Source organism: Moschus berezovskii, chromosome 27, assembly GCF_049115385.1.
Source record: "Moschus berezovskii isolate FMDL1 chromosome 27, NW_MosBer_1.0, whole genome shotgun sequence".
NCBI lineage: Eukaryota > Metazoa > Chordata > Mammalia > Artiodactyla > Moschidae > Moschus > Moschus berezovskii.
Window position 1 is genome coordinate 6,131,712 of NC_142486.1, and position 138,505 is coordinate 6,270,216.

General features: G+C 48.3%; 7 protein-coding genes and 1 non-coding gene across 11 annotated transcripts; 4 read left to right on the forward strand and 4 right to left on the reverse strand.

The window, feature by feature from the left end:
• Positions 1-1,105: 1,105 nt before the first annotated feature.
• LOC129545690 (paired immunoglobulin-like type 2 receptor alpha) lies at positions 1,106-16,239 on the forward strand. Of its 2 annotated transcripts, none has more exons than XM_055410196.2 (7): positions 1,106-1,319; positions 1,751-2,020; positions 10,676-10,873; positions 13,621-13,651; positions 14,670-14,719; positions 14,943-14,974; positions 15,133-16,239. In XM_055410196.2, exons 1-7 carry the CDS (start codon positions 1,271-1,273, stop codon positions 15,265-15,267), a joined length of 765 nt encoding a protein of 254 aa, XP_055266171.2. In that variant the 5' UTR covers positions 1,106-1,270; the 3' UTR covers positions 15,268-16,239. The 2 variants fall into 2 exon arrangements, with proteins under 2 accessions (XP_055266171.2, XP_055266170.2); XM_055410195.2 differs by having other exon boundaries at positions 1,108-1,319; positions 1,631-2,020.
• On the reverse strand, positions 16,198-38,822 carry ZCWPW1 (zinc finger CW-type and PWWP domain containing 1). Of its 2 annotated transcripts, XM_055410193.2 has the most exons (17): positions 38,098-38,334; positions 32,090-32,151; positions 31,116-31,366; positions 30,567-30,645; positions 29,405-29,498; positions 28,952-29,109; positions 28,631-28,753; positions 23,546-23,662; positions 22,701-22,821; positions 21,787-21,862; positions 21,273-21,377; positions 19,977-20,060; positions 19,322-19,385; positions 18,810-18,910; positions 17,924-17,984; positions 17,075-17,233; positions 16,198-16,502 (listed from the first exon to the last, which is right to left on the reverse strand). In XM_055410193.2, the coding sequence occupies exons 2-17, from the start codon at positions 32,112-32,114 to the stop codon at positions 16,198-16,200; spliced, it is 1,923 nt and encodes a 640-aa protein (XP_055266168.2). In that variant the 5' UTR covers positions 32,115-32,151; positions 38,098-38,334. The 2 variants fall into 2 exon arrangements, with proteins under 2 accessions (XP_055266168.2, XP_055266167.2); XM_055410192.2 differs by lacking the exon at positions 16,198-16,502 and having other exon boundaries at positions 16,712-17,233; positions 28,631-28,750; positions 38,098-38,822.
• On the forward strand, positions 24,065-24,171 carry LOC129545843 (U6 spliceosomal RNA). Its single transcript, XR_008683771.1, has one exon. It is a non-coding gene; the product is annotated as a U6 spliceosomal RNA (small nuclear RNA).
• Positions 38,823-39,183: 361 nt separating the features above from the next.
• MEPCE (methylphosphate capping enzyme) lies at positions 39,184-44,217 on the forward strand. The gene is made up of 4 exons (XM_055410191.2): positions 39,184-41,783; positions 42,987-43,205; positions 43,373-43,499; positions 43,618-44,217. The coding sequence occupies exons 1-4, from the start codon at positions 40,119-40,121 to the stop codon at positions 43,668-43,670; spliced, it is 2,064 nt and encodes a 687-aa protein (XP_055266166.1). The 5' UTR covers positions 39,184-40,118; the 3' UTR covers positions 43,671-44,217.
• A 585-nt stretch (positions 44,218-44,802) lies between these two features.
• On the reverse strand, positions 44,803-46,099 carry PPP1R35 (protein phosphatase 1 regulatory subunit 35). The gene is made up of 4 exons (XM_055410197.2): positions 45,712-46,099; positions 45,377-45,629; positions 45,160-45,296; positions 44,803-45,055 (listed from the first exon to the last, which is right to left on the reverse strand). The coding sequence occupies exons 1-4, from the start codon at positions 45,946-45,948 to the stop codon at positions 44,882-44,884; spliced, it is 801 nt and encodes a 266-aa protein (XP_055266172.2). The 5' UTR covers positions 45,949-46,099; the 3' UTR covers positions 44,803-44,881.
• Positions 46,100-61,043: 14,944 nt separating this feature from the next.
• On the reverse strand, positions 61,044-65,368 carry SPACDR (sperm acrosome developmental regulator). 2 transcript variants are annotated; one of them, XM_088833302.1, is made up of 3 exons: positions 64,963-65,368; positions 63,622-63,948; positions 61,044-61,517 (listed from the first exon to the last, which is right to left on the reverse strand). In XM_088833302.1, the coding sequence occupies exons 1-3, from the start codon at positions 65,134-65,136 to the stop codon at positions 61,284-61,286; spliced, it is 735 nt and encodes a 244-aa protein (XP_088689428.1). In that variant the 5' UTR covers positions 65,137-65,368; the 3' UTR covers positions 61,044-61,283. The 2 variants fall into 2 exon arrangements, with proteins under 2 accessions (XP_088689428.1, XP_055266164.1); XM_055410189.2 differs by lacking the exon at positions 64,963-65,368 and adding an exon at positions 64,640-64,811.
• Positions 65,369-65,512: 144 nt separating this feature from the next.
• On the reverse strand, positions 65,513-76,392 carry TSC22D4 (TSC22 domain family member 4). Its single transcript, XM_055410188.2, has 5 exons — positions 75,717-76,392; positions 74,157-75,249; positions 71,738-71,904; positions 66,624-66,672; positions 65,513-66,187 (listed from the first exon to the last, which is right to left on the reverse strand). Exons 2-5 carry the CDS (start codon positions 74,973-74,975, stop codon positions 65,978-65,980), a joined length of 1,245 nt encoding a protein of 414 aa, XP_055266163.1. The 5' UTR covers positions 74,976-75,249; positions 75,717-76,392; the 3' UTR covers positions 65,513-65,977.
• A 2,361-nt stretch (positions 76,393-78,753) lies between these two features.
• Positions 78,754-87,004, forward strand: NYAP1 (neuronal tyrosine phosphorylated phosphoinositide-3-kinase adaptor 1). The gene is made up of 7 exons (XM_055410187.2): positions 78,754-78,892; positions 80,121-80,272; positions 81,736-82,094; positions 82,563-84,077; positions 84,935-85,150; positions 85,361-85,470; positions 85,968-87,004. The coding sequence occupies exons 2-7, from the start codon at positions 80,205-80,207 to the stop codon at positions 86,235-86,237; spliced, it is 2,538 nt and encodes an 845-aa protein (XP_055266162.2). The 5' UTR covers positions 78,754-78,892; positions 80,121-80,204; the 3' UTR covers positions 86,238-87,004.
• Positions 87,005-138,505: the final 51,501 nt, after the last annotated feature.

The window sequence follows — 138,505 nt, forward strand, 5'->3', positions numbered from 1 at the left end:
CTTCTCAGGCCTGGGAGGAGGGGTAAGAGAAGCAGACATAGAGGGAGGGCAGGGGCTGCTTGGCTGGCCATGGGAGAAGCATGGCAGAAAACTATTAGGACTGGACGAAAAACTAAACAGGGGAAAAGAAGTCCTTCTGCTCACTCCCACCTCTCGAACTGAGGCCCCTTCCTGTGATGAAGTCATGTCCTTCCACCCCCACAGTCCATTCAGTAAGCCAGTGCTGACCCAGCCTGGGGAGGCTCAGACTGCCTCATTCGCAGCCAGGCCTGGGGTCACCAAAGGTGCCAGCCCCCAGTCTCTCACCCCACCCACCACCGGTCACAGCTGGCAGTGTCCCCTCAGAGATGATCCCAGGGACTGTCACCAGGATGGCTCATGACTGCTCTGACCTTCCTCCCCTTGTCCAGGGAAGGCCCTGGATGAGCCAGGGACTCACAGCTGCATAGATTCCCTAGGAGTGTTATTAATGACAGCCTCCTGGGAGTCACCTCCCAGAGCTCTGCACTCAGAGGGTGAGGCCCAGAGATTCTGAGGTGCGACCAGGAGGAAGCTTCCAGAGGGAGCAGAAGGCTCTGTGCGCTCAGCAGGACTGGAGCTCAAGTGCTGGTCCCACCTCTCAGAGTCCTGGACGTGGGTCGTGGTTCTGCCTGAAGACTGAGAGGGGGAGACACTGCAGGGGAGCCCCTGCCTGGAGGGAGAGGGGCCCAGAGCGGGCTGGTGCCCCTGTATCTGAGGAGGGCTGAGCTTGACCACCAGCGGCTCCCCCCTGCTCCTCCCTGAGGGGCCGCAGCTGGGCAGGGACTCGGCCCCACCTCTCCCTGAAGGAGCCTCAGCCTCCTGCTGCCACCCCTACCCCTGGGAGGAGAGACTCTCAGAGAAGCAGAGACAAGGAGAGACCAGAGGCTGACGGCCGGGGAGATGTGAGGGCGGGGAGACAGGAGCTGAGCCGGGAGGAGGCCCAGCAGGCGCGGGTCAGGACCAGCCGCTCAGCATGAAGATGGGGCGGGGAGCCCCAGATCATGGCTCCCTCTGCACTGACCACAGGGAGGCCCTTTTGCAATAAAGGAAAAGAAGAAGCCAGGTTGATAAAGGAAGTGCCCGTCACTGTCGTGGTGGGCGGGTTTGGGGAAGGCCCCCACCCTCCTCCGTCCTCTGAAGGAGCCTGGCCCTCACTCCTGGTGCTGAGACTCCCCCAGGGTCCCCCACAGGCCTCTCCTCTGGCCTTGAGGGCTCTGCCTGTCCTCTCACCCGGGAGGAAGGCAAGGCCATGGGGCTGCCCCTGCTGCTTCCCCTGCTGCTGGCGTCTCTGCAGGCTGGTGAGTGGCTGGGAGTGTCCTGCTCTGCCAGGGACACCGGGGAGGGGCTGTGGCTGGGTGTGTGTAGAAGGGTCCCCTGGGGTAGCCGGCCAGGCCTCCCACCCCCAACAAACAAAGGGCGGGTCCCACAGTGCTGGATCTCCCAACCCTTCACCCTCCTGCCTGCCCCAAGCCTGGAGAGGGGATCACGCAGGCCAGAGGGCCAGTCCTACCCCCGTCACACATCCCCTGCAGGTGAGGGTGCCCGATGGTCTGGGGTCACCTTCTGTGTCTCTCCTGGTGACTTCAGAGTCTCTCCTTCCGTCATCTAGGTTGTTGGGCACAAGGAAATCCAAAGCCTGACTTTGAAATGAAGCAACCAAGGGAACTCTCAGCCCCCAAAGGTGGCTCCATCCTCATCCCCTTCTCCTTCTCTTACTCCTGGGAATTAGCCACGGTTCCCAATGTGAGAATATTCTGGAGATGGAAACAATTCCACGGGGAGTTCATCTACAACATGACCCCTCCATTCACCCATAAGAATTTCAAGAACCGGCTCTTCCTGAACTGGACAGAGCGTGAGAAGAACGGCTCCCTCTGGATCTCAAACCTGCGGAGGCAGGACCAGTCTGTGTACTTCTGCCGGGTGGAGTTGGTCACACTGAGACATGGCAAGAAGGAGTGGCAGTCCATCGAGGGGACCAAACTCACCATCACCCCCGGTGAGTCCAGCTGTCCTGTCTGAGGCTCTTGGAGGCTGTTGGTACCTTGTAATGCAGGCCTGATCCAGGCCCCCTCCTCCTGACTTTTCACAAACGCCTCTCCCTTCCCCTCCTACTCCCCCCCAGGCCTCTGCCAACTTTACCTTTATCTTCCCCAGCTCTGGGCGGCCTCCCTTGCCCACCCCCTCTCTGCCCTCCAGATCCAGCCCCTCCCCATCCCAGGCCCCGCACCCCCTGTGCTCCCAGCCATCCTCCCTTCCTGCTCCAAGCTGGGCTCCACCCGGCCCCTGCCCTCACCCCACGTCCGCCAGGTAACTGGACATCCTCAGGGTGCGGCTCCTCCCCTTTGCCCAGAGTCCAGTGTGGAGCCCCAGCTGCCCCATGTCTGTCCCCCCACAGCCATGAGCTCAGCCCGCACACACAGCAGGTGCCGAGGGGCCCCGTGTCCCCATCACCTGTTTCCCCATCTCCCCTCCCTTCTCGGCTCTGAACCCCAGAATATGAGTCTCAAGACCCCCACCTCCATCCCATCTCTTTCCTCTTTCCTTCTCCCTTCTTCATCCTCCTTACCTCCTTGCCAGCCCCCATGTGGTTCCAGTCACCCTGTGCCCGTGTCCACCCTGACCTTGCCCCTCTGTCCTGGTCATGACGAGTCAGCTCCCCTGATTGTGCCCTGCGTCCCGAGAGGACACCTTGGCAGCATCGCCCCAGCTGACCTTCCCCACGACCCCCAGTACAGTGGTCCTGCTGCCGTCCTCCGGTTACAGGAAGGGGAACCAAGGCTCGCACAGCAAACACCTGCCCCAGGTCACTCCTGGTGCGGGTGGGGTTTGACCCCAGGTTAACCCCAGAGCCGCCCTTCTTAACCATGAGCTGCTTGGACTCACCTACTGACTTGTCATCTTGTCTTGTCTATTTTTAACCTAATAATGGATGTGTAGCATCTGTCACTCAGTGGGGCGTCAGAACTTGAACAGTGTATCTGACTCCAGGGTAGAGAGGAGGGGTTCTCTTCTAGGCACAGGCAATAAAGGACTGTGTTATCTGTAGATAAGTTTTTTGAAAACTGAAAATCGATTAAGTTTGTTTGCTTTTTGCGATCACTTGTGCTGGTGATTCTAAGCAGTATCAGTGAAAAATTTCTGCTCCCGGCTGGGATGGACAGTCCCCACATCTCCCCCTTGGAAAATCACTGCCCCTTCTTGACCACTGTGCTGGTTTTAAAGCAAACAGATAGTGACTAACAACCTGAATTAAGCAAGACAGCCTTGGATTAATCTTTTATTCACCTCCTCCAAATCCCTTTAAACGGCCCTTTTTGAGGGACTCTGGCTCTCCTTATTCCCTCTTCTTCCTTTCCTAATTCCTCCTTTTTCTCCTTTCTCTGTTTCAGTCACATTTCCTATGAGTTTTTTTCATCAGTAAATTAACTTTTTCAATTAATTCAATTAATTGGATGGCCATGTTCATTTTTATGGGGAAGTAATAAAAAGAAATAATTTAATCCAAGTGAAGTACCACCATGCAAAAACATCATGCCAGAGGAATATACATAGCAAATATAACTCATAAGTTTGAAACTGGCTTATTAATTTTTTAACAAATAGTCGTTTTATTTATGTAGCCAAGTCTAATTATATTCTCATTTGTAGTTTTTCTCTATTTCAAGATAGTTTTTCTCTATCTTGGTAAATGGGGTGCAATAAAGAACTAAGTTGATCCTTATACGAAGAAACAAATCAACTGTTCTCACTTTATTTATTGAATACTTTTTCCTTTTTCCACTGATTAATAGGCCTAAGCTTGTACGTTCTTTTGTAGAATAGCATCCGTTTCTGGTCTGTCTATTCTGTTTCACTAGTCTGTGTTTTCTTTTTTTTTATATTCATTTATTTGGCTGTGCCGGGTCTTAGCTTTGGCACGCAGGATCTTCGTTGTGTGTGGGATGCAGTTGTGGCATGCAGAGTCTAGTTCCCTGACCAGGGGTGGAACCTGGGCCCCCTGCACTGGGGGCGCAGAGTCCTAGCCACTGGACCACCAAGGAAGTCCCTATATTTTGTTCCATTAGTACCACACTGTTTTAGTTATTATAACTTTATCATGTTTCAATGTCTGCTAAGAATTTTTCCATCACAACCACATTACTTACTTCTCAAACTTAATTAGTGTTGCCTGCCTATTCTTCCACACAAATGTTAGAATAAGTTTGCCAAGTTTCTAGAAAAACATTCCTTTTGGTTTTTTAAATCAGAATTGCATTAAATCTATAAAGTAACTGACAGAAATTGAAATCAGTATAACGCACAATCTTTTTGCTGAGGAACAGGTCCTATTTTATATCCCTAAGTAAACCTTTGTATGTTCTTCCAAAGATCATGTGTCTCATAAGACTTTTCATATTCTTTATTTTTATTATTAATGTGCAATATGTAAAAAAAATGTGTACTTGGTATAATTTTCACTCTAAAAGTAATGCATAAATTCTGGCCAAGATGCTAGGTTATATGCATATGTTTACCTCCACTCCCTCCAAAAATCTACTAAAATGACAGTAAAGGGCGTTTTTTTAAGACAAAAACCCAGAGGGACAAAAACATTTGCAAGTTAGGTGGACAAAAACAAAATTTTGGAAGCGGGAAATAGACCAGAGGAATTAAACCCTAAGTCAACAGTGGGGACATCCAGAAGGAAGGCAATTTACACTGCAAAACCCCTTAAAGGGTCAGGAATAGCAACTCCTAGTACCCATGAAACTGGGCATGGAAGGGAACCTGGACACTAGAGGACTAACTGAAATGTATTTAGGAAGCAGAGACACCTCCGCACCCTTACACCTCACCCCAGCAAAAGACTGGATACATGCGTTCTAGAAACAACAATCCACAGGGAGTCTTGGAGGGTATCCTGGGGACAAAGGTTCAATTCTTAAATTCAGAGATTTGGTGAACTGATGGGACCTGAAATACCTTGACCCTTGTAGAGGCCTTGCAGGACACAGGCAGCCAGGCTGGTACTCCCACACCACACCCACTAAGGGCAGACAGTCAGGAGACTCTTCTCTGGAATAGCTATCTGATGGGCCTGAAAAGATCTAGAAATCTAACGGATCACTCTACTCACTGTAGAGTGAGTCATACTGTCCTACTCACTATAAAGTGATCTGACATGCACTTTCTGCTATAACACACTCACATCTTCGTGCATGTTGGGAGCCAAGGGGACAGGGTAGCTGGGGTCTTGGCCTTGCACCATATCCCCTGCAGTGAGGACTGTACCCTCACCTCAGCTGTGCCCAGGATGCCTGAGGTAGACAGTCTGTTTTTAAAAGCTTTGAACTAAACATTTAAGGAATGCTTGTCCTGTGAGATGCAGAGAGCAGAACAATCAAGGCGGAATGGAACCTGGAAGATTCCAAAACAATGAAAGGAGATTGAAATTTTCAAAGAACTATCATCCTCATAAAGTTAAAGAATTTCATGTATATGACACAATAGAATGCTTTGCAAAGGAACTTTCAAAACAAAAAAAGAGATCTTAGAAATCAGAAGTGTATTAGCAAAGATGGAAAACTCAATATATGATTGAAAGATGAAGTTCATGGAAATATCTTAAAAGGTGGGAGAAAACTGAAAGATTTGGATATTGTAGTTCAAGAAAATTCAAAGATTTGGATATCATTGTAGTGGTTTGAACAGTGGCCCCCAAACAAGTGAATAATATCTTATATGGCTGCAGATGTGATTCAGTTGAGGAATTTGAGATGAGGAGGTTATCTGGGATTATATGGGTGGACTCTAGATGCTAATAAACGTGTCCTTATAAGAGAGGGGCAGTGGGAGACCAGACACAGATGGAAGAGCGGGCAATGTGGCCACAGACGCAGAGACTGGGGTGAAGCAGCCATTAGAAGCCAAAGAAGCAAAGAACAGACTCCCCCCACCACAAAGCCTCCTGAGTGATGCAGCCTGGCTGACACCTTGATTTCTGCCTTCTGGCCTCCAGAACTGTGAGCAAGTAAACTTCTATTGTTTAGAGTCACTCAGTTTGCAGCAATTTGTCATAGCAGCCTTAGAAATATAATATAGGAATTATAAGAAAGGATAAGACAAATTGAGAATTGGTCCAAGAGTTCCAATCTCTGAACCACAGGAGTTTTAAAAACAGAGAAAAAGAAGGCCATGGGGAAGAAAATATCAACAAAACTACTATAGAAATTGTCCAGAATGAAAAAACCCAGCAACATGAGTAAAAATTAAAAAGACCAACCCTGGGGTACTGCAACATACAAATTTCAAAACACCAAGGATAAGTTCAGTTCAGTCGCTCAGTTGTGTCCGACTCTTTGCGACCCCATGGACTGCAGCATGCCAGGCCTCCCTGTCCATCACCAACTCCCAGAGTTTACTCAAACTCATGTCCATTGAGTCAGTGATGCCATCCATCTCATCCTCTGTCATCCCCTTCTTCTCCCGCCGTCAATCTTTCCCAGCATCAGGGTCTTTTCAAATGAGTCAGTTCTTCACATCAGGTGGCCAAAGTATTGGAGTTTCAGCTTCAGCATCAGTCTTTCTAATGAACACCCAGGACTGATCTCCTTTAGGATGAACTGGTTGGATCTCCTTGCAGTCCAAGGAACTCTCAAAGAGTCTTCTCCAACACCACAGTTCAAAACCATCAATTTTTTGGCACTCAGCTTTCTTTATAGTCCAACTCTCACATCCATACATGACTATTAGAAAAACCATAGCCTTGACTAGACGGACCTTTGTTGGCAATGGTTTTTGTAGTAATGTCTCTGCTTTTTAATATGCAGTCTAGGTTGGTCATAACTTTCCTTCCAAGGAGTAAGCGTCTTTTAATTTCATGGCTGCACTCACCATCAGTAGTGATTTTGGAGCCCCCAAAAATAAAGTCTGTCACTGTTTCCACTGCTTCCCCATCCATTTGCCATGAAGTGATGGGACCTAATGTCACGATCTTAGTTTTCTGAATGTTGAGCTTTAAGCCAACTTTTTCACTCTCCTTTTTCACTTTCATCAAGAGGCTCTTTAGTTCTTCTTCGTTACCTGCCATAAGGGTGGTGTCATCTGCATATCTGATAAAGGGAGATCCAATACATTTCCAAGGAGGGAAGAAACTGGCCACATAAAGAGTCAGGAATTAGAGTGGCTTGGCTACCTCAATAGCAATAGAGGATACTGAAAGGCAATGGTTGAGTGTCGTGAATTTCCAAGGGAAAATTATTTTGTTTAATCCTTTAACAAATCAAATACCAAATACTGATTGAGTGCCTGCTATGTGTCAGGTCCTAAGCTGGGCACTGAGGAAAGAGCAGTTAAGACAATACAGAACAAAACATAAATGTCCTTAACAGTGGAACTTACACTTGAGTGTAACAACTTACACTTGAGTGTAGAAAGAATATCACACACAAAAAACAAACAAATTAATTCTGTGTGTCAGGTGATGGTGAGAGAGAAAAGCAGGAAAACGAAGCAGAATCAGTGGCTAGGGGTGCTAGGGTGCTGCTTTATTCAGATGGACCAGGAAGGCCGCTGGGACATAAGCCAGAGTCCTGGTAGGAGGCAGCTGCTCCAACAGGGTAACTGAGAGTTTTGATGGGGGGCACAGGGTAGGGAAACCAGTCAGGGACAGTGAGACCCCTGGGGCCAGCCACAAGCCCAAGAAGCAGGGGAGGAAGTAGGTTCTGGGACCTAGAAAGGAGCTGTGGCCTCTGGGGAGAGAGTTTTGTGTCCATTTGACTGGCTGAGGGATGGCCAGACAGTTGCTGAGACATTATTTCTGAGTGTCTCTGTGAAAGTGTAGAGAGATTATCCCAGTGTGGAGAGAGGAGGTCCCAGGGTTCAGTCCCAGGATCTCCTCTCTCTACACTCACTTCCCAGATAAGCCTGTCATTTAAGAAATGTGAGGTTAATGCCAAAAAATAGCAAGAGGTGCTAAAAACATTTCCATCTGGGAAGTGGGAAAGGAGTGAGGAGGGGGTGCTGTTTTTATAACCTGTGGGGAATTTGCTGATTCTTTAAATTATGTGCCTATACAACTTACATAAAAATAGATGTTACATTTTAAAAATAAAAGTACTGGTGATACATACTTGCACATAGTTTTAAAAAACAGTCAAACAGCACAGAAGGGAATCAAATGAAAAACACGTTCCTCTCTGCTTTATCTCTCGGCTACTACCCCTTTCTGCAGAAATGCTCTCTCCACAGATAAGAGATACAGATACAGATGTACAAGAGATGGAACATAATAGACTCAAACTGCACACTCTCCTGATTTTCAGCTTGCTAATGTTTACTTCATGGACCTCAAGTATCTTTCCACATCAGCACATATACGTCCACGCCTTTCTTTTTAAATGGCTGCATGGTCTCCCACTGTAGCAATGGATTGTAGTTCAGTTAATCAATCTCATACTTAAAGACGTTTAGATTGCTGCTGCTGCTGCTAAGTCGCTGCTGCTGCTGCTAAGTCGCTACCAAATCACAAATAAAGCTGCAGAGAACACCCTCAAACACAGGCCTTTGAATACTTGTACGAGCATGTCCATAGGATAATTTCTTAGCACAGAAATCACTGAGTCTAAGGGCACGCTCAGATATTTTACAGATATACCCAAGCCTTTCCTAAAGGTTGTGCCAATCTGTACTCCCATTGTGTCAATACTAGGTATTTTCCCCTGACTCAGGTCAGTTTAAAACAAAAATAGCCTTTTATTCTTTTAATCTACATTTCAAAAAGTTACGAATGAATATTACCATCAGGATTACGTTATCATTTTATGAAATGAATTAGAATTGCACCGTTTTCCATATTTTTCTGTTCTAGAATCTTCTGAGAATTATCTGTTCCTTAAATTTTCACAAGAATTTTTCCATTAAATCTTCTGAACTTGAAATCTTTATGAAAAATAATTCTTTAATAGTATTCTCAATTTCTTCTTTGTCTAATCCATTAAAGGTTGCTGCTGCTGCTGCTGCTAAATCACTTCAGTCGTGTCCAACTCTGTGCGATCCCATAGACAGCAGCCCACCAGGCTCCCCCATCCCTGGGATTCTCCAGGCAAGAACACTGGAGTAGGTTGCTATTTCCTTCTCCCCATTAAAGGTTACTATTTCTTAAATGCATTTTTTAAAATTATTATTTGTCTCAGAAAGTCATCCATTTCACAGAGGTTTTTAGAATTATCAACCTATAATTGAGCACAACTCACTCATGATTTCAGTACTCTTTGTTGTTCGATTTACAAGAGTCTTATCTGTTTCCTTGGTTTTTTTTTTTCTTCATCTAACCACTTTCTGCACTTATTATTCTTTCTGCTGTCCTATCTCCTAAAAACATTTATTCCTACGTAGGTTTTCATTACTTTTAGTTTCCTTAGAGATAGTTCTTCTCTCTTTGGTAACTTTTTTCTTTGGAAATTGACTATTTCATTCATTTTAAAACTTTCATCCCATTTTAAATAATTATCACATCTAATACTATGAATTTAGCTTAGAGATTGGCTTTAGTTATATTCCAGTCCATGGGGTTGCTAAGAGTCAGACATGACTGAGCAACTTCACTTTCACGCATTGGAGAAGGAAATAGTAACCCATTCCAGTGTTCTTGCCTGGAGAATCCCAGGGACAGGGGAGCCTGGTGGGCTGCCGTCTATGGGGTTGCACAGAGTCGACACGACTGAAGCAACTTAGCAGCAGCAGCAGCATATTCCAGGAGTTTTAAAAATACACATATATATTGCTGTTGTTTTTATTTTCTAAGTAGCATGTCATTATATATATTTATTTGACTAAGAATTTAAATTTGTCTCAATTGAGAAATAGGATTCACACTTTCATTATTAATTTCTACTAAGACAGAGAATTCAGTCCAAACAAGATTTTACTGAAGTTGGGTTTTTTTAATGTGGCTTAGTATTAAGCCAGTTTTTTAATGGTGCCTTAAACATCTACAAAGGTATCATCTGTTTGTAGTAAGTAAAGTTCAATATATATTCATGTAACAATAATATATTTCCAATAATACTAGGTGCTTTACAGATGTTTTTTCATTGTTTCTTATTAAAACAATCATGTAAAATGACAAAGACTATTTGAATCCACTTCAATGAGGTACCTAGAGCAATCAAATATTTAGGGTCAGAAAGTAGAACAGTGAATGCCAGGGCCTGGGGGAGGGGGGATGGGGGGATCAGTATTTAATGGGACAGAGTTTCAGTTTGGACAGATGAAGTTTGGAAGATGGATGGTGATGATGGTTACATGAGAATGTGAATTGCCTTGATGTCACTTAAATATGGTTAAAATGGTAAATTTGTGTGGCACGCATTTTACCACAATAAAAAAATTTGTTTTTGATCCTGTGATTTACTTCTCCCTATATGTAAGTAATGAGATGAGATTCTGAGATCACAACACTGATCAGTGGTAGAGTCAGGATTCAAACAGAGTGAAGAAGATTAGGAGCTTCCAGAATCTCCCTTTGTTACTCCGCTCTCTGTGGGAGAGCTTCAGAGAGTTGCTCCCCTCTCTCCACATTCCCCAAACTAGGGAACAAGAAGAGACAGTTTTCACCCCAATACTTCCAGCCCTTGAGAGAATAATTTGCATGTTTCTCCTGTCTTCCCAGACAAGACAACCACCCAGAACCCCACCACCATGTCTGCCACCACCGCTTCAGCTGGCCTTGGCAACTCAGTGGGCGGGAAGAGGCCGTGGTCTTGGCTCCAGAGTACGGAAGCTAGAGTCGGGTTGGCGCTGGCCAGCGCTGCGCTCGTAACCACAATTGTGGTGCTGATTGTGTATCTTATATGCAAGAGAAGCAAAAGTAAGTGATCCAGGACCCTCAACCTCTCCCCAAGATTCCCAGCTAAGTGTTTCTCAGAACCCTCCTGCATCGGAATGACCAGAGCTGCTCAGCAAAAATGCAAATTCCTTCTGGGCCTGAGGTTTGGGCTTGGGAATCTGTATTTTACCTCCTCAGGTGGTATTTGTGTGTCATCAAGTTTGGGACCCACCGCTCAAGACCAATCCCTCTCAACAAACCTGATCATTTTCCAGTTCTTGTCTCCTGACTTAATCATTTCTCATCAGTCTCCCTTTTGGTTCCTGGGGAGGGAAGGCCTACACTGGGAAACACAGAAGAGAGAGAAAGAAGGGACAGGAAGGTGGCTCCACTCAGCAAGTACTGGTTGGACACCGATTTTCCAGAGCCTGGCTTGTAACTGGAAATGAGAAAGTAATAAAGCGCAGGCCCTGCTCTCAAGGATCTGGGGGCTGGAAGGATGAGGGGAACAGTTGCCTCAAGGGCTAGCAGCCCCGTCTGGAAAGAGCTGTAGTAGGTTGGGAGGAAGGAAGGGTAATCAAGGAAGACATCCAAGAGGAAGTGCAAAGCCATCAAAGAATGAAGAAGAATTAGCCAGGTGCTGAGGGTGGTAATGAGGCCACTGTCTTTCCAGGGGAGGGAAGGCATTCTGGGGACCGTAGGTAGCTCAGGACTGTGGAAGAGCCAGGAGATGAGGAAAGACGACCTTGGAAATCACATCCCAGACCCTCTGACCCCAGAAACAATGTGAAGCAGTGAAGTGGCCACCTCAGCTTGGCCTTGCAGATACACTGTCTATGGTGGAGGGGCCAGCTGGGGTCACTCTGAAATCGTTATTTTATTCTGCAGAGCAAAAATAGTGGTTGTGTCCTGAGACTAAGGATGAGGGTTTGAGATGAAGAAAAAAATGTGATGTAGTCACTGAAAAAATGCAATATGGTATTTGATGATCAATTCAGATGAGAAGCCATAAATCTGTATAAGCATCATTGTATTTGATTATGGTTTTTTCAGCAGTATTCAACTAAAACCTTTAGAAATTATTGATTAAAACCCATGTTCCCTGGTGGTCCAGTGGTTAGGACTCTGCGTTTTCACTGCCTAGGGCCTGGGTTCAATCCCTGGTAGGGGGAGTAAGATCCCGTAAGTTGTGCCATGGCCAAAAAAATAGTTGTGATCAGGTGCTAGCATCAGAGAACAGAAATAACAGTGGGCAAATAACACAAAGGGGATTTTTTTCCCTTTCATCTAAAAGGATCTGGAGGCAGAAAGCAGAGGATACTAAGACACTGAGTCTCCTACCTGTCTACTCACTGTGCTGGATACTGACTTCTATCCTGAAGGTTGCTTTATGTGCAGAACAGCTGCTAGGATGCCAATTTGTGAATCTAGACGGGAAGCAGGACGTAGGAGGAAAAGACAAAAAGACTATGCTCCAGCTGTCTGTCCTCCTTTTAGAGTCTTCCTAAAATTCCTGCAGCCATGAAATTAAGACGCTCCTTGGAAGGCTAGCTATGACCAACTTAGATAGCATATTAAAAAGCAGAGATATTGCTTTACCAACAAAGGTCCATCTAGTCAGAGCTATGGTTTTTCCAGTATCATGTATGGATTTGAGAGTTGGACTATAAAGAAAGCTGAGCACCAAAGAACTGATGCTTTTGAATCATGGTGTTGGAGAAGACTCTTGAGAGTCCCGTGGACTACAAGGAGATCCATCCTAAAGGAAATCAGTCCTGAATATTCATTGGAAGGACTGATGCCAAAGTTGAAACTCCAATACTTTGGCCACCTGATGCAAAGAACTGACTCACTGGAAAAGGCCCTGATGCTGGGAAAGATTGAAGGTGGGAGGAGAAGGGGAGGACAGAGGATGAGATGGTTGGATGGCATCACTGACGCGATGGACATGAGTTTGAGTAGGGTCCGAGAGTTGGTGATAGACAGGGAGGCCTTGTGTACTGCAGTCCATGGGGTCGCAAAGAGTCGGACACGACTGAGCAACTGAACTGAACTGAAAAATCCTACCCACAGCTTCCCCTTATATTAATACATCATCAGCTAGATTTCTCCACAGGTCCCACATCTGCCTGTAGGGGGGTATCCTGACACTCCAAATAAAATCAAGGTTCTGTAACAGAATAGTAACGGAATGGATATGGGGCAAAAAAAAACCATCCTCTGTCACAGGGCACAAACAGGATTGGAGATGTGTCAACAAGTGTGGCAGAAGCACAGGGGGACCCAGGAGGTCAGGGAGCCCGTGAGAGGGCGCAGGTGGAGAGGAGAGGGCTCAGCAGGGGGCTTGGGTAACCCGAGAGAGAGTGGATCATCAGGACAAGAGTGCAGTGAGCTCATGCACAGGTGCAGAGGGAAGATGACCGAAGAGAGCCGGAAGGAAGGAATTTTGAAACATAAAAACGATACCAGTGTTTACTATGTCAGAATTCTTAGTCCCAATGGAAAAAAAAAAGTCCAGGATGTGACTGAATAGAACTGAGGTCACTGGAGTTGGATAAGTTCAACCTGTTCAGAGGGTGATGGGGCACAGAGGGTAGGGAAGAGCTGCTCTCCTGACTGATGGTGAAGACAAGGCAGGACAGGTGCGGGCAGCCTCAGGGTGCCTGCAGGGTGGTGGCTCTGAGTCCCGAGCCCTTCCCAGGGAGGTTTCCGATGGGATGGGGCAGAGAGGCGGGGAGGAGACAGGCCTCTGTGGATGGCACAGTGACTCACTGTTGGTCCTTCTACAGGTGTGCAGACTGAAGCCAGGACCCCAGCCAGGTGAGCGCTTGTCCTCCAGTATGGGGGTGCTGTGGGGTGACACTATTTTGAGCATGAAGTTTCCTCCCGAGAGAGGAGGAAGTCACCAGGGAGCCTTTCACGGGCCTCTCCTCCTGGGCCTCCAGCCACATCCTCCCAAGTCCCCACAGGCCAGGCTCTTCCTGAGGCTCTGATCCTTAATCAGTCAGAGCAGCGGCCCAGCACTCTCTCTGACTCTCTCCCGGAACATCTCCCTTTGTCTGTTCCTGGCACCCACCCTTCCTCCTTCCATCCCCAGGTCTCAGCCTTTCCCTCTGTTCATCCTGGTCTGTCTCCCCCTGAGCCGTCCTTCCAGAACATGCCCGCCTCCTCCACGCTCTGTCCCTTCTTGCTCCTGGTCCAGTCTGCCCTTTGCCCTGTGGCTCGGGGCCTCCGGCTGCTCCGCCCTGCCTCTCCTCAGAGCGGCTCCCGCAGCCCCCAGCCTGGCCCCCTCTCGTCTGGCCCCGGCTCCTCTTCCTGTCCTGACTCTCACCCTCCTCACCGCCCGCCGCTTTCCTTTCTCATCCTCTGCCACGTCCAGGCTTTTCCTTCTCACAGCCCGGCCCTCCTTCCTCGCCTTCCTGACTCTTGACAGCGTCCTCCCGGGACCCCTCCCTGGATGGCATCTCCTCGGGGACCAAGGCCTGAGCACCGCCCAGGGGACCCAAGAGACGCTCCCTGGTTCTCACGCTCCAGTTTGGACCCAGGCGCTGCCGCAGAGAGGACAGGCGCCCCCTCCTGCTTCTCCTCCCTGCGCCCTCAATAAAGCCGCTTCTCTGCAAGAGTCCACCCCAGTCAGCTCTCAGGGACGGGGTTACACCGCAAATGCCCCTCAACCCTGTCCAGACAGCCTCCTTCTGAGAGCCTCAAACCTCTGTCTTCATCTCCGAGTGTGACCAGGCAGGTCACAGAGCCCCCCGTGAGAGGAGCAGCCCGAGGCAGGTGGTAGCTCTTTCCTGCCCAGACTCTGACACATCTCTGCCCTCCTGTTCCCACTCAGGGAGTCCTCCCAAAATGCGGAAGAGAATTACGAGAACACTGGGAATAAAGGTAAGTCCTGCTGCCATCATCCCCGCTCTCACCTGGGTCTTCCTTCTCCCCACGCCCCCTCCCCACCCAGGTGCCCTCAGCATCCTCCTGTCTCCCCTGCCTCACCCACCTCCCCTGAGACCCTGGTCCTGACCCAGAGATGACCTCACTACTGGAGCCCCTGCCAACTTCTCTACCCTGGCTGCCTGGTCACCTGATCCTGGCACATGTTGATTTTTTCTAGGAAAACATGTAGACCCCAAGTCGGATCCCAAGGTAAGCAACTCCAGTTAGGGCCTGAAAGGATGAGAGGGAAGTCTGGAGAAGGTGGGGTGGAAGCACTGAGGGACTGCGGTGTAGTCAGGGCATCAGCTGTGGGATCGTGGCTCTGAGATGGGACTGTCTCACTCCCTCCCCTTTCCCTTCTCCCCCAGGATGATGGTGGTGGCAGCGGAGGAGTCCTCTACGCCTCCCTCACCCTCTCTAGGTTGAACTCACCAGCGCCTCCCTTGCCCCCTCCCCAAGAGGGCCCCCAGGAAGAGACCCTCTACTCTGTCTTAAAGACCTAAGCAGTGGGACTGAGTGAGGACCTCCTTCGAGTCAGCTGCACACAGGGATCTCAGTTCCTCATGATCACCGGGCCCCACACAGACAGCTCAGAGGCTGGCAGGTGCTGAAAGTCACCAAGGACCTGAGAGCCACACAGCCATCGCCCCAATTCCCTCAACTTCCCAGTGTTTCACAGTAAAAATAAAAGGACCTGCACAATGTGCCTGAGCACACCTAAGGAGAAAGCTGATGTCACCTTCAACTTCTGTCCTTCCAAAAGTTGATAAAATGAGCCATAATAGATAGCTCACACCCAGATCCCTCCCCTAGTACTTCTGTTCAGTGACTGCCCCAGGCCAGAGACAAATAAATCCCCAAACACTGGTAATCAGTCTGGAGCCCAAGGTCTGTCCCCCTAATCTAACCCTCCTACTTCCCTTTGGATAATAACTGGCACGTGTCGTGTTCGTGCTTTACATGCATGGCCTCAGTTCAGCATCATCAGCCACTCTATATGGCACTGGATGCACCAGCTGAGAGAGGATAAGAACCAGAAAGGTCACAGCGCTTTTCCCAAGGCCATGTTGCTAGTAAGTGGCTGAGGCAGGATGTGAATTCAGACCTGCCCTCTCGATGTCCTTCTCCCGGGACTCAGGTGTCATCGCCTTCCCAGATCCCTATACTGACAGGTCTCCCACCAGAAGCTACCCTGTGCCCAGTGACATGGAGGAGAAGAGGAAGAAGCCAAAAAAGACCAAGTAGTTAGAGACAAACTAAACCAAGTAAACCAGTAACCTGGTTTATTAACATAAACTACACAACTCTGACTTTAGCCAAGTAACCTCACAGCCAATGAACAACCCCAACACTTATCAGCTTCTTGGGGATCCTCTGAGAGGCTCTTCACCCAGGAAGGAGTGAGACAGCAGGAAGGAGGCACAAGTCCATAGCTATTCCTCACAGAAGGCCACAGCGAGCTCCCCCGTGTCAACTCTGTGCTGCGGCTCCTCCCTCTGCTCCAGCTCTTCTCCAGCATCTTCCATGAGTTGGTCCAGATCCAGGTCACTGGAGGCTCCATCATCAGAAGGGACACTTCTAGCATCCTGGGGTTCAGGCCCTTCTTCCCCCCCAACACGACAGGCCCCACGATGATCTGGTGGGGTCAGGACTTCTGGCACTAGTCTAGCTTCTTTTTCTTCAGATAGGCTGCTTACTGGGGCCATGCTTTGGGGAGCTTTAAATTTTTTCTTAGGGTCTAAATGAAGAAGTGACAAAACTGAGAGTCTTATCAGGTCATCTGTCCTCACCTTGTATAAGTCCAACTCCTAAACCTTCTGTTTCCAAAACAATCTCTGGGAAAAGATGAGTTTTCTTTATAGAAAGAAAATGGGGTTTGGAATCAGAAAGACTTGGATCCATGGACCTTGAGAAAACTTTAAATCTTTGAACCTCAGTCTCTTTATCTTTAAAATGGCAGATATCCAGTGATAGAGACACTGAAAGAACTAAAGGGAAGGAGTACAAAAGTATCTATCCAGCCAGCCCACAAAAATATCAATAAATGTTACATCTCACCTCCTTACCATTCTTGTATCCCTGTATGTCCCTAATAAAATCAAATAATAACCATAAAATGTTTCTACAGTGTGTGTTGTGTTCTGCAATTTAGATGATGCCCTTTTGGACAAACTTTTGCGTTTTTTTTTGTTTGTTTCGTTTTTGTTTTTTTCCAAAGTAATGAAAAGCTGTGGAAGTTTTGAGGAACGATCAAAGGAGGAAACCTGCAGACGTGAGCCTCACTCCCCAGTCCCCAAGTCTGGGTCTTACCTGGCTGCTCAGGTCCTAAATTTCCATGCCCTTTTTCCCTTCCCATTATGGGCACAGGGGGAGGTGCAGGTTCGTTTAACAGAGATCTCTTTGTTGCTCTTCTTTTCAGGGTCGCATCTCGTCCATCTGCTCCACCAGCATCACTGCCAACCCCCAATCCTGAAGGACATTGGTTTATTACTGAGTGACAGTGTGGTTAGGGTCCACAAACTCCAAACATTCAGTCTCTTCCCTGCTTCTTCTGCTCAATCTAGTGAGTCCTTCTGGTTCCTTTCTTTTCCCCAAAATATTTCTTTTCTTTCCCCCGGGTGGTCTTCTCTTTATAGTTCACCTCAAAACCTGCCTTCTCCAAGAAGTCATCCTTCTTGGCTAAGAATTTAAAATATTCATTCCACCTTTAACCTGCTGCTGCTGCTGCTAAGTCGCTTCAGTCGTGTGCGACTCTGTGCGAACCCATAGACGGCAGCCCACCAGGCTCCCCCGTCCCTGGGATTCTCCAGGCAAGAATACTGGAGTGGGTTGCCATTTCCTTCTCTAATGAGTGAAAATGAAAAGTGAAAGTGAAGTCGCTCAGTCATGTCTGACTCTTCGAGACCCCATGGACTGTAGTCTACCAGGCTCCTCTGCCCATGGGATCTTCCAGGCAAGAGTACCTAAGATTTTGTAATTCAACTCACAGAAGTGAGAAGCTACAGATTCCCTGACCACATTAGCATGAATCTTGCCCATTTTCGCAGGTTCTGGAGCCAAGAGGTCAGTAAGGCCCAACCACCTACAGACCCCTTGCACTTTCTGCTTCTGCCCTGCCTTAACAGGAACACATGTCTTGTTTCCAATTATCCTGCTTACCTCTTGCCTTGGGGTTTTTTGTTTGAATTTTGGCTGGCTTGGGATTAAGCAAAGTTGGATCCTGAGAAAAATAACATATAAATGAAGTCATATAATTGTGATTTAATAGAGTAGGATGCTACAGAAATGATGGGTATACTTAAGGAAGTTCCAGATGCTAATTCTTCCCAGTTTGATCTACAGAATCGATCTAACTTCAGTCAAAATCCCAGCAAGTTATTCTGTACCAGTATATAATACCATAATGATGGATACATGTCACTACACATTTGTCCAAGTCCATGGAATATACCAGGAGGAAATCCTAATGTAAATGATGCACTTTTCATGATTATGATGTGTCAATGTACTGAACTGTAAACATCAACTGCAAACAAATGCACCACTCTGGTGGATGATGTTGATAACAGGGGAGGCTATACATATGTGGGGGCAGGAGGTACATGGAAACTCTCTGTACCTTCCTCTCAATTTTCCTGTAAACCTAAGACTGCTCTTAAAAAGTCTTTAAAGATGAAAAATATCTATATTTCATTAGCCTGAAAAGAGACTAACGAAATAAAATAATGAATATCCTAAGAGTCCACACAGGAAAGAAAGTAAAGAGAGGCAGCCTGCTATTCTGTAAAATTGCTCCAGTAAGAACAAAAGAACTACAATAGGAAATGAGATTATCTTAAAAAAATAAGTTCCTAGAGATATGAGGTATTACAGAGAATAACTGAGGACAGAGGAGGCTCTTTCCCTGAAGAGTCCTAAGAGAGAAAACCAGCCCGTCAGGGCTACCCTGATGCAGGGACAGGACAGTTCCTTAGAAAATACAAATCCATGCTAACCAGATGCCCTACAGCTATCTCCTCAAAGGAATTCCCAAGATCAATCTTACTGTTTTATCTTGCGCCTCCTCTTCATCCTCCTCCAACTCTGGCTCTTTCTCTTCTTTCTCCAAGCAGGAATCTAAGTTGCTAGTCCCAGAGAGCAGTAAGTCTAGAACAGGAATAGGAAGGAAAGGCTAAATGATTTATCCAATAAAACAGGTGATGAGTTAGTGGAGCTGATCCCAGAAAATCAATCTTCCAACTCTGTCTTTCATATCCAAGTCACATTTTCTCCATAAAATGTGATGCCAGATTATCACAGTTCTACCCTCTTCCAAGTCGAATCACTAGTCAACATACACCCTCCCTCCCTACTCCCTTTTTTCTCCATTCGTCTCACTACCCATGTGTCCATCCATCCATCCCAGACATTTGCTCAACAGCATTTCTGTAAAGCCTCCTATTATAGAATCCAGAACTAGGCTGACGGCACTGGATATAAAATAAAAGCTTCAGTAGCTGCCCTCGTGAAGGAATCCCGTCCCTTCCTCTCCGGTCCTGAGCCGCCTGCTCATCCTACCTTTTTCTTCCTCATTGTCAGGTCCACTGTATCGGCTCCAGAAACCAAACAAGTTAACCCGCTCCTGAGGGAACCAAGAAACAAAGCATCATCCACTAGTCTCCCAGGGGCTAGTTTTGCCCCCTGTCTTCAAGGTTTCTAGTTGTATTCATATTCCACACCATTTTCACTTGAAACTTCACATTATGTTTATCTAAATTTCTGGAGAGCTTAACTACTATAGTATGTTATAACATTATCCAATATTATTATAACTTCTTTCTCCAGTTTGTTTATAATTCAGTTAATAACTGGGAAGAGGAAATTAACTGTTTGTTTTTCTCCACCCCCTACCCAAAGGCAGGATTTGATGGTAAAAACTAACTCCACAGAATAAGGTACATACACCTGAGACTTGAAGTTAAACAGGGTAGTGGGATTCCCTCTACCACAAACTGTCTCTGTTTCGACAGAGAAAAAATTCTATCTGTCCAAAGGTAGGGAAAAGAATGGATGGTTTAAAGAGTCAAGGGAACTTGACCTGGGAAGAAAAGACTAGTTCTAGAACTAAGACTCTGTAAAAGGGAAGGAGAGCCAATTTTCTACAGGAGGGGCTGTATGACTTGTTTTGCGTCCCAAGTCTCAAAGAGGAGGTATGTGATCTAAACTTTCCCACCTGAATGCTGATCTGCTCTGCCTTTTGAGCCATCATCAGGGCTACCCCCAGTTTCTGGCTGTAGTCCTTATTCTTGCACTTTCTCTGAAATAAAAGATTATAGAGTCAGTGATAAACATTAGGGAAGTGATTCCAACATACTGTTACTCACCAGACATCTTTACATTTATTTCTACTTCCTGGTATTGATATGATACTCCTATTCTTAATCTTTTGAGCTCAGAAACACAATCCTCCCTTGTACCCAAACAAACCTTTCATCAATTTCTAGCAATATTTTCAACCAACATTTTGGCATCCTCTCCAAAGTAAAGCCCATGGAAATTTGTAAAGGCAAAATTAAAGGAGTTCAGATGACTGCACTTTTAAGCTTCTCACAAGTTTCTTTATAGCCAGCTGCTTGATTTAATACTCACGACCTGATTATCTAACATCCCTGAGCTCCTAGGCCTCATTGGTAAGGCCCAAAGTGATTATGGGCTTCCCTAGTAGCTCAGCTGGTAAAGAATCTGCCTCAGTGCAGGAGACCCTGGTTCAACTCCTGAGTCGGAAAGAGCCCCTGGAGAAGGGATAGGCAACATACTCCAGTATTCTTGGGCTCTCGTGGTGGCTCAGATTGTAAAGAATCTGCTGTAATGTGGGAGGCTTGGATTCAATTCCTGGAGGCCTGGGTTCAATTCCTGGGCTGGGAAAATCCCCTAGAGAAGGGAATGGCTACCCACTCCAGTATTCTTGCCTGGAGAATTCCAGGAGGAAATATCATTTAGTTATTTCAGTGGTTCTCAACTAGGGGAGACTATTTTTCTCCCAGAAGACATTTGACAATGTCTAGAGACAACATTTTGGTTGTCACAATTAGGGTGAGGGCTGCTACTGGCTAGATGCCATTAGAGCCCATGGATCCTGCTAAATATCCTACAATGCCTAGGACAGCCCCTCATTAATAGAAAATTATCTGACCCAAAATGTCAATAGTGTTGAGACTGAGACTGAGAAACCCTGAGTTAATCTGTGCCTTCATTTCTATCACCCTTGCTTTTGCTAACCTGCAGAAAACCATGGTCTTCATGAAGGCCCTCTATCTGCAGACAGGGAATGAAACTAAGAAAAATCATTTTCCTGCTGCAATCGTGGTAGAAAGAAGTGTTCCTCATGAATAACCTCACCCTGGCATACTTGGTCAGGCATGCGACTTCCTCCTGGCACAGCTTCCTCCGGGAAAAATCACATTTAATAAATGGAAGATTTTGTTTCTCAAGTTCCCTACATCACAACTGACCACTGAAGGTTGCTCACCACTCCACTGAGCTCCAGAGACAGCTCCTGGAAGTTCTTTAGCATGTTGACTGGGATCCAAGCACGAGAGACTGTCTCTCCAAAAAACGTCACATGGTACTTGGACTGTAATAAAAGATAGCTGTGTTATAGCCTCTTGTCCTTCTTCTTGCTCTGACCCGCTAGCCAGGAAAAGGCAGGAGAAGAGCTGAGAATTCACAAGGAAGGAAGTGCTGGGCCTTGTCTGTTCCTTTAAGCCTGACCCACCTATCCCATCTCATTCCATTGTTCTTCCATCCTGACCTCAGATATCCTAACCAAAGCCTATTTGTCAAAATCACAAATGTCCTAGTAATTAATAAATATTTAATTAGATCTTTGTTTGTTTCTATATCCGTTGTCACTCTAGCTAAGTATCTGTTTCTGCTTGTGTCTGCTGGCTATGTCTGCATTTCTAACTCTGTGCATCTGTTAGGATGGATTTGTTCATTACTTTGCCCTGAGCACCTACCCACCCTGAACCAGGAAAACTCACCGGCAGGGAATCAAGATGAGAAGCAAAAAGAAAATATTCCCCGAGGTCAGGATCAGGTTCTACCATGCCTGGCCACCTGGAGAAGATAGATGGGTGTAGGGGATGGAAGAGAAGGGGTTAGATGAACAGAACACAAACTCATCAATATATATGTACATAAAAAGGCACTGGGCTTCCCTTGTGTCTCAGATGGTAAAGAATCCACCTGCAGTGAGGGAGACCTGGGTTCGATCCCTGGGTTGGGAATATCCCCTGGAGGAGGGCATGGCAACCTACTCCAGTATTCTTGCCTGGAGAATCCCATGGACAGAGGAGTCTGGTGGGCTACAGTCCACTGGGTTGCAGAGTCGGGACACAACTAAAGTGACTTAGCACACAAAAGGGCAGCACATTTTGCAAATAAAGGATCCCAAAAATAGACCCCTCTGTCATCCCTCCACAGTGGTCACTACCAAATGACTGAGGTAACTTCCATTAATGTACAAAGAAGCTCAGAATCTTTCTACTAAAAAATATTTTATCTTCTAGGCCTCCTGGCAACCCTGAGAACAAAAATCTTCTGACTTGGGACACTTCCAAAGAAGAAACTATTCCACCCTTCCCTTTTCTCTTTACTTTGTAAATCTCTCTTTTCCTAATGTCTAAAAAAATATCTTAGAGCCACTCATCTCTTTCTACCCATTTAGGGTAGAACTGACTGACCCTTTTTCCCAGGGAGATACCACATCCACCATGAAATCTCTAGAAATCACTTTCAAAGCCTCCAAGATTATTACTTTATATTCTCCCTCACCCATGCTCTTTCTAAGGCAGGTAACATTTCTATTATAAATCCCTTTCATTTTCTTCCCTCTCTGCCTGAATCTACCACTCTCAAGTTTATGAAGGATGCTGACTCTACCATGGCACCCTACCAGGGGTAGCCGTATTGCTTGGCCCAGATGATGGATCCTGGGATGTAGGAGGCATAGGCCACATCACTTTCATGACCAGTCCAGGTCTCCTCAGGGATATCACAGCGATTATACTGCAAGTCTGCCAAAAGAGAGGAGGAGTGCAGGGAAAGAAAGAGCCTCATGAGGTGAAAATCTGGATGAGGGCAGAGGAGAGGTCAAGAAAAAATTGGTATATGCGGCAGGTAGGACCAAAAGGACACCTGGGAGATGGGCCTGGAGGATGAATAAAGGCTCATGAAAGAAATGCAGTTAGAGCTAGGAGAAGCAGGAGTGTTGGCTCGTTATGTTCTGTCGAAAGAGATCCCAAACTTCCACCTTCATCCCACATGTCTGACCCTGCTTCCATCTGTGTAACATCATGAAGATAATTTCTCCAATATTCTGTTTTTTCATCTGTAAAATAGTTGGGCTAGACTAGATCTTCATAATCTTTTTTAAGTAGTTTCAAATATTCTAGAATTCTAAGCCACTGAATCTCTCTCACTGGCTTTCCCTCATATATCCCATACCAACCCAATACCAAAAGTCTAGTCAGACTAACAGGGTCAAACCAATGCAGAAGATGGAATTTACTCAGAACAATCGTTTAGACTCCAGCACCCTCCCTACTCTTCAGAGTGTCTTCCTCTATCCCTTTATGCCGAATTCATTCTGAAAAGACAGCAAGACCCCCGCCTCTCCCCAAACACTAACGACAAGGACCCCTGGAGTTATAACTATACTTTTGTCATATTTAATCTAAAGGATGAAAGCAGGGAAAGAAAGAAAGGAACATAAAAACTGAAAAGAAATTTCCATTTTACCTGTGTTCTGGTCACAGGACCAATTATCTGGGAGGACTGAGGGGTCAATGTTCCCACATAGCCGCCTCCATTTCTCACAGTTTGGGGAGGAACACTGGACCCAGACTACGCATTGACCTGTCACAGCAAAGAAACCAGAAATAAGAGACTCAAAAACATGTTCTTCCTTCTTCAATTTAATTAAAATCAATATACTCCCTGCCGCCACCACCTCTGCCAGAATCACATAGCCCTAGAGATCAACTTGTTCAAGCCCTGACTTATAAACAGTAAAATCAAAAGCTTGGAGGAGATAACTGACTGCTAAAGATCAGTCTAAATTGGTGGCAAAGCTGAACTTGGAACCCAGGTCTCACATCTCAGTCCTTCTCCTGAACCATGCTATCATCTCTTCTCCCCCAGAGCAGAAAGGAGTGTTTCGTGTATTGACATTTCTTTAAAAGGCTGCCTGGCATCTTTTTCGCTACTGCCTCATTTCCCAGCTGGCATGTCACTACTAAAATGTTCTCCTGAAGGACTGTGCTCGCTTCAGCAGCACATAGACTAAAATTGAATCAATACAGAGAAGATTAGCATGGCCCCTGCGTAAGGATGACACACAAATTCATGAAGCGTTCCACATTTTTTAGAAAAATGGTCCTGAAGACTTTATTTACAGGGCAACAATGGAGAAACAGACATAGAGAACAGACTTATGGACACGCGGAGAGGGGAGGAGAGGGTGAGATGTAAGGAAAGAGTAGCATGGAAACTTACATCACCATCTGTAAAATAGAGAGCCAATGGGAATTTGCTGTATGGCTCAGGAAACTCAAACAGGGGCACTGTATCAACCTAGAGGGGTGGGATGGGGAGGGAGATGGGAGGGAGTTTCAAAAGGGAGGGGATATATGTATACCTACGGCTGATTCATGTTGAGGTTTGACAGGAAACAGCAAAATTCTGTAAAGCAATTATCCTTCAATAAAAAAATTAATTAATTAAAAAACAAAAAAAAGTTCTTCTGAAGGACTAACCAGCATCTCTTTTGTGCACAGCATCCAGAGTTCCTATTTGAACTAACCTGTCCTATTTGAATTAACCTGTCACCAAATCACCAAGTCACAGCCTTCGGGACCAAGAGCTCTAAGTTCACCCCTCACCAAACAACAGGTTTAGGCCTATCGTTTCTCAGTCAACTGTTTGCTTCAGGCCCTTTTTATCCATTACAGTCCACACTCTCATCCCCACCTTTCTCTGCCCCACATCTTCTAGGTTGACCCGAAGCGCCACACAGCCCTTTCTCCCTCCCAAACTCTTCCACTATCTTCTTTGGAAATGAAAATGAAACTAATATTCTTTGGAATCCCAGGCAAGAGCAACTAAAATCCACATGTCTTCAACCTGCTCTCTGAACCTCTGCCTCCCTTTGGAATCTGGTGATGCTGCCCCAACCCGACCCCACCTGACCCATGAACCCCTCTAAGCAGAGGCTGTCCTCACATCCCCCAGGGCAGAAAGTGGGGTCAGTATCACCCTTACCGCCCATTGATGCATGCAGACCATTACTATCCTCTATTCTATGAAAACACTCCCCTGCCTTAAGGTCCGTGCCATGAGGTTACACTGCCCTCTCATCTCCCGTGCACTGCCAATGCTGGTATCTGGCTCAATCTTTTCCTTCTCTGCCTCCTGCCCTCATGCTGCTGCTGCTAAGTCACTTCAGTCGTGTCCAACTCTGTGTGACCCCATAGAGGGAAGCCCCCCAGGCTTCCCCGTCCCTGGGATTCTCCAGGCAAGAACACCGGAGTGGGTTGCCATTTCCTTCTCCAATCCTGCCCTCACAGATTACCATATATCCACAAGGATAATGTACAAGCACCCCATACCTTCTCCTCCATGCCACCATAGTGGCCCCTTTACCTTAGGAACCCACTCCCATCCTGCATGCCCTCCCAGTCATCTGCAGGGACCGTACACTCCCCTGAATCACTTATCTAAACTCTTCTCTGATAAAAATGCCCCATCCTTCCACCATGCCCCAAGAACTCATGGCAACTTTCACTTTATCTAGATCTCCAATCCACTGGCCCCACCTTCCTCTCAACTAGTAGCAACCTCTTTTCTTCACTCTGTAGTTACACACACTGGATTTCCTTAGATTCTCTTGCAGACAGCATCAGCTCCCTTTCCCTCTGTCCTTCCCCCGACTCAGCCGGCAAACACAATTCTGAATGAATCCACTCTTTTTGTGTGCCTACACTCGTTCAGCTGAGCTTTGCTAGGGAAAATCACTGACCAGGTACACTATAGATTCAGTTAAGGACATCAACCAATATGTTTCTCCAGTAACTTCACTCTCCCAATGTCAGTTTTCCTTAAATGCTGAAACATAAGGGATGCCCTCCATCCCACCAAAATCATCCCGCAGCAAAGTAGATGACTTACATTTGGGTCCTTTCAAACTATCTCATGTTATGGATCACTTTCTCAGTTATTTTGAAGAATTAAGTACTGGTTGGGAATGATATATTAGTTTGAAATGACAGTTGCCACTGACAGTTTTAGATGTTTACAGAGGTGACCTGGCAAGGCTAGAAAAGAGAGTGGGAGAAAGGGCCAGGGACCATAAAAGAGAACAGAGATCAAGAAAATAAAATGGTGGTTGTAAAAATATAAATATTCATGAGGAAATGAGTGGGGGAAAAAATCATCCTAATGCTATCAGTTAAGTTCAGTTCAGTTCAGTTCAGTCGCTTAGTCATGTCCGACTCTTTGCAACCCCATGAACCACAGCACGCCAGGCCTCCCTGTCCATCACCAACTCCCGGAGTTCACTCAAACTCATATCCATCGAGTCGGTGATGCCATCCAGCCATCTCATTCTCTGTCGTCCCCGTCTCCTCCTGCCCCCAATCCCTCCCAGCATCAGTCTTTTCCAGTGAGTCAACTCTTTGCATGAGGTGGCCAAAGTCCTAATGCTATAAAACTAGATATTTATGGTTTAGGATGAAATTTCTATGACAGTTTTAAAGACATACAGTTGCTTAAAGTTTCCTTTCCAACAACTTAGAAAGAAGAGAAGACGTGTTAGAAAACTGTTTGAAGTTCAGATGTGGCTCTGTGTTAATGAAGGCTGATGTCATAGACACAGATCAAGAGCATTTCAGTCGACCACTAATTTTTGAAACACTAGCTTCCTTGGGTTCTGTGATTCCTCATTTTCCCTTTTCCCCCCTCCCCTCCCATTTTTCTGGTAAATCCCTCCTCAGTCTCCAAATTGGGTTCACCTCATTCTCTGTCCAGTCTCTAAATTGGAGTCCCAAAGCCTAATCATGGGTCTTCACTCCCATGCTGCACTTTCTCCTGAGGTCAGCTCACCCATATCCTCCATTTGAAACCCATTTTCATACCTGACAACACAGAGATGCAGGCCAGTAGCCTCTGTTCTGAGCTCCCAGTTCCTATAGCCACCTTACCCTTTGACATCTCTATTTGGAGGTCTCACAACAATCTCAAACCCAGTGAGTCCAAACCCAAATTCTTGATCTTATCCTACAGAACTGCTTTTAACCTGCTCCTTTCACACAACTGCTCAAACCCTCTTCTCTCACTTTCCAATATTCAATTCATCACCAAGTTCTGACAACCTTACCTCCAAAACATATCTTAAAGCCATTTGCTTTTTGTCTCCTCCATCATCCTAATCCAAGCTGCCAAAATGTTTAACCCTAGCACTAACTTCTTACCTGGCCTACTCCTGACTTCTCACGCCATCTCCAATTAATCACCAAAAGGATCTGTTCAAAACATCAATGTGAGGATGTCACTGCCCTGGTTAAAACCCACCAGGGGCTTCCCACTATACTTAAGACGAAATTCTCACTTTGTAACATGGTCTTTGAGCTAGCCACTGCCACTTCCCTATGAAGGAGGAAACAGACAGAACAGGCTCCATCTTGAAACAGGACTCCATCTTGGGTCTGGACTGTGGACTTTTGAACTATATGCCCAGTATCTATGGAAATGACATACCAACTGGAAAACCAGGCCCCTGGAAAGAAGAGCTCCAGGGCTCATACCTAGACTCTCCCTCACCTAAAAGAATACCCTAATTAACTGTGGAACCGAATAGAATTATACATTTTATTATGTCTATTTGGGTATGACCACAGGCCTATTGATAATTGTCCACTGTTAACTACCTAGGCCTAAGGCATATGAATCAGGGTTAACTTTGATTGTATCTTTCCTTTGTTCAGACTAGTTTCAGAGAATTTAGGGAGGTGGGTTTGGGCACGTACACTTAGGGTATATAAGGTTTTCACAAAAACTGGTCGGGGTCCTTGGCTAAGGGGAGACTCTGCCTTGGGCCCGCCGGTGTAATAAACTGCACTCCACTATCTGCACTGTCCTTCTGAGTGAGTTTGTTTCCCGGAACGCGTGGCTACAACAGTTACATTTATCTAGAGCCACTTTGCAGCCCTGCTTCCCTTGCTCTCTGAATCCCAGTTATACCAGGTTTCTTTTGGTATCCAGATTAAGCCAAACTTCACCTTATCTAAAACTTTCTCCTACACGCTTTAGTTGGCTAACTTCTACTCGTGCTACAGGTTTCAGCTTAAATGTTATTTCCTTCCAAATGCATTCTCTGACTGATCCTATCTTAATTAGATCGCCACCATTTCCTCTCAGTTCATTGTTTTCCCTCCCTTCACAGAACTTAAAGCAAATTTTATTTACTAGATACTCCCTTTCTACTTCCTACTCCAGGAGCACCCATCTCTCCTTGCAACTGTAAAGAAAAACAGGAAGAGTGGTTCACTGATTTTAAGAGGCCTACACATTCACTCCAATCACAATTCAACCCACAAGCACTGCCAAAAAATAAACTTCCTCCAACAACTATGGATTATATGACTGAATAACTGAAGAATGAAGTAGCTCTCTCTCTTCCTCAGCACTATATCCTCTTAACAAGTAGTTGTGTAAGATAAACTATAGTGTTTGCAGAATTTATTCTAACATCCTAATTGGTCATTACCCTTCTCCTCCACCTCCAATTTTCAAGTTCAAGTAGGTTTGTCAAACCATGGCTGAACTTACCAAAACCACTTCCTTCTCCTTTTTGTTGGCCCCTGTTCTGGGAATGATCCGGAATGGTTTTCTTCTGTTGGTCATCCTGTCTCTGCTCATGTCCACTTTGGTCTTTCTCCATTTTCTCATCTTCTGGGAAGATAAAAGAAAAACATCGTAGGATTAGGAGATGAAGGGAATCTTTGTAGATAGTAAAAGAAGGAAGAAGAATCATAGTTCATTAGTTTTAAGTCTTGGGCTGAAAATTCTCAGTATGCCCACTGTCTCATTCCCTAATTTCATGGAACAAATACTTGAGCCAGATGTCAAAGAATATCGGATTATACTTACGAGCTTCCTTCTTTCCTTTGCTTAAGGAGAGTTCATTGAATTTCTTCTCAGAGGATGCAGAGTCTGGCTGGCCTGGCTTAAATATCTTTATCTCAGGGATTATTCCATCTTCCTGAGAGGCTGAAATCTCTAGAATAGGAGGTACCACTACTCTGTCTCTACAAATAAGATTTTTAATTAAAAGATAGAAAAGGGCAATTTGTAGTACCCCGCTTTTGAAAAAACCCAAGGGTAAAAGTTAGGAGGACAGAAGACTTGCAAGTACTCCATGGCCTCCTGGGGTCATTTTATCCATTTACTGGCCTATTTTTCCCAGTTCAAGTATCTTTCCTAAGATGAGAGAAATCTACCAAGATGTGAAAAACATCTAAATAGAAAGACAGATAGATAGATAATCATTTATCGGTATTAAGTCTACCCTGTGATCAACTTGCCACACTGGGATAAACTTACCCATCAGCACTATTATTATCAGAAGTATTAGAAGAAGCAATTCCTGGTTCCTTGTCTAATTGGGTACATCTTATAGGCTGGGTACAGGAAGTCTCTGAAAAATCAAGGCTAGATTCATCCTCCCAAAACAGAATACTATAAGCAGAGAAGCAACTAAAGAAAATAACAACTCCATTATTTCCAAACTGTAACCTTTCATTAACATATCTCCCATCAGTTGCCTGGAAGAACTTACCTTTAGACTTTTGCCATACCACAGAACTTTCAAGTTTTTTAATTCTCAGGAAAAACCACAAATCTGTATCTTTCTGAAAGCTTTTCCAGATGGATTTGCCTACTCTAGGATAGCCAGATAACGTTAATTTTGTGTACATAACGGAAATTTTAGGTATTGTCTTTTATATCATTTGTCCCTCAAGCTTTTTCTAGCAGTGGAAGTATACCTAAGAAAAGCTGAAAATGTCAAACCACTGTCCTTAGCCTCAAGACCTTATGGAGAAAGGCTTCAGGGCTTATACTACAGAGTTGCTTATTCTAAAAATCAAAATCCTGAGCATATGTTAAAACAGTATTGGAAATAGAAATATAGAAGAAATGGAAACTAAGGTCTTCAAATCTGGGAAAAATAATTTATCTTTTCTATGAAAATTGTAAACATATAAAAATAAATTTAAATTACATTTAAAAATCTAAATGAGGCTATATTTAGGGCTTCCCTGGTGGCTCAGAGGTTAAAAGCGTCTGCCTCCAATGCGGGAGACCCGGGTTCGATCCCTGGGTAGGGAAGATCCCCTGGCGAAGGAACCGGTAACCCACTCCAGTATTCTTGCCTGGAGAATCCCATGGGCGGAGAAGCCTGGTAGGCTACAGTCCACGGGGTCGCATAGAGTCGGACACGACTGAGCGACGGAACGGAACGGAGGCTATATTTATATTCTGAAGTCAATGTAATCTACTTTTCTAAAAGTCTATACCTTCTGTCTAAGACGGTTTTAGCTATAGTCCTGTTGATAGAAGATGAGTATTTAAAACTATTTTGAAGTCTCATCTAATATTTCCTTATGTAGAAAGATGGAGAGAAGGAGAGAAGCTATTAACTTACTCCACCCTTCAGATAATTTCTTTGCCTAACTGAAACTCTCTCTCTCACTAAAAGCCATACCCAAGCACTCCTGGAAGGACTTCCGTAGCACAATCTGGACAATCTCCTCAAATTCTGCATTGGTAAGAGTTGATTTTTCCTGCAGAGAGACAGGTGGGGAGAAAAACTGCTCATCTTTCCCCATTCCTCCTCTCTAGGAAGGAGGAAGCCTCCTTTGGATATACAAAACTGAGAGCATGAAGTCAACCTAAAGATGCCATAAAATCTATCACAGATCGCCTGGGAGTAAGAAGTCAAAGAAAAGGAAAACACTGATAAAGTCTCTACTTCTACTCTCACCTACATCCCACCTCAGTCCCTACCTGCCCAGTATTCCCTGCTAAATGCTTTCATTAAAACATTTTTTACCTCTTTGAGAAGAAAATAGACACCCCCACACAAGAAAAAAAAACAAACTGAAACTACAGGATGAATCTCCCCTGTGGCATTTACTACCTTCACATTTATATTATAAATATTTAAATGTCTTCTGAAATGGAAAGATCCTGTTTGCCCAGGCTGGATGATGAGGAGAAACTATCCCACTACAGCCATCCTTTTGATTTTTACCTTTTCTTTCTTTGCTTTCTTGCTGTCTTGAGCCTTTCCTTTTATCTCCTGGCCACTGCCTGGACCATTCTCTGTGGTTGTTTTCTCCTCCTTCTTCTCTAACTTGGCCTTTAGCAGGCTTGGCCTGACCTCTGCCTGTAGGGAACTGATCTCCAGGATCTCCTCCTTTGATGAGTTAAGGTTATAGGGCATCAGGCTACGCAATTTTTGTGCAGGTGGGGCAAAGGTTTTTTTTGGTCCCTTCCCACATTCTGAAAGAAATTTTGTCATCAAATGTAATTTGTGAAACATGGAATCTAACACAGACATTGCCAAACACTGCCCACTGACTGACAATATCGGAATTATCTGGAGAGACCTTTTAACAAATTCAGATTCCTAGGCCTCTCCTTACCAAACTTCCCCAGGCCCCCACCTTCTCACCCCTGCCCTAAGATTCTGACGAAGTAGTCTGAAGTGAGACCCAAGAATCTGTAATTTTATAAGGCTATCCAGCTAACTCAGATGCACTTCCGGGTTTAGGAACTGCTGAGTAATTAAAAAGTGAAAAATACAAGTATGTGGAAAACAGAAATATTCAAATATGAAATTTTTAAAATTTGCTTTTTTTTAATCTTTGCACAAAGTGTTATGGGAAATTAGAGGAAAAATTTTAAAAACTTAGTCAAAATCTACAAAGGATGCAATGAAAATTGTACTGTATCTTTCTTTAGTTTCCATAATACTTTGCATCTATCCTGTGGCATTTACCACATTCAAAGTTATTTATAAATATTTAAATGGCTCTTCTCTCCCTACAAGTTCATACATTTCTTGAGTAAGACTGTTCTAAGTCAAATATATTTCACTCAAAGTGGCTAGAAAAGCAGTAACTTTAACAAAGTGAATATGAAATACATGTGAACTGAGCTTCTCTTTGGCAGGAAAGGTGTCCAGATGACCTAAGACTGAGAAAGAAGAGGAAAATGACTCACTTTCTTTACTCTCCGAGGTTGGCATCACTCAGCTCAGAAGCTACACTTTCTTTATGCCTCTGCTGAAAAAGAAACGAACTGTTATGCTCTGATGGAACAAAATTTATTTTATTGAAGCACAGTTGATTTATAATGTTAATTTCTGCTACACAGCAAAAGTGATTCAGTTAAATATACATATATATATACAGTACTGATCGAACATGATTTTAAACTTCCTCCTCTTCTTGCCTTCTTGGGTTCAGGGTCTCTTTGCCTGGGATGCCTAACCTACATTTTCTGCCTTATTGACGACAATTCTACTCCTGGGCAGTGCCAGTTACATGCTGGAGGATAATGAAAGTTGTTTTAAAGATTAGCAACAATCCTTAGTGTTTTAAGTGTTTAGAACTATCTCCAACATGAGGTAGGCACTTATAAGTAGGTGGAAATGACAGTGGTAGTGATTTGTTTAAAAAAAAAAAAAAACCACAAAATTCAACTGAGTACATTTTGAGGATCTATTCAACAACTCATGAATTGGGCAGCATCAAATCTACCAGATGGATAGGAGCTCCAAGGAGCTATACAAAATTAAACAGTCTTACAGGCAGAAGAGATAAGGAACACAGATGTAATACTAGGCAAAAAAGGAAAGAAAGAAAAAGAAAAAAGCAAATTGGTTATACAAGGTTACTTTCCTTTAAGGAATTACTGGGGTCTATCAGGCAGATTACCCAACTAATGCTGATCAGGCAATTCCTGACTGACTGGTTTAAGATTGCATTTCTGAGAGAGCCAAAACTGTAATTAAGTTGTCTTGGTTTAATGACAAGGGGCTTAGCATAAGCAACCCCATTTGGTGCCACTTATTAAAACAAGATGTGTTTTTAACAGCCAGAAGTAAAAGTAGTAGTAGAGTAGCAGCAGTAGGGTGTAGATAGTCCCAGAATTAAACAGTGAGATTTTTCTTCGGAGCAATAACCTTTCACAAGCTTCTTCTAAATATTCAAAACAAATAAACTGTAGATTCGCTTACCTATTTCAGACATCCCTATGCATAGAGAACACCCTTTTTAACATCACTATAATGTATTATCTTCCTTTTACTTAGATCTTCTAGTCCAACAATTTTCCCAATGTGTTAGATTCTTATATTAATAATTTTTATTCATGGCTCAGAAATATGTAGTAACCAGCAGATGTTTTTGAACTGTGGTGTTGGAGAAGACTCTTGAGAGTCCCTTGGAAGCAAGGAGATCAAACCAGTCAATCCTAAAGGAAATCTACCCTGATATTCATTGGAAGGACTGATGTTGAAGCTCCAATACTTTGGCCACTTGATGTGAAGAGCCAACTCACTGGAAAAGACTCTGATGCTGGGAAAGTTGAAGGCAAAAGGAGAAGAGGTGGCAGAGGATGAGATATTTGGATAACATTACCGACTCAATGGACATGAATTTGAGCAAACTCCGGGAGATAGTGGAGGACAGGGAGGCCTGGCATGCTGCAGTCCATGGGGTCACAAAAAGTCAAACACAACTTAGTAGCAGATTCTTTACCATTTGAGCCACCAGGAAAGCCCAATTTAAGAAGCACATTTTATCACGGTTTCCATCTTAACATTTCACAGCCAACTCCCAAACTTATTTACAGTGGGAAAAAAAAAGCAAGTAGGAAATTGGGAGAGAATCACTACAGCAAACTGGTCTCCTTCTTTACGATAATCCTAAATAGAAGCTACAAACTATATAAAATTAGGCCACAAAGGGAATAATAATAAATGACAAACATATCTTCTCCCAGACTCTAAAATTCCAAAAATGACCATGAGAAGTCCCTATGAAGATAATCAGAATTACAAAACTATACAAAATGAAATTAGTGTACTTGAGATGACAAAATTTGATTTTTTAAAAAATTTTCATCTCTACAATATGTTTGAGTATCCATTAACTATCTCTGGAAGAATACACAAGGAACTGAAAAAATGTCTCAGTGGATAGGAAACAGGGAGCTGAGAGTGGAAACGAGCTCTCTACTGTAGCCTCTTATGTAACTCTAGTATTTTATACATAGACTGCCATTTCAAAGTGATTTTTTAAATTCTATTTTTAAAATAAAATTTAAAAAAGAGTATTTTGATCAACCGAAAGAGGCAAAATTTTTCCAAGAGTTAAGTTTAAATCATTATCTAAACCTATACTGACCTCTCTAGGCCAAAGTGTGTTACTGAATCCCCAACCAACTAGATAAAATTGTGGATCATTGTTGAGTTAATAAGATGTAGTAAATGTATAAGCTTCCCTTATGGCTCAAACAGTAAAGAATCTGCCTGCAATGCAGGAGACAAAGGAGATGTGGGTTCGATCCCTGGATCAGGAAGATCCCCTGGAGAAGAAAATGGCAACCCACTCTAGTGTTCTTGCCCAGATAATTCCATAGACTGAGAAGCCTGCCAGGCTACAGTCCACAGGGTCCCAAAGAGTCAGAGACAACTGAGCATGCATGCACAGTGAGGATGTGATGAAGAACATTACTTTTAAAGAAAATCTCTATTCTGATCAATAGAGAAGGGAAAGTTTGGAAGTCACTGTCTGATAAGTCTCTGCTCCTCTGTTTCAGATGAAGTATTTTCTTCCACAATAATGAATACTGAAATCCACTTCAGAGACAGACAATTTTAAAGATAGTTAATAAATATACAAAATACCACCAACTTTTACCTGGTCAGCTACGAAATGACTGGGGGCTCTAAACCCAGGAATAACATTTGAGATTTTAGTTTCTCTTTTCTTACCTTAGATGAAAAATATTGGGGGAAAAATCCAATAAAGCTTTTTAAATGTCAAAGTAAAAGAACTTCCATAACCAGATCCTAACTCTTCAACTGACATAAGAAAGAAAGACGAATAAGGAGGGGGAAATAACTCAGCAGTAATAAAGGGACCCAAGGGAAGGTGAATGAGGTGTTCCAAAAAATAGTTTTCTTTCATTTAGAACACCAAAAATCATCACACTGATTAGAAAATGAAATCACCGAGCTCAGCAGATCTCCAGCTATTTATCTGTGTTAGGTTTTCTCATATTCTTCAACCAAAACAAGATATCACAACACACTGAATTCAGAAACAGATGAAAATCCAGCTGTTTTCTATTAAGCCAGACATGAGAGAGATGTGCAGAAATGTAAAATAACACCATTCTTCATACTAAATTTTCTTTCACTTAGGAAAATATATTTTTATTTAAATGTTATCTATATTAACATTACGTAAATGGTTTATCGGGCTTCTCTGGTGGCTCAGAGGTTAAAGCGTCTGCCTCCAATGCGGGAGACCCGGGTTCGATCCCTGGGTCGGGAAGATCCCCTGGAGAAGGAGATGGTAACCCACTCCAGTATTCTTGCCTGGAGAGTCCCATGGACAGAGAAGCCTGGTAGGCTACAGTCCACGGGGTCACAAAGAGTCAAACATGACTGAGTGACTGAACGGAACGGAAATGGTTTATCATCATCATTTTTAAATTAATAGATTAAGTTTTCTCAGTTAAATTTCTAATACTTAAGTATCAGTGCACAGGTAAAGAGATATGAACCAATTTTTGGAGTCCTTCAAAATTTTTAAGAGTATAAAAGGACTCTCAGAGGACTTCCCTAGAGGTCCAATGGTTAAAAATCTGCCTGCCAATGAAGTGGACACAGGATTGATCCCTGGTCAGGGAAGATTCCACATGCTGTGGGACAACTAAGCCCATACACCACAGCTACTGAGCACACGCTCTAGAGTCCAAGAGTCACAACTACTGAAGCCCACGCGCCCTAAGCCCACGCACGTTCTGCAACACAAGAAGCCACCACAAAGAGAAGCACATGCACCGCAACCGGAGGGTAGCTCCTGCTGCCCCAACTAGAGAAAGCCCCCAAGTAGAAACAAAGACCCCGTGCAGCCAAACAACAACAACCAAAAAAAAAACGTTTAAAACATAACTTAAAAATAAATTTCAAAAAAGCATTCCAGGGCTTTCCTGGTGACTCAGTGGTACAGAATCTGCCTGCCAGTGCAGGAGACTAAGGTTCAATCCTTGATCCTGGAAGATCTCAAATGCAAGAGCAACTAGGTGTATGCACCACAACTATTGAGCCTCTTGCTCCACAGCCGGTGCTCCACAAGGAGAGAAGCCATCGCGGTGAGGAGCCCACACCCCACAACCAGAGAGTAGCCCCTGCTCACCACTACTAGAGAAAATCCTGTGCAGCAACGAAGATCCAAAACAGGCAGAAATAAATAAGTAAATTTAACTTAAAAATAAAGGGATTCCGAGACCAAAATGTTTGAGAACTGACTTAGCTAAACAACTTAATTCAGTCTTGTCAATATTTTTCAAAAAGCCTTAATCCTCCTCCTCCCACTCGGAATGTGTTCACAAATTTCTCCCAAGTATCCAATTACTCCCTCTTTATAGTGTCCCTGGAATCCTTGGTCTAAGAGAACAAAAATAAACCCTTTAGAATTGCCCTCTAACACAGACTCTGTGAGCCTCAAAAAATTGTATTTAAAAACTATATTTTGAGCAGAGAAAAAGAAAGATCAAGTTTCTATTCTCACTGAGCTGACATTCTAGTGGGAGTAGTTAGACAATGATCAAAACAAGTAAATATATATATTGTAAAATAAATAAAGATCATATTTTCAGAGGAAGCACTTTTCTTAGGGTTACTTGAGATGCTGCCTCCCAGGCTTGAGTTTCTCCGTATGCCCACAAAATAAAATATAACTCAAAAAAATAAATAAGATAAAGACTATATTTTAACTCTCCTTTAAGCTGGAGTTTGATTTCTTTTTGTCTTAATGTCCAATGGTATGTAGATTCCTGCTCATTTTCATGCCTCCATCAGTAAGTTTGTTCTTTCTTCCTTCCTTCTCCTTCCTTCTCCCATGTGCGCTCAGCAAGCACGATTCCAAACTTTTAACAAGACAGAAGGAAAAAACTGATCCCAGCTACCCTTATTACCTATACTAGGCTGCCTAACAAGACATTTGGGGCTTCCCTGGTGGCCCAGTGGTAAAGAACCCACCTGCCAATGCAGGTGAGGTGAGTTGATCCCTAGGTCGGGAAGATCCCCTGGAAATGGAAATGGCAACCCATTCCAGTATCCTTGCGGGGAAAATCCCATGGGCAGAGGAGCCTGGCAGACTACAGTTCATGGCGTTGCAAGAGTCTGACACGACTTAGCAATGAAACAAGACATTTACTGTCATAACTACTTGAAGTAAAACCTTTTATGGAATTTTAAAATTAATGGTGACTAAAGCTTAAAGTTCCAGGAGTGCAAGGAAGCAGAGAGACACCGCCAATTATCACCAAGACAGACTCTTTAGTACCCTGATCTTGGTTCAGACCCTTTCTATCTAACCGCTGAAAAGCTTCCACACGTGCCCGGAATAATGCCAACGTCAAACTAGCCATTTTGTGTTGCTCTCCAAGGGGCCATGCCCATGAACTCCCAGACCACTGCACCATTTCCCCTCACAGAGTGCCAAGATATGGAACAATAAAAGGCCTAATCTCACTTTTCTCACTTTTAAAACCAGAGGGAAGAACTTCGAGACACCCACATTTTTCCTTTTTCCTCACCAATTCTCTCTTAAAAGCACAGCAATTCAGACCGGAGGTACTACAGCGCCAAAAGTCCATAACTCCTCTCTAAGGGTAAAGCAGTGGCCCTCTAACCTCTCCTCCCCATCAACAAACCCCCCACGAGACAATTTCCCCTCAGCTCCCCCTCCCCATTCCCACCCCCAACCCACGGAGACACCAGGATCCTCATTCTCGCTCAGCTCGACATTGCCCACCATAATACTGAGTTAGTCTTGCTTTTCTCTTAGGAGCAATTATGCGGTTAGAGATTCTGAGGAGAGGGATAAGAGTTAGCCATCACCCTAAGGAGAAAACTTTTCCTCAGGCGACAGGTGCCAAGGCTGGCCAAGCCTAAAACCTTCAAGTGCAAGAAGAAAAACACCAACTACCTTCCGGTGCGTAGAGGATCTAAGGGTGAGGAGCAGGCAGAGTTATTGCAGCGATTCTACTAGCCGCGCGAACCTCCAACCTGCGCGAACCTCCAACCAGTTTTCCCGCCACCAAGGATAGGCGCGAGGCCACTCACAAGCTCCACCTCCTCCGGCGGCGTGCTCGCAGGGCTAATGCGCATGCGCAATTGGAGGCCGTTTCTGCGTTTGCGCAGCAGTTATTGCCGCCATCTTCCAACCGAATACCCTGTAAAACTACAAATCCCATAATCCCTGTGGCTTCGCTTTTTTTTTAGGTGGCAGCCGTAGCGCCTGATGTTTCAAGAGGCACATCTTCCTTTCACTGACTTCCCTCTCTGCCCCAGACTGCCTTTTCCATCCTCTTTTCGTGTCCTCATTCGCATTCTTCTTATCCTTCACCCCTTTATTTTGATATTTTGTTTGATATCTATCCTTAACCCCATTCTCGCCTCTTCCTCCCCTTTCTCAGCCACAGGACCCGCACCCCAAACGCTGTTGGCAAGGAGATCAAGCCACCAAACATCCAGTGCAAAGGCCGTCCATTAGCTTCCTCCCTATAGGCTAAGGCAGGGAGCCCCCAAAGCGGACCGGAATCTCTTCCCCGCCCACATTCGTTTTTATATAAGGCGGCCCGGAGCCGCAGCGTGTGCTCTGGAAAGCCTGCGTGCGGAGTTGGGGGAGGGGGGCGGCGGTGCTGGGTGTACTGCTATTGGCAGCTGTAGCGGGCGTCGGATAGCTGTCCGCGGGCTGGGGTCGGGGGGACTCGTGCGCAGGCGTCGGGTGGTGGGCGGAGGCGTTGGTGTTCGGGAGGTGGGTGTGGAGGCGGAGAGGAGGGTGTGGTGTCCCCAGGTGATCGCGATCGGTGGGGACGGCAGAGGAGCGAAAGAACAACGCGGCCGTTTAGGGGGAAGAGGAAGTTAAGACAACATCGCCTGTTTTAGTGCTTGTTTTCTCTTTTTCCAGTTCAGCAGAGACTCTTTTCCAGGGGGGGGATGAGTTAAAATGATCTATCGTGTTACACTGAGAACAGTTCGTAGGAAGACGGTCAGTATGCTCCGCTCCTTCCCCTCCTCTCCTTTTTAGGTGCACCCCTCCGCTCCCTCGAAGCCTTTCTAAATAGGTGGGCACCGGCGGGGGGGGGGGCAACCGGGTCATGAATAATTCATAGGGACCGCCACGCCCCTTAGCCACGCCCCTCCGAATCGTGCTGACGCATGTTGCGTGTTCCAAACCCGAGGAAGTAACGTAACAGTCCCCGCCCCTAGCACGGAGGGCGGGGCGTCACCTCCAGCACGTGCTGCATCTACCCGCGCAAGCCCAAAAGGGTGTGCGCAGGCGCTGCTCGCCAGGGGGAGGAAGGAGGCGGGGTGGGGAGGTTGCTGGGTTTAGAGCCGGGCGGAGACCGCTGAGACTCATTCCTCAGGAACAAGGGTCGGGTGTCAAGGAGACCTTTTCACACCAGCTCCCCGTCCCCCACCTACGGTGGGTGGGATCGCGCGGCAGAGACAAAAGGATATCAGTAGGGACGGACATAGCTGCGAAGGGAAGTAGGGTGTCAGTTTGGGGTGGTGGGCTTCTGGCGGTGGGGGTCGGGCTGAGAAGGGCTATATTTAAACTCCCGGAGCCGTTAAGTTGGTTCGTACTCCGATGCGCGCGCAACCAGGGTGGTGGCGGAGTGCGCATGCGTGATTCCAGGGAGCGAGGAACGCGCCCCAGCTGTGCGCGCTCGCGCCGGAGCGGTAGTGGTAGAGGAGAAAGGGGTCGGCGCACGCGCGGTTGAGTCCTCGAGTTGTTCGGATCTCGCGGGCATCTTGTTTTGGTCTCGCGGGCGAGTGGGGCGAGCTTTCCGGGGAGGCGCTTGGGAGCGAGACCAGGGGAGACGAGCAGCGCTGCGCGCGCACTCGGGGAAGAAGTGGGGGAAGGGAGCGTGGTCTAGGAAGGGGGTTAAGCCCCCGGTGCCCCGCTGGTTGCCCTCGACTGGAACGGAATAAGGGGAGGAAATGATCGAGATGGCGGCGGAGAAGGAGCCGTTTCTGGTGCCGGCCCCACCGCCGCCGCTCAAAGATGAGTCGGGCGGAGGGGGCGGCCCCACGGTGCAACCGCACCGAGAGGCCGCCTCCGGGGAGCTCCGCGGCGGGACGCAGCGTGCGCCGGGCCCGCGCGCTCACTCGGCGGGATCCCCGGCCTCTGGGGCCGGCAAGGAGAGCCCCGCGGCTGCATCCACCCCTCGAGGCGGTCAGTCGCAGCAGCAGCAACGAGGGGGCGGCCCCCAGGCGCAGTCACACGGGGAGGCCTGCTTGTCGGATCCGCACGGGCGAGCCGCTCCCCCGGACGTGGGGGAGGAGCGACGGGGAGGAGGCGGAACAGAACTGGGCCCCCCTGCTCCTCCTCGACCCCGGAATGGCTATCAGCCCCACCGGCCCCCTGGGGGAGGTGGGGGCAAGAGGAGAAATAGCTGTCATGTAGGGGGAGGTGGTGGAGGCTTCAAACATCCGGCCTTCAAGAGACGCAGGCGGGTTAATTCGGACTGTGACTCTGTCTTACCCTCCAACTTCCTCCTGGGGGGCAATATCTTTGATCCCCTGAACCTGAATAGTCTCCTGGATGAGGAAGTGAGCCGTGCACTCAATGCGGAGACCCCTAAGTCATCCCCGCTTCCGGCCAAGGGGCGAGATCCAGTGGAGATCCTCATCCCCAAAGATATTACAGACCCTCTCAGTCTCAATACTTGCACTGATGAGGCCCAAGTTGTCCTTGCTTCGCCACTCAAGACTGGTCGGAAGCGGCATAGACACCGGGGACAGCACCACCACCAGCAGCAGCAGGCAATGGGAGGGAATGATGGCCACTCCGCGCTGCCCGCAGCCCCCCTCACGTCCTCACTCCACGGGGAGGGCACCACGCAGCAGCATGGGGGCCAGAACCGGGACGCCCCCCAACCCTATGAACTCAACACAGCCATCAATTGCAGGGATGAGGTCGTGTCTCCCCTTCCATCTGCTCTCCAGGGTCCCTCAGGCTCCCTTTCAGCCCCTCCAGCTGCCTCAGTTACCTGTGCACCCCCATCTTCCTCCTCACGACATCGCAAACGACGCAGGACTTCCAGCAAGTCAGAGGCAGGGGCTCGGGGTGGAGGCCAGGGTTCCAAGGAAAAGGGCCGAGGGAGTGGGGGGGGCCGCCACCACCTCCAGCCACTACCTGCTGCAACCTTCAAAAAACAACAGTGCAAGTTTCAGTATGGGAATTATTGCAAGTACTATGGGTACCGCAACCCTTCCTGTGAGGATGGGCGCCTTCGGGTATTGAAGCCTGAGTGGTTTCGGGGTCGGGACGTCCTCGATCTGGGCTGCAATGTGGGCCACCTGACCCTGAGCATTGCCTGTAAGTGGGGCCCATCCCGCATGGTGGGCCTGGATATCGATGCCCAGCTCATCCACTCAGCCCGCCAGAACATCCGACACTACCTGTCTGAAGAGCTGCGTCTGCCACCCCAGACTTCTGAGGGGGGGCCAGGAACAGAGTGTGAGGAAGGGACCACAGCCGTCCGAAAAAGGAGCTACTTCCCAGCCTCACTGACAGCCAGCCGTGGTCCCATCGCTGCCCCCCAAGTGCCCTTGGATGGAGCCGACACAGCGGTCTTCCCCAACAACGTGGTCTTCGTCACGGTAAGAGGGCCCCCAGGCTCCTGGTATAGGGGTCAGGCATGAAGATGAGAGTGAATGAGAACATGGCAGGGAGGGCTATGGCCCAGAGGGTTGCTGTGCATGCATCCTCCCTGGAGAAGCCAGGTCCTCAAGAGGATGGTCTGAATCTGCAATTGACTCCATTTTGGTGTATCTGCCCTCCTCTAACCTGGAAAGGCAGGGGCTATACCTGGAGTCCTTGCTCATGACAAGCCCCAGGATAGGGGCAGTTTCCTTTTCTGTCCCTGGGCAGTATTGTAATCTAGACCCATCCACTTTCCTTTGGGGGCTGCTGCTCATACTCACTGGGGGATGTGGTCCAGATGAAAGCTTGTCCTCCAGCCTTCTGTAGGTGCCTGAAGGGATGGGTGTCAGACATCGAATGTCTTGGGATGGGGAGGAGGATTAGGGTAGTGGCTGGCGAATTATGTCCTGTCCTTTGATAGGGACCTCATTTGCGTTACACGCAGAGTTGATTGTCAGTGGCCAGGAACCCAAGCGACTTGGTCTTAGATCATCGCCACACTGACCCTAGATGGTGGGATGGGGGAAGCATGAAGTAGAGTACCGAGTCTTAAGTATCTGTCCCCTGACTGCACATGGGTCCCCATAAAATGCTTCAGTTAGTCCACCTACAGGAATAGTTGGCAGTGTGTTCAGTTACACCCAGAAGAATGGACTTTGCAGAGGGGTGGTAATGAGCTAATCATCTAGAAGGTTTCCTGAGGGATGGAGGTCTTCATTTCTCTGGAAAAAAGGAAGAATAGGCCTGAAACTTTGACAGTCCCACCTAGGGAAGGAACCCACAGGTCTCCCTTTCAACCTGACTTGGGGCCCTTTGCATAACATTGAATCTGTCAGCTTAAATGCCTGTGGGGTGGGAATAAGTACTGGACGGGATCCTCGGAGAACCCCAGCATTCCTTCTCTGCAATTTGACCTTAGCTTGACTGCCTTGTGGACAGTTTGCTCAATTTAAAATTACTCAAGCTCCCTTTATGTTTGATTGGCTTACCACCAATACAGAGCAAGAAAATGAGACTCAAAGAGGGCACCATTTGGGAGTTGTTTTGAGGAGTGTCAGAGAAGACTGGCCAAGGACTAAAGTGAGGCTGCACAGTGGGTTGTGACGGGGTGGTGGTTCTTTTTCATCTCTGTTGTCCTCACCCCCAATTCTCACCCTCAGGGTAACTATGTGCTGGACCGAGACGAGCTGGTGGAGGCCCAGAAACCCGAGTATGATGTGGTGCTCTGCCTCAGCCTCACCAAGTGGGTGCATCTCAACTGGGGAGACGAGGGCTTGAAGCGCATGTTTCGGCGGATTTACCGGCACCTACGTCCTGGGGGCATCCTAGTCCTGGAGCCCCAGCCTTGGTCTTCCTATGGCCGGAGAAAGACACTCACAGTGAGTGGGAGTTTCTGTGCAAACTGGGGCAGTCCTTCCTTTAGTTGAGGCAAGGAAGGCCTCAAGGAAGCAAAGACTTTCTGAAAGTGAAAAGGCCCCCCCGGGTGGGCCTTATCCTTCACCAGCTGAGAAGGCTTGCTTAAGTGGTCCCTTACCTTTCTCCCTAGGAAAGAATCTACAAGAACTACTTTCGAATTCAGCTGAAGCCAGAGCAGTTCAGTTCCTACCTGACATCCCCAGAGGTGGGCTTCTCCAACTATGAGCTCGTGGCCACACCCAACAACACCTCCAGAGGTAAGGCTGGCTTCTTTTGTCCAGGGAGGAAGGCAGGCCAGTTCTGCTGCAGGGTGCAGACCGGTGGTAGGTTCTGTAGGCCCTGCCAGCCCCTACTGAGTGCACATTCTTCCCTCAGGCTTCCAGCGTCCTGTGTACCTGTTCCACAAGGCCCAGTCCCCCAGCCACTAAGTGGCCCCCTGAACAGAAAGTGTGAAGAAGCTGCCTGCTGCTCCAAAGGACCTAGGGGGAGATGAAAGTATCTCAAGGTCTTTTCTTTCTGGCTCCAAAAAGTTTCCTCTCCTGGATCTGCAGAGAAAGCTTTTCCTGTGTTGCTGCCCCAGCCTCTTCCCTACACCTCTGGCACCTAAGCAGCAAGCCCAGCTGTGCTGCAACCATCATCTTCCTCTCCCCCAGCCCACTGGGCTGGATGGCATGGACTGTTTGCTGACTTCTGTTCTCCTAGGGCATGGGAGGTGGGGGGTATCAAGTTCTCTGGCCTCTTCCTCCTGTTCTCCCAAGGAGAGAGACTCATTTCTCTTTGGCCCTTGTCCTGGGCTGCGTTTCAACGGACCACGGATAGATGGGCCGAGGATTAAGAGGGGGACGTCGGTGGGGAGGCATGCAGGTACTGTGAAAATCCTTCCCTCTGCTGTCCCCCACTGGGAGAGGTGGTTGGGTTCAGAATGTGAGAACAGCACAATAAACTTGATGTTTAGGGCAGTGGCCCCCACACCTGTGTTTGGCACATTGTAGTTTGAGGGGGCATAGATGGTGGCTCCTGGTAGAACCTGTGCTTCCTCTCTGCCCAAACTATAGTCTTAAGCTTGAGAACAGGTTCTTTTCAGTGGTTGGGAATACTGTTGAATGCCAGCGAGCCCTCTGCATGTGTGCTCAGTTGTGTCCCACTCTTTGCTACCCTGTGGACTGTAGCCCACCAGGCTCCTCTGTCCTTGAGATTTTTCAGGCAAGAAGATGAGTGGGTTGCCATTTACACACAAGTATAGCGAGAACCCTAAGCCAGGAAAAGGGAGTATAATGGGAGTTTTGAAGAATCCATCTACCTTCCCCCAAAAAACCCACTGACAAAATTTGTTTTGTGGAAGCTTTGGGCACAGGCTGACCTTGGAAGAGTTAACCATGGAGTTGAAGTGGAACCAGAGGAAGGCACTTTTAGGACCACAGTGGGACACGACTTAGCAAGAATCTGCCTGCTCTGCTTCTCATCACTGCCAAGTTTCTTTAAAAGGAGGCCAGAACGTTGACTTTCTGGCTGCCTCCAACCTGAGTCTTGACCCCATATTAAGGCTCCCCAAGAGTCCCATTTATTAGCAAAACCACTTTATTCTGATATAGTTTCAACACCAAAAAATACGAACTAGCAATCCAGGGAGTCCCCAGATCTATGCTTCCCATCGCCTCAGTGTCCGATGCATAAGGAAGGTATCCTCCGAAGGGCGGGGTCGGAGTTGAAGCCGGAGTGGGGGCAGACCTTCCAGGGTCAGGTGTGGAGATTCATAAAATAATGTTTCCGGGTCACACAATATGGTCATGTCTGGCCCTGGCCCAGGTGGCTCCTGTTGGAGCACAAACAAGGTTGCACTCGGGAAAGGGACCTGAATCCCCGGCATTTGGGGGCGGGGCGGGGGGAGCGGTAGGGGAGACAGCCCAGGTGCCTCACCTTTGGGGGTGGGGCTCGGGCCTGCGGCGGCAAGAGCGCCAGTTTCTCCCTCAGCGCGGCGTTCAGAACCTGTTCCTCCGGCACCTGCAGACTCACCAGGTCTCGGAAGAGCCGCTTGGAGCGCGGCACGTTCAGCCCTGAGACCGCAGGAGGGGCGGAGGTGAGCGGCGCCGCGCATCCCCGCTCCCGCGCCCGGCCGGCCGCCTGCCCCCCTCACCCTCGGTCACGCTCTCCTCCAGGCCGCAGCGGGTCTGGAACGACTTTCTCAGCTGTTCTTCCACGGCCTTCGCGGCATCGAACTGTCCTCCGGCTGCGGCCCGCGCGGCCTGCAGCTCGAGGCTCAGGGCCAGGCTACTCTGCTGCACCGGTGCCCCCAAGTCCTGAGGCACCTCGGGCTTCTGGCTCGATGAGGCAGCGGCCGGCGGAGGCTCGGACCGGCCCAGGGAAGGCGGCGCCAGACGGAAGCGGACCTGGGAGCAGAGAACGGGGCGGTGAAGGGGGTGAGCCAGCGGGTAGTCAGCGAGCTGGCGGCCAAGCTGTCCCCGCGCTCACCTGCCGCCCCTTGCGGGCCCCGCCCCGCCGGTCCGCCCGCCCCTTCCGCCGTCCCGGGCTGCAGTTGGGCCGTCCGGGGCTCTCGGACCGCGGGCTCAGGCTCAGGCTCAAGTCCAGGCCGGGCTCCGGCACTGGGGCTGCGGGCTCGGGAGCGCGGGGTTCTGGGGGTGGCCCTGGGACCGCCACGGCCTCTCCCCCTTCCACCGACTCCAGCTGTGACTCCTCATAGACCATCATCTTGCGGCGTCTGTAGGGGTGCGGGGTCGATGGGGGCCAAGGGTCACGGAACCGCCACCTCTTCTCCCCCGCCCTCTCAGACGCCGCTACCGGAAACCGTCAGCCCCTACCCAAGGGGACGGGGAGACCAGCTCCAGACCCGCCCTATTGGTGCGCCTAAGCGTCATTTCCGTTACCGCCTCCCGATGGGCTTCCGCCTGCACCACCTCGCCCCGCCCCCAGGCCGGGGTTTTAGAGCGCAAACCCGCGGAAGCCCTACGGGTCCTCATTAGAGCCATTTCCATTTCGAAACGCGCTAGAGCGTCCTCGCTGTCCAGTTGTCACCACCTGGCTTCTGCTGGAATCCAGACTGTGTCAGCCCTCCCTGCCAGGGCACTAAGTAGGACACCTTTAATTGACGGTCCAGCGCCCTTGCACTGGACCTCCCTACTCCGTGCCTCCAGGGCATCTTGGGGTGTTCCATCGCCTCCCTACTCTGACCAGACCCAGTGTGAGTGAGGGCGTGGCTGGCTGACTCCAGCCAGGGTCCTTCCTAGGTGGTGGCCTGGGTGAATGGCCCTTTGTGACTTTTTCCTCTTCGAAGGTCCACTAAAATATTCATCTATAAGTTGAAAGAGACACGTGTACCCCAGTGTTCATCGCAGCACTGTTTACAATAGCTAGGACATGGAAGCAACCTAGACGTCCATCGGCAGACAAAAGGATAAGAAAGCTGTGGTATATACACACAATGGAATATTACTCAGCTATTTAAAAGAATGCATTTGAATCAGTTCTAATGAGGTGGATAAAACTGGAGCCTATTATACAGAGCAAAGTAAGTCAGAAAGAAAAACAATACAGTATATTAATGCATATATATGGAATTTAGAAAGATGGTAACAATGACCCTATATGCGAGACAGTTAAAGAGACAGATATAAAGAACAGACTTTTGAACTCTGTGGGAGAAGGCAAGGGTGGGATGATTTGAGAGAATAGCATTGAAACATGTATATTACCATATGTGAAATAGATTGTCAGTCCAGGTTCAATGCATGAGACAGGGTGCTCAGGGCTGGTGCACTGAGATGACCCTGAGGGATGGGATGGGGAGGGAGGTGGGAGGGGAGTTCAGAATGGGGAACACATGTACACCCATGACTCCTGTCAATGTATGGCAAAACCACTACAATATTTTAATTAGCCTCCAATTAAATAATTTAAAAAATATCCATCTATATAAAAAATAAAGATCTATGTTGAGTACCGCTTTAATAAAAAAGGCTTGGGGGATTTATCCTGGACCCCTGGACTGCAGGGCAGAAGACAGGAGCTCTCACCTCCTTCCCTCATGTTCCTTGAGGTAGACCCTCTCAGTTCTCTGAGCCTCTGTTTCTTCTTGGGTAAAAGTAATTTGCGTTCAAGGATTCTGAGGCTCTCCAAAAATGGGTTAACAGTCAACAGAAATGTTTGTGTACCATTTTTAAATGTTTTCCCACTCATTATCTTCCCAAGAAATGCTGTGGAAAATCAGATAGAATGGATAGTTAACCATATTTTACAAAAGTTTTCAAGGATCTCAATGGGGAAACGATTTCCAGCTAAAGTCAGGAATAAGAAAGTATGTCCATTCCCTCTACTGCAGATCTTCTTCCACTTATGAGGGGGTTATGCTGAGATAAATATAAGTCGAAAATGCATGTATTACACCTAACCTACTGACCATCATAGCTTGGCCTGCTGCTGCTAAGTCACTTCAGTCATGTCCGACCTGTAGCGACCCCATGGACTGCAGCCCACCAGGCTCCTCCGTCCTTGGGATTTTCTAGGCAAGAGTACTGGAGTGGCTTGCCATTGCCTTCTCCACATAGCTTAGCCTGCTGCTGCTGCTAAGTCGCTTCAGTCGTGTCCGACTCTGTGCGACCCCATAGACAGAAGCCCACCAGGCTCCGCCGTCCCTGGGATTCTCCAGGCAAGAACACTGGAGTGGGTTGCCATTTCCTTCTCCTCCATAGCTTAGCCTAGCCTACCTTAAATGTTCTCAGAACACTGACAGAATGAATTTCTGTTGTTGCAGGTCACCAAGTTGGTGGCAATTTGTTACTGCAGCCCCGGAAAACTAATACAGCTGAAGAAAAGTTCTGGGCTGCACTTCAGGCTCAGACCACCATCCCCCAGGATCTCATCCACACCTTCTTAGAGCATCTCCATTCCTAGGGGGCTAGGATTGGAGGCTCTATGGTGGGAAAGATTTGGCCATGAAGGACTATCCTTCCTTTGAGGGCTTCTCCAGGTCCCAGAGCATTGCCAAGGGAAACCAGGGCCAAGGCAGGAGGAGAAAGCCTGGGTGGTGGGAGACAGGTGGAGCATTGGAGGTACTGGGGAGGGAAGCCCGGTACTGGGATGACAGAGGAATAACTGTGGGCCCCTCTGTAGGGAGAAGGAGGCAGGAGCCATGACAGTGCAGATGGAGAGGTGGCCGCGGGGAGGCACGCTGTGTGCAGAGGTTGATGGGGAAGGTTATGTCCATCTCTGCCCATTCAGAGGCCCCCAATATCTTAAGGTTTTGAGTATGACCACCTAGCTGGTCACCAATCATACTCAACAAGTGTCACGGTGTCATGCAACCCAGAAGGGTACTCAAGAAACAGAGGTCTTAGCACTTAGGTTTCCTAAAACCTAAGCTGCTAGAGAGCCCTAGGAATCAGGACCCAGCCCCCTCCCCACAAGTTATTCCTCTCACACACCCACACAATGCCAGTCCTTCAACCTGAGAAAACCCCTCAACGCCCAGTACATTTCCTGCTGGCACCCCAGACTGAAGAAACACTGTTTACGTTGGCAACAAAGGGTTGAGGCTGGGCTGGGTTTTGGCTGAAGGGATAGAAGGGGCTGCAGGCAGGGACTGGGTAGTCCAGCAGGAAGTGAATTTGGTGAAGAAAGAGGCCTTTGACGCCAGTGACCAGTGTGCCGTTACCACAGCACTCAGACCACCTCTGCAGTCCCAGGTCCAAAGTCTGCTCCTGGGGGACAGGGAGAGGAGTAGGAAGGACTCACATCCCATAAAGGACGGCCTGGGGCCAGAGGTCAGAGAATCCCACCACCCCCCAGCCCAGCTACACCCCGTTTCTCCTCTTTGGGCTTCAGTCTCCTCATCTGTAAAATGGGGGGCAGGGGGTGAAGGCTATACTAGTTTATCTCTGAGCAGCTTCTGTTTCAGACAATATGCCCCAACATCATACACACACCCCTTATTTCAGTCCTTTGCCACCAGCCTGGGGCTAGTCCCCTCTCCTTGGCATCTCTTGCAGCCAGGCCCTTCCTCTCTCCTACCCAGGATTCCCACTCTCCCCAGGACTCCAGCATCCGCCCTCTTCCACCAAGGTGGCCTCCCCATCCAGTCCCCTCCAGCCTCATTCCCAGCAGCAGCAGCAGATCAGGATAACCGGGTAGAGAGCACATGCCCACAACAGCCAGGTCTACTGGACACAGCAGGAAGCAGCAGGTGTCCTGACAGCTCAGAAGTAGCAGGTCTGGGGGACGCTGCATCTTCAGATCAGCTGCTCCTTGGCAGGAGAGAAAGCCCTAGAAGCACAAATCGGGTGCAATGAGAGCTTAAGGAGTGGAAGAGGTCAGATCCTCCGCCAGCAACAAGTTCTGTGCCAGGGAGTGGAAGAAACGTGGTTAGATGGCGGCAGGGACAGCAGCAGCCCCGGAGCCTACTTTGTGCAAATGAGAAGACTGGGCCCCTCCTCAAAGCTCTTTACTGCTCTACAGCTTCTCTATATTGGTGGACTGTGGAGTTGTGCAGCATACAACCTGCACAGTGGCAATGGGGGACCGTGAGGGACGGAGAAGGAAGCTCAGAGAGAGAAAAACGGATCCCTGGGTCCAGTCAGAGAGGTGGTGAAAGCAGTGCTCTGTGATAAAGGCACCCGCCTGGCAGACCTGCTTCCCCTCCAGTGTCACTATCTGGAAACTTGCAGGAGCTACTGAACCCCTCGAAGCCACCACTTACTGATTTGGAAAATTGGGAGGATGCTCTTAGGGCGAGTTGATATTCCCTTAGGATTAAATAAAGCAACGCAAAGCTCGCTCCACAAGTGCCTCAACGGTGGTGAACCTGGCAATAGTAACCGGACACGGAGAGAGCTGACCGAGGGAGAGAGAGGCCAACCGTTCCCGGATCCACGGACATGGTTTCACTAGCTTGTTGAGAAGCTGTTTTAACTAGAAATTAACTGTCCTGTAAAACTTGTGTCACCAGTGGCCCGTGTCACCATGGGTGAGCCGGAGTATTTAAGGGTACAGGATAGGGGCTCCTCCATAATCCTCCATCGGCTAATGCCGTCGAGGCTGGCGGCTGGGGTTGGGGGCAGACAGGCCCTCGGTCCAGGCTCAGGGGTTCACAAAGGTACGCCTTCCTGTTCGCGGACACCGCCACGAAACCCCACCCCCGCCGCCATCCCTGCCAGGAGGCAGCGAACTCTCAATCCGGAGGCCCAGGAAGGCGCGGCCAGTGTGCTCCGGACCCTCCGCTGCCCTCTGTCGCCCCCTGGCTCCCCCCACCCCCGATAGGCCCCCACCCTGCGCTGGGTTCCCTCCGGCCAGGCCTCCTCCCAGCCACACCCACCGAACAGGGAGGCACGTCGGGCTAGACCCCGGGCGGAGGTGGGAGAGACCCCGCCTCCCAGGGCCACGCCCCTTTCGGACGGAGCGTCGCCCTCTCTTAGGGTGACGTCAGAGTTGGGCAGGTGACCACGTAGGGCAAGACCTTCCCTCACTGGACATTCCTCCTCCCCGTTCCACAGTGACTTCAGGGTAAAGTGCAGATTCCTCCCTTCTCCAGCTAGAAATCCCCCTTCTCTACCCGTGGGGAGCCTTCAGCTCCGCAGGCTGGAGCCGACTATGACCCGAAACGCTTTCTGTGATCTTCCCCCCAGGGCAGCCTCTGGGGCAAGGTCCCCCGTCAAACTCATCTCAGGTTAAAATATAGATTCCCAGGTCCCACCTTAACCCTTGGCTTTGAAGCCAGGAATCTGAACTTTTAACAAGCTTCCAGGTGGTTCTGATGTCTCCTAGGCTTCAGAATCTGATTGTTGACATTCCCATTCAAATGGCAGGAGTTCTCAAACTTCAGCAGGCTTGTTAAAACAGGTTGCTAGGCCCCACCCTCAGGGTTTCTGATTTCCAGAGGTCTGGAGTCTGGGGTCTGAGAGTTTGCATTTCTACCTTTCCCTGGGGATGCTGAGGTTGCTGGTCTAGGACCCCGCTCGGAATACCACTTCTTTAAGGATACATTCTGGAGAAGAGTTTCCACCTGTTGCTGATTCACTGGGTACCAAGCCCTTGTGCAAGGCACTTCACATTCATGCAGCTGTGTGAAATAAATATTTACCATATTCTCAGGATAAGGAAAGTGAGACTCAGACAAGTTAACTCACTTGCTCAAGGTCACATAGACAGGAAGGGCAGGTTCACAACCAGATCTTTCTGAATCCAAAGGCTCGACTGACTGGGCCTCCTGTGCACTGCTAATTATCCCTTCCCAGGGGCATTTTCTGTCTCTCGACGTCAACCAGGCATTCTCTGCAGCCTGAGAGGTGCAGGATGGGGGTGCTTTGTAGCCCCCCTCCCACACTGGCTTGAGTTCAGGGGACTGGCTTTGCTGGGAACCAGCACTCTGCTGGGTACGAGCTTTTCTCCCTAGAGAGTTCATAAAAGAGGCTGCTGCTGCTGCTGCTGCTAAGTTGTTTCAGTCGTGTCCGATTCTGTGCGACCCCATAGACGGCACGCCACTAGGCTCCCCAGTCCCTGGGATTCTCCAGGCAAGAACACTGGAGTGGGTTGTCATTTCCTTCTCCAATGTGTGAAAGTGAAAAGTGAAAGTGAAGTCGCTCAGTCGTGTCCGACCCTTAGCGACCCCACGGACTGCAGCCTATCAGGCTCCTCCATCCATGGGATTTTCTAGGCAAGAGTACTGGAGTGGGGTGCCATTGCCTTCTCCGAAAGAGAGGCTAGAGAAGCCCATTCCTCATGTGGTCCTGACCTCAGACAGTAAAGAATCTGCCTGCAATGCGGGAGACATGGGTTTGATCCCTCTGTTGGGAAGATCCCCTGGAGAAGGGAATGGCAACCCACTCCAGTATTCTTGCCTGAGAAATTCATGGACAGAGGAGCCTGGCAGGCTATAGTCCATGGGGTCGAAAAGAGTCAGACATAACTGAGCGTCTTTCACTTTCACCTGACTCCTCCTTCCTTCACTGTCCCTCACATCGGAGTGGAAGTTGCCCTGACTTCTCTCTGATTGGCTCCGGGGTCTCCTGGATGACCCTCGGGGACTAGGAGAAGGAAGGACATTTGGGTGCTGCAGGAAGAGCAGGAGAGAGGCAGGGCCACTGGGTCCGCAGAGGAGAAAGGAGAGGTAGTGCCACACAGGTGCCCGGGCACCTGGTCAGTGCTGCCTGAAGATTTTGCCCAGGCAGGCCCCTGAGGAAGCCTGTCCTTGGGGGCAAGGGCACACAGGTCAAGTCACAGCTGCTGACGGGGTAGCGAGGTGAGCAGCACACAGTGGGGCCTCAGGTGAAGGGCCGTGTGGTGAGGAAAATAACAAATCCAGGTGGGCTGTTAGGGATGAGGAGTCCCCTCCGGACCTCCTGCTCCCATCAACATCAGACCTGGGTTTCTCCCTTGTCACCCCCTAACCCCCACTTCTATGGAGTGGGCCAGAGATCAGGAGTCAGCAGCTCACTTGGGACACTGCTCATTCTCCTCGGTCTCTTCCTCGCAGCCCCCCGCTTCCTGCTTCTCCTCACTGGCTCCTGGGTCTTAACCATTCCCTTGGGGAGGGGAGCACAGCCTGGAAAGGGAGTACAGTTGGGGAGCCAGGAACAGGACCCGGGAAGGAGGGAGTCTGAACTCACTGGGTGGGCAGGCTAGGACGCAGTGGGGATGTCCTTCCTGCCTGAGTCTTCCTTCCCTACCCCAAACACTACTGCCCAGCGCACCCAGGTGAGCCCTGGGACATGGCCCTGAACAAAGCCCAGGGGATGGGATTGGGGGGGGTGGATTCTGGGAAGGTACCTCTCTCTGAGGTAGACAGTAAATCTGAAGGAGAAATGAGAGCAAGCCAGTGAAGAATGTGGTGGAACCACTTTCAAAGCAGAACAGTCAGCATTTGCAAGAGGAAACGAACTGAGACTAGCCAAGCACAACGGAAGTGACTGCAAGGGACACCTGGGGAGTTGAGGCCAGGCAGGAGGGCAGATGCCTTGGCCAGGCACTAAAGGTGGATTTCATCCTAAATGCTACAGGATGCCTTGAGAAGATTTTAAGATCTTCTTAAATGAAGAGACGATATGCTCCGAGTTACACTAAAATCTCTATCTAATCCCATAAACTTTTGAAAAAATATATCTGCATTGTTAAAAAAATTAAATAACCTCACCCCTGTTGGAATGGCTATAATCAAAAAGCAAGAAATAACAAGTGTTGCCCATGAAATGATAGCTACAGACTGGGAGATTATATGTGCAAATGACATCTCCAACAAAGTATTACTTATATATTTATATTACATACAAAGTATTACAGATATATATGTATGTATATATATTGCAGGAGATGGCATAGATCACAGAGATCATAAAGAAAGCATGGGAATTCCAGAAAAACATATACTTCTGTTTCGTTGACTACACTAAAGCCTTTGACTGTGTGGATCACAACAAACTGTGAAAAATTCTTAAAAAGATGGAACCTGAAAAAAACGTCAGTGGATTGTATTAATGTCAGTTTCCTGGTGGTGATATTGTACTATAGTCGTGCAAGATGTTGCCACTGGGGGGAACTGGATGAAGGGTATACAAGAGTTCCATTATGTTTGACGATTGCATATCAGTCCAAATTATTTCAAAATAAAAAGTAAAAACAAAAATGGAGGACTGTGTTAAAATATGTGCAACTCATATCATAAAGGGCTGATGTCCCTCACATATAAAGAGTTTCCAGATAAATAATAATAAAATCAAACATGTACACAACATATAATATGTAGCAAGTACTGTTCTGTTTTCTTTTTGATGCATTAATTCATTAAATTCTCACATTAGGGATTTCCCTGGGGGTCCAGTGGCTGAGACTCCGCACTCCCAAGGCAGAGGGCCCAGGTTTCATTCCTAGTCAGGGTGCTAGATCCTGCACTCCACAACTAAGAGTTGGCATGCTGCAACTTAAAAAAAAAAAAAAAAAAAAGACCCCAAGCCTGTGCTCTGGAGCTGGTGAGCCACAACTAATGAGCTCATGTGCCCTAACTATGGTTTTCCTGGTGGCTAAGCGGTAAAGAACCCGCCTGCCCAAGCAGAAGACATAAGAGACGCAGATTCAATCCCTGGGTCAGGAAGATCTCCTGGAGAAGGGAATGGCAACCCAGTCCAGTACTCTTGCCTGGAGAATCCCATGGACAGAGGAGTCTGGCAGGTTGCAGTCCATAGGGTCACAGTCAGACACAACTGAAACGACTTAGCATGCATGCACACCCTCACTACTGAAGCCCACATACCCTAGAGCCCGTGCTCTGCAACAAGAAAAGCCACCGCAATGAGAAGCCAGCCCTCCGCAACTAGAGTAGCCCCTGCTGTGCACAACTAGAGAAAAGTTCCCTCAGCAGCAAACACCCATCACAGCCAAAAATACAGTAAATAAATAAAATTATTCAAAAAAATTAGGACCCAGACCATCACTTATTTAAAAAATCCTCAAAAAAATATTAGCAAGTCAAATCCAGCAATAAACATAATGCCCCTCAGTCAAGTGGGGTTTATTCTGTGAAAGCAAGAGTGGTTCAAAAATCAATTAATGTAATTTGCCACACTAAAAGACTGAAGAAAGAAAATCACTTAATGATATACATAGATGCAGAAAAATCTTGACAAAACATCTACCGTGACAAAACTTCCAGCCACCTAGGAGTAAAAATCAACTCCTTCAAGCTGATCAAAGGCATCTGCAAAAAAGCTATAGCTAACATCATATTTAATGATGAAAAACTGGCCCCTACGAAAGGAAAAGGCAAGATGTCTGCTTTCACCACCCTCATTCAATGTTATACTGAAAGTCTTAGCGTGAAATGGCAAGATAAGGAAATAAAAGGCATACAGATCAGAAGAGAACTAAAAGATCCCACATGCTGCAACTAAGACCCAGCACAGCCAAATAAAGAAATAAATATTTTTTAAAATTCTCGTTCTAAAAAAAAAAATTCTTCCCATATCATCTTAATTTTATAGGTGAGACAACTAAGGCACAGACAGGTTAAGCAACTTGCCCAAGGCCACAGAGCTAATAAGTGGCAGAGCCAGGATTCAAAACCCAGCAGTCTGGTTCCAGAATACAAACTCAAACTGCAGGTCTCTAGCAAAGTTCCACAACCCAGTGGAAGAATTATCAGCGCATATAAACAGTAAAGGAAAAGCAAGCGGGTCTTCAACTTAGAGGAGAGAAATCAGAGAAGAGAGATGCAGAGCTCCCTGCACCCAGGGAACCAACCTTGCCCAGCTGGGGCAAGCCCAGCTCAGGCCGCACCTCATTACACAAGGCACAGACTCCTCCCTCAACATGAAAAGACCAAGCCCCACCTTCTGGAACCTTCCCCTTTACAGCCACCTGCTCCAGGAGGCACTGAGGGAAAGGGAGACGGGCAGAAGGCTAAGCCTGAGCTTTAACGGGGAGATAGACACAGCATCCCAGGTGAGCTGGGAGACAGGTGTGGGGTCGGGGGGCTCAGCTTCCGAAACAAAGAAGATGGAGACAGGAAGGGGAGAGCCCCCCACTTGGAGATCTTCCCAGCCGCCTACCCAGTCCCCTGGACTGACCCAGTGAGCAGAAAGGCAGCTCAGGAAGGAGTGGACAGCACTGGCAAATTGACTCAGCACGAAGCCATCACCAGAAACACCTGCTCCCAGACCTGCCACCCTCCTGGCCCCATGCAAAATCTCCAGCTTTCTGGGTCCCAGAGGTGACCCCTCTCATCCCCCTCCCCACTCAAGTCCTGGTAGATCACAAGCATAGTTGGGGGGCGGGGGCGGGGGGCGGGCAGACCAAGGAAGCTAGCCCCATGACAGTCCTAGAGACTAACATCTCATTTGACAGGTGACTTCTTCCCTTGGATAGAGGGTAGAGAATGCCAACCCTGCCATCCTACTACCTTTTCCTCTAGTGAATTGAAGTCCTGCCACTCATGAGAGGAAAACGAGAACAAGTTAAAATATAACTACAGAGACCCACAGTACACATGGGCACATGCTCATGTGTACTTATAGCTGCATACACACCCTGTCTGCCTGTCTCAGGCCAAGGCCTTCATGCCTGTTCCCAGCCCATGGTGTGGCTCAGGCAGTGCTGGCTCTCCTCCCTGCCTTGGGGCTCAAATACATAAATGGATGAAGCTGAAGGAGAGGAAAGAAGAAAGAAAGAAGGGCTGAGGCTCTGTCTCTGGGTTCAAAGGCTTAAACCGAGAATATTTTATCCAGGTCAACTCTTCCCGTTGAACTTTGAACTGTTAGGAAGCAGAGCTGAGGGAGTTGAAGGCACCATGTGTCGCCAACTCTGAAGAGTTTGCAGTGGATAAAGGGAGCACAGGACTTGACCAGACCCCCTGGAAGCTGGCAGGGAGCTGAGCAATCAGTCAGTTCAACCCATCATTTTATTTCAAGAGCCTGAGCCCCAAGGAAGTAGAGGGACTCAGTAGAGTCCCGTAGCAAAGTGGCAGCAATACTGAGACCAGGACCAGGGTCTCTCTCTTTTTTTCTAGATTAATTTATTTGGCTGCACCAGGTCTTAGGGCAGGAGGAGAATGGGGCAACAGGGGATGAGATGGTTGGATGGCATCATCAACTCAATGGACATAAGTTTGAGCAAACTCTGGGAGATAGTGAAGGACAGGGAAGCCTGGCATGCTGCAGTCCATGGGGTCCCAAAGAGCCAGACACAACTGAGCAACTGAACAACAAAGGTCTTAGCTGCGGAAGACAGGTTCTTCATTGGGGCATAAGAGCTCTTGGTTGGGGCACGCAGGATCTAGTTCCCTGACCAGGAATAGAACTGGGCCCCCTGCATTGGCAGTATGATGTCTTAACTGCCATCAGGGAAATCCCAGGACCAAGGGCTCTTGACTCTTGCTCAAGCTCTCTTCCTGCTACTCACTGCACAGGGCATTCTTTGTCACTTCCAAATGTGGTGTTCCCTCCACCAGAGAGCTGTTTGAAGAGTGCTTCCCTCACTCTAGGTGAAAGTTTACTTTCTGGTTCGTCCAGCCCTGTTTTAGGCCGCAGAGATAGTAATCATAAACTGTAGATCGTAGCCAATAGCATCATAATAGCAGGTAACATTTATTGAGCCCTTATGGCGTGCCAGTCATCTCCCTGACCCTTGTGACAGACCTATGACACCAGTCCTACTGCCATGCCCACTTCACAAATGAGGAAACTGAGGCTCAGAGAAGTTAACCAACTTACTCAAGGTTGCACATCCAGGAAGTGTTGGCGTAAACCACTTCCCGTGCTCTTAACTACTGCATTCCACCGCTGCCACCCTAGTACACTGGGAAACAAATCAATACGATAATTTCAGACACTGATTAGTACCGTGAAAAAATAAAGCATGGTGAGAGCTAGAGGACGACCTTGACAGTGGCTCTCTCCTGATTTCTAGATTGGGTGTGGTCAGGGAAAGAGTCCACAAAAATGTAGCCACATTTGTACCGAGTCCAGAGGTGTAAGGAGCCCACCAGGCCAGGATCTGAGAGGGCATTGTAAACAAAGGGGACAGTTTGGGCTTCTTCCCAAGGGTGATGGGAAGCCACTGGAGAATTTAAGTATGGGAGTGACATGTTTTGCTGTGTGATGAGTAGATGGTAGGGGGATCCCAGGGAAGAAAAGATCCAACATTTTCAGGAAGTCTGAGGATGAAGGGAGGAGGGAAGATGGGGCAGAAGAGGGACTAGACCAGGGGCATCTGGGACCAGCATTCTCCTTTGCTCCCCACACTTGCAGGGAGCCCCCTCTCTAATAGGATGGGTTGTAGTTCAGTCACTCAGTCATGGCTGACTCTTTGCAACCCCATGGATGGCAGCACGCCAGGCTACCCTGCCCTTCACTGTCTCCCGGAGTTTGCTCAAACTCATGTCCATTGAGTCAATGATGCCATTGAATCAATCTCATAGGGTTTTGAAAATAAAGACCCCTGGTCCCCACTGGGGCCATCCATAGCGCTACCACTTCTGCCTCATGGAGTCTAGCAGCCTGAGGGAAGGTGAAGTGCCTGGGGTCCAATGGGGACAAGAAAGCAAGGTGTCCAAGGTGGGATTTTTCTTTTTTTGGCCATGCCACACAGCATGCAGGATCTTAGCTCCCCAACCAGGGACTTAACGACTTAACCCACACCCCTTGCAATAGAAGCTCGGAGTCTTAACCACTGGACCACAGGGAAGTCCCTTTTTCTTCTTTCTTTCTTTTCTTTGACCAAGATGAGATTTTTACTCAAGACTCTCACCAGGAGGGAGATTTCTCCAGGGGTCACACTGCTACCCACTGTTCTCTACAGGAAAGGGCTGAGTGGGTAAGAATCCCAACCCCCACCCTCAGCACAAATCTCCACCCCAGGAGATCCTGTATGCCTTCCCTTGAGTTGAGGACTTCTTCCTTACATCCCAACATGGGTGTTCTCCATGGTTCTGACTGGATTACTTGGGGGTGGGGAGGAAGGAGGCCGCCTGAGTGCATTGAGACATTGAGGAAAAGTCAGTTCCACGGACTTTCCCCTCCATCCCACCCCCTTCTCGCCCATAAGTCTCCTGCCTCCGCTTGGCCAAGCCCAGACAGGACTCCATCAAGTCTGGAGAGGGAGAGACAGTGGGAGGTGCCAGCAGCTCCCTTGGCTGCTGGCTGAACTCACCTTCTTCCTTCCCTCCCCTCACATTCTAAAGACAGAAGAATGGGAGCAGCATTCCTTCCCACAGCCGCAAGCCCGTTGGCTCCTGGGCCTGTAGGTACTTGCAAGGCTATTTACCAGTGATCCTCAGGGGCAACCATCCTTCATCCTCCCCTCCCATCCCTGAAACCTTAGATCCCCAGTAGGAGGAGCTCATCTCTAAGGATTTGGACGTGGTGGGGTACTAGGTGGGAGGGCAGATTTTGGACCTTAGACAGTGAGGGACTACTTCAGAACCCTGGGACCCTACTTCAGAGCCCTGGGACCCGTTACACCTCCAGGCTTCCTGGGACCCAGACCCACCAACAGCTTGCTCCACCCCAGAACAGTTCCTGGCACATAATGGAGATGTGATAAGAGCCCCAGAAGGGAGCCACTATGTATTAGTATTTTGAGTCCCTGCCTGGCTTCAGGCTAAACTCAGGACTCATTCCTGGAGAAGTCACCACATTCACACATGGAACACCTGCTGTGTAACATGTAGCTGTGTGTAACTTGCATGTAACATGTCCTCTGTGAGGTAGACTCATTCGTTCGATGAATGAAAGCGACACGACCTTAAACATGACCTTTCTGTCCCTCAGTTTCCCTCTCTAAAAAATGGAAGTGATAATATGTCATCATAACAGCCGTTTGTGAGAATTACTTAGAACAAGACATAAAAATAGTCACAGTGGGTGTTTAATAAGGGGTGGGTGGCATTACCAGGGCTGTAAAGGTTGGGGTGTGGTGCACAGCTAACAGGCTCAGGGGAGCAGAGCTGTAGGACGCTGGGCAGGGCAGCCCGGGGCTGCTCCCGACTTTTGGGAAAGGCCACCCAGTCCCCCGCCAAGGGGCCCAACTTGGCCAGAGCTGCCGGGGGGTGGGGAGGGGGCAGGAGGAGTTTGCTGACTTTTCTAGTGAATTCGGTGCTTCCAGCAGACCGTTCCTGGGACTCCTCTCCGCCTCCCAGCTTTGCTCACGCCCACCGCCTCCTACTCACAGCTAACCTCTGGCTGAGCGAGACGCCGCCTCACAGCCGTCCCTCCCCCGCTCCTCGGGCCTCTGCTGCCCCCTAGGCTCGGTCGCGGTCACCAACCCTTGCTCGTTCCCCGACCTCCAAGGCCTGTGGACTCTGTGCTTAGTGGTTCAGTCGCGTCCGACTCTCTGCGACCCCATGCAGTGCAGCCCACCAGGCTCCTCTGTCCATGGGGATTCTCCAGGCAAGAGCACTGGAGTGGGTTGCCATGCCCGCCCCCAGGGGAATCTTCCCAACCCAGGGATCGAACCCGGGTCTCCCGCATTGCAGGCGGATTCTTTACCGTCTGAGCCACCAGGGAAGCATCCCTGAATTTTGCCGCCTTGCAAAATACGCTGCTTTAACTTGGGGAGCCACCTCTGCGCCCTCCCGTGGCCGGGCAAGAGGGCAAGCTAAGGAGGGAGAGGGGACTTGCGCCTCCACGGCCTCCCCTCGCTCGCGTGGCCTCCCGCGCCTCAATCTCGCGTCATATCGCCGCGGACTCCCGCCGCTGCTCCCGAGGCGCCACGGGCACATCCAGCTTAGCCCGCTGCCCGGACCCTGTCCCCGCGGCGGCCCCACCTCGCCCCCGGGAACCCTGGGAGATGTAGTTTTCGGCAGCTCTCGGGGGAGGGGGAGCGAGGGGCTGGGGCGCCGGGCCTGATGCCTGTCCGCGGCTGTCAAGTGCGGGACCCTAATCCTCGCTGTGGCCCGGCCCAGGAGGGCTGGAGAGGCAGAGCAGTGCGCTGGCTGCGGAGGCGGAGGTCCCAGCGCGCTCTCGTTCGGAGAGGGACCTTGGACGAGCCCCGTAGCATCTGCAACAGTCAGTCTTGCAGGATTTCCAGGGAGAGCGTGGGCTCAGCACCCGGTTCCCAGCGTGTCCTCAATAAACCGGTACCGATACCTGGTACCGTGACAGGCGGGGCAGAGTCCCCAAAGGCCTTCAGCCCTGAGAAGCGTGTGGACCCAGGGCCAGACGCCCATCCACCGCCACCCCCCACCCCCCAGCAGGTCCAGAGATTACTCCCACACGTGTCCAGGCTGGAGCCTCAGGCCGCCCTCCCATATCCCACCCACGTTCCCCTTCTGGCCTCTGGCCACCCACAAACACACTCTTCATCTACTCGGAAATATCTGATATTATTTCCCAACATTTTGATAATTCTTTTTACAAATTGAATAAAAGGAATGAAGGGGAGTGTATGTGGGACCCCCCCCTCCCCGCCTCGGCCAGGCCTCCAGGTCTCAATGAGAGGTGACAGTGTGACAGCTTCTCCTCACCCACAACTCCTGGCCTGCTGCTCTAACCTCTCCCATCAACCTTACCTAAGAGTGAGGTGGGGGTTTTCTGAGGATGTGGGGTTCCCCCCTAGAGGGGACTCCGGGCATCCTGTTTCAGACCCTGAACTGGGTCGGGCTGAGGGCCCATGTGGGCCCGGAGGTGGCGCCGGCGCCGTCTCTCCTGCCGGCGGGCCAGCTGCCGCAGCTGTTTCCGGATGGCCCAAAGCACCAGGTACACTTCCCGCAGCATCGCAGCCTCTCGCGACTCCAGGGGGGACCCGGTCTTCATTTGGGAGGCAACTGAGGTAGAACTCACAGATGACTGTGAAAGGGAGAAGATGAACACAAGTGAACAGCGTGGTCTAGAGAGAAACTGCTGGTGAAAACACCTGCAGATAAACAGCAAGGCTTGTTTAATACTGCCTGTTCTGTCAGGTGACAGCTTGGGTACTGCCTCCTCCAGGAAGCTTTCTTGGGCTGTCTCTGCTCTCGGGTTTGCCCTGTTACACCACGTTTTATACACAATTTGTTCTGTGGACTCATCTGTTTTCAACACCGGCATGCAAATTCTTGGAAGCCAGGGACCATGTCTGACCTACCTTTGAGTCCCCACTAGAGTTCCAAGGAGAAATGGACAGTCTCCAACCCAAAGCTCTCTCCTGACCTCAGGCCTGTATTTCCCACTGCCTCCTAGACATCTCCCTGAAGATGTACTTTGACACCTCAACTTAATCCGTCAAAACGCCCTATACTCGTCACTCTCTTCCCTAAGTTGGCTCTGCTCCCAGTGAATGGCTCCAGCCTCCTTTGACCTCTGTCTGTCCCTCTCCCCTCACCACCACCCAATTAAGCACCTGGCACAACAATTCTACCTCTTAAATATCCCTCCAACCCATTAATTTTTTCTACCTGATGCCTCCCTCCCCATCCAGAACATTCTTCCCTGATGACCTGAACTGCAGCACCTCCAGTGGGTCTTCCTGCCTCTCTGCCCCTGGCCCCTTCTGGCCTCCCTCCACAGGGCGCCGGGTGAACTTTTATTTTTTGACTGCGCTGAACAGCTTGTGGGATCTTAGTTCCCCGACCAGGGACTGAACCCAGGTCTCAGCAGTGAGAGTCCCGAGTCCTAACCACTGGACTGCCAGTGAATTCCCAAGGTGGACTTTTAAAAATTATTATTAATGTAGTAATACATTCAGAGAAGGCAATGGCAAGCCACTCTAGTACTCTTGCCTAGAAAGTCGCATGGACAGAGGAGCCTGGTAGGCTGCAATCCATGGGGTCGCTACTAGTCGGACACGACTGAGCGACTTCACTTTTACTTTTCACTTTCACACATTGGAGAAGGAAATGGCAACCCACTCCAGTGTTCTTGCCTGGAGAATCCCAGGGATGGCGGAGCCTGGTTGGCTGCGTGCACAGAGTCGGATACGACTGAAGCAACTTAGCAGCAGCAGCAGCAGCAGTAATACATTATTCAAAACCAAAATAAATTGACTTGATAGTGAGCTAGACTTTTCCCTTTCTAAACTAAAATTTTGACTTTGACATAATTGTAGACTCATAGGCACTTGTGAGAAATGAATTCCTTATTCGGTTTACAATAGTAAAATCTTTTGTAAAGATTTTCCCTTTATTTTCCCTCAATAGTAAAATCTTTCAGATCTCTAGTTCATAGGATATTGCCATCAATACAATCCTCTGATCTGCATTTTCCTCATATTTCCCCAGTTCTACTTGAACTCATTTGTGTGTTGGATTCTACCCAATTTTATATCCTATGTGCGGGTTCATGTGTCCAACGACCATAGTGAAGATACAGGAGATTTCCATCCACACAAGGATTCCTCAGGTTGCCCTTTTATAACCAATCCACCTCCCCCAACTCTCCCTCTGTAGCACAGCCCCTGGAAACCACTAAACCTACTAATCGGATCACCATTTGTCTAATTCTGTTATTTCTGGAATGGTATATAATGTAAGTGGAATCATATGATGTATATATATAAGCTTTGGGGATTTGTTGTTTTCACGCAGCATGAGTCCCTTGAGAGCCTTCCAAGTTGTTGTATGTATCAACATTGTCCCTTTTCACGGCTGAGCAACATTCCAGAGTATGGATATAGCGAAGTTTAACCACTCATTTCTTGAAGGACATGTGGGTTGTTTGGGGCTATTATGAATCAAGCTGCTATGAACATCATGTACCGATTGTTGTGTGAACATACATTTTCATTTATCTGGGATAAATGCCCGAGAGTACAATCACCAGGCCATACCATAATTGCATGTTTAGTCTGATAAGAAGTGACCAAACTCTTTTTCCAGAGCGGTCACACCATTTTACACTCCCACCGGCATGAATGAGCAAGGGGAATCGGGAGGGGAGGGAGGGGCTGTTGGGGACAAAGGGACATAGTGCTGACCTTCCAGCTGCACATCTGCCAGCCAGACTGTAGGGCGGAGGCCATGAGCGTGGAGACGGACTTGACGGCCGCCTGGGGCAGCTGCAACAGTGATCTCCGACAGCGACCTGCCTCCACCGCAGCCCCATCCATGGTGGTCTTGGCTAACAGGCAGGGGTCAACCACCTTCGGGGACACATCCATCTTGGAGACCTTAGCCTCCTTGGGGGGCTCAACCAACTTGAAATTCTCAGACACCTTGGAAGCCTTATCCGCCTTCAACTCATTTTTCTTGGAGTCAGTATGATCCATGACGACTGACTTAGCTCTGTGTTTCCAGAAGAAAACCTACGAACCGAACCGAGACAGGGAGAAGAGGGACAGAAAAGAGGAGGCGGAGCAAGAGAAAACTGTCAGGAGAAGGGAAGACCCAGAGGAGAAGGGACAGTGAGTGTCCCATCCCTCACCTCCTCCCTCCCCGGCTTGTCTGGCCACCGGAGGCCAGGAAGGGCAGGAGGCCAGGTGAGGGAGTGGGGGGTTTCTGTGACCTGGAGGTCACTGACCAGCATCTCCCACCCCAGCATGTCGGGAGAAAGGGGCTCTGAAACTTACCCAGCGGCTAATCTTTCCCCAAATCCATCGGAAGAACTTAATAACCACCGCCATTTCTCCCGATTACACGAGCCCCAAAAGGGCAGAACTAGCATTTAGTTCAGTGGGGACGGGGAGGGGGAGAGGCTGCGGGCCAGTGGCCACCACCTAAGGGGTCTCTGGGGAACTTCAGGCACAGCAGTGAAGAAAGAAATAGGAAATCCAGGAGGAAAGATCCCCTCAGTGAGTCAGCCTAGGCCCTTCCTCCCCTCCCTGAGACAGGGAGAGGAGTCAAAAGTGGAGGAGAACCCAGAGGGAGAGAGAGTTCCAGACCATTGTGAGAGTCTGCTGGGCCCTGACCCCAACCCCCGAGGCCCTTCCAGGCCCCAGAGCCAATCCCTGTGCCCTCGACCCTCCTTCCCCCAAATCCAAGGAGGGGGAAACTCACAGTTAGTGAACAAACACCTGGCACTCCTTGGGCATGTCCCATGTATGATGTAACCCCTCCCAGCGGCCCTTCAGGCAGGTATTCTTGTCAGGGCCATTTCACCCAGGAAGAAGCTGAGATTCGGGAAAACCAGGAGAGCCTGCCGAAGTCGTAAATCTAGGGAGCCACAGGGTGGGGAGTCCAAACCCCACGTCAGCCCCCAGGATCCCACTAGTTGGGATCCCGCTAGACGCGGGTAGGTCCCCGCGAGTTGGGGCCAGGGCCCTCCTGAGTGGTGGCTGCTGCTTCCCCGCTTCCCCACTAGATGGGGTCCTTCTCCCCACCTGCCTCTTCCGCCTGGGACGGGAGCTGAGGCTGTCAGGGAGGGGCCTGCTCACCCGCAGGGCCCCAGCTTCAGCCAGCTGGGGGTGGAGGCCACGGAGGCTGGCCAGGCCTGGCGAGGGCATAGTGTGCCCGGGGAGCCTGGCCCACACCCAGCGTTGAGACAAGGGGCCCATTCAGGGCCCCCTGCCCCGCCCCCAAGCAGCCACCCGGATCCAGCCCGCAGAGGGGACACGCTGGGAAGCTGGGGGTGGGGTAGGGGGGACGGATACTGCACAATCACCAAAGGCCCCATTGTTCCCGTCCCCCACCAGCACGTGGGCCGACACCCCCCCTTCCCCACTCTCTCTGCCTCGCCTGGCCTGCCCCTTCCCAGGACCCAGGCCGTGGGCGCTCTCTTCCTCCCACATCTGCACGCTGAGCCACCTTTCCCCTCCCCCGCCCGGGCGAGAGCGTCAGAGGAGCCCACAGCCTCAGTTTTTCTCCCACAAATGGAAACTGGTGGTGCTGGTCCCGCATCTGGACGCAAGCAACAAGATGCCAACTTCCAGATTCAAGTTTCTTCGGATTTTTTAATTATAATTATTATTTCAATAACAACCTGAATCCCAGAACTTCCAGATATACTGTCTGTCCCCCCTCTCCTGGCAGGGGAGGCGGGGCACACTCCAGGGAACAAGGTGGGGACGGCTGCCAGGGAGCCTCCAACTCCCCCAGCCATCTGTCACCGGGGGTCCCCGGGACACTGACAGCTGGGAAGGGGGGAGGGGGACTCCATCCAATGTCCCGTCCCGATGCCCTCCCTCCTCCGTCAATGTGCAGGGATGCCCCAGCCCAGTCCCCGGGCACTGCAGGGACACCAAGGAAGGGTGGAGCCAGGCCCCTTCTCAGCCTTCGACTCCCATCCCTGGGGATCAGGGGGCATTAAAGCTGCATAGGAAGAGGGGGCAGGCAGCTGGCACAAAGCCTAGCAGCTGTGGTGGCCCCCGCAAAGGCACATTGTGAGGGAAGGGAGGCTCAGACTGAGGGCCCGTTGGGCGCTGGGGGTCCAAGCCGGGGGACCCCCGAGGAAGGCAGCTGCGCCAGCTGCTCGGGGCTGGCCAGGGCACGCAGCAGTCCGTTCTCCTGCTCCAGCGCCGCGTTCCGCTCCGCCAGGTCCCGGATCTGCTCCTTCAGCACCTCCACCTCCTCCCGGACCGCAAACATGAGGTGGGACTTCACCAAGTCCTGGGGGGTCCAGGGACCGGCAAAGAAGCGTCAGGGGTCCCCGGCCACCACCCCACCCTCAGCCCCTGCCCGGTGCCTTGAGGAGGTGGGTGTTAAGAGATGCCCCTGCTCCCAGATGATGGGGGAATGTTGGGGAAGAAGTCAGAAAGGGAAGGAACAGGGTGTGCGGGACGGGGGTGGGTAAGAATGCTGGACAGAGGCAAGGTCAGGGCTCAAAGACAGAGATGGGGGCCTGGAGCAGGCTAGGAACCGAGGTATGTCGAGGGTTCATGGGGAGACAAGAGGAGGTGGAGGATCCAAAGGAACCCAGCTGGGAGCAGGTCGAGCAGCTGGGAGTCAGTATATCCCTAATAACGGAGGGGATGGAGCTTCGGGGCCGGGGCCTGGGCATCAGCACGCGGACCGGACCTGCTGGGATCAAGATGGCTTCTCTTACCATGGCTTGTTCGATCTTGTTGTCAATGCCAACCAGGCTTCCGGAGCCACTGGAGAGACACAGGGAGACAAGACGTGAGGAGAAGGAAGAGGTGCCAGGCCAGGTGTCTGGACAGCCCAGCCCACTGTCTTCCAGGTGCTTCCTCCGCGTGGGCTCTGGCCTCCTCCACGAGCCCCATTCGCCGCAGCCTCCCGCCCAGACCCCTGCCTGTACCTGTGACAGTAGAGAATCAGGGACAGGAGGGTTTTGTCCATCCCCCGGCGGGGTGAGGGCCGCTGCCCAGGCCCCCCTAGGCCCCGGTGGGGTGGGGGTCCAGATGCCCCTCGGATGGGGGACGCTCCCCGAGGGGAGCAAGGAGAAGAGACACAGCCCCTTTTCCGGGGAGGTGCCGGAGCCATCCCCACCACTCGGGTCTCATAGGAGGACACCAGGGACTTGACAGAGACCCCTGGCTGGGCCATGCCAGAGGGGAAAGGGTCCTTAGGCCTCCCCAGAGGGAGAGGGCTGCAGCAGAAGGACCGCCTGGGGGGCTCAAAGCCCCCCGGGCAGAGCAAAGTCTGGCTGGTGCCAGGCAGGCAGAAGGGAGACAGTGCTTAGGGGGTGCTGGCGTGAAAGATATACGCCACCCCCCAGGGCAAAGCCGGGCTGCTATTGGCTCCTCAGGGACACGGGGACCCCCTCCCGCCGGCTCCATGGTGGGCGGGAATTCCCAGGCATGGTCAGTGCCAGTGTCCCCTTCTCACCCTGGCACCAGCCCCAGCGCGGAGGGGAGGGGGCCAGCTGAGGACAGTCAGCTAGTGGGCCGGGCCGGGGGAGGGGCTGCGGGGCCAGAAGCCTGGGTCAGGGAGGGCTGTGAAGGGTGCGAAGGGGGAGCCTGGCCCTAGGAGGCCTCTTCCCACCTCTGACCCCATCCTGCCCGCTCCGGGTGAACACTGGCCTCCCTCAAGGCCTCAGCTGCTCTCGGCTGGGAGATGAGAAAGGGAGTGGAGGTGATGGGGTCGGGGGGGCGTCTCTGATGTGCATGTCGTCTTCCTTGGACTAGAAGCGCCTCCCTGAAGCAGGAAGGCCACATCAGGGGTGGCCCCTGGGGCCCAGCCAGAGGGTGCCCCACACCTCCTACGGTGAGGGTGAGGAGGAATGGGAAAGGTTACCACGGCAACAGAAAGAGCCTGAAAGACGAGTACCAGCCTATGGACCTGGAACGCGGGTCTGCTATCTGGGATCTCGGAGGGAGCGAGAGCTTAAGAAGAGGAGGGAAGGGGAGGCTGGAGGTGGGATCCTGGGGAAGAGGTGCAGGTGCTTTGAAGATTCCTGGGAGTTGACGGCAGGGAGGGGAGAGCAGGTCTGGCTGCAGTTTATTATGTGGCCACCAGAGGTCGACTCAAGCCTGGCTCAATGGTCCCCAGGGCCAGGCTCTGGGTCCCAGAATCTGGCTCTCCCCCAAGCTGGTCTCTCCATGGCTCAGGGCCTGCACTGTCCTTTGCGCCCTGACCTCTCCTCAAAGGCTCCCTCTCCTCACCCCGTGGCTCACCACCTGCCCTGTCAGGCTTCTGCCTCAGCTGCCTCAGGCCTCCACCCACACCCAGCCCTACCCCAGTACCGCAGGAGACCGATCCTGACCTCTGGCCCCCAGCTTCGCCCCTCTCAGGGAAAGGTGGTCCCAATACCCCGACATGCTGAATGCCTCGCCCTTGTGCTCCCTTGTCAACAAGCCCTCTCTCCTGGTTGTCAGTTCCAACTTGGTTCCCCGTGGGGGGAATTAGCACTCAGCCCAAGGTGACCCTTGCATGGGGCCCTGCAGCCAGGAAGAGAGCACGAGGGCACTGGGAATTTTCCATTTCCCATCCAAGGTCTGGGTGCGGAAGCCGCTGACAGGTGGAGTAACCAACAGGGTGACCAGGCCCGCAAGGGCAGGATAGGGTGAGGTGGGGGAAGGACATCTGGGACACTCGGGGTTTGCGGGGAGAGGACAAGATTAAGAGCAGAGGAAGGGCCTGCCGGCTGGAGCATCTAAGCGGTTTTCAAGGTGTTTCAAACCAAGACACCTGAGTGGAGACTAAGCCACCAATGACCTCCTCCCACCCCCACCAGAACACACAGACACACAGAGACCAAAGAGGGCAGATCCGCAGGAATAGGAACACTAGCCTTGCCTGGCGGATGCTCGGTAAAGATGCCAAGTAAGTTGTTCCTTCTTGCCAGAAATAAAGGAAAAATACAACAATAAACATTTGCTGGCTGATAGATGATTATCTCCTGTTTGTCTAGTGCTGGAGAGGTATTGACAGCACTTTCCACTGGCAGTTTCTAATATTAGCATTTCAAGGGACCAGGACTCTGGCAACCCAAGCCCTCCCTTTGAGAACCCCCGAGTGAGGGACCGTTGGCACTGTGCTGGAATTCCTGATTAGGGTCTGGAGTGGGAAGCTTGAAGTTGACTGGATGGGATCAGCCTTCACCACAAGCCCCCAAAGCAACTTTGTGGGAGTCAGAATAAAATCTTTCAAGACACTTGTCGCCATCTTCTCAAAAACTGTCATGACTTCAGGCGTGAGTGGCGCTCCCTGGAGTTGTGCAGTACATAACAGCGGACTCTGGCCCTGCAGGACTTTTAAGTCCTGGGGCAAGGATAGCGGTAGAGGCTAGTCCTCCTTTTTGAAGGTCAAACGAAACAGCCTCAAAATGAGGATCAGAGGAAGAAACTGGACACCGAGGAGAGTGGGGGGAGGGGTTCTGATCTGAGGACAAGGGCCAGCCCTGCTTCCTCACCATGTTTTGAGGAGCCCCCAGGGGCTGGGCCAGAGGCCAACGAAGTGGCATCCGGCTGCCCTGTCTATACTCCCTCCCAGATCTGTGGTGCCTCTGGGGTGGGGCCAGGCCGGGGAGCGGAGGATGGCTCCTCGCCCGGATTGGGAGAGCCGTCTCTGCCTCTGTTCTGGAGAGAAAGGGCATCCCAGAGATGGCTGTCTCCGCCTCTCCTCTTGGGACACAGGCATTTCAGGAGGAGAGTGGAGAGAAAGTGGCTTTGGAGGCCAACCCAGACTCGGACAGCAGGCCTGCCACTTACTAGCAGGGTGACTTTGGACAAGTTTCTAAAACCTCCCTCCTCCGAGTCTCAGTTTTCTTCATCTAGAAAGAGGGATCATGGAGTTGCTCTTAGAATTATGTGAGATAAGAAGTAGCACCTGACCCCAAGGAAGCACTAGATAAACAAATGCACCATTTCTTTCCTGAGTTCCTAGAATTTATTCCTTGTAATGCTCAGATCCCCCATGCTGGCCATCTACCCAACCATCCACCTATCCCCTCATCCATTGATCCATCCATTTATTCAAGTACTTTTCAACCTCTAGGCCCTGTTGGGGCAGGAAGGTTCTCGCAACCCAGGAGCACGTGAACAGCTTGATTTCACCATGCACCCTCTGTCCTCCCATCCCCAGATTTCTAGAATGGTCAGGCACCCCCAACTCGCCACCTGGGATTCAGGCACTTAATATGCTATCCCACTCTCCCTAATCAAAAGGGAGCCCCCTTGCCACTCATATACCCTGTTCTGCCAGCTCCAGGCACACCAAAGAAATGAGGTAGGGGCTACACGCCCCATTCCAGGGGGCCAAGGAGGTAGCCCAACCCAAACCCGCTGGCCCAGCAGGGTGGAGCAGGAGGGGCTGGGCTGGGCCTGAGCCCCAGAGGCTTGGAGCTCAGCAGGGTAAAGTGGAGGTTGGGAGGCAGACCGGTCAGACTGGGGTGTTTGAGGGGGTGGGACAGTGGGAGGAAGGGAGGGAGGAACAGCCCAAAAGAATAGAGCTCAGGAGGCTTCTGGAAGCAGAACTCGCTAAGAGAAAGTAGGAGGCTGGCCTCTGAAATCAACAGAGGTGGAGGAGGAAAGGGAGCCCTCCGTGCCAGCAAACCTCCCAAGTGGGAGCAGGAGGGGGAGCGGGTGGGAAGCGCTGAGAATAGCAGCCATGGGGGCAGGTGACCCTCCCAGCCGACCTCGCACCTCACTCATTCCCTAGAGGAGGGAACCCAGAGGCAGCCTGGCCCACCCCTGCTCTGTCCCTCTTTCTCCAGGTACCCCCAGCAGACCCCTCACCCCTCCGTCCCATCGGCTATCACCTTCTCTTTCTTCTCTGCCCCCATCTCAAACACTCAGTCCCTGATTCAAGGGGAGTGGGGCACCACTTGAGCGCAAGTCAGGAAGGAGAGACTCCCCTCTGGAACAAGTCCCCTGGCACCCACAATGCCCTGCCCCTTGGTGGCCTCCAAACAGGAAGTCCCTGCCCCCAAGGGCTTCAAACAGAAAGTCCCACTCCTCCCTCCAAAATGAAAGTGGCGACTCCCTGGCCCCTCTCCTGGGCTCCTGTCAGTCCACAGCCAGAAGGCAGCCGTTTGACCACCTGACTCACCATTTCGTCCCTCCCCTTTCGGTTTGCTGACATTCCTATGTTGAAACCTGGCCCTCAAAACAGGAAGTTCTGCCCACCGTGTCATGAACAGGACACTCTCTCCTGAAAGGCAAACCCCAGCAGATCCTGCTCTCCTGTGCCTTCCCTGTGACTGACAGCCAGCCTCTCCATGGCTCGGGCTTGGCCTTGGCCTCTGGGAAGGGCTCAGAGCCCAGGGTGATCCTAGTGCAGAGAAACTTAGGGACCTGCTTTCTTGGTACCAGAGGTCCCGGGACCCTAAAGTAGTCTGCATGGAGTCTGAGGATGTCACCTCTATAGCCAGGAGTCCCACTGCCCTTGGGAGGGAGGAGGGAATGGGGAAGAGACCAACTCCCCATTCTGGTCTCCTGCACAGTTGCCAGTAAATTCTTAGGGTTGGCCAGATGATCGCTAAATCTGCAAGAGCTCTGGAATTTGACAACAATGACTCCCTTCAAACTCAAAAAAAAGTCTACAATTTGACAGTCTTAAGCCAGGGAGTCCCACCCAGCTCTCTCCACAGAGAGGGGAGTAGGTCTCAAATCAGCTTTGCCCAGTTTCATGCCGAGGCCGGGCTTCTCTGTTTAAGAAGTCCTCTCCAAGTTCAAGCTGGGGGGAAGGACACCTACCAGACAGTTTCCCAGCAGTTACCCCAGGTGCTGGGTGTGGGGGGAGCCAGAGCCCACCTACCTATCATCATCGCTGTCCAGGTGGCCACTGATGGCCAGCATGGAGCGGGCGAAGTTGAGGCTCTGGGCAGCCGCTGTCCCAAAGGGGTCTGGAGACTTGTGAACCAGACTGGCATCAGGGAAGAAGTAGAGGGCTGGGGAGCTGGGGCGAGAGTCGACCGGGGGCACCTGTAGACAGACAGGTAGGAACTGTCACCCTGAGCAAGAGAAAGGATCCAGCCACCTTACAACTTGCCCAGTAGTCTTCCCTCCCTCTCCAGCTCTCCCCACACCTCCCCTCTGTCCTCTGAGGACACAGGCGTCCTTCCCCCACAGACCTCCTTTCCCCTGGCTCTGGGGAAGGCGCTGGGCAGGTACTAGAGGCAAGGGAAACAGACCATCCTGAGGACTGAGTTGACTGGCTTCCAAAAAGTTGCTCATGGGGTATCAGAGGGGCTCTGGTCTGCCCTCCAGTACCCTTCCTCCACCTAAGCCAGGACCCCTAATCAGAGGCTAGTCAGAGAGTGTGCCTTCTGTCACCTGACTTCTTAAGGCGACTAAAACGTCACTTCCTCAGAGGGGCATTTCTGCATCCTTTGACTCGTGAGTTCCACTAAACTGTTCTTTTTTTAATAGTCCCTACTATTATCTAAAATAAAATTATTTTTGCTTCTCTGATGCTAGAAGGTAAGCTCCAGAGGGCAGAGCTTATAGTTTGTTCAATAGCTATTTGTAGAATGAATGAATCCTTAGAAACTGGTCCTCCGCCTCCTCCCCGCTCACCCCTCCTCTGCCCATTTTAGTCTCGCCTCTCAAACTTCTAGGGACTCAGGTGAAGTTCTGCTCCTGAGCTTGGCTCTCGGGGGCTGGTGGGGGGAGAAGTTGCAGAGACGGATGGAGGTGGAGCCTGGGCGTGGACCCACACAGCCCAACAGGCGCTAGAGGTGGCTGCAAAAGGGCGGGGGCCACAGGAACAAGACGCCTCTGTGAGGCCCCAGGAGGCCCCAGCTTCTCGGAAAAGTCAAGAACAGAGAGTCCAAGGTGGTTGGCCGCACTAAACAGAGGAAGGGGGCCCATGTGGTGCCCCCGGCCCTCCTTCAGGCCCCTGTTAGAAGCAACCCAGGGAGAAGAGGCATGGGGGGACTGGAGATGGAGACAGACTTTGGAGCAAGGAAACAGCAGCATGGATACCCGCACACAGGAAGAGATCAGGGAGTGGGGAAAGGAAGGGAGCTGGGGGCACAGAGGCGAGAGGGGCAGGCCCCAGGGACGCTCAGGCAGGGCTTAAGGACAGACAGAGCCGAGGCTAGGGGCAAAGGGGGCTTGCTTTGGACGTGTGTGGGGAGAGGGACCAGTAAGGACACACATCTTCTTCCCTGGGCTAGGAACTGAATGAGAGAACTCAAGAATAGTGGGGGGGGTGGCATGAGAGATGTGAGTTTGAGGCCAGGAGGGGGTGGGGGGAGCCGGTCCTGACCGGTCCTGACAAGGCCCAGACACACAGTCTCAGGTTATTTTTATACTGTGGTTTGTGCCCAAGGCCAGGAAGGGGAAAAGTTCTCATCCTCACACTCCCTGCCTTTCGTCCTGCGTCCAAGGTGTTATTTTCTCCTTCAGGACAGATGCATCCAACACCCCCTCAGCTGCCCACCCCTCCCACCCCCAAGGACCCAGGCATCCTGCCTCCCAGCCCAGACTTGTTCCTCTTTTGGAGGCAGCAAGCAGAATGAGCAAAGGATTGAGCTCTTGTTCGGCCGCCTCCCACCTCTCTCCCGCTCCGCGGTGGCCACCCCCAGTGATTGATCTTGGAGAGGCTCAGACAGCTGGGGGTAGAAAGGACAAACCAGCCCAGGGCCCATCCTTGCAACAGGTTCCCTCACCTCCACCCAATTCTTCAATGTCTTGGGATGAAGCTAGAGATGGGGCTGGGAGGGTGGCTAGTGAAAAGAAAGAAGATCCCCTTGCCCAGCTGGAGAGGGGACTGCAGAGGAGAGATTTACAGCGGAGTGTCTACTTTTTCTCTTCTCCCTCAAACTCAGCAGCTTCCAGAGGCCCAACTATCCCAGCCCTGCCTGGGGCCTCCACCCTCAAAGCCTGAAGAAGTGAGACCAACACAGAAGGTGAAGGCCAAAGTGAGGAGGCCACACCTCCACGACAGACGAAGCTGGGCTATGTGGAGATGGATACTCAGGTCAAAGGCAACACATGGAAGGCCAAAGAGAAAGAAAGGACAAAACATGGGGGAAAAGGGAGCCTAAGACAGAAAACAAGGGCCATGTAAGGAGCAGGAATGGGCTTCCAAGAGAGATGGCAGGAAGGAAAAAGACGGGCAGTCTGATCTGACAGACAGGTGACCGGAGAGCAGGCAGAAATCAGTATAGAAGTGGGGACCAAGCACCACCCCTCGGGTGTCTGCCCTAACCCTGAAACCCAGCTCTTACCTGTCCCATTTCCTCTGGAGCAACCAACTCCATTCTCAGCCGCAGGGCTCCATCCTTCACACGGGACAGTGGAGGGGTCCCTGCTGATGCCGCTGTGGAACCTCCTGCCTCTGCTTCTACCCTCAAGGTGGGCAGAGGTGTGGCAGCCCGGGAAGGGCCTGCGCTATCCCCGGTCCCAGGCTCTGGGGGGCGCTGCTGGGGTGGGGAGGCCGACAAGGGTGGTGTCTCCACCTTGGCCTTGCCTGGCACTGCCAGCTGGCCCAGTCCCCCAGTGAAGGAGCGGGCCTGAGGTCCAGGGGAGGTGGGAGGCGGGCGGAGCCAGGAGGTGGGGACCTGAGACAGGCCTGGCTGTGGGGTAGGGGCGCCCAAGCCCAAGCTGGCCAGCTCCAACCTGGAATCCAAAGATCTGCCCCCATTGCCCCCTGAGGCCCCTCGAATACCCTCCAGGAGCCGGCCGAAGCTAGGGGGCTCCAGGTCTCTCTCGTAAACATCCACACACGTCCAACGGCCTCGGCGATAAGGCTCTCCCAGGCCTTGGGGCAGCTTCACCACCCGGAAACGGGAGGCGGGGGCCCCAGGCGGCGGGGAGCCGTTCCGGGGGGTGCTCTTACCCCCTGGCTCGGGGTTGGGCTCCCCATTGGGCAGGCGGGGTGGGGGCCCAGTGGGGGCTGGGGCTGGGGCTGATGGCCCGGTAGGGGCCGGTGGTCCAGGGGGGCCTGGCAGGGCAGGGGCATCTGAACCCCCTGGGCTGCCCGGGCCCTCATAGTCCAAGGTGACGCTGGTGATTTGGAAACTGCTCTTCTTCTTGCCCCCACTCATGGTCCCTGGGGCTCAGGACTGGGCCAAGGCGGGCAGGGGGCTGGTGGTGGCTCTTCAAGGGGCTCAGGCACCCCTGGAGCAAGGGGGCCACATGGCGGGGACATCAGGGCCCCTGCGGATGTCTGGGTCCGACATGGCAAGAGGGCCTTGCGGGAACTGGGGGGTGCCTGGTTGGTGAAGGGAGAAGAGGGTAGGGGAGGCGGCGGGAGTGGGGGGGCAGGGGCAGGTTTTTCCTGCTGCTGTCGTTGCTGAACTCCAGAGCTGAGTTTGCAAACTAGAAAGAGGAGAGAGAGAGAGAGTGTGTGTGTGTGTGTGAGAAAGCAGTGGGCAGGACACCTCTGGGGCTTCCTCTCTGGGGAGCAGAATGGGGGAGGAAGGGGAAACCGCCAGACACCCAAAGACAAAGACAGAAATGACAGAGAGCCGAGCAGAGGGAACAGAAATGACAGAGACCCGAGCAGATCCGGGCGGGAGCAGAGAGCAGGAAGAGGCAGCCCAGACCCAAAGTTGGGCATTTCTCCCTGGGATTCAAACTCGTGGGAACCCAAGTCCTTGCAAGAGCAAGGGCTCCAAGGTCTGGGTGAACAGGGGTGAAGTGCTCCTCAGCCCGGCCAGGCCGCGGGGAGGCCTGTGCTGGGCCTCCGAGCGCCCCTCCAGCACCACCCCCAACAGCCCGCACCCCAGCTCCCCCATCCCCCGGGCAGGCTCTGCCCCGGTGTTCCTCCCAGCCTAGAGCCCTACCTCTCGACGGCGGCCACCGAGCTGGGCCGGGGGTCCCGGCCGACTAAGGTGTGGGACTGTCCCTTCCCCGGGGCCTCCTTGGCTCCAGCAGCTCGGGGTGGGGGTGGGGGGGCGCGTAGGCGGCGATCAGAGGCTGTCGGGTTCTCTTCGGGGGCCGCACCTCGCCCCGCAAGGCATCTCCGCGGAAAGTTTGCTGTCCAGAAAAGAAGGAACTCCCGCCTCCTTGGCGGAGCTCAGGCGCGGCCTCTGAGGTCCCCAGGCTCGGCCGACTGAAGCGAGAGGGGGGCGGCTCAGCCCCCTCCCCCCGATCCCGCAGGTGCTGCCGCCTCGGTGGTCGTCGCGGCGACGGGCCCTCGCAAGTCTCCTCCCGCGTGGCACCGATGGGTCTCCCTCCGCTCCTCTCGGTCTTTCTCTCTCTGGGCTGTTGACAACCCCCACACCAGGAAGTCCTGCCTCCTCGGGCCTGCTGACTGCTCCTCTCCTCCTCCTCCTCCTCCTCCTTCCCCTCTTCCTCCCCTTCCTCCGCCCTCTCTCGCTCCTGGGGCTCCCGGCCAGCTGGCCCGGGGCCAGGTCTGCCACCGCCACTGCTGGTGCAGTTGCCGCTGCCGCTGCTGCTGTTGCGGGGGCCCCGGGACAGGCTGCCTTAACCCCACACCTGCTGGGCCGCAGCCCAGCGCTTCCTCGGAGGGCGGGGCCGCGGAGGGCGGAGAGAAAGGGGGAGGAGTTTGCGGGGAGGTCAGGGATTCCCTTACTTGTAGGCACTTGCTGCCATTGGCCTACGGACGCGCGGAGGAGTGGGGAAGAACTTAACCAGGGTTCCGCCGGGTGCCTGCCACTCCATCAGCGCCCAGTAAATGGTTAGGGTGCTGCTGCAGCTGCTCTTGTCCTATCTTCGCTGGCTTTCACAGTAACCCAACGAGGGAGCTACCGTTTTTCTCCCCTGTTCTTATTTTTTCAAATGGATCTTTGTGACAATTGTCCAAACATGCCCCTACGTAGACAGAACGATCAAAGGAACTCCTAAAGGCCCCGAGATGCAGTTTCAACAATTCTCAGCTCACAGCCGACCTTGTTTCATCTATACCCTCAAAATCTTTCGTGGTATTGTGCTGGAGTATTTGAATCAAACCCCAAACATCGCACTGTTCCTCTCGTTAGATGTGGAAATGGAGACCCAGAAGGTTCAGAAAGGCTGTCAGTGGTGGCGCAGGGACACTTCTCACTCAGGTGTGTCCTTGTCTGGCTCCCTAGTTAGGGAGAAACCACGAAGACGCGCTAAGGAAGGTGCTGACTTGCATTTTCTCTGCCAACCGCTGTTCACACATGAGCACCCATACAGATGTGCCCGCCTGGAGGAGGAACCTGGCTGGCCACAAACCCGGACCCTTTCCCTCACCTCCACCTCTCTCCCTTCCCATCCCCTGCTCACTATGGAGAATCCACACACACTCATTAAGTGCCTACTGTGTGCTTGACAGTACTGAGCCACGAACACTTTCACTTTCACATGCTTGGCAACATTCTGAGGGGAACTGTTTCAGCAAAAGCAGAGTTTAATGACCACATCTGCTGTCACTCCCAGGTTCGTCCTTTCCAAGCATACTAGAATTCTTCATATTTGTCCATTTCACATAATTAGCTCATGGATTCTCAAAACAGCCCAGGGCAGACATGGGGTGGGTTTTGAGCTCCAGTGTCTAAGCTGAGGAAACTGAGGCTTGGGTTACTTGCCTCAGAGCTAGCATTTGATGCCACTGAGACTAGCTGGCCGGTCCTCCCTTCCTCAGGTTAGCTCATGGAAATTTTTAACCACACTTTAAGCAAAACAAAACAAAACCCCTTCCCCCAGTTTATATATTCCTTCTTTATCTCTTTGTTAACATGCATCTGCACTCCTCTCTCTCTTCATGGCAACAACGCTACCACAGCCAGATCCCGAGGCCTCCCAAGTGGTGAGGTCCAGGAAGCAGCCTCCCACACAACCCCTCACCCCACTCTCTCCCCTCTGGCAAAATTCACAACACAGCCCCGCGGCTCCGCCCCCAGAGCCTCCTTCCTTCCGCGATGACTGGCTACAAACTATTCAAACTTATCTTTGAATCCTCCCCTTCCCACCAACTCAGACACTCGGCATCAACTTGGGCTCCTCTGTGTCTACAGTCCCAGGGACATCGATGGTTTTTGTGGAAATGTTTGTTGAGTGAATAGATAAAAGTTTATTCACACCAAGGTGTGTAAACATGAAACCATAGTTATGTATTTTGATGTGTTAACTCTCCCAGGGGCATTTATAATGCCTTCTATTAAATGTGGGGCAATTTACAACTTACAAAGCTGTATTCATGATTTGGCGGAGTCAAAGGTTACTGGGAGAATGACTTGGGCCATGGGGGCGGATGGGCAGAAAACGTTAGCCCAGGTGGTGAAACAAGGTCTGGACTCCTGGGAAGCTGCAGGGATAAGGCGATGAGTGAGCACCCAGCGAAACAGCTTCGCTGCCCTCCCTGTACCTGGGAGGCGGCTGGAAGACGCCGCGCGGACAAAGGAGCACGCCCCCTGCTGGACAAAGATCGGATGGTCCGGCTGCCGACTCTCAGAGCCCCTCCGCCCGGAAACCGGCCCCCCCTGCCGGCCTCGCCGCCTCACTGCACTCCGGGCCCCGCAGCCGCAGCCTCGCCCCGGCCGGACGCGGGGTGCGCACCCGGGGAGCGCCGGGCGCACGGGGTACACGCGTGTGTGCAGGCCCCGGGCCGCCGCTGGGGGGCGCCGCTGCGCGCGGCACCCCGCACCCCCGATTGTTCCGCCGGGGCCTTGGACACAGAACCCAGCGCGGCCCGGCCGGGCAGGGGCGAGGGGCGGCGAGGAGTGGACGCCCCAAAGCGGGGACGAGCTGGCTCCGGGTCCCCCAAACCTCCAAGTGCCCCCCGCGGGCTCCGCTGGCTCCATGCCCCCCACCCCAGCCTAGCGGCACAGCACGGCCCCGCCGCTCCCGCTCCGTCCTTGGAGGGTGTGGAAGGGTGGGTTTGGGGCCGGGGGCGGGTCTGGGGGCGGACCCGGAGGCGGGGCTGTCTCTGCGGCAGGGCCCTGTTCGGCTCCCCCCGGTCTCTGCCTCTCCTCCTCCCTCCTCCTGCTCCGGGCGGAGCCCGGCATGGGGGGGCCGGCGCCCGGCAGGCCAGGTACGGTGATGTAGAAATTGGGGAGGCTTGGTGCGGGGAGGTGTGATGGGGGGACAAGGGGTAGGGAGGAGTGGCGGGGCGAGAGACGGAGAAACCCAGGGTAGCAGGACAAGGGGAAGGGGAGGGGTGCTCGGGAACCTGGGGCCTTCGGATGGAGAGGGGGATGAAGCCGACCAGGTTTGGAACAAACAGGGAAGGGAGAGGACGGCAGTGAGGAGGGGCGCCTAGGAGGAGAGGTGAGGCTGGAGGCGCAGAAGAGAGTGTGTTTGGGGGAAGGGAAGCCAGAGCAGGTATGGAGGCCGCAGCTCAGAAGGTAGCTATGGGGCCAGACTGGAGACCCCCGGGTGAGAGGGAGGGGCGGAGACTAGGAGGAGGTAGCCGGGAGCCTCCCAGATCCTGGAGGAGGAAGGTGATTTGGGCCATCAGCGAGGGAGGCGGGGACGGTCGCTGAGGGGCCAGGGTACAGGAATAGGGGTGGATAGAAGCCCAGGCCCAGGCAAAGGTCTGGCGAGGGGGTCGGCAGGGAATGGAAAGACATGGATGGGTGGTCTTGTAGGTGCCCAACTCAGAGTGCTCCCACCCTTTCCCCACCCTGCCCCCATGACACCCCCCCCCAGCCTCAGGTCCCAAGAGTGGGTAGGGAGTCTTACTGTCTCCCCCTTCCCCGGCCGGGTGCAGTGTAGCCAAGTAGGCCCCGGCATAACTCCTTGTCTAGAGGTACATCCAGTTCGGTGCAGCCGATTCGTGTGTATCTGGAGGTCTGTGTGTGCTGTGGGTGTGTCGGGGTGTTTATGTCTATGTGTCTGGCTGTTCTAGGTTGTGTTTACCTATGTCAGTTTATGTGTCTGGTTCTCTGTTTGTAGAGATGGGTCCGTGACCCGGTGGTTTGTGTGTCTGAATGTGTGTGTGCCTGCAGGGCTGCTGTAGGTCCGTGGGGCCTGTCTGGCTGGTGGATCAGGCTGGATTTACAGGATGGGGAGCTGTGTCAGTCTGATCACTCCAGAGTGTGTGTTTGTGGCTCTGAACACCTTTGTCAGGGTGTGTGACTCTGTATACATATCTGTCTGTCTGTGGGTCCTGGAGGCGGAGTTGGGTTTTCTGTGCCTCCATCTGTTTTCCTCTCTCTGAGGACCCGAGTCACATCTCTGCTCCTTTCTCTCTCTCTCATTCATTCCTGGCCCTGACCCACCCCACATATTTCTTTTTTTTCTTTCCCCTCTCCACCAAGTGGATCCGGGACCCAGGGAGGGTCGCCCCCCGGGCCTGGTGGCACTGAGCAGGGCCCCCCAGCCCCCACCTCCTGCCCCACGACATGAACCTCCTCTACCGAAAAACCAAGCTGGAGTGGAGGCAGCACAAGGAAGAGGAGGCCAAGAGGAGGTAAGGCTGCAGCCCCAGAGCGCCCCCTCTTCTGTCCCACCTCTGCTGTCCCCCACCCCAACCGGGCCGGGCCACATCCCTCCCTGTCCTTCCTGAGCCCGGCAGCCTGGTCATCAGTCTGATCTCAGAGTCTGCGCTCAGTACAGAATTGCTGGAATTGCACACGTCCTGTCTCTGTTCTGCTCATGGCTCCTGGCTCCAGCCCCTGCCCTGGCCTCTGAAGGGGCTTCTGGCTCAGGGGCCCCTGTTGGCTCTTGCCCATCCCCAGAAGCCCAGGTTACTCCCTCCTGATCACCTCTGGCCTGTGATCTCCTCTCTGACAGTGTGGGGCTGGCTCTTGGTTCCCCTGTCACCTGACCTTGGAAGGGGCAGGCCCTGCTGCCCTCATGGTCCAGGATGGAGTCATTTGAGGGGCACCAGAGACGATCCACTTGGCCCCTTCCCAGTGACAGGATTGTGTGTGTGGGGGGGGGGCGGGACATGCAGGCTGAGCTCTGCAGAAGAGCCAGGACTTGGAACTGACACCCCCCACCCCCGCTCCGCCCCACTGCTCACCCCCTGCCCTCATCCCCCCGGGGACCTGGCGCCTGGCCTCTCCTATCTTGCTCCCTTCTCTTCTTCACTTCCATTGATGGCACAGCCTCTTGGAGCCTGAGTCAGAGCCACCTCCCTGCTCCCTTCTCCCCCCTCGAAACTGTGGAGTTTAATTCTTGTTGTTAATTAGATTAATCAGAGCTATCACTGCAGTGATCTCTCCCTAATGAAGGGTTAGTAGACAGGGCCCTAATGAGAGCCCACCCCACAGCGGCTCACCCCTCTTCCCCGCCAGCCGCCCCCCTTTCACTCACACAGAAGCTCAGGGACAGTGAAAGGGAACTGGGGTGAGCCTGGGAGGGTAACAGAGAGAGGATGACAACGGAGGGAGAGGAAAAGAAAGAAAGAGAGAGAGGCAGGGAGGAAAGTGCGATCAGCCGGGGGAGGCTCTCTGATGATGCGGCGGGCGGTACAGCCTGGGCCTGGGAAAGGGGGCGCCCGCGCGGTGTGGGAGCGGAGGCCGCAGCACCAGCAGCCGGACGCGAGGGGAGGCCAGAGGCCGGGCGTGGGCCCGTGTCAGAGGGAGAAGGAGCAGAGCTCGGGCTGCAGGTGCATGTGCCACGCAGGGGTGTGCTGCCCAGGCCGGCCTTTCTCTACGTGTGCGAGCGGTGCCCACGCTGGGGCCTGCCAGCTCCAGGGATGCTCCCCTGCACACGGACTCACCCCTTCTCTCATCCCTGTCCCCGGTCTCCTTCCCTTTCTCGAGGCCTAGGGATTGGACCTCTCCCCATCCCCTCCCCGGCCCCCGCCCTCCTCCCTGGGAGGCCCCAGGGTTGCCCACCGCTCCTCCTCGCTCTTGAGATGGAAGAGGAGCGGAAGGCCCAGGCCTGAGGCCCGACCCCTGCTCCCCCTGGGTCTTCTCTCCCCAGCTCCAGTAAGGAGGTGGCTCCCGCAGGCCCGGCGGCGGGGCCCGGGGCTGGCCCAGGGCCGGGCGTCCGCGTGCGGGACATCGCCTCGCTGCGCCGCTCCCTCAGGATGGGCTTCATGACGATGCCCGCCTCCCAGGAGCACACCCCCCACCCCTGCCGCAGCGCCATGGCCCCGCGCTCCCTGTCCTGCCACTCGGTGGGCAGCATGGACAGTGTGGGGGGCGGGCCTGGGGGCGGCGGCGGGGGCCTCACTGAGGACGGCGGCACCCGAAGACCCCCGGCCAAGCCCCGGAGGCACCCCAGCACCAAGCTTAGCATGGCGGGGTCGGGGGCAGAGACGCCCCCCAGCAAGAAAGCAGGTGAGACACCCGCCCCCCGCCATCCCCGCAAGGGGGAACCGGGAGGATCCACTGCGGGCCAGGGGAGGCCTGCCTGGAGGGTTCATTCAGGGAAGAACCCAGGAAGTGGAAGGTTCCATTCTCGAGGGGGATGTGGGGGGGTTCTTTTTTGGAAGGGCCTGAGATGAACCATTCAAGGGCAGGAAAAGCTCCTTGCAAAGTTCGTTCTTGGGAAAGGGGTGGCCTTGAAGGGCCTTGAGGGTTGGGGCAGAATTGAGGGTGCGAGCTGCAGACTCTGGAAAGTACTTTAGAAGGCGCCAAGGCCAACTGGTGGGAAAGGAACCGACTGGGGCTGTGAGTTGAGGAAAGCTGGGGGAAATGAAGAGGCAGAAATGTCCTTGTAGATGAGTCAAGAAGCCACAGCGGGTCTCCCCGTTTCCTTCCCCGACTGAGAGCCTGGTGTCTCCTTCTCTTTCCCGTCCTGCCCAGGCTCTCAGAAGCCAGCCCCCGAGGGCCGCGAGTCCGGCCGGAAGGTCCCTCCGCAGAAGCCCCGGCGAAGCCCCAACACCCAGCTGTCGGTCTGCTTCGATGAGTCCTGTCCCCCAGCCCCCTCCCCTCGAGGGGGGAACCTGCCCCTTCAGCGCCTCAGCAGGGGCTCCTGTGTGGCCGGGGACCCTGAGGCTGGCGCCCAGGAAGAAGAGCCCGTGTACATCGAGATGGTGGGCGATGTCTTCAAGGGAGGAGGGCGGAGTGGAGGAGGCCTGACGGGGCCCCCCCTGGGGGGCGGGGGCCCGACCCCTCCCGCTGGCGCTGACTCGGACTCGGACGAGAGCGAGGCCATCTATGAGGAGATGAAGTACCCGCTGCCCGAGGAGGCCGGGGAAGGCCGGGCCAGTGGGGCCTCTGCACTGACCGCAGCCTCCACGCCACACCAGCCTCACGCCCTTCAGCCCCACACCCACCGCCGGCCAGCTTCAGCCCTGCCGAGCCGAAGGGATGGCACGCCCACCAAGACCCCTCCTTGTGACATTCCCCCGCCCTTCCCTAACCTCCTCCAGCACAGGCCTCCGCTCCTGGCCTTCCCCCAAGCCAAGTCTGCTTCCCGAACCCCCGGCGATGGGGTCTCAAGGCTACCGGTCCTCTGCCACTCCAAGGAGCCCACTGGCTCCACCCCAGCTCCCCAAGTGCCTGCCCGGGAGCGGGAGACGCCTCCCCTACCGCCTCCGCCTCCCGCTGCCAACCTGCTGCTGCTGGGACCCTCGGGCCGAGCCCGGAGCCACTCAACACCATTGCCGCCCCAGGGCTCTGGCCAGCCCCGGGGGGAGCGGGAGCTCCCCAATTCCCATAGCATGATCTGCCCCAAGGCGGCAGGGGTGCCAGCAGCCCCTCCTGCCCCAGCCGCCTTGCTCCCCGGCGCCCCCAAGGACAAGGCCGTGTCTTACACCATGGTGTACTCAGCAGTCAAGGTGACCACCCACTCCGTCCTGCCAGCCGGCCCACCCCTGGGTGCTGGGGAGCCAAAGACGGAGAAGGAAATCGCAGTCCTCCATGGGATGCTGTGCACCAGCTCGAGGCCCCCTGTGCCCGGGAAGTCCAGCCCCCACAGCGGGGCTCTGGGTGCAGCAGCTGGGGTTCTCCACCACCGCGCCTGCCTGGCCTCCCCACACAGCCTTCCGGATCCAACCACAGGCCCCCTGACCCCGCTCTGGACCTACCCAGCTGCAGCAGCTGGGCTCAAGAGACCCCCTGCCTATGAGAGCCTCAAGGCTGGGGGGGTGCTGAATAAGGGCTGTGGGATGGGAGCTCCGTCCCCCATGGTCAAGATCCAGCTGCAAGAGCAAGGGACCGACGGGGGGGCCTTCGCCAGCATCTCCTGTGCCCACGTCATCACCAGTGCAGGGACGCCAGAGGAGGAAGAGGAGATGGGTGCTTCGACGTTTGGGGCAGGCTGGGCTCTGCAGAGGAAGGTCCTGTATGGAGGGAGGAAGGCAAAAGAGCTGGACAGTGAGTGGGGAGGGGAATGGGGAGGGGCCCGGGGATGTCTGTGATGATCTGGGGAGGTGTTGAAGGGGTTACTTGGAAGCCAGAGCCCATTGTCCTCAACTGGGAACTTTTCTGGGAGACCGGAAGGATGGGGGCATGCAGCACACTGAAGGGGTGAGGTCCCCGCATGTGTGCGCTGGCAGCGCAGGAAGACCTGGAGTGGGGAGGGGGCAGGATCTGGTCTCCTCCTCCTGTCCTGTCCCGCTCTACTCCCCGCCCCTCCCTCCTCTGGGCTGCAGGGGTGTGTGTGTTTGTGAGTGTGCGCACACGAGGAGCTAAACACAGCTGCCTCCCAGCTGTTACCATGGCAACCCATCCAGACAGGAGGGAGAGGAGAGGGAGGCCCCTACGGTTGCCTGGCAACACAATGCTCTGCCAGGCCGGCTCAGAGATGAGCTTAGTTCACAGGCAGCCCTTCCCCCAAGGCCCCCCTTCACATTCTCCCAGCTCAGAATTTGGGATTCTCCCCTCTCCTAAGGAAAAGCCCCCGCTGCTCTCCGCTTCAGAGATCATTCTGACCCTATAGGGGGCTGGAGGAGTTGTGAAGTTAAAGCTGGGGTAGGGGAGACCCCTCTGAACAGGGAAAAGGGTTTGGCAGCAGTGAATATCTACAATTCTCAGCTCAGGGGTGGTGCCAGGACTGGCGTCCCTTCTGTGTGTGTGTGTGAAGTGTGATGTCGGGGCCCTCCCTTCCCAGCTGTGACCTGCAACAGGGCAATTCTTTGTCCTGGTCCGGCCAGGTCGTGGTGCGTGTAGCTGGGGGGACAGCAAGACCCTTCCCATTGTACAGCTTCTGAGCTCTCCTTGTCACCCAGCAGAGATCGAGGACGGTGCCCGGGCCTGGAATGGCAGTGCTGAGGGTCTAGGCAAGGTGGAGCGTGAGGACAGAGGCCCTATGGCATCAGGGATCCCAGTGAGGAGCCAGGGGGCAGAGGGCCTGCTGGCCAGGATCCACCACGGAGGGGACCGAGGAGGAGGCCGCACGGCTCTGCCCATACCCTGCCAGACCTTCCCCGCCTGCCACCGCAACGGAGGTGACACTGTCTGTCCCCGCACACAGATGGGGTGGACTGGGGGAATCTCCTGGGGCCTGGGGCCTGGGCCCTACCTCCTAATACCAGGTCTCCATCCCCTCCTCGGATGAGGCTAGGGTCAGTCTGATGGGGCCCCTCCTGTCCTCAGGGCACTGGGGGAGGGGAACCTGGCGCCCCCTTCCTTTCTCACCCCTCAATCTTCTGCCTCAGACTTCACTGGAGGCTACCGCCTGGGGCGTTCCGCCTCCACCTCCGGAGTCCGGCAGGCCGCGCTCCACACCCCCCGGCCCTGCAGCCAGCCCAGGGATGCCCCGAGCCAGGTGAGGAGGGAGACGGGCTTGGGCTTTTTTGTGTGTATGAAGGAGCAGGTAGGGAAGAAGGCCCGGGTGTGGGAAGAAAGGCGAGAGGTCAGGCTGGGGCCTTGGCACAGACTCACCGGGGACGAGGATGGATGGATGGAGAGCGAGTGGGTGGGGGTGAACCTGGGTAGCCAGGCTGGCACCACTGGCCAACATGGGCCTTGGTGCCTTTAGAAAAAGAGGTTCCCGCGGTGGAAGAATTCATCCTACTGGGAAGATGCTTTTTAAGAGGCAAGCCCTTCCTGGGGGAGACAGGCCTTGCCTGGCACCAGGGCGCAGGGGGAGAGGAAAAGACACCTTGGGGGCAAGAGAAGACTCGTTTCTGGGCCACTCGTTGATCTCGGTGGGGTCTTGGCGGTGGGGTCGGGGCCTGGTGACTCTGAGGTCCTTGACCCCCATCATTCCATCCTCCCCCGCCCCACCCCGTCGGGGGCCGGTGGCGGGAGGAGGGGGTGCAGACCCAGCCTGCGCTGCCGCTGCCGCTGCCCCTGCCGCTGCCCCTGCCGCCCCAGCCCGCCCGCGAGCGCGACGGCAAGCTGCTGGAGGTGATCGAGCGCAAGCGCTGCGTGTGCAAGGAGATCAAGGCGCGCCACCGGCCCGACCGCGGCCTCTGCAAGCAGGAGAGCATGCCCATCCTCCCCAGCTGGCGGCGCGGGCCGGAGCCCCGCAAGTCCGGCACGCCGCCCTGCCGCCGGCAGCACACAGTCCTCTGGGACACGGCCATCTGAGGGGGGCGGGGGGCCGGGGCGCAGGGGCGGGCGGGGCGCCCGACTCTCCCGGAGACTGGCCTCGAAAGAGGGACGCTTGAAGGACCAGGTGAGAGAGAACCGCCGGGGAGAAGCCCCCGCTGCCCTCCACCCTAACCCCCGCCCCCCAGAGACGGGGAGTCGGCTGGGCCCGTCGGGCTTGGGGTGCCAGGCCGCAAACCCCAGAAAGGTGAGGGAGGGGTTGCTTGAAGTTGGGAGTTAGGTCCTCCTGCTGCTGTCCCCTCTGGGCAAAGTAGACCTCCCCGCCCCAGGTCAGCATGGGGGAGGAGGGAAGGGTCAGGGAGAAAGGGGGCGGGTCAGCGAGGGACAGAGTGAGAGGTGGAAGGGGCTCTTTTAGAGAGTGGGGGAAGTGGTCATTATTTTATTTCGGTCTAGTGGGCAGTTCTGGGCCTGTCTGATCCACTCCTGAACAAGGAGTGGGGAGTCGCGGGCAAGTAAAGGGAACCAAGTTGGCATTCTCCCCAGTGCCCAGAGGCCCCGCCATCCACGCTGTGCCCTCCCCACCCTGTCCACTCCCCGCCTAGCCAGGGACAGACTTGAGAGTCTGGAGAGCAGTGCAGCCGCAGAAGGGAGGGGCTCTGGGAGTGGAGAGTCGGAGTCGGGAGGGCCAGAGGGCCCATTCACAGTATTTACCGGTCGCCAGTATTGGGTAGTGAGCTTGGCCTGCTCTTAACCGGGCATCTTATTTAGCTCCAGGGTGAGGGTCTAGCACCAGGGATGGGCGGGATGATGGGGAAGGAGGGGAATTTTCTCGGGTCGGGGGGCGGGCGGGCAGGGTATTTATTTAAATTAAAAAAAAAAAAAAACACCCAGAAGAGATGTCAGGAACTTTTTTTTAATTCCTTTCTTTTCAGAAATAATATATTAAAAGACTAACGATCCTAGAGGTGGTTTCTTATATTTCAGTGCGCTCCGCTTTTTTTTTTTACACCTGTTTTTGTTATCCCTCTTGCCCCTGGTTGGTGGGAGCTAGAGATTGTGCAGGGAGGGTTACTATGGCAAGTGAGCGGGTGATGTGCAGCTGGAGGTAAGTCTTTGGGAATGCCACCGAGCACTGACTCCGCAGACATTAACTGAGCATCTGATGTGTGCTGGCCCTGCACCAAGGCAGCAGGAACATTCTGGCGAACCTGCCCTCCAGCAGCTTGTAGTCTATTCAGGGGCATGAGATTCCTGAGCCGACACTAGACCATGCTCCAGGACTAAGAGAGGGAGAGGGCTGGACTCTTTGACAAGGCTTCCTGCACAGTACACCTGAAAGTACAGGTAAGGTTTGGATGAGCAGGGAGAAAGTCCCAAGCTCACAACATGATTGTCCGAGGGGTTGGGGTGGGGGCAGCAATTGTGCTTAAATATGCAGATGTCAGTGAGTCAACCTTGATGAAGCTGGTGCAGAAAGAGGGGCCTCAAAGCCCAAGAGGCTGGTCCTCAAGAAGGAATCCAGGGAGGAGGATTACAAAGAGAGTCTGGGACAATGGAGGGCAAGGGACAGATGGCAAGATGCAGCTGAAAGAAAACATCCTCCGGTTGGAGATGAAGGAGCTGCAGGGGGAATCCATGAAGTCCTAGGTTGGTGCTCAGATGACTGAGGAAATGGTCAGCTTGATGACCCATGGAAAGCGAGGTTGAAAGGGACTTTGAGGGAAGAATGTTGATTCTGAAACAACGGCAAATATTCAGGTTTGTTACCAGCTAGACCAGAGATTCAAAAATATAATGGATGATACCAGAGATGTCTTTTAAGTGATATGAAGAACATTTTGAAAAACTTAATAGTTTTGTATTTCTTTTCATGCATATTGAGAGAAATGACAGCACATCAGACTATTTGTTATTTCATGTTGATTACTGCATGTACAAGATGAGGCTAAATATATTTTTAATTAGTTGGTTTAAAGAAAAATAGTAAGCAAAGAAATAATAGTACAGGTGATACTCAGAGTATGAAAAATTATAACAGTGGTGTAAGAATATTTGAAATTTAGAAAACACCAAGTTAGGGATAAAATGACAATGGTTCGAGAGGGCTGACAAACGTGTGGATGTTAGGAGTTATCAACATGAAGATGATACTCAGGGCCAAGACTGAGCTCTATAATATAAGAGACAGTGTGGACAAGAGATAAGAACAAGGAATAGCTTTTAAATTGTTTACATTTTTTTAAATTGTATAATGGACTTATAACAATGTAGGTGTACAACATAATGATTTGATATATGTGTATTTTGTGAAATGGTCATCGCCGATAAGTTTAGTTGACATCCATCACCACAGTTAGAATTTTTTTTCTTGTGATGAGAACTCTTAAGATCTACTCTCTTAACAACTTTCAAACATAGAATATAGTATTGTTAGCTATAGTCACCATGCTGTGCATGCCCTCCCCAGGACTCAATTATCTTATAACTGGAAGTTTGTACCTTTTGACTACCTCCACCCATTTTCCCCCACCACCCCCTCCCACCTCTGGCAACCCTCAACCTAGTCTCTCTATCTATGAGTTTGGTTTTCTTTTTTTTTCAGATTCTACATATAAGTGACAGCATACAATATTTGGCCTTTCTCTTTCTTATTTAACTTAGCATCAGGCCTTCGCGATCCATCCATGTTATAGAAAATGGCAGGATTTCCAATAGCTTTTAATAATTAGTTAGGAAATTAATGGAAGGAATTATCTCATTTATAAGAGCAACTAGAATCATAAAATATTAAGGGTAATTTTAACAAGAGTACAGGACCTCTATTCGATTTTTTTTTCTCTATTCGATTAATCAATAAAACTAAAGTCTTTTGAGTTACTCAACCAAGGAAGACATGAATAAACAGAGTAATAACTAGTTCTTATTACTAGTTATTACCAAACCATAATGTAAAAGATGTAAGTTTTCCCTAAGTCAGTAAATTTGATGCAGTCTCTAAATCCCCAAAGGATAATTTGGGAAATCTGACAAAACAGTTCAAAAGTTCATCCAGAATGATAATGAGAAAAATGAAAATGTTCAGTGAACTTTCTGAAACAGATGAGTAATGGGGGGACCTGGCCTACCATATATTGAAAGCATGTGAGCTGGGATTGACACAGGACTGGCACGATCTATCAGAAGACTCCAGAAAGATCAGGAAACGTACACCAGAATTTAGCATGTATCTGGTAAAGGTGGCACTTGAATGGTGGGCAGAAGATTATTTGAGAATTGGGGAGAGTATGGGAAGCTGGATTTCTATTCCATTCATTACATCAAAAGATTTAAATGTAAAAACAAATTATTAAAAGGGAAAAGTGGGTGAATATTCTTACAACCTTGGGAGGGAACAGACCCTTCTAAAATGATACGAAGACCAGTAACATGTAAATTAACTATACTCCAACAAAAATTTTTTAAAAAGTAACAAATAAACCAAAAGGCTTATAAGTTTGATTTCATTCACAGCTAAAACTTCTATATGGCAAAGTCAAACTACAAACATAAATTAGGAAACTATTTCTAACACATATGAAAAAGATTGATGTATAAGAAACATTTGTGAGCTGATAAGAGAAAGAAAAAAACAACTCCAACAAAGGTGAACAAAGGACATGAATAGACAATTCACCCAAGAAAGAGTAATTACCAACAAACGTGTTCAACCTTAAAACAATAATAAAATACTGTTCACCTATCAGACAAAACTGAAAAAGATTCACAACATCAGTCTGCCAAGTATGCAGAAAACAGGCACTCATTGTGTAAATGTAAACTAATATAGACTCTGGAGATCAGTTTAAAAATATTTGTGAAAAATCTTAAATGTACATGGTTTTGACTCAGAAATTCCATTTCCAGGAATTTATCCTACGGAAATACTTACACAAGTGTGCAAAGCTAAATGCACAAAGGTGCTAATTGCAGCATTGTTTGAAATAATGAAAAATGGGAAACAACCCCAAAGTTCACCGGTATGGCACTGACTAAATGATTTTTGGTAACAATGGAAAACTGATGCTGTTAAATAGATTGCAGGAAATATAGATGTTCTAAACACAAGAAGCCATTCCCAATACATTAATAAGTGAATAAAGCAATGTGCAGAAAAGTACAAAGAAAGCACATTTTTTAAAAGATCATTTATTCATAAATGTTTATGTAAGTCTGGAAGGAGATATACCAAATAATTGATGGCGATAATTTTGAGGTCTGAGAAGAAGAGGGACTTAATTTTACTTTAAAAAAATAATAAAATTTATACTGCTTGAATTTTTATGTGTATGTCTTCACTCCAAAATCAGAAAATAGATATTATTTTTAAAAAAGAAAAGTAGTGCTCAGTGCCAAGAGGCAGAGCGGCACAAGGTGTCAGTGGCTGTGGACGTGGCACGTGTGGTTCAAATCCCAGGTCAGCATGAGCATCTAAGTTTCTCACTTTCCTCATCTATAAAATGGGAATGATTAGAGAGGGTTGTTGAGATTGAACAAGACAGCGCAGGGTCTCCTTTGAGGATGAAGAGAGACGCCCAGAGACAGAGATGAGGGAGATGAGAAAGAGGCTAGAACCTGGAGTGAGAGGCAGGACTGGACAGAGTCAGGGTATGAGGGGCTCAGCCAAAGGCGGGCTGCTGAGGCTGACGAGCCAGGGCTACACAGCCTTTCTGGGCTTCCCAGGTGGTTCAGTGGTAAAGAACCCGCCTGCCAATGCATAAGATGCAGGAGACGCGGTTCCATCACTGGGTTGGGAAGATTCCCTAGAGAAGGAAATGGCAACCCACTCCAGCATTCTTGCCCAGATAATCCCATGGACAGAGGGGCCTGGTGGGCTATAGTCCATGGAGTCACAAAGAGTAAGTCCAATATGACTGAGCATGCACGCAGCCCTTCTGCAAGATCAGAGGCCTGCAAAGAGTTAGAAGTTGAAAGAACAGGGTGTACTGGAATTATAAACCTCACAAAGCCGCTGGAGGAATGATCATCCCCTGCAAAGTCAGCCTGGACCCAGCCCTGCCTGCATGTGTGTGTGAGTCATTCAGTTGTGTCCGACTCTTTCGACCCCATGGACTGATTGTAGCCTGCCAGGCTCCTCCGCTGCTGCTGCTGCTAAGTCACTTCAGTCGTGTCCAACTCTGTGTGACCCCATAGACGGAAGCCCACCAGGCTCCCCCGTCCCTGGGATTCTCCAGGCAAGAACACTGGAGTTTCGCTCCTCTACTCATGGAATTCTCCAGGCAAGAATATTGGCGTGGGATGCTGTTTCCTTCTCCACCTGCCTACATGACACCTGTTAACAAACTCACCTGGGACTCCACATCCCTTTCTGGGGTCACTAAGGCACTTCCAATGCTGACTTCCTACTTTTGAAATGCCAGCAAAACAGGGAACTCTTGGACAGCACAGTCAAAGGTGAGAGGGCTCTCGAACATTCGAGTCAAGGAAACAGGAGCTGAGTGGGGGAGACCTTCAATGGTTTCGAACCAAAGGGGAGAGGAAAAACAAGGCCTCACAAATAATACCCTGCCTTATTTTTCATGGCCCGTTTTGCCCACTGAGATCATATTTCAGCTCTGAAGGGAGATTTCTATCAAGGATTACTAGGATCATGTCAAAAAGACTCTGGAGCAAACCTGAAGAGATTCCCAGTGGCCAGAAGATGGAATAATTTGAGCAGCAAGAAAGATAAGAACTGAGAAAAGATTGAAAGATGAATATGGTTAAATTCATGAGTTCATTCATGAGTAATGACCAAGAAATTGCTCACCTATGGACGAAGCCAGAGCATCACTTGGTTATTTTGAAAACTTGTTAGTAAAGGGAAAAGTCAAGCATCTGTCTGCCTCCATGATGCCACTCAAGAGGAGTTTTTCTTTTGGGGACTATTCCAGCTAATAAATGAAGATAGAATTGTAGAATTGGAGTATTACCATGAAGGAATGGATCCAGGCATTGAGTTTTAACAACTAACACCATCCATCACATTACAAGGGACAATCAGACATTCTCGATGTCCTGTTGGAAGAAGGCACCACCACCTATGAAGTGTTCTGCCCCTCCCAAATAGAACCTAGGACTATGATCAAGCCTCTAGATGCCACTACCAGTTACAGGAAATACAGAGGAGAGGGGAACACATTGAATATCAGGGGATACCATCAACGAAATCTGGACTGTGGGAAACACCTCAGGGCAAACCACCTGCCTCCAGGGAAAATAAAGAGATGGAGAAAAAACCCATAGATTCAAAGACAAAGAGAAAGATATTGTCCATTGCAATTTACGGACCTTATTTGGATCCTGACTCAATCAAATAAACTTTTAAAAATTGATTTCTTGGATTTATGAGACAATCGGGATTATGACCAGAGGCTGAATATTTGATCATATTAAGGAATTATTTTTTTTAGGCATGATAATGTATGTGGTTGTGTGTTTTTGAGTCCTTAAAGAGACAGTACAACAATATTAATGAGATAAATTATGTGAGGTCTGGAATTGGCTTCAAAATAAAAAGGAAAAGGAGAAAGTATGGGGGAGGGGCGGTAGATGAAACAAGCATGGCCATGAGTTGATCATTGTTGAGGCTGGTAGAATATTTGTCTATGCTTGAGTCTCTTTGAAATTTTCCACAATAAAAAGTGCTGTTGTGTTTTTAAAAGTCAGTGTGATGAGTCAAAAATTTTCCTCCTTTGAAAAAAAAATGAGGGTTGTGAGTACACAGTCTAGGAAGTCCCTCCCAGGTCACACTCCCTGTCTAATTAAAAATAACCTTTTATTTTTACAAAGCAATATATATGCATTGTAGAAAGTTACCAAATACTGAAAAGAAAAAATAAACACCGTATTTCCATCACCCAGAGGTTACCATTTCACAGCTTCCTTTGTAACATTACAGAACTTTTCCTATGCATATATATGTTTTTTAACAAAACAAGATTATCTTGCACGTGATGTTTTGAAAGCTGCCATTCTCTGTTAATGGTCTCTACTTCCTCATGTCAATAGGTTTTATCTTATCTACTATCCAGGCTATACGTACATTTCCCTAATTGTGCCCCAAAGTGTTCCGTGTCTTAGTCAGCATGGGCTGCCAAAACAAAACATCATAGACTGGATAGCTTAGACAACACACGTGTGTGGAGGCTGGGAAGTCCAAGATGAAGGTGCTGGCCGAGTCCATTCCTGGTGAGAGGCTTCTTACTGGCTTGCAGCCAGCTAGTCATCTTCTTACTGTGTCTTCACATGATGGAGAGCGAGCGGTTCTGGTCTTTTTTTTCAGTTCAGTTCAGTCGCTCAGTCATGTGTGACTCTTTGTGACCCTATGGACTGCAGCACACACACCAGGCCTCCCTACCCATCACCAACTTCCGGAGTTTACTCAAACTCATGCCCATTGAGTCAGTGATGCCATCCAACCATGTCATCCTCTGTCGTCTCCTTCTCCTCCTGCCTTCAATCTTTTCCAGCATCAGGGTCTTTTCTAAGGAGTCAGTTCTTCGCATCAGGTGGCCAAAGTATTAGAGTTTCAGCTTCAGCATCAGTCCTTCCAATGAATATTCAGGACTGATTTCCTATAGGAAGGACTGGTTGGATCTCCTTGCAGTTCAAGGGACTCTCACTATAACTCACACTCCCTAATGCCTGGTTTTTCCCTCAAGGCGCCTCTACCATTTTAGGCACAAAGAGTTAGAGCCTCTTGCTAGTCATACTCAGGTGCCCCAATAGATGCACCTTCAGAGAGGCAGCCCATCCAGAGGGTCCAGCTTCCATTGCTCCTCTGCCAACTCTGAATTGCCCTCAGGATGAAGGGAGGAGCCTATTGCCTGGGGACTCATCCAGGCCACCCACTGGCCTCTGCCACCACCCCAGGGCAGTCTTTTGCCACCAAAAATGGCTGGCAGTCAGATATAGCAGGCTGGAGGCACCAGAGATGGTGTCACCACCATTTCAAAAAATTTCCACTGACCAAGTGGTGACCTTATGCTGATTGTGTTTGACATTCCTGCCTGGAATGGCGAGATGTACACATTCCAGAGATTTCAGAGTCATGAGGGAGACTTTCTGGGAAAATTAGAAACAGAGGGAAATTTTTAAATATATATATATATATTAATTATTTCACTGCCCATTCAGATATGAAATCACTTGACTCATTTAATAACCAAAAAATTCATCCTTACATTTGGGTCATAAAATTGTCATGGTTGGTCTTCTTAGAGATAAGGAAATCTGAAAACTGGAAGATGCCTCCCTGCTTTATTTTGAGGTAGGGGCTGGGTAAGTGGCAAGGTCTGTGGGGAAAAGTTCTCCTCTCCTTCATTTTTCTTCTTTTTCCATCTAGTTCAGTTGGTAAAGAATCTGCCTGCAATGTGGAAGACTTGGGTTCAATCCCTGGTTTGGGAAGATCCCCTGGAGAAGGGAAAGGCTACCCACTCCAGTATTCTGGCCTAGAGAATTCCATAGACTGTATCGTCTGTGGGGTTGCAAAGAGTCGGACACAACTGAGTGATTTTCACTTTTCCCACCTAGCAGGTCCCAAGACAAGAGAAACAAGACAGCTCCTAGTAGGAACTTTGTACCGAGCCAAAGCCATACACCCAGAGTGGGAAGGAGAGTCAACTTCTAGAATTCCCTCCTGGGGTCAGGGTGGGGATTATCTACCTCCTTCCCAAGAAAAGAGTAGAAGTCTGCCCACCCAACCTTGCCGTCCTCAGTCACTGCTTCAAAAGAGGCCTGCCCCCAGCCCACCCTTCCAGTGATGGATGGAAGATTTCCCTTCTATTGCCATTCTGAAGTGGGGGACAGGGGACTCTTTGGGAGACAGGGCATTGCCCTGTCCACCAGCAGACCATGGTTCTTTACACCGTGGAAAGAGCAGCCACTTGGGCTCTGCAGTGTGTGCAGTGGGGGAGGGTTCAAGGGGACAGCAGAGGGGACAGCCATCGCTCCTGGAGGTGCAGATGAAGAAATGGCATCGAACCACTAGATCAATGCAGGGAGAGGATGGACAGGGTACAGCTTTAGATGAGTCCTGCCAAGGAGGAAACTGCTATCCCTCCCAGAAGAGTAAGTGCGATGAGCTCAGGTGGCCAGAAAGTGACCTAGGGATGCCCACACCCGGGATGGGCCCAGTGGACAAGAGTCCCTGACCCTGGTGATGTTGTAGCCCAAGGGGAGACTCTGCCACCAGGTGATGTGCTAACCGCATGGCTCTCAACTGGGCGATTCTGCTCCCTGAGGGGACATCTGGCAATATTACTGGTTGTCACAACTGAGAATGGAATTGCTCCTGGCATCTGGCAGGTAGAGGCCAGAGTGGCTGCCTAAGGATTCTATAAGGCATAGGACAGCTCCCCCACCAGCAACTGGTCTGAAAGAAGCCTCTGGTCTGAAATGTCAATAGCACTGCAAAGTCTTGAGTCTTGCAGCTAAGCAGCCCTGAGTTAGAGCTTAAGCCCTTAACCTTTAGAATATGGTACCTTGAGATTCCTATAGTAAAACCTAACAGCTTTATTTCATCCACCAGCTTTTGTATTTTTTTGAGTATGACAGTAAGACTTCTTATTTCTAACTCAGACTGGGTGGGGGTGGGGAATTACTTCTAACCTTTATCACTTGCTAACATTTATATTATGTCCTGTTAACAACTAGTTATTGACCCCTGATATATGTACAATGAAAGCTCTGAAATTACATTTCTATTTTTTTAGATGTTTTTGTTGTTGTTGTTCAGTCACTAAGTCATGTCCAACTCTTTGCAACCCCATGGACTGCAGCCCACCAGGTTCCTCTGTCCATGGGATTTTCCAGGCAAGAATACTGGAGTGGGTTGCCATTTCCTTCTGCAGGGGTTCTTCCCGAACTAGGAACTGAACCTGCATCTCCTGTATTGGCAGGTGGATTCTTTACCACTGAGCCACCAGGGAAACCCTTAGACCAGTTTTATGGACATGTAATTTACATATAACAAAACATACCCAATTCAAGTCCACAGTTTGATGAGTTTGGACAACTCTATACGCCTGCATCCATAAGTTAAGGAAAAAAAAACAAAACACCTAAAGGATGGGGGTGGGAGGGAGACACAAGAGGGAGGGGATATGTGTATTCTCATAGCTGATTCATGTTGTTGTACAGCAGAAAACAACACAATATTGTAAAGAAATTATCCTCCAATTAAAAATAAGTTTAAAAAAAAACTGTACTTAGATTTATGGAGCAAAGATTAGAAATGTAGACTTTGAAGTCGATCAGACCTTGGTTCAAATCCCAGCTCTGTCATCCACTAAGCCTGTTTTCTCTTCAGTAAAATTGGATTAATGATATCCACCAAAGGGGCTATCCTGAGGATTAAACTGACACACTTGAAGCATTTAGCTCAGAGCCTGCCTGGTTCATAGTGAAGTGCTTCAGCAGTGGTCATAATTATCATGATGCATTCTCAACGTTTCATGATATGCTTGTCTAATAGAGTCCTTTTTTTTCCGCATCTATGTGTCTTTCCAGAATGATCACACTTTTCTGAAGGTTATAATAATAATATACACGTGTGGTTCCCAGACTGGTATTTCCAACCTCTCTCCTGGCTCCAGAAGAACAGGTCAGTTTCCTGCAATTGTTATCTTCCCCTTAAACCACCTGCCATGTCTTAGGCTGCCCGGCTCCATGGCATCACGTCCAGTCTGAGGAGGCAGAAATACCTGCATCCTTTCTCTCTCACATGTGCCCTTTATTCATAAGGATGTCTTTTTAACTGCTTCAAAACAGACCCAAACAACAGTGGTTTTACTGAAATGGGAGGTTATTTCTTGCTCATACAAGCATCTGCTGCTGCTAAGTCACTTCAGTCGTGCCGACTCTGTGCGACCCCATATACGGCAGCCCACCAGGCTCCCCCGTCCCTGGGATTTTCCAGGCAAGAACACTGGAGTGGGTTGCCATTTCCTTCTCCAATGCATGAAAGTGAAGTCACTCAGTCGTGTCTGACTCTTAGCGACCCCATGGACTGCAGCCTACCGGGCTCCTCCGTCCATGGGATTTTCCAGGCAAGAGTACTGACATAAGCAATCCAGAGCATATCTGGAGGCTCCAGGCTATCAGGGGACAGGCTCTTGCTCTTTCTACTTGGTTGCTCTGCATTCGAAGGCTGTTGCTTTTGCTCCCTGAGGTCTGAGTGGCTTACTACCAGGTCCACTTTTCAGGCAGCAGGATGGTGCTTGCTTACAATTCAACAGGCACCGTGTTTAATCTGCAGGCCACCTAAGAAGTTGTGGTTTTATTGGGTTGAACCATGTACAAATGCCATTTTTGTTGGTCAAATACACTCTTGGAAATTTCACATAATTCAACCCTATACCAGCTCTACTTTACAGACGAGGATCCTGACACAGAGATAAGTAACTTGCCCAAAGTCACACAGCAAGTAAGTGGCAGAGAAGGAACTGAGATCCAAAGCCTTCCTGGGAGCTGGACTGGTGGTAGTTTCTTCTGTGAGTAAGGTTTGGTTCCTCTGTCCACCACATGCTTATAACCAAGAGCAACATATGAACGCCGGAAAGCTAAACGGCCTCAAGAGCGAAACAGCAGTCACTCAATGCAGCTATGTTAGAATGTCACCAGGCCATTTGTAATTTTTTTCCCCAAATAAGTGTTAAGACAAGACTTTCTTTCTCTAGAAATTGAGGAGATAGAACAATGGCTCCAGAATGGTGTGGCCAGGAAGTCTCCTAAGAGGAAGAGCCTTCAGCTGAGTCTTGAAAGCAGAGGAGGGTCAGTGTCATGGTGATGGTGGAAGTGATATTTAGTGGTAATAATCCAATTCTGTGCCGTTTAATCCAAATTTGAGATGTTACTATGAAGCCTTGGGTTTCTGTCCTTACTGGGGTGTGTGCACATGTGGGGTGTGCACTCCAGCAGTGCACTTGTGGATTTCTTCCTGTTGTGTCACTTCACGCATCTCGCTTGTGTACGTGCGTTGGGGTGTGTCTCTCTGTGTCCCTGTATTTCCATCTTAGCATTCATTTCTCTCTCTCCCTCCCGTTCTTTCTTTATTTCTCTATCACTCCCTCTCTCTCATCATCTGTCTCTCCTCATCTTTGCTCTATAATTGGCCCCATATAAATCCAACTGTATCTTTTATTATGAGTTGCACACATTATATAGTTTGACATGCCCTGTCCCTAATTTAAAATACAAAGGGACAAAATGTTCTATGGCCTCATCTAAATCCCTTTCATTGCTCCTTCCCCTGGCCTTCGATTTAACTAATGTTTTATTTTTATCAAGTTAGACATAGACATCATTTTAAAAATCAAATACTTGAAGACTAATCCTGAAAGAAAAGCAATCCCACCTCATTATACTCTTGACCCGCGTCTCAGATTCAGTCATTTTCAAGTCTTTTGGTCGATCCTTCTGGTATGTACCTCCTGTTCCTAAACAGCATGCTTGTGCTTCTTTTTCTTGATTTTGTTCAGTTTTAGGTACTTAAAACAGAAAATGAGAATTTAACTCTTAAGCCTCAATCCACACACACACACACACACACACAACTCTTCCCCTTCTCCTATTCTCCCTAAAAAAAATTATATCCTAATTTTTGGTCAGAGTAGAATTCAGTATTTATAACATTATGTTAATGGCTTAGTTATGTCCGACTCTTTGCGACCCCATGGACTATAGCCCCTCAGGCTCTAGGCAAGAATACTGGAGGGGGTTGCCATTCTTTTCTCCAGAGGATCTTCCTGATCCAGGGATCAAACCCGGGTTTCCTGCATTGCAGGCGGATTCTTTACTGTCTGAGCCACTTGGGAAGCCCCGTTTATAACATTATTATTATTATACAAATATTATTTACAGCTGAGCCCATTGATAAGACTATGATTATATTTTCTTTCTTGGAGTTAACTGTCAAATTAACAAGGTTTGTTTGTCTAGTTTTCCAGCTGCCAATCACAAAATCAATCCCTGAAGGTAATGGATCAGCCTAATCGAACTGGGGCCATCTGTCCTGTGGCCTGTCAGTCACACTCTAGGTGGCTTGCTGTAGGCTGGGACACAGCTTCTGCTGGGACACCTTTCACCTCTCTCCCCTTCTCCTGTCCCTGAGTCCTGTTGTTTCCTCTCCCTTGGATTATTCCCTCCTTTTACTGGAGCCTCTCCTCCAACAGCTTCCTGGGAAAGTGTGCCAGGAAGATAATTTTTCTGCAGCTTCACATACCTGAGGGCTTCCCAAGTGGCACAGTGGTAAAGAATCTGCTTGCCAATGTAGGAGACACAAGAGACTCGGGTTCGATCCCTGAGTTGGGAAGATCCCCTGGAGAAGGAAATGACAACCCACTCCAGTATTCTTGCCTGCAGAATTCCATGGACAGAAGAGCCTGGTGGTTTATAGTCCATGGGGTCACAGAATCAGACATGACTGAGCAGACACACTTCAACAACTTTGCATACCTGAAAATGTCTTTTACCCTAACAGGACTGATAGTTTGGCGAAGTACAGAATTCGAGGCTTGCAACCATCTTTTCTCAGAATTTTTAAAAATTTCTTAATCAGTCTTTTTTAATAATAGCTTTTCAATAAGATGTATTAATATCATGCTTTTCCATGGAAAGACTGCTTTTTTAAAAATTGTGGTGTAACTGACATACAACGTTGCGTTAGTTTTAGGTGTACAACATAATGATTTGATGTAAGCATATCTCCTCCAAATTTTGAAGTCATTGCTTTATTATTGTCTTCTAGTTTTCAATAAAGTTGTTGAAAAGTCTGAAGTCATTCTGATTTCCTTTTCTTTCTATAAACTTGCAGGATCTTAGCTTTGGCTTCTGCATTCTGAAATTTCAAGACTGTTTGTCTTCATATGAGCTAATTTTAATTCAGTGTATCAAATCACACTTGGGGCCTTCCTACTTAGAAATTTAGTTTCTTCAATCCTGTCAATTTTTCTAGAGGCTTGTTTTATTCTGATACTTTCTTCTTGTCTAATTTTTTGATGTTGACTCAGTCTCCTAAATGGATCCTTGAATTTTCTTATTTTTTGTGTGTGTCTTTGTTATTCCAAGGGCTTCCCTTATGGCTCAGCTGGTAAAGAATCTGCCTGCAATGTGGGAGATCTGGGTTCGATCCCAGGGTTGGGAAGATCCCCTGGAGAAGGGAAAGGCTACCCACTCCATTTTTCTAGCCTGGAGAATTCCATGGACTGTATAGTCCATGGGGTTGCTAAGGGTCGGACATGGCTGAGCGACTTTCACTTCGCTTGTCATTTGTTCTACAGATTTTTTTTTCACCTATTTTCCAACATTTCTGCTGAATTTTTCATTTTCAATACCATAGTTTTAATTTTTAAGAGCTTTTTTGGGGGGGTTCTCTGAATGTTCTTTTTATATGATCTTTTGTATTTATTTCAAGGATGAAATATCAATCTTATCTATCCAACAACTAACAATATTAATTTTTTTCTCTAAGATTTTCTTCTGCTTCTACCTCTCCCAAAGTCATTTTTTTTTTTTTTTTTTCTCTTTGCTGCTTTGGATGCTGTCGTTTATGGTCAAAGGCTGGTATGACCTTTCAGGTCTCCGTTTATATGTCAGTATCCAAAGATCTTTCTCTTAAGCCAGTCAGTTAATCCAGAAAAAAAAGAAAGTGAAAGCATTAGTCACTCAGTCATGTTGGAGGCTCCTCTGTCCATGGAATTCTCCAGGTAAGAATACTAGAGTCGGTAGCCATTCCCTTCCCCAGGGGATCTTCCTGACCCAGGGAGCGAACTCAGGTCTCCTGCATTCCAGGCAAATTTTTGTTTAACCATCAGAGCCACCGGAAAAACCCCGGAATCCAGAGAGGACTCCATCAGTCATCATTGAGGGTGTGGGCATCATAGTCTTAGCTTCCAACACTGAAAAAGACAAATGAAGGGAGAGGGCCTCCTGGAGGTCTCCCTTGCCCTGTTAAACCCCCTTCCCTCAGCTGTGTTACACCCTCTGACCCAGACTTCCTCTTGCTATACCTCTCCAGACAGTCAGCATCACATCTTCAGCCTGGATTGGTGGAGGGACAGTCATCTTGCTCAGGATGAGGAAGGGGAACTAAGAATCTGTTTATCAACTTTATTTTAACTGTGGTAAAGTACCCTTAACATAAAATGCATCATCTTAACCAGCATACAGTTCACTAGTGTCAGATCCATTCACACTATTGAGCAACCCATCTCCAGAACCCTTCATCTTGCAAAACTCACACTCTGTCCCTGTTAAACTCCCGATTCCTCCTCCCTCCAGCCCCTGCCAACCGCCATCCTACTTCCCATCTCCATTTGAGACTTTTAAGTACCTCAGCAAAGTGGAATCACACAGTATCTGCCCTTTTGTGGCTGGTATATTTCCCTTAACATAATGCCCTCAAGATATGTCCGTGTTGTGGCAGGTGTCATAATGTCCTTCCTTTTTAAGGCTGAAAATATTCCATTGCATATAAATACCACATTTTGTTTATGCATTATCTGCCAATGAATATTTGGGTTGCTTCCACCTTTTGGTGGAATGATACTGCTAATACTTGTGAATAACCCTGCTATGAACATGGGTGTACAAAATTTTTCATAAACTGTTGCCTGATCTCTTTGTTCAACTCTATTTCACTGCTTGCCATTTTCAGGGATATCTGGTCTCTCTAACATCTGAGCCTTTCTGGGATCTGTGGCACCAGCCAGCTTTCTGCTGAGATCCCCCATTGCTAGCTCAGGTCTTAGCTGTCTTTGGTCTGCTATGAGGCACTTGCCATGGTCCATCGGCTTTTCAACTTCAAAACATTTTGTTATCATTTTCTCCTTTTCGTCCTCTTTATCCACGAGGGTTTGTATCTTAAAAGAAAAACTTAAACTATCATTTCAGTGGTGTTTCAGGAAGGAGAAGAGGTAAATGTCAATGTACCTTAGTCTTTACTTAGTCTCTAAATTATGGTCCTTCTGATTGATATCATTTCTGATTATTTTCCCTCTTGTGGGTAAGTGACTTTCAATTTTTTTTTTCATATACATGATTATGAAAAACAGTAACAGTTCCTCAAAAAGTTCAACTGAGTTACCAAATCACCTAGCAATTCCACTCACAGGCATATGCCGAAGAGAATTATAGACCTATGTCCAGGGAATTCCCTGGTGGTTCAGTGGTTGACTCTGTGCTTTCACTGTGGAGGGCCAGGGTTCGATCCCTGGTTGGGGAACAAAGATCCCACAAGCCAATAAAAAATAAAAATAAATAAACATATATTCACACCAAAACGAATATATATGAACATTCATTGCAGCATTATTCATAATAGCTAAAAAGTAGCAACTATTCAGATGTTCATTAGCAGACGAATGGAAACACAAAATGTGATTTATCTACAGAGTGAAATGTTATCTAGCCATAGAAATGAACTACTGACACATACAACAGGATGAACCTTGAAAACATGGTGCCAAGTGAAAGAAACCAGACACAAATAGGTTACATATTGTAGGAATCCATTTATGTGATTATACTAGAAACCACCAACTGTACACTTCAAGATGGTGAATTTTGTGGTATAGGGATTACACCTCAATTTCTTTTTTGGCCATGATGCAAGGCTGGTGGGATCTTAGTGCCCAGATCAGGGATTGAACCTGGGTCCGCCACAGTGAGAGCTCAGAGTCTTAACCACTGGACCATCAGGAAACTCCCTCATTTTTTTTTTAATGTATGTGGGTGAGAGGAAGAGCAAAAACTAGGACAAAAAAAATCTTTTTTTCCCCTTTTTTTGGCCTGTGCCACACAGTATGTGGGATCTTAGTGCCCCCACCAGTGATCAAATCCATGGGGTGGAAGCACAGAGTCCTAACTGCTTACCAGGGACAAAAAAATTTTAAAGTAAGAGACATAAAAATGCGATAGTATATTAATTTCTTTTTTTTTGTTATGGTCCATGGAGAGGTGGAATGTGAAGATCAAGATCTACCTCATGGGCTAAACCTCTGACGTTCACATAATATTTAATCATCACACAGCTGGGATAGGCCATGATGCTGAGAAAGAAAAAAAACTCTGGTGGAAGCAGACGACCACAGCAGCAAGATCACAACCAGGCTTCTCCACTGGCTCAGCGGTAAAGAATCTGCCTGCCAATGCAGGAGATACAGGTTCGATCCCTGGGTCAGGAATATCCCCAGAGGAGGAAATGGAAACCCATTCCAGTGATCTTGCCTGAAAAAAGTCCCCGGGGAAGATCCCACATGCTGTGGAGCAAGTAAGCCTGTGTGCAACAACTACTGATCCAGTGCTCTAGAGCCCGGGAGCAAAAACTACTGAGCCCACGTTCCCCAACTATTGAAGACCACACGTTCTAGGGTCTGCGCTCTGCAACAAGAGAAGCCACTGCAATGAGAAGCCGGCACATGGTAACAAGAAGAGCAGCCCCCACTCGCCACAACTAGAGAAAAGAGCCACACAGCAACGAAGACCCAAAATGGTCATAAAGAAATAAATATTTTTTAAAAATCACAACCCAATGAGAAAGCCAGCATTCGAGTCTCAACTCTGTCCCTTGTGTCTCTTGTTCTTATCTGTAAAGTGAGAAGTTTGGATTAAATCCTGAACCCTACTCAGATAAGATTTAGTAGTTCTGGGTTGAGGCCCAGAAATCCGAATTTTTTTTTAAGTTCCCACGTGTTTCTGATGCCTATCTATGTTCAGAATCCACTTTTGAGAAAAAGGAGTATTCCAATGGTTAAAAAAAAAAAATCATGTCAGAACTTCCCTGGCAGTTCAATGGTTAAGACTCCGAGTTTCCAATGCAGGGGGCACAGGTTCAACCCCTAGTCAGGGAACTAACATCCCATATTCCCCATGGTGCAACCAAAAAGTAAAATAAATTTTAAAAAAGAAGATAAAAAATCATATCAAACTGTGTGCATTCTGAGACTCTTGAACTTCAGAAATTCTTTTAATGAAAGGTCAATCGATTAAAAAGGTCAGACACCCCCCCCATTGAATACTAAGTATATCTGCCAATAAGAAACGTGTAACAAATATAGTTATTCTGGAGCAGAGCTGGAATCAAGTCCCTCTGTCTGGGACCCGACTTGAAAGGGTAAGTATATATGCAGCTCATTCCCACACTCCATGCTCTTTAAAAAGCCTCAGTGGCCTTTACCTGTCCTGTCCCCCATGCTTGGAATACTCTTCCAATCATCCTAGACAATTCTTACGAACCCTCCAAGACCCAGTAAATTTCCTTTCCTTCAGAAAGCCTCTTTGACCTCTCTCGCTGAGCTAATGCCCCATTCAAAGGGGACGACAGAGAATGAGATGGCTGGATGGCATCACTGACTCGATGGACATGAGTTTGAGTGAACTCCGGGAGTTGGTGATGGACAGGGAGGCCTGGCGTGCTGTGATTCATGGGGTTGCAAAGAGTCGGACACGACTGAGCGACTGAACTGAACTGAACTGAATGCTCTATGTTCATCAGCCATCACGGCACTGAGCTCTAACAAATTACCTCAAAACATAGTGGCGTGAAACAACAATAATAACTTATTATCTCCCAGGGTCTATGGGTCAGGAACTGAGGACATGGATTGTCTCTGCCCCACGATGTTTGGGGCCTCAGCTGGAAGACTGGAAGCTTGGAGGGCTGAAGCCACTTGCTGGCTGGACTGAAGCTGGAGGATTCCTTTTCCAGGTGGGTCATGCCCATGGCAGACGAGTTGGTGCTGGCTCTTCCCAGAGGTCTCATATCCTCCCCGTGTGGGCCTCCTGGCCAGCTGCTTGGGTGGCTCCGAGATAGGGCAGCTGGCTTCCCCCAGTATGGGCAATCCAAAAGACAGCAAGGTGGAAACACAGAGTCCTTTATGACCCAGCCTCAGAGGTCACACACTAGCGCTCCATCACATTCTATTTGTCAGAAGTAAGTCCCTAAGCCTAACAAACGCTAAAGGTGAGGGGAATTAGATTCTGGTTTTTGGAGGAAGGAGAATCATAGAATATATGGACATATTTTAGGACCACCACAACCACTGTGCATTACATAATAATTACACGTTTTGCTGTGGACACCCCCATAACATGCTCTGACACAGGGCCTGGCACCAAGGGAGCACTCAAAAGATATTTAGCAATTACTTGGATATCAGAGAATTTAATCCCCCGGACGACTGAGCAGTTGGACCTTCTCTGGCTTCTGAGAATGGGCTGAACAAACCAGGCTGTCTGATCACTCCTCCAAAGGCCCTCAACACTCTCCTAGCAGATCCCTCAGGCTTGGTTAGGACATTTCAAGGTTTAGGGTGGGATAGTAGTACAATGGGGCTTCCCACGTGGCGCAGTGGTAAAGAATCCACTTACCAATGCAGGAGACACAGGAGATGCAGGTCCAATCCCTTGGTCGGGAAGATCCCCTGGGGAAGGGAATAACTATCCACTCCAGTATTCCTGCCTGGAGAATTCCATGGCCAGAGAAGCCAGAGACTGGCGGGCTACAGTCCATGGGGTCACGAAGAGTTGAACACAACTGAGCAGAGTTGGACTGTGAAGAAAGCTGATTGCCGAAGAATTAATGTTTTTGAACTGTGGTGCTGGAGAAGATGAGAGTCCCTTGGACTGCAAGGAGATCCAACCAGTCCATCCTAAAGGAGATCAGTCCTGGGTGTTCATTGGAAGGACTGATGCTAAAGCTGAAACTCCAATACTTTGGCCACCTCATGTGAAGAGTTGACTCACTGGAAAAGACTCTGATGCTGGGAAGGATTGGGGGCGGGAGGAGAAGGGGACAACAGAGAATGAGATGGCTGGATGGCATCACCAACTCAATGGAGATGAGTTTGGGTGAACTCCGGGAGTTGGTAATGGACAGGGAGGCCTGGTGTGCTGTGATTCATGGGGTCGCAAAGAGTTAGACACGACTGAGCGACTGAATTGAACTGAACTGAGAAGCTGAGCTCATGCCTGTGTGCGCGCGCGGGCGCACACACACACACACACACACACACAGCAGTACAACACTATAAAGCTTAAAATACAGCACACATGTTCCAGAGACACAGTAAACTCAACATGTCCAAACCATGTGCTTGTCTCATTCCTAAACCTGCTGCTCCCCTGGTATCATCATTCCAGTTAAGGACATCAGAAACCCAGGCACTATTGAGCATTCCCACCTCTGCTTTCCGCCCTCCCCAGACCACTCAGATACTAAATCTTATAATGAGGTGCAGGGACCCAGGGGGAAACACCCAATTAGAATAGCGTGGGTATTTGGATCCATATGAACACTGAGTACTGTCTATGGACTGGATAAATGATATGTCTCATTTACACAGTTTCAAATTTAAATAACATGTTAATAACATGCTAAAGTACAAATTTACCTTAAAGTATTCCTGAATTCAGGACGTCTTTGGTAATATCAACAGTCTTCTTCATGGGGATCTGTGAAACCTTTTGGTGTTAAAGAGACATCCCTAAAATCAGCTCCCCAGATACATTTGCACCTGTGAAAAATGTAAACACATTATGAAATAGCCATACAATAGAATTCTAGACAGCCATGAATAGCAATTAAGAGGTACCTTAAGAACTGATATGGAATGATTTCCAAGATATACTGTTAACTGGAAAAGGCAAGTTGCGAAAGCAGTGGGCTACAAGTCAGACTTAGGCCTGCAATGGCACTGGGAACACTGGTGCACTTGGTTTCCCCCAGAGAAGAAAGCTGGAGACAAAGCTGGAGACCAGAGTCTGGAAATGAGGGTTGGGAAGAGATGCTTTTTGCAATATAGCCTCAGTACCTTTTGTATTTTAAATGGTGTGATTGATTGCACTGCCTATTTTTCAAAACCAAATTGAATTGAAATTTTAAGAAGGGAGAGTCATCCAAATAGTTGGCATCAATGATTTTAGATTCTATCTCCTTAACATCAAGGCATCCAAACTTCTCTCATAAAACTCTTGAGCGGCTCCTCACTGTTTTTTACATCAAATTCATCAACAAGACATGGCATTCACAGCCCTTGTGATCTGGCCCTTTTCAGCTCTCAGCTCTTTCTCTCTGACTTCTCTTCCAAAACCTCCGGTCCAGAACTGTGAGAAATAAATGTCTGTTGTTCATAAGCCTCCTCAGTTCCAGATATTCTGTTATAAAAAATAACAGCATGAACAGACCAGGCCACCTCCCATTCAATCCATCTTCTAAAAAGCCACCACAGTTCCCGTCTCAAAACTCAGATCTAATTGTGTCATTTTCTTTCTCAAAATCTTGCAGAAAATCTGAAGCCAGTTTACCTCTGGTTCAGGGCTGCTGGCCTCCTTCCAACTCCCCGACAGGATGGGTTTCTCATACCTCCAGCTGTTGTCAGGCTTCCTCTGTTGGGAGCCCCCTTCCTCCCCTAACCTCGGTGGCTCATCTCCACCCACATTCCAGGATCCAACTCATGTGTTACCTCTCCTAAGAAGTACTTCCTGCCCCCTCTCTGAGGTGAGTTAAGACAACTCTTCTTCTTTCAGCCTTCTGTAAAGACTTATTGTCACCAGTATACTAGGATCCCTACCAGATGCTGTCGGTACAGAAGTTAAAAACACAGCCCTTACAGAGATTATCCTACCAAGGGAAGTAAGTCAGAAAGAGAAAGACCAGTATCATATGATATCACTTACATGTGGAATCTAAAATGTGGCACCAATGAACCTATCTATAAAACAGAAACAGACTCACATAGAGATCAGACTTGTGGCTGTCAAGAGGGAGGGAGAGGGATGGACGGGGTAGATACAAACCACTACGTTTAGAATGGATAAACAACAAGGTCCTACTGTTTAGCACAGGGAACTATACTCAATGTCTTGGGATAAACCATCGTGGAAAAAAAAGAATATATAAAAAAAGAATGCATATAGGTGTATAACTGAGTCACTTTGCTGTACAGCAGAAAGTGGCACAACTCTGTAAATCAACTATTCTTCAATAGAACAAAACATAGCCCTTACTCTTAAGAAAACAGTAAATCAGTGACAAGGTATCCATTAGGATTACATCAGTGCCTCCTCACCAAGTTCTCAGTCCTTGGGCTGGGAAGTCAACTGGAGTGTGGAATTTTCAATCTTTCAACCAACTGAACAGTTTCTGCCCTCCTTCCCTGTCCTCCCAGGACACAGTGTTCACAGCCAGAGTCTTATCGCCTGGTAATAGAGAGCTCAATTGTCTCATTTATCTCCTCTACCAGATGGTGTGCTCCAAGAGTGGGGAGTAAAATGAAAATTTCTTAAAAAGAAAGGTGACAAGAAGGTGGTGGAATTACAATCAGGCCTTGAGGAATGGAAAAAAATTCAACCCTTGCTGTAGATGTGGAGGCAGAAGAACATTCCTACTTGAGGGAACAGGGTGAGCGAAGGAGGGAAGTGAGGCAACATCAGAGAAGTCACGTGGTTCCCTGTGGTTCTAATGAAAGACGGACGAGTGTGCGCTCGCGCGCCCGCGCCTGCGCTTGTGCACGCGCGCCTGCGCTTGTGCACGGTGGGGGAAGGGAGGTTGTGGGAGAGCTGTGTGAGATACACTGGGTGCAGGTTACTTAAAAGATTTTGAGAAAGTGATACAATTAGAGCTGAGTTTTAGGAAAGAAACTCTGGTTTAGAAGATGTACTGGGGGGATGTCTTCACTTCAGTTCAGTCGCTCAGTCGTGTCCGATTCTTTGCGACCCCATGAATCACAGCATGCCTTGGTCTGTCTCTTTTAACAGAATCCCATAGAGGAGGGGAGCTTATAGACTACAGACGTTTATCCACCACACTTCAGGAGACTGGAAATTCAAGATCAAGGCGCTGGCAGATTCAGTGTCGGGTGAGGGTCTGCTTCCTGGCTCGTGGACTGCTGTCTTCTTGCTGTGTCCTCACTGAAGGGGCAAGGAGCTCTCCGGGGTTGCGCACTCTCTTTTTCTTAAAAGATTTATTTATTGATCTCATTTTTTGACTGTGGGGGGTCTTTGCACTCGGGCTTTCTCCAGTTGCAGTGAGCGGGAGCTACTCCTTGTGCTGTGCGGGCCTCTCAATGTGGTGGCCTCACTGGTTGCGAAGCACAGGCTCTAGGCACATGGGCTCGGTCCTTACGGTGCATGGACTTGACTGCACCAAGGCATGTGGGATCTTCCTAGGCCAGGGATCGAACCAGTGCCTGTTGCGTTGCAAGGCGGATTCTTCACCCCGAACCACCAGGAAAGCCTTCTCTTTATACACACACACACATAATTCTCAACTTTTAGGTTGTGCCTTTTAAAAATATTTTTATTTATTTATTTGGCTGAGCTGGGTCTTAACTGCAGCATGCAAACTCTTAGTTGTGGCATGTGGGATCTAGTTCCCTGACCAGGGATCAAACTTGGGCCCCCTGCATTGGGAGTGCAGTCTTAGCCACTGGACCCCCGGGAAGTCCCTGGGGTCTCTCTTATAAGGACACTATCACATTCATGAGGGCTCTGCCAAAAGGGCCCACTTCCCAAAGGCCGTCTCCAAGTCCCATCACACTGGGGTTTAGGATTTCAGTGTATGAATATCGTGGGGACACAACATTCGGTCTGTTGCAGGGGAGAAAGAGTCAACAGGGAGATAGCTCTGTTATGAGCCAACAGGACATGGTAACTAATCAAATGTGGAAGGTGAGGAGATTCACGTTGGACCTTTCCTTTTCCTTAGTCCCCAAATTCATCAAATCACCATGTGACTGTAGCATGTCCCTTGCCACTGCCTCAACTGTATAGTGAAAGCTGGGTTTTTTTTTCAGTAGTCATGTACATGTGTGAGAGTTGGATCAGAAAGAAGGCTGAGTGCCGAAGGACTGATGCTTTCAAATCCTGGTGTTGGAAAAGATTCTCGCGAGTCCCTTGGACTGCAAGAAGATCAAACCAGTCAATCGTAAAGGAAAACAACCCTGACCATTCACTGGAAGGACTGATGCTGAAGCTGAGGCTCCAGTACTTTGGCCACCTGACGTGAAGACCCAACTCATTGGAAAAGACTCTGACGCTGGGAAAGACTGAAGGCCAAAGGAGAAGGCGGCAGCAGAGGATGAGATGGTTAGATAGCATCACTGACTCAATGGACATGAATTTGAGCAAACTCTTGAGATACTGAAGGACAAAGGAGCCTGGCATGCTGCAGTCCATAGGGTCACAAAGAGACTTACACAACTTAGCAGCTGAAGAACAATGAAGAGCTCAGCCTTCCCCATCTCAGCCTCTTGCCTAGGGCAGGTTGTAAATCTTCATGATGCCTTCCAGTTACATTGTTCCCAACTGCTAAAGGAAAGGAGCCTTGCTCTATTTATTTTTGTAGGTATACATTTCAGTGGTTTTTAGTGTATTCACAAACCATCACCACAGTCTGTTTTATAACATTTTTATAATCCCCCAAAGAGACCCCATACCCTTCATCGGTCATTGCTCAATGCCCTCTTCCCCTCCCAGTCCTGCACAGCCACTAATTTAGTTTCTCTCTCTCTTGACTTGTCTATTCTGACACATCGTATAAATGAAATCAGTCTTTTTCTGTGTCAGGATTTTTTCACTCAGAATAATGTTTTCAAGAGTTTCCATATATCACTACTTCATTCCTTTCTACTATCAAATAATATTTCATTGTATGGCTGTCCCACATTTTGTTATCCATTCATCAGTTAATGGACATCTGGATTGTTTCCACTTTTTGATTATTTATGCATAAATCTGCTACAAATATTCACGAACAAGTTTTTGTGTGAACATATGTTTTCAGTTCTCACTCATATATATCTAAAAGTGGAATTGTTGAGTCCTAACTTCAAAAGCCTCTTGATGAAAGTGAAAGAGGAGAGTGAAAAGGTTGGTTTGAAGCTCAACATTCAGAAAACAAAGATCATGGCATCTGGTCCCATCACTTCATGGGAAATAGATGGAAAAACAGTGGAAACAGTGTCAGACTTTGTTTTTTTGGGCTCCAGAATCACTGCAGATGCTGATTGCAGCCATGAAATTAAAAGACGCTTGCTCCTTGGAAGGAAAGTTATGACCAACCTTGATAGTATATTAAAAAGCAGAGACATTACTTTGCCAACCAAGGTCCGTCTAGTCAAGGCAATGGTTTTTCCCGTGGTCATGTATGGATGTGAGAGTTGGACTGTGAAGAAGGCTGATCGCCGAAGAATCGATGCTTTTGAACTGTGGTGTTGGAGAAGACTCTTGAGAGTCCCTTATACTGCAAGGAGATCCAACCAGTCCATTCTAAAGGAGATCAATCCTGGGTGTTCATTGGAGGGACTGATGCTAAAGCTGAAACTGCAATACTTTGGCCACCTCATGCGACGAGTTGACTCACTGGAAAAGACTCTGATGCTGGGAAAGGTTGGGGGCGGGAGGAGAAGGGGACGACGGAGAATGAGATGGCTGGATGGCATCACCGACTCTGTGGACATGAGTTTGAGTGAACTCCGGGAGTTGGTGATGGACAGGGAGGCCTGGCGTGCTGTGATTCATGGGGTCGCGGAGAGTCGGACACGACTGAGCGACTGAACTGAACTGAACTGAACTCTTTGATTAACCTCCAGACTCTTTCACGAGGCATTTTACATTACCATCAACAGTGCATGAGAGTTCCAATTTCTCTATATCCTCATCAATGCTTCTTTTTGTTATTTACTATAGCCATCCTATTGGGTATAAAATGGTATCTCATCGATTTGCAGTTTTAAATTGCATTTCCCTAATGACTAATGATGTTGAGCATCTTTTCATGTGCTTATTGGCCATTTTTATATCTCCTCTGGAGAACTGTCTTCAGATCCTTTGCCCATTTAAAAAATATTTATTTACTTATTTGACTGTGGCACATGGGATCTTTGATCTTTGTTTTGGCACGCAGGGTCATTGGTTTCGAAATGCAAACTCTTAGCTGCGGAATGTGGGATCTAGTTCCTTGACCAGGGATTGAACCTCTGCATTGGGACTGCAGAGTCTTAGCCACTGGACCACCAGGGAAGTCCCCCTTTGCCCATTTTTAATCAGGTTATTTGTCTTATTAACATTGCAGTGTAATAGTTCTTTATATGTTCTAGATACAACTCTTTTATCCTTTGTAAAATATATGATTTGTAAAAATATTCCTACGGTTCAAAAAAAATAAAAATATTCCCTCCTTCTAATCTTTTTATTGTCTTTTGCTTGTTGATGATGTCCTTTGAAACACAGACGTTTTTAATTTTGATGAAGTCTAATTTATTTTTTCTTCAGTTATTTATGCTTGTGGTGTCATATCTAAGAAACCTTTGCTAAATATAAGGTCACAAAGATTTATGCCTATATTTTCTTCTAAGAGTTTTATAGCTTTAGCTTTTACATTTTGGTCTTTGGATCATTTCAAATTAATTTTTGTGTTCGGTGTGAATTAGGAGTCCAACTTCATTTTTTTGCATGTAGTTATTCAGTTGTCCCATTAGTGTTTGTTGAAAAGGCTATTCTTTCCCCATATAGTTTTCTTGGCCCCATATGATTTTCTTGTCAAAATCAATTTACCATAAACATAGCATTTATCTCTGGACTTTTGATTCTATTTCATTGAACTATATGTCTAATTTTTACATTAGTACTATATTGCATTGTTTTGGCTCTTCTGAGTTCCTTGAATTTCCATATGAATTTTATTTTATTTTACTTATTTATTTATTTATGCCCATGTCACATGGCACTCAAGATCTTAGTTCCCCGACCAGGGATAGAACTTGAAACACCTGCATTGGAAGTTCGGAATCTTAATCACTGAACCACCAGGAAAGTCCCTCCATATGAATTTTTAGAATCAGGTTGTCAAATTCTGCAAAGAAGTCACCTGGAATTTTGATAGGGATTGCATTGAATCTGAAGATCAATTTGGGTAGTATTGCCATCCTAATATTAAGTCTTCCATGTCTTTCTACTTATTTCATTCTTTTTAAAATTTCTTTCAGCAATGTTTTGTAAGTTTCAGAGTATATGTTTTACATTTCTTTTTAAAAAATTTATTCCGAAGTATTTTGTTATTTTTGATGCTGTTATAAATTGAGTTATTTTCTTAATTTCACTTTCAGATTGTTCATTGCTAATGTATAGAAATACAATTGATTTCTGTTTATTGGTCTTATGTCTTTCAACCTTGTCAAACTCATTTATTAGTTCTAATAGGTTTTTAGTGGATTCTTAAGGACTGTTGATATGCAAGATCATGCCATCTGTGAATAGAGATAGTTTTACTTCTTCCTTTCTAATCTAGATGACTTTTATTTCACTTTCTTGCCCGATCGCTCTGGATAGACCTCCAGTGTAATATTTAACAAAAGGGGGTAAGACAGGCCATCTTTGTCTTGTTCCCAACATTAACAGGAAAGCATTCAGTCTGTCACTATTAGGCATGATCCTAGCTGTAAGGTTTTTGCAGATTTCCTTTATCAGATTGGAGAAGGTCCCTTCATTCCTAGTTTGCTTAGAGTTTTTATCATGAAAGAGTGTTGGATTTTATCAAATGCTTTCTCTTCATCTATTGAGATGATCATACAGTTTGCGGGTTTTATCCTACTGATACAGTGTATTATAGTAATTGGTTTTTGGATGTTAAACTGATCCAGCATTCCACAGATAAATCCCACTTTGCCATGCTGTATAATCCTTTTTATATGTTTCTGGATTCAGTTTGCTCCTATTTTGTTGATGATTTTTGTGTCCATATTCATATTGGTCTATAGTTTTATTTATTTTAAATATTTATTTACTTATGACTGCACCAGGTCTCAAGTGCGGCATATAGGCTCTTGGTTGCACATAGGCTGCTCTCTAGTTGTGGAGTTTGAGCTCAGTAGTTGTTGCACGCAGGCTTAGTTGCCTCCTGGCATGTGGGATCTTAGTTCCCCAGCCAGGGATTGAACCCAAGTCCCCTGCATTGAAAGGTGGATTCTTAACCATTGGACTACCAGGGAAGTCCCTTTCCTGGTTTTCGTATCAGGGTAATACCGGTCTCACGGAATGAAAGTATTCCCTGCTATTCTATGTTTTTGAAGAGCCTGGGAATAACTGGTATTGATCTTCTTTTCTGTATTGGTAGAATTCACCAGTGAGGATATCCTGACCTGGGTTTCTTCTGTGTGTAGTTTGCTTTGTATACTGAATGACAGAAAAGACAGTAACCTGTCCCCAGTCCAACCTCAGATTCTGAGTAGACTTCCAGTTCAAGACCAACTATATCCTGAGAGTATACCCACACACTCTCTTTTTCCTAAAAATTTCAAAGTTAGCCCTATTTCTTGCAAACAAAATACCAAACCACCCTAACAAACACAGAAGTTTATTTCTAGGAGTAGAGTTGCAAGCAACATAATCTCAGAAGAGGTAAGGGCTCTTCTGTAGCAATACAGTAGTGAGAGAGACAGCTGATTTCTACACCCCTATTTGGGAAGTTCAGAGTCCATGGATTAATAAAACAGTGCATGAAGTCTTGGTATTCTGACATTATATCCATCAAAAGTAAAGTGTTGATGACTTCTCTTGGGGTCCAGTAGTGAAGACTCTGAGCTCCTAATGCAGGGGGCCCAGGTTCCCTCTTTGGTCAGGGAACTAGATCTCACATGCCACAACCAAAAGGTTCTGTGTGCCACAACAGAGACTGAAGATCCTGAGTGCCGTGAAGACTCAGTGCAAATAAAAAAATTTTTTAAAAGATAGTAAAGCTTTGGTGGACTTTATTGCCATGCCTTCAGAGCACTTTAAATCACCTAAAGGATTTTAAAACTTGTGGGTGGGACATCCCTAGTATAGTGGTACAATGGATAAGAATGCACCCGCCAATGCTGGGGACATGCATTTGATCCCTGGTCTTGGGAGATTTCAAATGCCACGGAGCAACTAAGCCCATGTGCCACAACCACTAAGCCCACGTTCTAGGGCCTGTGAACCACAGCTACTGAAGCCCGTGTGCCTAGAACCTGTGCTCCAAAATAAGAGAAGCCACAGCAATGAGAAGCCCACACACTGCAGAAAGAGTAATCCCCACTCCACACAACTAGAGAACGCCTGCCGGCACTAACGAAGACCCAGTGCAACCAAAAATTAAGAAATAAAAAGCATGGATACCTGGGTTGCATCCATAGATTTTCTGATTTCATTGTTCTGGGGGCAGGACCAGGGCATCAGGTTTTTTCAAATCTTCCCAACTGATCCTAAAGTACATTGAAGTTTGAGAACCACTGCTTGAGAGACATTCTCAGGGAATAAGGAGTATAAAGACTGTAGGGGCATTTTTCATAGCATTAGGTGATTTGAATCAGGAAGGAACAGATTTTAGTCCCAGGGTACCTGGATAGAATCCGTAACAATACTCAAGGCTACTCAGTGGCCCTGTTAACAAGAAAGCATTTTACTACTGGCCAGTGATTGGAAACCACTGAAAAGTAAATTTTGGTAAATTTTTATCATATTCTCCCTAAAGCAAATGTTGGTCATATTTTAGTTTTCCACTTGAATGGCAGGTTTACAGTGCTCATTTATTTTTATGCATCATGCATATGTGTAATACGTATTCTTTGTATATTTTCAAATATGTTATCAACAAAATTTTCCTGTGAAATACTTTACATTGAAAAAAAGACACTGTAAATTGCCAAATTACAGTGTTTGCTAAGTTCACAACTGTGCTGGGTTTCTATGGTTAAAATTGAGGTCTTGATTATCAAAGGCTGAAATCCTGGTGGTTGGAATAGCCATATCTTGAGGAGATGGAACTCCCCAGTTTCCTGGGCCCTTCCAAATAATTTCTGCTGCATTCACCACGATTGCCAAGCAAGTGTGATGAGTCACCTCATAACGAGGAACATCTGGTCATAGGAGTTTGAAAATACTGTGAAACCAAGGATGGTGTGCAAAATCCAAGCAGAGAAAAAGAGGAATCACAGGCAAAATGGATTGCAGATATTTTCTAGGGAGTTGTTGTAGGAGTGTCTATGTGGACTTGGATTCCATGGGTTCATAATCAAGGAAGATGGAACAAATAAAGAAGGCTAGACTATGACTTCACTCCCTTCCGCCCTCCTTCCTCCCTTTTTTTCTGTCTCCGTCTCTGTTCCCTCCTCCCCACCCCTACCCCCGTTTTCTTTCTCTTCCTGCTCACAGTTTGGCTGATTATGCTTTGTTGAGCTGACAGTGAAGAGCCTGAGGACCCTTGGCACATCATCCTAGGTGAAAAAATACCAAGACTGAAGGAGAAGGAATGCCAGTATGTCACCAATGACCTGCTGACGGCTATATCCACCGCCCCACCAACACACACACTTCATCAGAAGACGTCTTCATCATCAGAAAAATTCACCACCCATGAAACATTACTTAGTACAGCCTTTTTGCTGGGGGATGGGCAGGGCGGGGCACCAGAAGAGCTGTCCCAGCCAGGAACGTGGAAGGACGGTGGTTAACCAAAATGAAATCACTAATAACATTGGGAAAGGTGGAGCCTAGATGGTTAGACTCAAAGAGAGGCAGGTATTAAAAGCAAAGTGAGTGGACTGTCCAGTCTATTCTTTGCTGAGGCCAGGCTGACCTTCTGCTTGTGGCCACACTGGTTGTTGAAGGACTGAAATGCTTTCCATCAGTTTGTAAATTGCTGCCTCGAGCCCCCTAGTGCCCTGCTCCCATTTACCTGTCTCCAGGCCCTGGACTTCCTTCTGATCCCGCAACTAAATGGTTAACCCCTAGCAGAGCTGTTGGCCTCCTGGAATCTGTCTCCTTGCTACAGTCAGGGTCTATTCTAATTGGCAGGTGGCCATGTGGTAACCAGCTGTTAAATATTTTGAATATCACCCCTAACTGTGGCCACAAAAAAGCAAAAGCCAAGTAGGTGTGGTCCTTTTGGTGCAAGAAATGGCCTAAGACACTGAGCTGAAGTTTTGGCTTCTGTGTGAGGTGTTGGCAGGAACAGGACAGATGGGCAGGTCCCGGTTCTGCTTGATCTGTACAGCAAAATAAATCCTTAGTTTAATGAACAAAGACGTAAGTCAAGCCAGCACAGTACACAGTCACATGCCCTCTGGCAGTAACCATCCCTGAGTCAGTTATTGACCTAGAGCTTGGGAACCTTGGAGGAAGGCTGCGTCTTTGGGAACCTTGAAGGAAGGCATCATTCCATTCTTCACGCTGGCTGGTACCAAAGGTTGACAGGACTTGAAAAATAATGGAGGGTTATCTCAAGCTTAATTATGTAGGTACTTGGTATATGATTAAAAATCTTTTTTATGTCTTTATTCATACTAGCAAAAGGTATTTATCTTCTGGTGGCAGGTATAGCAGGGTATCTTCACAGACACCTCGTCCACTTTACCAAAATATGTCCAGGACTGTCTGAAAATTCTGCATCCCAGGAAACCCCTGGGTCCCTGGCCAACAAGGATATTTGGTTACTCTAATTTATTCCTTCATGAATGTCACCTTAATCTGCTGCATTGATGATACAGTATCGTCCTGATTTGCATTGGACATTAGGAAGTAGCAAGTATCTTCTTTTTTTTAGAGAAGCTGCTTATAGGGATCTTAGTTCCTCCACCAGGGATGGAACCTGCATCCTTGTGCAGTGAACGTGCAGAGTCCTAACCACTGGACCACCAAGGAATTCCCAAATAGGAAGTATCTTCGTTCTCTTGCTGAGACATGACTGTAATGGGGTGTGAGGGGAATTTTGCAGAAATAAAAGGACCTGCCACATCAGTGAAGTTCTTAGGAGGTCATAAAGTATAATGGAATCTCTCCTTCAAAATGAAGTGGAGGGAGAGAGCAGGAGTTTCGGAAGCAAAACGTATCTCTATTTTTTTTTTAACGTTTCCACATGCCCCACAGCATGTGGGATCATAGTTTCTCCAACAGGGATCAAACCCATGCCCCCTGCACTGAAAGCACTGAGTCTTAACCACTGGACTGCCAGGGAAGTCCCTTATAGCTCTATTTTAGAAGGACGTTTTTCACTGCAAGAAATAGAAGTTCACTCAACAAAGTTCAAATAAGGGAAACAGATTGATGAGAGAGACGAACTCCCCTAGATCTGAGGCTCTAATGGGATTAGACTTCATGTAAATGGAAGCCTAAGGAAGTCGGGAGTCCAGGAGAACTCTGGGAATAGGGATTTGTGGATTTTCTTCTATCCCAGGTTCTTAGTGTGGCTTAGCCACTGTCTACCATTTCTGTCAGTGTTTGTCTCCTACTGTCTGATGCCACATTTCTCACCTGAAGAGCCCAGGAAAGAGAATCTAATTACCTATTCTTTAATGTTTAATGAAGTTTGGCATGTAAATAGTTAGATACTTCCAAAGGCTTGTCAGTAAAAAATGGAAGATCCCTTTCAACCCTTCATCTCCAGCTCTTTCAGAAGTAAGCACCTTTTTCAGTTCTTATAGCTGATTATTTTGGCATTTGATATTTATCTCCATATTTTCAAATAATATGGATATATTTTAAATTCTTGATTTTTCTAGTTTTAACCATTATTACCACTGTTGGACAATGAGATCTAGCTCTCTTCCATTATCCAGTCTCTCTCTCTCTCACACACACACTCATACACACACACTATGTCACCATCCTCCAAATATACATTTGTGATTTTAGTCAGAAAGATATTTGAGATTATAATTTTATTTATTATCTTTGGCTGTGTTGATCTTCACTGCTTCGAGGGCTTTCTTCAGCTGTGCCAAGTGGGGGCTACTCTCGAGTTGAGGTGTGTGGGCTTCTCACTGTGGTGGCTTCTCTTATTGTGGAGCACAAGCTCTAGGGCACCAGGCTTCAGTAGTTGCAGCATGTGGCTCAGTAGTTACAGCTCCCAGGCTCTGGAGCACTGGCTCAGTACTTGTGGCACACAGGCTTAGCTGCTCTGAAGCATGTGGGACCTTCCCAGCCTAGGGATCAAACCTGTGTCTCCTGCATTTGACAGGCAGATTCTTTGCCACTGAGCCACCAGGGAAGCCTAGGATTATAATTTTATAGCTATGTAAATGCTATTCACGATTGAATCCTATGTTATGACATTATTACTTTTCCACATGTTTTCCTTGGAGTTAATAATTGTCTTTGAGTTAATAATTCCTTTGTCCTTTCATTTGCATAGTTTTCTAGGTATTTATTCCTAACTGAACCTCTGATACATGAACGCCTTCTCATTATATTCAAACATATGGAGTAGACTGTCATGGAAGTAAAGGGATACTGCTGTGCCTGTCAGGTGAAAGTAAATCATGAAGTCTTCTGTCAGTGTCATCTTCTTAAAGAAATCCTTCATGGAACCTTCTGACCTTCTCTACTCTGGGCTGGCTACCATCTAGGCCCGTAACTCAGTTGTCATCCTTTAAGCAGCACCCAGGGGAGTCCCTTTATCTCCCTAGTGTTAGATATCCTTGTTCATGGATCTCAAGTCTTCCTCTTTTTTGCCTGATTCCTTCACTTTAGGTAGTACAGACCTGCAACAGAACACATGGATACATATGGCCAACTCTAACATGCCATTTTATATAAGGAACTTGAGCATCATTGATTTTTGGTAGGAAGGGTTCTGGAATGAATCCCCTGCAGACACTGAGGGACAGCTGTACCCTCTACCAGGAGCTTCAGGAAAAGAATGCTCAAAAAATGTTCAAGACTGTGTAACAGGGACTGCTACTTATTCCACACACCTGTCTTTTGTTTCTCCATAGTAATACAGTGTTTAGCTGGGCATAAGATCATCCAAAATCAAGTCTTTACTTCTACATTTTCCAGGTGAACAAATTCTGACCGGTGCGATGTAAGTAAAAGTGTTACTCGGCAGCTTCTGAGAAATTCCTAAAGATGTAGCTGCCAAATGCCCTTTGTTCCTTCTTCATCATCCCTTCCTCCATCTGGTGGCTGGGACTCAGACGCTACCATCCTGAACCATAAGGATGAAGCCCACATCTGGCCATGGCAGAGCGAGGGCTGGAATGAACCTGAGATGCTGAGCGTTTCATGGAACAGAGCCACTCTAGTGACCTGGATTTTTATGTGAGAAAGAAAATTGTAACTACTGTTTTGGGTTTCTGTCACTTGCATCTGAACCTAGAATTAATGAATATGCCTTTATTCTAGAGTAATTCATAATTGCAGGTTAGCTGTGTATGGAATTGCAGGTTGGAAATTATATTCCGGCAGAATTTTTAATGCTTTATTCCTTCACCTTCTAGCTTCCAGAGTTGTTATTATAAATTCTAATTTGGACCATTTGTTTGTATCCTTAGAAATATATATGTACTAAATACATATGCTTAATCTCCAGTATTTTAAATTTTACAAGGATGTGCCTTGGTGAGGTTCTTGGTTTTTCTCAATTATGTTGGGATACTTGATAGGCCCTTTATATCTAGAAATCCATGCCCTTCTATTCTGGGAAATTTCTTAAAATTTTTCAGTTATACTTTTCCCTCATTTTTTTTTCTTCTCATATTATTTCATATTTTTAATTTCTAACATCTCTTTCTTGTTCTCTGAGTATACTTTTTAAAAAAGCACCCTATTTTTGCTTAATCAGGGTAGTACCTTCTCTTATCAAGAGATATTAATTATGGTGGGTTTTTTGTAAAATTTTCTTCTCTCTACATTGTATCTGTTTCTTTCAAGTTGCTTATTTCTGTTTTTGGTTTGGTTTTTCAATCGTCGGATTTTGGTTTTGTATCTATGCCTTTCGTATAAAAGATTCCCCTCAGAAACAATGGTGGTCCTTAGCAGGGCACCACAGTGAGAACTAGAAGATGCCTGGCAGCTCTCTGCGTGCCTGGGTGGAGCTTGATGCCTGTAGGGTTCTCTGTAGGGTGATCCAGCAGAGCCGTTTCCGTGGAGGAACTCCAACGTCAGTGTCTTAAGTCAGCTCTCTGGGGCTAGTCATATTTCAGAAGATAATTCTAGGGTACTAGACGGTTAGGTGTGGGGGTGGGTTTGGTGTCTCAACATCTCACACCAGCTTATTTGTTGTTGTTGGACATTCGCTAAGTCCTGCCTGAGTCTTTGTGACCTCATGGACTGCAGCATGTCAGGCTCCCCTGTCCTTCACTTTCTCCTACAGTTTGCTCAAATTCATGTCTCGCTTTCTTTAAATCCCCATATTTTCAATAAGGTACCCTCACCGTCAACTAGGCTTGTGTCCCATAGTCCGGAAACCTTCTGTTTTATGTTTTCTAAGAATAAACCTCCAATGTTCTTTCCAAGTGCAGAAGGAGGAGTCACCCACCTGTGGGCCCTAAATAGGAAGAGAATTTAAGGAATTTAGAGAATTTAGATCAAATATCTTTTTTAAAAATTGAGGTGAGAGACTTCCCTGGTGGTCCAGTAGCTAAGACTCTCTGCTCCCAATACAGGAGGCCTGGGTTCAATCCCTGGTCAGGGAACTAGATTCCCACATGCCACAACTAAGACCTGGCATTATAAAATTAATTAATTAATTAAATAAAATCAAGGTGATATTCAAATAACATATAACTGTGAAGAAAGCTGATCACCGAAGAATTGATGCTTTTGAACTGTGGTGTTGGAGAAGAATCTTGAGAGTCCCTTGGACTGCAAGGAGATCCAACCAGTCCATTCTAAAGGAGATCAATCCTGGGTGTTCATTGGAAGGACTGATGCTAAAGCTGAAACTCCAATACTTTGGCCACCTCATACAACGAGTTGACTCACTGGTAAAGATTCTGATACTGGGAAGGATTGGGGGCGGGAAGAGAAGGGGACGACAGAGAATGAGATGGCTGGATGGCATCACCGACTCTGTGGACATGAGTTTGAATGAACTCCGGGAGTCGGTGATGGACAGGGAGGCCTGACGTGCTGATTCATGGGGTCGCAAAGAGTCAGACACGACTGAGTGACTGAACTGAACTGAATCATTATAAAGCATACAATTCAGGGGCATTTAGCACATTCAGTGTCTATCTCGTTCTAAAGCATTTTCATTTCCGCTAAAGAAAGCCTCATAGACATTCAACAGTCACTCTTCAGTCCCCTCTCCCTCAAAACCAGGCAACTACCAACACACTTTCTGTCTCTATGGATTTATAAGGATTTATCTATTCTGATATACTTCATGTAAATGTAATCATACAACTTGGACCTTTCTGTATCTGAATTCTTTTACTTCAGCATAATGTTTTTGAGATTCCTCTACGTTGTTGCAGCATGTTTCAGCACTTCACTCCTTTTTATGGCTGAACAATATTCCATTGTATGTATGTTCCACAATTTCTTTATCCATTCACTCACTGATGGACATTTGGGTTGTTTGCACCATTTGGCTATTGTGAATAGTGCTGCTGTGAACATTTGTGTAAAAGTATTTGTTTGAGTGTGGACTTCCCTGGTAACTCAGTGGTAAAGAATCCACCCGCGAATGCAGGAGACATGGGTTTGATCCCTGGGTCGGAAGATCCACTGGAGAAGGAAATGGCAACCCGTTCCAGAATTTTTGCCTGGGAAATCCCATGGACAGCAGAACCGAGAGAGATATAGTCCACGGGGTCGCAAAAGAGTCAGACATGACTTAACGACTAAACAACAATAACAATTTTAGTACCTGTTTTCAATCATTTTAGGTATATACAGGCATACCTCATTTTACTGCACAGATACTGCTTTTTGTTTTTTTAGAAATTGAAAGTTTGTGGTAACCCTGAATTGAGCAAGTCTGCCTGCATCATTTTTTTCCAACAGCATTTGCTCACTCCACATGTCCATATCACAGCTTAGTAATTCTCAAAATATGTTAAGCTTTTTTATTATTATTATTATATTTGTTATACTGATCTATGATCAGTGATCTTTGATGTTACTACTGTGATTGTTTTAGGGCACTACAAACTACACTCATAGAAGACAACAAACTTAAGCAATAAATGTATGTGTTCTGACTTCTCCATCAACTGGCTATTCCCCCACCTTTCTTCCTCTTTTCGGGCCCCTCTATTCCCTAAAACAACAATATTGAAATTATTCCAATTAATAACCCTACAATGGCCTCTCAGTGTTCAAGTGAAAGAAAGGGTCACATGTCTCTCACTTTAAATCAAAAGCTAAAAACGATTAAACTTAATGAGGAAGGCATGCTGAAAGCCAAGACAGACTAAAAGCTAAGTCTCTTGCATCAAACAGCCAAGTTGTAAACGCAAAGGAAAAGTTCTTGAAGGAAATTAAAAGTACTAGTTCAGTGAACACACAAATGATAAGAAAGCAAAACAACCTTATTTCTGATACGGAGAAAAATTTATGATCTGCATAGAAGGTCAAACTAGCCACAACATTCCTTTAACCCAAAGCTTAATTCAAGTGACCGCATGGACTGTAGCCCACCAGGCTGGTCTGTTCATGGAATTCTCCAGGCAAGAATAGTGGAGTGGTTGCCATTCCCTTCTGCAGGGGGGTCTCCCTGACCCAGGGATCAAACGCAGGTCCCCTGCACTGGCAGGCAGATTCTTTACTGTCTGAGCCACCAGGGAAGCCCCAGAGCAAGGCTCAATTCTCTTCAATTCTGTGAAGGCTGGGAGAGGTGAGGAAACTGCCAAAGAAAAATTTGAAGCTAGCAGAGTTTGGTTAACGAGGTTAATGTGCAAGGTGAAGCAGCAAGTGCTGATGTAGAAGCTGCAGCAAGTTATCCAGAAGATCTAGCTAAGATAATGAATGAGAATGGTTACACTAAATAGATTTTCAGTGCAGAAGAAACAGCCTTCTATTGGAAGAAGTTGCCATCTAGGACTTTCTAGCTAGAGAGAAGTCAGTGCCTAGCTTCAAAGTTTCAAAGGACAGGCTAACTCTCTTGTCAGGGCCTAAAGCATCTGGAGACTTTAAGTTGAAGCCAGTGTTCATTTACCATTCCAAAAATCCTAGAGCCCTTAAGAATTAGACTAAATCTACTCTGCCTGTGCTCTATAAATGGAACCACAAAGGCTGTATGACAGCACATCTGTTAAAACATGGTTTACTGAATACTTAAGCCCACTGTTGAAAACTAGTGCTCAGGAAAAAAAGAAAAGATTCTTTTCAAAATATAAGAGCTCTGATGGAGAAGGATAACAAGATTTATTTATTTTTTTTTTTGGTGGGGGGAACTTCCCTGGTGGTCAGTGGTTAAGACTCCCCTTCCAGTACAGGAACCCTGGTGGGGTATGGCCACATGCCATAGGGTATGGCTGAAAATAAATGAATAAATTAATTTTTTAAAAAAGGTTAATGTTTCCATGCCTGTTAACACAATATCCACTTTGCAGCCCATTAATCAAGGAGCCATTCTGATTTTCAAGTCTTATTTTTTTCCCTTCTTTTTTTTCTAACTTTCACTGAAGCAGAGTTGATTTACAATGTTGTGTTAGCTCCAGTGGACAGCATGGTGACTTATATATATAGATACAGAACATATATACCTAATCTTTTTCAGATTCTTTTCCCTTATGTACATGTGTGTGCACTTAGTCATGTCCAACTCTTTGCAGCCCCGTGGACTATAGCTCACCACACTCCTCTGTCCCTGGAATTTCCCCTTATAGATTATTACAAAATACTGAGTAGAGCTCCCTGTGCTATACAGCAGGTCCTTGTTGATTATCTGTTTTATGTTGTTGTTTAGTTGCTAAGTCATGTCTGACTCTTTGCCACCTCATGGACTATCGCCCACCAGGCTCCTCTGCCCATGGGATTTCCCCACCAAGAATACTGGAGTGAGTTGCCATTTCCTTCTCCAGGGGATCTCCCAAACCCAGGGATCAAATATGAGTCTTTTGCATTGGCAGGTGGATTCTTTACCTCTGAGCGACAAGAGAGTCCCTATCTATTTTACATATAGAAGTAAAATCTTATTATTTGAGAAATATGCTTTGTAAGGCTATATAGCTGCCAAACGTAGTGATTCCTCTGATGTATCTGGGCAGCCAATTGAAAACCCTCTATAAAAGACTCACTATTTTAGATGCCATGAAGAACATTCATGATTCATTAGAAGAGGTCAAAATATCAATATTAAGAGGAGCTTGGGAGTAGTTGACTCCAACTCTCGTAGATGACTTTGAGGGGTTTCAAGACTTCAGTGGAGGAAGCAACTGCAGATGTGGTGGAAACAATAAGAGAACTAGAATTAGAAATGGAGCCTGAAGATGATACAATTTTCATGGATGAGCAGAGAAAGTAGTTTCTTGAGATGGAAACTATTCCTGGTAGAGATGCTTTGGAGATTGTTGAAATGACAACAAATGATTTAGAATATTACATAAACCCAACAGCGGCAGGGTTTGAGAGGATTGACTCCACTTTGGAAGAAGTTCTCTGGGTAAAATGCTATCAAACAGAGTTGCATGCTGTGGGGAAATCATGTGTAGAAGGAAGAGTCAATCCATGTGGCAAAATTCATCACTGTCTTATTTTAAGAATTTGCAATAGCCACCCCAGTCTTCCGCAATCACCCTGATCAGTCAGCAGCCATCAACACTGAGGCAAGATCCTCCATCGGCCAAAAGGTTATGACTCGCTGAAATAATGGTTAGCATTTTTAGCAGTGAAGTATTTTTAAAGTATATACATTGCTTTTTAGAGAGAATGCTATTACACACTAATAGACTACAGTATAGTGTAAACCTAACTTATACATGCACTGGGAAACCAAAAACTTTGTCTGACTCACTTTACTGTAATATCTGCTTTTTTTGGTGGTCCAAAACTAAACCCACAATATCTCCAAGGTACATCTGTACCTATGAGTGGAACTGCTGAGTCATATGGTAATTCTATATTTGCCTTTTTGAGGAACTGTCAAACTGTTTTCCACAGTGGCTGCTGCAATTTACATAACCATCAGCAATGTACGAGGGTTTCAATTTCTCCATATCCTCACTGGCATTTAGTCTTCCTTTTTTGGAAAAATTATAGCCATCCTAGTGGGTGATTTTGATTTGCATTTCCCGATGGCTAAAGGATACTCAGTATCTTTTCATGTGCTTATGGTCTGTTTGTGTGTCTTCTTTGGAGAAATGTCTAACCATCTTTTTAATGGTTGTTGTTGTTGTTGTTGAGTCACTGAGTTCTATCCAGCTCTTTGTTACCCCATGGACTGCAGCACACCAGGCTTCCCTCCCCTTCATTATCTCCCAGAGTCTGTTCAAACTCATGTCCATTGCGTCAGTGATGCTATCTAGCCATCTCATCTTCTGCTGCCCTTTTTTCCTCTTGCCTTCAATCCTTCCCAGCATCAGGGTCTTTTCCAATGAGTTGGCTCTTCACATCAGGTGGTCAAAGTATTGGTGTTTCAGCTTCGGCATCAGTTCTTCCAATGAATATTCAGGGATAACTTCCTTTAGGATTCACTGGTTTGATCTCCTTGCAGTCCAAGGGACTCTCAAAAGTCTTCTCCAGCACCACAGTTCGAAAGCATCAATTTTTCGGCACTTAGCCTTCTTTATGGTCCAACTCTCACATCTGTACATAACTACCAGAAAAACCACAGCTTTGATTATACCGACCTTTGTTGGCAAAGTGATGTCTCTGCTTTTTAATATGCTATCTAGGTTTGTCATAGCTTTCCTTCCAAGGAAATTTTAATTTCAATGTCATGGCTGCAGCCACCATCTGCAGTAATTTTGCAGCCCAAGAAAATAAAATCTATTTGCCATGAAGTGATGGGACTAGATGCCATGATCTTTGTTTTTTGAATGTTGAGTTTTAAGCCAGCTTTTTCACTCTCCTCTTTCACCTTTATCAAAAGGCTCTTTAGTTCCTCTTCACTTTCTGCCATTAGAGTGGTATTATCTGCATATCTGAAGTTGTTGATATTTCTCCCAGCAGTCTTGATTCCAGCTTGTGATTCAGTCAGCCTAGCATTTCACATGATGTGTTCTGCATATAAGTTAAATAAGCAAGGTGACAATATACAGCCTTGTCGTACCCCTTTCCCAATTCTGAACCAGTCAGTTGTTCCACGTCCAGTTCTAACTGTTGCTTCTTGACCCACATAAAGGTTTCTCAGGAGACAAGTAAGGTGTCTGGTATTCCTATCTCTAAGAATTTTCCACAGTTTGTTGTGATCCACACAGTCAAAGGCTTTAGCATAGTCAGTGAAGCTGATGTTTTTCTTGAATTCTCTTGCTTTCTCTTTGATCCTATGAATGTTAGCAATCTCTGGTTCCTCTGCCTTTTCTAAATTCAGCTTGTACACCTGAAAATTCTCAGTTCATGTACCACTGAAGCCTCGATTGAGGGAATTCGAGCATTACCTTACTAGTATGTGAAATGAGCACAATTGTATGGTAGTTTGAACATTCTTTGATATTGCTCTTCTTTGGGATTGGAATAAAAACTGACATTTTCCAATCCTGTGGCCACTGCTGAGTTTTCCAAATTTGCTGACATATTTGAGTGCAGCACTTTAACGACATCATCTTTTAGGATTTGAAATAGCTCAGCTGAAATTCCATCACCTCCAGTAGCTTTGTTCACAGTGCGTGCATGCGTGCTAAGTCACTTCAGCCGTGTCCAACTCTTTGCGATCCTATGGACCTCTATCCTAGGGATTCTCCAAGCAAGAATACTGGAGTGGGTTGCTGTACCCTCCTCCAGGGGATCTTCCCAACCTGAGGATCGAACCCAACCAGGATGTAAGCGTCTCTTACATCTCCTGAGTTAGTATACAGGCTCTTTACCACTAGTGCCACCCAGAGTAATGCTTCCTAAGGCCCACTTGACTTCACACTCCAGGATATCTGGCTGTAGGTGAGGGACCACAACATGGTGGTTATCTGGGTCATCAAGATCTTTTCTGTATAGTTGTCCTGTGCATTCTTGCCACCTCTTCTTAATCTCTTCTGCTTCTGTTAGGTCCTTACCATTTCTGACCTTTAGCATTCCCATCCTTGCATGAAATGTTCCCTTAGCATCTCCAATTTTCTTTAAGAGATCTCTAATCTTTCCCATTCTATTGTTTTCCTTTATTTCTTTGCATTGGTCACTTAAGAAGGCCTTCTTATGTCTCCTTGCTATCCTCTGGAAGTCTGCATTCAGTTGGGTATATCCTTCCTTTTCTCCCTTGTTTTCCATTTCTCTTCTTTTCTCAGCTATTTGTAAAGCCTTCTCAGACAACCACTTTGTCTTCTTACATTTCTTTTTTTGGTGGGATGGTTTTGGTCACTGCCTCCTGTACAATGTTATGAACTTTTGTCAATAGTTCTGCAAGCACTGTGTCTACCAGATCTAATCCCATGAATCTATTTATCACCTTCACTGTATAATCATAAGTAATTTGATTTAGGCCATACCTGAATGGCCTAGCCATTTTTCCTACTTTCTTTCATTTAAGCCTGAATTTTGCAATAAGGAGCTCATGATCTGAACCACGGTCAGGTTCTGTTTTTGCTGACTGTATAGAATTTCTCCATCTTCAGCTGCAAAGAATATAATCAATCTGATTTTGGGATCACCCATCTGGTGATATCCATGTGTAGAATCAGATCTTTTTGCCTTTTCATACTGCTCATGGGGTTCTCACACCAAGAATACCAGAGTGGTTTGCCATTCTCTCTTCCAGTGGACCATGTTTTGTCAGAACACTCCACTGTGACCCGTCCATCTTGGGTGGCCTTGCATGGCATGGCTTATAGTTTTGTTTAGTTATACAAGCCCCTGCGCCACGACAAGGCTGTGATCCATGAAGGGGTTTTAATTGGGTGGTTTTTCTTTTTGGTGTTGAGCCTAATGCCTCTGTAAACTGACCTTCAATTAAATCTAAAATCTCATTTTTAGTCTCTATATTAACCCCACTTTCAGAGGTACCTGTGCCACCAGTTCCTGAACTTGTGCCATAGCTTGCTGGGATTCTGTTTGTGGGGTTTTCCCCCCATCTTTTCCTCCCCCATATTTCATTTTCAGTAGTTGCTATTGTTATGACTTCAAGTTCATAGTCTTTTCTTCTACAGTGTCTAGTCCACTGTTTATCCCATTCACTATACTTGTCACCTCAGATATTTTATTGATCATTTCTAGAACTTAGATTTGGGTCTTTTTATATCCTCTTTATCTTCTCTTATGCTTGTGCTTAAGCTTCTTCAACAGCTTAAGCTTCTTCAACTATATATATATTTTTAATAGCTATTCTGATGTCCTTGTTTACTAATTCTACCACCTGGGTCATTTCTGAGCCTGTTTCTATTGCTTGGTTTTCTTGCCTCACTATGGGTTGTTTTCCTGCTTCTTTGAATCTCTGTTTGTTTGCTTTTGGCTGCACCACGTGGCTTACAGGATCCTAGTTCCCCAACTAAGGGTCAAACCTGTGCCCTTGGCAGTGAAAACGTGGAGTCCTAACCACTAGACCACCAGGGAATTCCTATCCGATTCTTTTCTCATTAGACACCAGACATTGTGAATTTTACATCTGGCTGCTGAATTTCTTTGTATTCCTTTAAATATATTTGGCTTCTCCACTGGGATGCAGCTAAGCTATTTGGAAATAGTTTTGTAATTTTTTTTCAAGGTTTGCTTTTAAGTTTTGTCAGTGGGGACCAAAGCAGCCTTTAGTCTATGGTACTATTTAGCAAATAGTCTTTGGAGTATTCTCAAATGCCTTGTGTATGATAAGGTTTTCCATTCTGGCTATTAGGAATGTGAACTATTCCTAGACTTGTGAGATGCCCAGAGACTGTCTCACCTGTTCCTTTCTGATGGTTCATCATCCAGCCTTGAGGAGTTTCTTCATTCACATGTGATGATAAGTGCTCAGCCAGAGACTCGAGAGGGACCCTCTGACGATTTTGGGAGCTCTTTCTCTGTCTCTGTGGTGCAGCTTTCCTTCCAATACTTTGCCCTGTAAAATCAAGCTCTGTCTCCTCAACTCAGGGAGCCCAGTGGCCTGTGTGTCGGGTCTCCCTCATTGAACTACAGCCTGGGAACTCCATCCAGACAGCAAATTGGGGCAGCAATAGCGTTGAACACATTCTTTTCCCTTTTCTCAGGTATTATTGTTCTGTGCTACCCATTATTCAATGTCTGAAAACAATTGTCTTATGTACTTTGCCTTTTTTTCAAAAAAATCTGGCTATGCTGCGCAGCTTTCGGGATCTTAGTTCCCTGACCAGGGCCCTCAGCAGTGACAATGTGGAGTCCTAACCACTTGGTCACCAGGGAATTCCCCTTTGCCCACTTCTTAAGTCATTTAAAGTGGGAGGGTGAATGCAGACCCTGTTATTCCATCATGGGCAGAGCTGATGTCTGCCTTGCTTGTCTCATCACGCCAAACATTATTTCTTCTTTTTAAAAATCATTTATTTATTTTTGGCAGCACTGGGTCTCCACTGCTGTGTGCAGGCTTCCTCTAGTTGTGGGCATGCCGGCTACTCTTCATTATGGTTTGCAGGCTTTTCATTGTGGTGGGTTCTCTTGCTGCTATGCATGGGCTCTAGAGCGCAGGGGCTTCAGTAGTTGGGGCGCACGGGTTTAATTGCTTGTGGCATGTGGAATCGGCCCAGATTGCGGATTGAAACTATGCTGCCTGCATTGCAAGGCGGATTCTTAACCACTGGACCACCAGGGAAGTCCACACCAGACAACTTTAAAGGCCACAGGTCGTGATATGATTTGATTGTCTTAGGATCATGGGTCTTTCCACCCACCAATCAGTTGTGGCCAGTGACTCTGAGCACAAAATTCTACCGCTAGAGTGGGCTGCCTACTCAGTGGGGGCCCTGGGAAGACAGGCTGATTTCCTTAGAAGAATCTGTGAGCCTGGACGGGCTCATGGCCAGCTTGCATAAAGAAAGTCTGCTTAGGAGTCCTTCTTTGACTCGTTTACTGGTTGGCCTGAAAACAAGTCTATTCGAGTGAGGAGAAGACAAGAAAGGAAGTTTTGAAACTAGTCCAGACTGCAGAGCAAACTGCCCTTATGGCCTTGCCAACCACGGTGCTAGAGGTGTCTAGTCCAGTGAACTTCGGCATGGCCAACAGAGCATCACAGTGGGGATGCCGGGGGGATGAAGCAAGACCACATTTCAGCAGAAAACTGCTTATTTATTTATTTTTGGCAGCGCTGGGTCTTCATTGCTTCATGCAGGCTTTCTCTAGTTTTGGGAGCAGGGGCTACTCTCGCTATAATTATTCTCCTTTCAGGAAACATGTTCTATCTTGCTCCTGAAGTCCCATGTAAATAACTGGAATAGAAAGTTACCATGAAACTCAAGCTGAGCATCTTGCTTCAAAATGGGGCAACCCAGAGCTTCCCATTACTAAGTAGACACCAGATTCTGAAGGCCTATGTAAGTCACCCAAGCACGTGGTTTATGTTTTTATACCCTCCTCCCCTCCCCTGTCACATATGCTTTCGTTTGCCCCATTTGGGAAGGAGTCCCCTATGATGAGTTAAACAAGGGTAAAAAGATTCTAGCCACATTTACAGATGGTTCCGTGTGGCATGCTGGTACTATTCAGAAGTGAACTGGTTCACCACTATTATATCAAAAACCATAGAAACTTCCATTTTGAAGATGGTAGCATAAAAATAGTATTTCCTCTCTACCTTTTGCAGTTATCCAAAAGCAATGGGGATGGGGAGGGTGGTGGGAGGGGGTTCAGGATGGGGAATACATGTACACCCATGGCGGATTCATGTCAACGTATGGTAAAACCACTACAATATTGTAAAGTAATTAGCCTCCAGTTAAAATAAATAAATTTATATTAAATAAATAAATAAAATTCTAAACAAAAAAACCCTGGGGAAAATAAGAAACAAAAATACAAATTCCAGTTTCAGCAAAACAATGAACTAGCTCAAGCTTCAAACCACAATTCAAATGGAATTGGCTGCCAAAAGTAGTGAAGTTCTAGTGGAGGTGTGCATGGAAGAAAGGGTAGCAAGGTCATGGCTTTTGCAGATCTTAAAAAGAGCAAAAACATTATGTTTCTCAAGGGTGAGGGGAATACATGATACACAAAAGCCCTGCAGGATCTGTCTCAGGTGTTTGAGATGGGGGAACTGAGTAGACAGAGGCTCAGAGAGGTGCTACCTGGACCCAGTTTAACTCAAAGAAACAGAAGAGTTGGAATGGATGACAATCAGACTGGCAAGTCCTGGCGTGGGCCCGTCTTTCTCTCTCTGACAGCAAAGTAAAAGAGGGACTTTACAGGACTTCCCTGGCAGCCCAGTGGTTAAGACTCCATGCTTCCACTGCAGGGGGCTTGGGCTCCATCCCTGGTCAGGGAACTAAGATCCCACATGCCAAGTGGGTGGTACAGCCAAAAAACAGAGAGGGACTTCACATTATGAAAAACTCTACAAGTAAATAAACAAGGAGTTGGATGAACTCAACAGCATAATTAATAAGGTAGGTCTGATATTATCAGACACACCTGAGTTTCAGGTACCCAGAGAAAATTCACAAAATACTAGGCTACAAAGAAAGCCTCATTAGGTTAAAAAAAAATAGAACTAATACACATACATCATTCTCTGATCATTGTGTAATATCACTAAACATTAATATTAAAACTAAGAGGAAAAAAATGTCCCTGTCACCTGAATGTTTTTGTATTGTTCTCTTTTAAAAGAACTATTTTTTTTGCAGGCCGAAGGCAAAGGGAACATGAACTGGATAGTGAAGAAGGGAGATGATTCATACCAGCTACAGCTTTGTAGTAGAAAAAGTCTGAGCTGCTACACATGTCTTCAAAAGAAACACTTCAGTCAACAAGAAGTACAAATCAAAACCAGAATATTTAGAAAATAATAACAAAAACTACAACATTTCAGAATCTATGAGATACAGCTAAAAAACAGTGCTTTTAAATAAAATATTTGGTCTCAGCTGTGGGATCTTAGTTCCTGGACCAAGGATAGAACTCTGGCCCCCAAAGTGAAAGCACCAACGCCTAACCATTGAACCACCAGAGAATTACCTAAAACAGTGCTTTTGTGAAAATTTTTTGGCTTTAGTTAACAAAAAATTAAAGTAAGTAAGTGTCCAGGCTTCCCTTTACTCAGCTGGTAAAGAATCCACTTGCAATGCAGGAGACCCCAGTTCAATTCCTGGGTCAGGACCCTGGAGATGGGATAGGCTACCCACTCCAGTATTCATGGGCTTCCCTGGTGTCTCAGACAGTAAAGAATCACCTGCAATGCGGGAGATCTAGGTTCAATCCGTGGGTTCAGAAGATCGCCTGGTGGAGGGCATGGCAACTCACTCCAGTTGCTTGGAAAATCACTCATTCTTGCCTGGAAAATCACCATGGACAGAAGAGCCTGGCGGGCTACAGTCCATGGGGTCGCAAAGAGTCAAACACAACTGAGCAACTAAGCACAGCACAGCAGTAAGCATCCAAGTCAAGAAATTAAGATCTTTAAGACATTAACTGGTATATGTGTCACGGTGGAAGCATCCCCTCTTCATTGCCTGCTGAAATGTGTGACCCCTCCTCACTCTGCAGCCAGCAGTAAGAAAGCCTCACCTCACATTTTACCTGTGACCCACCTGCCAGCTCCCAGCCCTTCCTAAGGGACATCAAGAGACACAGGTAATACTTTGTGAAGATCCCTTTTAAAGCTTTCCATGCCTTGCCTTACCCTAAGCTAATTACAACTCCAACTAGCAAAGTAGAAGTACCACCAGAACCCAGGCCAATGATCACAGCCAGGGCAACTACAGCTTTCTTGTAGAGTTTTTTCTGACATTTCTCTTCTTAGAGGAGAAAAGATATCCGCTATTATGTAACTAGTTCTAGAAGTTTAAAAAACTAAATTACACAAGAGAAAGTACTTAGAGATTTTAAAAAATCAAAAGAAGTGAAAACCATCATTTTTGGAATACAATGTGATCCTTATTTGGAGAAATGAAGAAAATAACTGAGGGAAAAAAAAAAGTATTATAAACAGTAAGTGAAATCAGTAGGAGGCTGCATACAGTCCTGAGGCCTGAACAGAGCCCCAGGCTTCTTGGGAAACTTTCAGGAATCTAGTTAGCAGGTCAGCTTTTATCAGGCCCTTTCTGTCACTGAAGGTGTGGACATTTAAATATTCTGAAGAAATACTTATTCTGTATTTAAGCTTTCTTTCCCTGTAGGTCATGCCTCTAACTATTTCACCAACCCTGGAGTTACTGACTTTGTGTAACACAGGGTGGTCCAGACAAAACTGTCTCCAACCAAGAAACTCACTTCTCAGTGAGAGAAATGAGACAGTTGGCCAGCCAGGGGCCAGGATCATATTTCCCATCCACGAGAAGCAGCTGGTCATATCGAACAATGAAACGGTGTTCTGAAAACAGATCTAGCAGTACCCAGGAGACTGCACTTGTGAGGCTGGGACACTTTCTTGTAGAAAATGATATGTGATCTCACACAGTGACTGAAATGCAGTGTTAATTATCCCTCAGCCAATATCAGAGGTTCAGAAACCACTGGTTGGGGTGGGAGGTGGAAGGTGGCAGCTCTCACTATTACTTTGCTCTCTGAAAACATTCGCTTTCCATCCCCCAAATCATTCATGTTCTGTGAACTTCATTGTCCAAGAGTGTGAGGTATTTTAACCAGGGAACCCAATGAGGGTTCCACCTGGCCATTTGGGACTCCTCCCCCAACTAGGGCAATGGCAAAAACCGGTGTTCCTGTGCTAGCTGTGCTCTGATTATAAAGGGGAAATAGAGGTTGTTACTCCCCGATAGGGATTGGGAGGGGCAGACATGGTTGCCTCCTTGTACCACCACACCCTGTACAACAAATTAACAGAAAAAGATCACAATCCATATTAACGTTCTAATTTTCCTCCCCCATGACTATCGTGTACATCGGGGTTTGTGGTAGCTAAGTCTACCAATTTGTTCAAAGTTTCAGGATAGTAAGAAACAACCGTTGGCTAATAAGAAATCCAGGAGGAACAGGCAGCATTTGGAAACTGTGAACTCGAGAAGGAATGTTTAAATGGTCTGAGATGTCATACCTGCATATCTGGATGTGACTTGGTGTTGCCTTTTATTTTTTAGGGCTGTTAATGTGCACTTGCAAAGAGTCAGACATGACAGTGACTAAGCACACACACACAGTATGCATTTGCAGCTGTGAGAACTGAGAGATGAAACCAAGTATACATGGGGTCCCCAGAGCTTAGTTCTGGGCCCTCTTCTTTATCTACATGCTTTACCAAGTAACCTCATCCAGTCTCATGGCTTTAAATAGCTCCTGTATGCTGATGACTCCTAAACCTACATTTCTAGTTCCGGCCTTACTTGCAAATCTAAACTCCATATATCCACCTGTCTACTTGATCAACTACTTGGAGGTCTCACAAGTATATCAAATAAACACATCCAAAGCAAAACTACTGATTTCTGGCTATCAACATCTCCTAAACTTCACTTGCTACAGTTTCCTTTTTTTCACCGATAAATGACACCATAAGCCAACCAGTTGCTCAAAACAAAAATGTAGAGCTGCCCTATCCAATATGGTAGCCACTAACCACATGTGACTATTTCAATTTAAATCAATTTAAATAAAATAAAAATTTCAGGGGACTTGCCTGGTAGTACAGTGGCTAAGATTCTGCTTTCCCAATGCATGGGGCCCACGTTTGATTCCTGGTCAGGGAACTAGATCCCACATGCCACAAATAAGAGTTTGCATGCCGAAATTAAAAAAAAAAAAAAAGATACTGCATGCTGCAACTAAGACCCAGCTCAGCCAAATAAAGAAATAAATATTTTAAAAAATAAAAATTTCAGATTCTCAGCTTTCCTAGACACATTTCAAATGCTGAGTGACCATATGTGGCCAGCAGCTACCATACTGGACAGTCAGATACAGAGCACTTCCGTCATCACAGAGAGTAATGCTGGACAGTGCATCTCTAGAGATGCTGCCGTTGATGCCTCCTTCCTGTACCTCCCACATGCAATCCACTAACAAACTCCATGGATTTTACCTCCAAAAACATTCCCTCTATCAGTTCATTACTGTCCAACCCACTCCTACAACCCTGGTCTCTGGCCACCATCACCCTTCACCTGGACTGCTGAACTCATTTCTTAATTGCCTTAGTTCCAATCATTCCCACTGTAACCATTTCCTCTATAGCAGACAGAATGATTGTTTTTTTTTAAGTGAACATCAGATCATGTCTTGCCCTTTCTACAACCCTTCCAATGGCTTCCGTGGCAGAAACTGTGGTTTTATCCTAATGTCCTTTCTCCCCTACCACTTCAATAATAGAATCTCTGAAGTTTACAAGCACACATAGAAGCCCAAAATAAAGAGTACATTTTCCAGAGCCCCCTCCCCCTGCACTTAGATGTGGTCACAGGACTGAGTGCTGACCAGGGAGAGACAAATAGGTTGTGTGTATGTCCTTAAAAAAGCAGCTTCTTCTTGCTGCTGTAACAAGCATGATGGCTGAAGCTGGAATAGACCACGAGGTGAACTTGGGAGGGGAGGCAATGGCACTGTGAAGAAACAAGATACAAGGAGTATGGGTCCCTGGCACAGTGGAGCAACCCACCAGCTCTGGAACGCCTACCTACACTTTTACATGAGAGAGAAACAAATTTCATGTTGTTTCAGTTCAGTTCAGTTCAGTTCAGTTCAGTCACTCAGTCGTGTCCGACTCTGCAACCCAATGAACATGCAGCACGCCAGGCCTCCCTGTCCATCACCAACTCCTGGAGTCCACCCAAACCCATGTCCATCAAGTCGGTGATGCCATCCAACCATCTCATCCTTTGTCGTCCCCTTCTCCTCCTGCCCTCAATCTTTCCCAGCATCAGGGTCTTTTCAAATGAGTCAGTTCTTCGCATCAGGTGGCCAAAGTACTGGAGTTTCAGCTTCAACATCAGTCCTTCCAATGAAGGACTAATCTCCTTTAGGATGGACTGGTTGGATCTCCTTGCAGTCCAAGCGAACTCTCAAGAGTCTTCTCCAATACCACAGTTCAAAAGCATCAATTCTTCAGCACTCAGGTTTATTTATAGTCCAACTCTCACATCCATAAATGACCACTGGAAAAACCATAGCCTTGACTAGACGGACCTTTGTTGGCAAAGTAATGTCTCTGCTTTTTAATATGCTATCTAGGTTGGTCATAACTTTGCTTCCAAGGAGTAAGTGTCTTTTAATTTCATGGCTGCAGTCACCATCTGCAGTGATTTTGGAGCCCAGAAAAATAAAGTCAGCCACTGTTTCCCCATCTATTTGCCATGAAGTGATGGGACTGGATGCCATCATTTTAGTTTTTGGAATGTTGAGTTTTAAGCCAACTTTTTCACTCTTCTCTTTTACTTTCAAGAGGCTTTTTAGTTCCTCTTCACTTTCTGCCATAAGGGTGGTGTCATCTGCATATCTGAGGTTATTGATATTTCTCCCGGCAATCTTGATTCCAGCTTGTGCTTCCTCCAGCCCGGTGTTTCTCATGATGTACTCTGCATATAAGTTAAATAAGCAGGGTGACAATATACAGCCTTGACCTACTCCTTTTCCTATCTGGAACCAGTCTGAAGCTCTAATTATTTGAGGTATTGGAGAAGGAAATGGCAACCCACTCCAGCATTCTTGCCTGGAGAATTCCATGGATGCAAGAACCTGGTGGGCTGCTGTCCATGGAGTTGCAAAGAGTCGGACACGACTGAGCAACTAACACATACACACACACACACACACACTTGAGGTATTCTGTCATAGTGGAACCTAATTCTAACCAATACAGCTTCCCATCATACTTAGAATAAAATCCCAAATTCCTTATTTAATGAAGTATGAAACATTTAACACCATCAGGTCCCACTCCAGCATTATCTGCCCCCTATTCCTCACCACACTCCCGGCACCCTGCATTTTCCTTTCTTTATAAAAATAGTATAGAGAGGTCACATATACCCTTTTTTCCCCTTATTTTACTTTTAAAAATTTCCTTATTTTTGGCTGCTCTGGGTCTTCCTTGCTATGTGCTGCTGCTGCTGCTGCTGCTAAGTCGCTTCGGTTGTGTCCAACTCTGTGTGACCCCATGGACGGCAGTCCACCAGGCTCCCCCGTCCCTGGGATTCTCCAGGCAAGAACACTGGAGTGGGTTGCCATTTCCTTCTCCAATGCATGAAAGTGAAAAGTGAATGTGAAGTCGCTCAGTTGTGTCTGACGCTTAGCAACCCCATGGACTGCAGCCCACCAGGCTCCTCTGTCCATGGGATTTTCCAGGCAAGAGTACTGGAGTGGGGTGCCATTGCCTTCTCCTCCATGCTATG

Bases quoted from the DNA above. Each gene is read 5' to 3' on its own strand.
- TSC22D4 (XM_055410188.2), bottom strand. From the start codon at position 74,975: ATGAGTGGGGGCAAGAAGAAGAGCAGTTTCCAAATCACCAGCGTCACC. The intron at 71,905-74,156 runs GTAAGAGCTGGG...GTCTGTCTACAG, and splicing joins CTCCAGAGGAAATGGGACAG to GTGCCCCCGGTCGACTCTCG. The intron at 66,673-71,737 runs GTAGGTGGGCTC...GTGTCTCTCCAG, and splicing joins CTGGACAGCGATGATGATAG to TGGCTCCGGAAGCCTGGTTG.
- ZCWPW1 (XM_055410193.2), bottom strand. From the start codon at position 32,114: ATGCCAACCTCGGAGAGTAAAGAAA. The intron at 29,110-29,404 runs GTAAGTTTATCC...TCTTATTTGTAG, and splicing joins GATAATAATAGTGCTGATGG to AGACAGAGTAGTGGTACCTC. The intron at 18,911-19,321 runs GTAGGATGAGCA...TTCCTGTTCTAG, and splicing joins TGACAATGAGGAAGAAAAAG to ACTTACTGCTCTCTGGGACT.
- NYAP1 (XM_055410187.2), top strand. From the start codon at position 80,205: ATGAACCTCCTCTACCGAAAAACCAAGCTGGAGTGGAGGCAGCACAAG. The intron at 80,273-81,735 runs GTAAGGCTGCAG...TTCTCTCCCCAG, and splicing joins GAAGAGGAGGCCAAGAGGAG to CTCCAGTAAGGAGGTGGCTC. The intron at 82,095-82,562 runs GTGAGACACCCG...CGTCCTGCCCAG, and splicing joins GCCCCCCAGCAAGAAAGCAG to GCTCTCAGAAGCCAGCCCCC.
- LOC129545690 (XM_055410195.2), top strand. From the start codon at position 1,271: ATGGGGCTGCCCCTGCTGCTTCCCCTGCTGCTGGCGTCTCTGCAGGCT. The intron at 2,021-10,675 runs GTGAGTCCAGCT...CTGTCTTCCCAG, and splicing joins CAAACTCACCATCACCCCCG to ACAAGACAACCACCCAGAAC. The intron at 14,975-15,132 runs GTAAGCAACTCC...CTTCTCCCCCAG, and splicing joins ACCCCAAGTCGGATCCCAAG to GATGATGGTGGTGGCAGCGG.
- PPP1R35 (XM_055410197.2), bottom strand. From the start codon at position 45,948: ATGATGGTCTATGAGGAGTCACAGCTGGAGTCGGTGGAAGGGGGAGAG. The intron at 45,630-45,711 runs GTGAGCGCGGGG...CTCTGCTCCCAG, and splicing joins GGGCCCGCAAGGGGCGGCAG to GTCCGCTTCCGTCTGGCGCC. The intron at 45,056-45,159 runs GTGAGGCACCTG...GTGCTCCAACAG, and splicing joins CCCGAGCCCCACCCCCAAAG to GAGCCACCTGGGCCAGGGCC.
- MEPCE (XM_055410191.2), top strand. From the start codon at position 40,119: ATGATCGAGATGGCGGCGGAGAAGGAGCCGTTTCTGGTGCCGGCCCCA. The intron at 41,784-42,986 runs GTAAGAGGGCCC...TCTCACCCTCAG, and splicing joins ACAACGTGGTCTTCGTCACG to GGTAACTATGTGCTGGACCG. The intron at 43,206-43,372 runs GTGAGTGGGAGT...CTTTCTCCCTAG, and splicing joins GCCGGAGAAAGACACTCACA to GAAAGAATCTACAAGAACTA.
- SPACDR (XM_088833302.1), bottom strand. From the start codon at position 65,136: ATGGGCCCCTTGTCTCAACGCTGGGTGTGGGCCAGGCTCCCCGGGCAC. The intron at 63,949-64,962 runs GTGGGGAGAAGG...TTCGGTTCGTAG, and splicing joins GTCCCAGGCGGAAGAGGCAG to GTTTTCTTCTGGAAACACAG. The intron at 61,518-63,621 runs GTCAGCACTATG...TCCCTTTCACAG, and splicing joins GGCAGATGTGCAGCTGGAAG to TCATCTGTGAGTTCTACCTC.